This window comes from Aquarana catesbeiana, linkage group LG03 (assembly GCF_042186555.1).
Source record: "Aquarana catesbeiana isolate 2022-GZ linkage group LG03, ASM4218655v1, whole genome shotgun sequence".
In the NCBI taxonomy this organism is placed as follows: Eukaryota; Metazoa; Chordata; class Amphibia; order Anura; family Ranidae; genus Aquarana; species Aquarana catesbeiana.
The window spans coordinates 606,748,142-606,892,320 of NC_133326.1; the positions used below are offsets into that span (position 1 = coordinate 606,748,142).

Genomic DNA, 144,179 nt, shown 5'->3' on the forward strand with positions numbered 1-144,179 from the left:
TTTTGAGAAAGGGAGATGAATTTTGGATATAGCACAGAAAATTAAAACGTCAGGTTTTAAATGCTGTATGTTTGTGCCCCTTTAAAAAAGAGGCTTTGTTTCTTTTCCTATTCTCTCTCATATGCACAATAAATACAATCCTGACAGGCACTCAAAACCTTTGTTATCCTACTAGAAATATATTTATTTTATTCCAATTTTACCACCTTGGGAGCATTTTCCATTATTTCTTGTTCTTTCAAATAGATCGTAAATATGCTGAACGTAGACAGTAATAAACAATTCCAAAAATCCTAAAGGGTCCACACTATCAAACTATCTCAGGCTGGATATAGACTTTGTGAGGAGCATTCCCTAATCATCAGTCAGTCGCAGCCAAGAGGAAGCATTTCCTTCACTTGAAAAAAAATAGATTTTTACACTGACATGGTATATAGGGTGAGAGGCTGCAAGGGGACAATAGACTTTGTGTGCGATAGACTTTTATCCATGCTGGTCATAGGAAGCTGAACTATGTAATACAGGACAGCACAAGATTTCTGTCAAGTTTGTGAAAAGGAAAAAAAAAAAACCCACACGCACCTGTAAGAGCTACCTTTACATATACAGTGGGGACGGAAAGTATTCAGACCACCTTAAATTTTTCACTCTTTGTTATATTGCAGCCATTTGCTAAAATCATTTAAGTTCATTTTTTCCTCATTAATGTACACACAGCACCCCATATTGACAGAAAAACACAGAATTGTTGACATTTTTGCAGATTTATTAAAAAAGAAAAACTGAAATATCACATGGTCCTAAGTATTCAGACCCTTTGCTCAGTATTTAGTAGAAGCACCCTTTTGATCTAATACAGCCATGAGTCTTTTTGTGAAAGATGCAACAAGTTTTTCACACCTGGATTTGGGGATCCTCTGCCATTCCTCCTTGCAGATCCTCTCCAGTTCTGTCAGGTTGGATGGTAAACGTTGGTGGACAGCCATTTTTAGGTCTCTCCAGAGATGCTCAATTGGGTTTAAGTCAGGGCTCTGGCTGGGCCATTCAAGAACAGTCACGGAGTTGTTGTGAAGCCACCCCTTCGTTATTTTAGCTGTGTGCTTAGGGTGATGTGAATTATTCCTGCGCTACCGTAATAAAGAAAGAACGTGGAAACACGAAATGTATGGACAGCTGCATGCACCAAAATTGGGGACAAACAAAACCCAAAGCAAAAGAATAAGACAAGGGGAGGGGGTGCTGCGCTAACCAGAGATACTATCAAGGATATTATGTGTAAGGGATCCCTATAGAAGGTGGTCCAGCTGGTTAAGGGAATGCTGATATCAAAATGTCAATCCTATATCATGCCGCTATTCCCATATCCATAAGTTCAAAGTAAAGCAAGTATTGCAATAGACAAATCCTGTGCATATAAATAATGAGTATGCGCCAATCAAACTTGAAATAAATATTCAAACATGAGCTGAAAACAATAACAATAAAACCATCTAATAATAAATGCATTCAAATGTGCAACCTATATATATCAATTAAAGCGTGCAAAAACGCATGAAAAGTGCATGGTGCTAGGTGACCTTATAATACTCTATAAACTCACACAGTGTACCAACAATATGTGATCCTCTGTATACTATAAAAAATTCCAAATAACATAACATACACCTGTGTATAAAAGTGAAAAAGCACAATAAATAAATGTGAAAGTGATAATGTCCACGGTGCAGAAGTGGTAATATCATTTGGAGTGCAGTTAGAGGAGTTCAATGTGCTCAAAAACTTTAACAATAAAAGTGAGGTGCCAGAGGAGTAATAGAAATCTATGTCCTCTTCGTGTGATAACACACTCAAGTAAGCAGTGGCCCCTTACCTAGCGGTGCTAGGTCAACCGCGAAGATCAACTAGCAGGTGGTTGTGGTCTTTACTTGGGGTCCTGGACTGCGCGGGTTCTGTCACTGATATTACCACTTCTGCACTGTGGACATTATCACTTTCATATTTATTTATTGTGCTTTTTCACTTTTATACACAGGTGTATGTTATGTTATTTGGAATTTTTTATAGTATACAGAGGATCACATATTGTGTGCTTAGGGTCATTGTCTTGTTGGAAGGTAAACCTTCGGCCCAGTCTGAGGTCCTGAGCACTCTAGAGAAGGTCTTCGTCCAGGATATCCCTGTACTTGGCCGCATTCATCTTTCCCTCGATTGCAACCAGTTGTCCTGTCCCTGCAGCTGAAAAACACCCCCACAGCATGATGCTGCCACCACCATGCTTCACTGTTGGGACTGTATTGGACAGGTGATGAGCAGTGCCTAGTTTTCTCCACACATACCGCTTAGAATTAAGGCCAGAAAGTTGTATCTTGGTCTCATCAGACCAGAGAATCTAATTTCTCACCAACTCCTTCAGGTGTTTTTTTTTTAGCAAACTCCATGCTGGCTTTCATGTGTCTTGCACTGAGGAGAGGCTTCTGCCACTCTGCCATAAAGCCCTAACTGGTGGAGGGCTGCAGTGATGGTTGACTTTCTACAACTTTCTCCCATCTCCCGACTGCATCTCTGGAGCTCAGCCACAGTGATCTTTGGGTTCTTCTTTACCTCTCTCAACAAGGCTCTTCTCCCCCGATAGCTCAGTTTGGCCGGACGGCCAGCTCTAGGAAGGGTTCTGGTCGTCCCAAACGTCTTCCATTTAAGGATTATGGAGGCCACTGTGCTCTTAGGAACCTTAAGTGCAGCAGAAATTTTTTGTAACCTTGGCCAGATATGTGCCTTGCCACAATTCTGTCTCTGAGCTCTTCAGGCAGTTCCTTTGACCTCATGATTCTCATTTGCTCTGACATGCACTGTGAGCTGTAAGGTCTTATATAGACAGGTGTGTGGCTTTCCTAATCAAGTCCAATCAGTATAATCAAACACAGCTGGACTCAAATGAAGGTGTAGTACCATCTCAAGGATGATCAGAAGAAATGGACAGCACCTGCATTAAATATAAGAGTGTCACAGCAAAGGGTCTGAATACTTAGGACCATGCGATATTTCAGTTTTTCTTTTTTAATAAATCTGCAAAAATGTCAACAATTCTGTGTTTTTCTGTCAATATGGGGTGCTGTGTGTACATTAATAAGGAAAAAAATTAACTTAAATGATTTTAGCAAATGGCTGCAATATAACAAAATTACAAAGTGAAAAAATTAAGGGGGTCTGAACACTTTCCGTCCCCACTGTACATGTGAAAACAATGACAACTTTCTTCTAAATTTTTGTTTATTGTAATCAAACAAGTAAAAGGTACAGCAAGTTGCTTCAGGTAGAAACACAGCTCCATTTACGGAAGCTTACTTTGTCAAATACTACAATGCAAAAGAAGACTCATCAGCCTTGTAAACATTAGTTTAAAAAAAAAAAAAAAAGAAAAAAAAAAGGGGGGGGGGGGGTAATCAAGCCATGTTGGTAGTACTATGGTAGTCCCAGCAAGAGTAAGGCCAATAAGTACTGTGTATTGTAGAGCTAGAGAGGATAGAAAGGGAAGGGAGCGCAGCGGGGAGGGCGGGTGTTTAGGGAGGAGCCGGTTGGGGAATGACCCCTGTCTAGTTTAGAGACCCAGGCCAAGGCTACTCATGAAGTTAGAGTTCAAAGAAGCGTTGGTCAAAGTCCTGTGGAAGAAAATGAGAGACCCAGGGGTCCCAAACTCTATGGAATTTTGCTATTGTCATTTGTAATTTAGCTGTAAGTTTTTCATTGACTAGGACCCATTGTATGTGAGAACTAACTATGGATATCAATAACGTATCACACAATAGGACAAAATTTAATAATTTGCTTTTATTGCAAGTTGGGGGTTCTATCCTAAGAGCCAGGTAGTTAGTAAGAGCTTGTGCTCGTCAATTAATGCCACTAGAAGAACATGTTTACGAATTCTGTTAATGCAGCTGCTCATTTGTAAAAGTAGGGTGAATCCAGACAATTCAACCTTATGACATTTTACACTTCATAAATACAGTGGATGGTTACATACAGCAGAATTTTCCATTAACAATTTTAGAATCTAGGAGTCGGCAAATATTTTTGTAATGTGATAAGATTCTGGACACTGACAGCAAACTTTATTTTTTGTTCGCAAATCTATAGTAAATCAGGAGATTGGATCCTTTAAAAAAAAAAAAAAAAAATTATATATATAATTTTATTACCCTTATGCCCTGAAGGAGGATATAACCTCCTCACCAGGAGGTACCAAACTCCATCAGTGTTACATCATATGTTTCCTCAAACCTCCAATGTCTGTTGGCGTTGTCAGGAATTAAAGGGTATCTTCTGATATATGGTTGAACAAACGGTTAAAGCGTTAACTGGTGTGTCTCTTAAAAGGAAGCCTGTAGCACACTTATGCCCCTTACACAGGGTCGGACATTGATCGGACATTCCGACAACAAAATCCATGGATTTTTTCTGACGGATGTTGGCTCAAACTTGTCTTGCATACACACGGTCACACAAAGTTGTCGGAAAATCCGATCGTTCTGAACGCAGTGACGTGAAACACGTACATCGGGACTATAAACGGGGCAGTAGCCAATAGCTTTCGTCTCTTAATTTATTCTGAGCATACGTGGCACTTTGTCCGTCGGATTTGTGTACACACGATCGGAATTTCCGACAACAGATTTTGTTGTCGGAAAATTTTATAGCAAGCTCTCAAACTTTGTGTGTCGGAAATTCCGATGAAAAATGTGTGATGGAGCCCACACACGGTCGGAATTTCCCGACAAGGTCCTATCACACATTTTCCATCGGAAAATCCTATCGTGTGTACAGGGCATTAGACTTGACATTTTCCTGTCTATTCTACAAGGCAAAGCAGTGTACAAAATCCCTATGGGAATTCCTACCATAGATTTTGCAATTTTCTTTCCCAAAAAATTGGTCCATTCCCCCATGGACACAGTCAGTGATGGTGGGGGAATCCCTCCTGTGGAGTTATTGTGTTCTCTTGGCGGGGTGCAGGGAGCCCTCCATGCTGGGAAAAAACAGTGATTATTGCTACTGGCAAAAATCGCATGCCAAAAATCCAACTTGCTTGTTGTACCCAAGTCGATCAATGGATACATTCAGCCTGCCCATATGTTATTTGAATCTTGACCTGTCCCTGCTGAACTGGCAGAGTTTCAAACCATCTATGGCTGGCCTAATTCTACCCTAAGTATGTAAATTTCCTTAAAGTAAGTGGTTATAATAGCATCCTTAAAAGTGACAGTGCTCTAGTACTAACACAAAACATTGCACACCAATTTTTACAAACTAAAAAAACTTTACTTCAAACATTTAAGAGGTTTTACAAATAAATAAAAATAAATAGTAAGGGCTCATACATTTTACAATATTCAACTTTCTTAAATACACAATTATCTTTTTCTTAGAGCATTATTTCAATAACATACCCATTTAATATCACGTACAATTTAATTTGGTGGCCTTAAAGCAGACCTTTCCCACCTCGTCATAAGCAACTGTCACCATAAATATTACGATAGCCAGATAAATACATCTGATGATAGCTTCTTGCCTCATTGCTGTCAGTGCTCAAATGCATAATGCTCCTCTTCTTATGCTCATACAAACCCACGCCACCATTTTGAGTCATGGCTGTCAATGGTCAAGATTTTGTAAAATCTTAGTTTTTAGACAAGTTCTCCTTGGAAGGCACTGGTGAAGTAGCCATCTCAGTGGTAAGCTGTGAGGCCCTAGCTTTGTCACCAGTGCTTCAGTGTTCCACAAAGTAACAAGAAATCTTTTAGATAACAGATTTGAAGAAGTTTTTCAGTGTAGCATGTAGAGCTGCATGCAGCAGGGATTTTAATGTTGAGTGAAAGGTCCAGTTTAAGTCTAGGTTTATGCTGCCAAACATCTTTAAATAAAAGCGAAGAAAACCTAAGAAAACCCGTGGAGTCTACTATAGCTGATCTTCTGGAAATTCAAGTTGTCTGGCTATCTTGTTTTTGAGTAATGGATTTGAACAAAAACAGACCAGGAAAGTTACCTCATCTATTAGAATTGTTTTGGGTCACCAACTCAAATCAGGCTGATATACTGAAGGAATTGAGATTTTTTTACTTAATTGTGTGAATTTTCACTTTAATTATCCAAGCATGTGAAAAACATAATACTTTGTCGGCTATGTAGTCATACTACATCCTGTGGACAGCTACTCTGTTTTAAAGCTATGAAAAAAAAAAAAAAAAGAAGAGAAGCCATACACCATTTACTTCAGTAACCAGAATCGCCCCCCCCATCTTCCTCTGTTTCACTTACTTGTTACTTGGGCCTAACCTAACCTGAATTTATGACTGTACTCTGCCAAGTGCCATTCCACTATCCAACAAAGAGTTCTCCTAATGCTGATGGAGGCCATCACATTGGACAGTGGAATGTCAAGTTGCTTAGCCACGTAGTCAGACCCTAACAACATAATCAAAAGGAAGTAAAGGTTTTTCTTGCTTATACAGGTAATGGGCAAATTGGTGTCTAGTGGACATGACTTCCTATTTCAAAGTTTAACAGTACAGGTTCACTTTACAATACTAAGCACACATTAATGGAATAGAATAGATCTCTATATAAATAGAGGTCTTGTCAAGCCATTGTCATATTGTTCAGTCAGACGATACATGAAATGTTTTAACCATGTTCTAATGCAATACACAGCTTATCTAAGAACATCTTATATACAATGGTGTGCAATAACTCACAGAAATCAGTTGAAAACAGCCTTTGCTATTCTGCAATTCGATTAGCAACTATGATGCATTGCTCACCACTGAACTAGGCTACAAAGTGTGAAATGTGTAAAATAGCTATAGACCAAGGTTCTTTTTCTTCAGCATTTGCTGAATTGTGGCAGTAGTGCTTGATGTATTTGGCCACCATGGGCAATAGAAAAAAAAAAAAAAAAAAAAAAATCTCAAAAGGGCACATCTTCAAGCATATTGTGCGTTTTCTAACTAGAAGTCTCTATTTTCATGCAGTTCCTGTTAACTACTTTTGCATCTTCTCCAGCTCCTTTGTGGTGCCTTTTGCTACAGCTTGGCATTAATACAAATGTGCAAGTCAACTCTACAGTTGAAAAATTGCAGCGTATAATTATTGCACAAGCATACGGGTGGGTTTGTCCCTCCCCTTGAATGGGTACAGGTCCCTGGTGAGGTTGGTGATGTAGCATGGCATCTCTTTGTAGCCGCCATATGTTCCTTTGCTTTCAAACTTATAGGCCACCAGATGATTAAGGCGAGTAAGCAGCTGAGTGATTTCAAGGTCCTTCTCATTTCCATCAAGCATGTCACAGAGCGTCTGCAGGAAGACGGAGCCCAGGGGATTCTGGAATGCAGCATAACCTGAAGAGAGTAACATGGATTTAACAGCAAGTCATATGCAAGCCCACATTTTTTCCAGCACTAGTATAGTAGTAAGCTGTAAACCTCGGCTTGCTGCCATTATGGACCCTTACTAATTTACTATTTAATATATGACTTTACATTTCCATCACAAGAACAATGCTCTTAAAGCCTATACTCCCCTTTTAAAAACTGTGTAACCCTAGAATGGAAGTGCTAGCACATCAGACCTACAGTTTACCCAACTCATAATCAGTTCTAGGTGTACTGATGCACACTAGAAAGAGGCCTCCTGCGCACAGAGGTTTAACAGTTCTTGTGTCCTCAAGAGTGAAATCCCTTGTGCTTTCCTGCACTTGACACTTTTCCATTTAGCAAATTACACAGTACATTACATGCAATGGTGGGTCAATGCCAATGCAGAAGCAAATTACACAAGTACAGCTCACTTGTATTGGCAGCTGTACGTGGCAGCACTCGTGGCAGGAGTTACGCCAAACAGTACAGGAGATAATAAACATCTGTTGCACAAGGACAGATTGTCTTTTAGCTTCTCCACTTTCAGTGGCAGAAGGTTTTGTCATGTTATGAGGTCTTATCTCATCTCAAGTGCAGAGGAGGGATTTGGGGTCTTGAGTCCCCAGATCTCTCCATAAAAGGAATACCTGTCTCAAGGATGTTTAAGTTCCTTGTGACAGCAATAAAGGTGATAAAAAGTATCACTGTGCACGTCAGATCATGGGCAAAAATTCTAGCACCAGGCCTCCTCTGTACTTCTAAAGTGATAACCTGTAAAGGCTTTTAAAGCGGTGACTATGTATAGTAAAATGTATGTCGTATTTCACTGTTGCACGTGCATGTACAATTTTAAAGCGTGACATGTTGGGTATCTGTTTAATCAATATATAATTTCCCCCCCCCCCCACAAGAAAAATAATTAAAATTTGAAAAACCGCTGTGCAAAAAACATTGGACATTTAATAACGAAAAAAAAAATTGCAAAACTCAAACCAATTTATTCTCTAGGGCCTTTGCTTTAAATTATATTAATTAATTTAGGCTATGTATGATTTCACAGTTTAGATATTGGAAAATGTTGCACAATATACTTCACCTACCTTCACTGCTGGCAAACACAACCACAGTGTCCCTTGGGAGGAAGTTGATATGAGAGAATGCACTTATTTGTTGTGGAGCGCCATCGGTCTCTAGGAAGGCACCTTCGTCCAATGTCATTCCTCTGCATGCCTAGAACATAAGGCAGATATGAATTCCACAGCCCTGACATACATCTCCACACTATCTGTCCCACCATTGTTTGCAAATAGTCACCTGTATAAAGAACAGTTTGGGTACCCCAGCCAGTGCTGGGCAGGTCTCTGGAGACAGCAAGTCATACAGGTCTCTAAGGTACACCTGCTCACCATGGAAATCATAAATGACTCCCTCCTCACCATGGCTGGAAATGATGCTGATGAAACAGTCCCCTTGAGGCATTTTTCTCTCTGAAAGAAACAAGAGTGGTCATTTACCAATAGGCACCAGATAAATATCCGTTAGTCACAAACTGCTCAGATAGTCTGTTAATAAGTCATAATGGACAGATATGACTTTAGAGCTCCAAAACTTGGATCTCCTATCTGAAGTTCTGTGGGCTCACATTGAAATAGATGGACCATTGCTTTCTGCTCTGCTCACTAATGTAGCATTTTTGTAGCTTGATAATAAATGGCCAGCATCCCTATTCAAATACAAACATACAGCATGAATTTCCCATGGGACTTTGAGACTGGGACTATGAAAATACAATATAACTATCCCCTGATTAGGGACCTTTTTTGGGTAGTTTATGACATTGTATTGTTCAGTATATCAACCACTATGTAATTTTAACAAACTGTAAAAAAAAGATTGTTGTACCTTTATATCCATATTTTGTATTTACATTATGGCCCTCAAAGTCCCATGGGAAATTCATTTTGCACATTGTATCTACTCTCTAAACATTCTGATATGTGGTCTTAAGCCTAAATGGAAAAGATTTGGATCATAAATTTATTGGTAGAAGTTTTTACAACTTTAAATCATAACATATTGGCTTATATCAACCAGATTAACGTGAGCTTTACCCATCCTGCAAAAAGATCAAAGATTATAATTTACTTTAAAGTGTCATTAAATGCAGACATTTTCTGTGTGTCAATTATCACCTCTACCTATGGCCTGAGCCTTTCAATCCTTCATTATTTTCATTATTGGTAAATATTTGGTTGAATCTGCCATTTTCATGGACCTCCCTGAGGTAGTGGCAACATAATAGCAGCCAATTCTTTGGCTGCCGTGTTCCCACTCATATTGTGTATTTTATATCAGCTTACAATTGTGGCAGTTAGTCCTGGGCAGCCACTGGAAAAAGAAAACCTGCAGTGATGCCTGCAGGATCCCTCAAGCAAGTTAAAAAAAAGAAAAAAAAAAAAAGAAAAGGGCAAGTATTAAATTCGGCCAGGTTGTATGAGGAATAAAAGAGGTATTTGAAATAATTTTATTTGCGTTGATACATCACATGTACGGTTTGAACACCATTTACATATGTGGGCGCGACTTATGTATGCGTTTGCTTCTGTGCGCAAGTATGGAGGGATGGGGTGTTTTAAATTCTTTTTTCTTCTTATTATTTATTTTACTTTTCTATTTTTTTTACACTCTCCCTTTTTTTTTTTTTTATGATCACTTTTATTCCCATTACAAGGAATGTAAACATCCCTTGTGATGGAAATCAGAAAGACAGGTTCTCTTTATTGGTGGATCTGAGGTCTAAGAGACCCCAGATCTCTCATTTACCTTTAAAGCAATAAAATAAAAAAAAATGGGATTTGTTTTGGCCTGAGAACCGGAAGGCACATCAGACATCACTCCAGTCCTCCAAAGGCATTGAGGCGAGTGGAGGCCCAGCAAATGGTAGCATCGGATCGCTTCCAGGCTTGATCGATTGCTCCGGAAAGCACGGAAATGACCAGGAAGCCATAGTAAAAAAATAATACCGGGGTTATGGCAGTTAGCTGTTGCCATAACACTGGTATTTAAGATCAAATTAATGACGTATTTTTAATATGAGCTTGTCTCAATAGCACAGTTTATTTTGTTCTGCATTCTGGGAAAAGGGTAGAAGCACAGATACATTTTGAACTTTCATCTTCCAGGTTTATGGCCCATGAACTTTTATTATAAAAACTGTATTGTTAAAAAAAAAAAAAAAAAAAAAAAAAAGGACAGCATATTTGGCAAGTACGGAATCACAGTATATCTAAAATAATATGCAAAGTGGTTGGAAGGAAGCTTCAGAATAGCAAAGATGTTTTTATTACAAATTATGTGAGCAGACTGCAGTTCCTTTTTAAATTTAGGATTATAAGGACTCTATAATAATGTAAAATAATAAATAGTCTATAAAAGTCTATAAAATACCAAAGGGACCACACTATAAAAGTGCAATTACCTTTTCGATAGATCTCTCGAATCTCTCTGGCACTGACATCAGTATGCAAAGTAACTGCGAAACCCAGACTGGATAGAATATGGAAGAGGCGCTTTGCGTCACGCTTCGCACCTTTACGGGGATCTAATGTCATACCATTTCCACCTGGCCGACTGTGAAACTCAGTTATGGAGATGATCAGAGCATGTGGTTTCGTCATGATGGCTCACTGGAGAAAAGCAAGAGATATGCAAATTAGAATGATAGCTTAGGACTGGTAAAGCAACAATGCCTAAATGGTTCAAATTCACTACATAATTCTTCAATAGAAACTCAAATTATGTATCTGTGCCCCTGAGATTCCAGCTCTATGATTAGGGGCATCTCAAACTTTTTTTTTTTAATATAATATTATATATAACATTTTTTTATTATTTATTTTTTAAACAATTCAAGAATCAAACGTTTCTATCTCTCTCTGATTTGTGACTCATGTTTTTGCTTGGCAATTACTTAAATGCCTTTTTTTCGTCTCAGTAAACATGCAGATTCCTGCTCTTCTCTGCAGTGCTCTCTGCTGGCGGAGCTGAGTAACAGCCACACCCCTCAGCATAAGTGACTACACACAGACCTTTAATACAGAGAAGTAGTGTAGGGGCATGTGACCTGGTCTGTGTGAATTACTGAGAGCAGTGAATCTTTTCTGGTGCCTAGCAGACTACACAGTCCTACCGAGGCACCCAACTGTTCTAAAAGACCTCAAATGTCCTCAGTACAGTGTATTGAAATGCATTTATTTTCCCGTGATGTCACCTGAGCTTTAAATCTATTTTGCTCTGCAAATCTGAAATTAGGACATATCTGTCCTGGGTTTCCCAGGCTCTTAAGCTGGTTATACACTAGTAAAATTTTGTTCATAATCTTTTGCTTTAAGAACGTTCATTTGCTTTTCTAATAGGCCACAGTGACTTTGGATAAGCAGGATGAAAAATTTCTTTAACAAACGAATTTCTAACAGTAAATATTTTTGGTTCAGGAAATTACATTCATTCCAAATTTGAATGTTAAAAGCACTTTTTGAATGACATTCGTCCAGTCATCGAATGGACAAAGAACTTGCATACAAATGTTTGTAAGATTCAAAAATCTACTAGCGTATAGCCAGCTTTACTGAGCATTGTAGAAGCACCAAAATCCTGTGTATTTCGCTGGAAGGACGCCAATATAATTAGGGAGCTTCTTTTTAAATTTGATAATCAACTTAAAAATAAAAAGTTTTTTTTTCCTAAGCAATTTGGATAGAATGGGACCTCTGTTGGGGTCCCCTCAGTCTTTTAGTTCTATGCAAACTCATTTGTGCATCTTCCCAGAAAATGAAAGCCTTTTATGTTCTAGTTCCTATGAAGAAAAATACACCCCCCACCAAAATAAAAAAAAAGTATTATGAGAGATAGATAGATATATATATATATATATATATATATATATATTATATATATATATATATATATTATATATATATATATATATATATATATATATATATATATATATATATATATATATATATATATATATATATATATATATATATATATATATATATATATATATATATATACTGGTGTAGTGGTAGCACTCTCGCCTAGCAGTAAGAAGGGTCGCTGGTTCGAATCCCAACCACGACACTATCTGCCTGTTCTCCCTGTGCCTGCGTGGGTTTCCTCCGGGTACTCCGGTTTCCTCCCACACTCCAAAGACATGCTGGTAGGTTAATTGGATCCTGTCTAAATTGTCCCTAGTATGCATGAATGTGAGTTAGGGACCTTAGATTGTAAGCTCCTTGAGGGTAGGGACTGATGTGAATGTACAATGTATATGTAAAGCACTGCGTAAATTGACGGCGCTATATAAGTACCTGAAATAAATAAATCAACACACGCAGAGCCTTTCCTTGTCAGTATATCCATCCATCAATAAAGGTTTCCATGACAGGATTTTCCAGATCTGCAGGTCATTTTACAACTGTGTTTTCTCACGAATGAAGGGTCATACTTCCGCAGCCTGGAACACCTCTGCCATTACTACATCACGGAAGTGGACTTTCCACAAATTGCTGTGGGGGAGTGCTTACGCAACCAAGGCTTAAAAACTATTACTGTATATTGTGATAGGTGTCCCTATTGGGAGGTTTCCCATTAACTTCTGTCTCAGAGAGTTTGGCTACACATATGCTTGGGACTACATTTTACACTTCAGTAGTTAAAAACAAATAATTTTCATATGTTGTAATAAATGCATAAAATAGTTTGGAAATGCACAAAAATAAATAAATAATAAAACTAAAAAATAAAAATCATTGGGTTAACCCATAAGTGTTTTTTTTTCCACTACTGCTTTTTCTTCATGCTGACTTTTCAAACTATCAAATTTAATAATGTAGCGGTTGGAATGCGAAAATTATTGCAGTTTATAGAGATTTACACATCAGCCCAAAAAGAGGGACAAATGAGGAAGAAAAAGGGATAAAGGGATTGGAGTCCAAAAGAGGGACAGTATGTCCATTTGTACTGGTGAAAAAAAAAAAAAAAAAAAAAGGCGCACACAACACACGCCCCGGTGTCTCCTGTCCTGATTGGATTAGACTGATAGCAGTGCAGCCATTGGCTCCCGCTGCTTTCAATCAAATCCAATGACGTGGGCACTGGGGGCGGGGGCGAGTCCTGCTGTCTGTGTCAATAGATGTAGCAGCAGGACACGGGAGCGCGCCCGCATGGGTCCAGAAGGAGAGCGCTTCTCCAACGGGGCACTGGAGAAGAGGAGGAGCCAGTAGTGCCAATGAGGGATCCCAGAAGAGGAGGATCGGGGCAACTCTGTGAAAAAACAACTGCACAGAGGAGGCAAGTATGAAATGTTTGTTATTCAAACAAAAAATAAAATAAACCTACAAGGGTTTAGTAATAGTGACCCTTTAAACTGAAACGTTAATTTTTTTTTTTACCTATCTGAAAATGTTTATTTGCTCACTTCGAATTGCTACATAGCTCCATTCATGCTGACTTCATGATGTATTAGTCTGGTCAGCTGTTTATGACACCCATTGTTAAGGCTTATCAGACTTCTGATATGTGGCAGTTTCTATTTTTAATATGGAAGGATACAGAATTGGATTTTATTGAAATGACTAGCACAGTTTCTCTCTGTATAGAATTGTGCTGCGTTGCTCATTATGTACATAGAAAAAGGGAGATATTCACCCCCACCCCCTTTCCCCCCCCCCCTTTTTGCACATGGCCACCCTCCGACCTGGTTGCGCCCATGGCTACCCACCTACAATAGGTTCCATTATTATGATTGCACACTTGACTTGTAAATAGAAGTCTACCATAGAGATGCAACAAAAAGTAAAAGGAAACATCCCTAAAGTCAGAGGAATTCCCATCATAAGTGCACTATACATGTTACTTTCTGACCATAAAAAGTTTTACAACCACAATCTAAGCCATCATTCACACTGCTGTAAATAATGCATTTACAACTTTTTTTTTTTTTTTTTTTTTTACAAATCTGAATGCAGCCGCATTATTTTCAATACAGGCATTCACACAGAACACAAAAACCTGCAACTGGGGAAATGGATTTCTACGTATACCATAGAAAGAAAAAAAAAAAAAAAAAGAAGGATGGGGTGAGGAGAGGAACAGGACATTTGTTACACATTAAAAACATTTTTAAATGATCATTACGCAGGAACTTTTGTTCCTTGCCTTAATGATCAGTAAAAATGTTTATAGCTATGTTAAGGCCTTGTGAATGTGCCTTAGATTTACGTAATGTGAGGATCTACGTTAGTCCTTTCAGGCTGGGTTTACACTAGTGCGAATTGGATGCATCCAGTTCGCATGACAGGAGATTGTGACTGGCTTTCTATGGAGCCGTTTCACACATCTCCATGGCGGCTGCGGAGCTGATTGCACAGGAGCCCTGTGCATCTTTAGCTCCGTTTCAGGGCCGAAATTCTGCCCCAATTTGTCCATAAGACAGAGAACAGGGACGCATCGGACCCCTGCTGCGAGCCGCATCTGTCGGAGGTGTGAACCCAGCCTTACTATCCAATCAAGTTGTATTCAGACAAGCTGTTGCACTACATTGTTGTTGATAGTTCTAAAGCAGATTGTACAGACTGCAATGTGAGTGTTGAGCTGAAAGTGGTAAAAGCCCTCGTTCACGAGGAGCTGAACTCGCACGATTTCAAGTTCGGGTTGTGATTTGAAAGACATCTGTGCGGGTTCATGCACAGATGAATATTAAAATTGTCCCGACTCGCCAAAAGTAGTACAGGAACTACTATTGGGAATCGGTGCAGAGTAGCAAAGTGGGCGTCGCACTGATTCGGCCGGTGCCATTGCCGGCAATTGGCTCCAATTTGGCATGTAATTTGACATGTCAAATTGGAACAGTGTGAACGGGGGCTTAAACTCAAAATTGTAATATATTGCAGCTTACCAATCCTTTTTAAAGGGGTTGTAAACCCTCGTGGGTTTTCACCTTAAAGGTGAAAAACCTCCTGTAATGCCTCCCAGAGCCCCCCCCTTTAACTTACCTGAACCTTTCCAGTGATGGGGATGAGCACACCAGCTCTAGCCAGTGTCTCGGGTCCTGATTGGATAGATTGATAGCAGCGCGGCCATTGGCTCCCGCTGCTGTCAATCAAATACAATGACGCAGGGCCAAGTCCTGCTGTCTGTGTCAATAGACGCAGCAGCAGGACACAGGGGCCCGCATGAGTGCCCCGAGGGAGACCAGCTCTCCAACGTGGCACTCGAGAAGGAGGAGGAGCCAGGAGCACCGCTGAGGGACCCCAGAAGAGGAGGATCGGGGCCACTCTGTGCAAAACCAACTGCACAGAGGAGGTAAGTATGACATGTTTAAAAAAACCGAACCTTTAGTTATCCTTTAAGCCTCCTTAGGATGTCTCCACTCTGGATGGAGACGCAACAGAGACACCTTTGGACAGCAGCATGTCAGTCTGGGGTGAGTGTAGTACTAGATACACTAGATCTAAAGGAGATTGTACAATCAGATTGCAATTTGCGTGGTAAGCCTGGGACAGCTTTCACGTTATGCACAGATCAGAAGCTTCCTCCTTACCCCTTGCTCTCATGACAAAATTTCCTCTTAAAAGAGAAGTATGGCTTAAAAAAAAAAAAAGACACACTCCAAGCTGCAGCTGTCCCCCACCGGCTCAAAGAGTGAGAACTGATCAAAGACCGCTGATCGCTCAGTTCTCGGTCTTCAGCCTGCAGGGAGCTAGTGACAGTCAGCGACTCTCTGCTCTGCCCCTCCAGCACTCATTGGAGCGATGGACTGTGGAGGAGGTGGGGGCGGCTGACTCGGCTCTCAGCGGGCCATATGGTCAGGATCTTTTCAGAGCCTGGACCGGCTCTTAGATGACAGCAGGCTTTAGCTCACTGTCTGCTGAAAATGGATCACACGACTGCAGAACAAACTGCACTACTGTTATCCATAGGAGAAGTTCAGACCATACTTTTCCTTTAATTTATGTTGGGCAACAATGGTCACCGGGACAAACAGAGTATGAATCTCCCCAGTAGGGACATACATTGCATTCTTGGCAGAGGATCTAACCCTCCTTCACACTATCCAAAACAAAAATCCTTTACATAAGGTAAGAAATCCAGAATTTGGTTAACTGAACACAGACTAGTAGAAATGTAGGTAAAAGACAATGTAGACTCCTGTCTGTATCTCTGGTTCTTTCGGATAGGGTTCCACAAACGTTATTAAGGACCCATTAACACCTGTGAATGTCCCCATTATTTTCAAATGTGCCCTCAACAAGTGTCCACAGGCTAAAATAATTCACAGGATTTTTTTTTATCCAAAAATGCACAGCAAGACAGTATATGTCTTGTAAGCATTACAGTCTGCTTAGTCAGGTGATTTGTGTTAGGGGTCCCATTAAAATTAATGGCAACATTACCCATAATCCTGGATTTCTGCTTTAAATTATTTTATACTGCAACAGTCAAATCACTGGTTCGCAGTCGCCACAAATGCAGCACAGTGGGGTTGATTTACTAAAACTGGAGAGTGCAAATGTGCAGCTGCGCATAGAAACCAATCGGCTTCCAGTTTTTTTTTTTTTACCAAAGCTTAATTGTACAATCTGAAGTTAGAAGTTGATTGGCTATCATGCACAGCTGCACCAGATTTAGCATTCTCCAGTTTTAGTAAATCAACCCCAATGTGTGTTGTTAACGAGATAACTGGGTCCACAGCACTTTAATAGCAAGAGAATGAATCACCTGTTGTAGCCTTAGCTTAAAGCTGGCCATACACCATACAATTTTCCTGTTCAATTTTCTTTAGATTTACCTTCAACTATGTAGTACAAGGGCCTGCCTGATTGCATCCAAATTGAAAGTGTTTAGGTTTGACCTCCTATTATATGGTTTTGGTAAATCTAAAGGAAAGTTGAACAGGAAAATTGAATAGTGTATGGCCAGCCTTAGGCTTGGTTCACATATGAGCCATTCAAACGGATCACAGCAGGGGTCCGGTGCATGCTGGTTCACCATTTCAGCCCAAATTTTGGGCTGAATTTAAACCTGAAACGGACCAAAAGACACACAGCATTTTTGTGCAAAACGCATCAGACCCGCAGCGGGGATATGTGAACCAGCTCCATAGAGAGCCGGACAAATTCTCCTGCCTATTGCGAATTGGATGCTCGCAATGGTGCGAACCCAGCCTTAGGCTAGGTTCACACTAGTGTGAATTGGAAGTTGGTTTTCCCGCATACAATTCACATGACAGGAGATTGTGACCAGCTCTCAATGGAGCCAGTTCACACATTTCTGTGGCGGCTGCGGAGCACATTACACAGGGGTCCTGTGCGTCTTTGGCAAAAGTTTGGGCCCAATTTGTCCCTGAAATGGAAAACAGGGACACACCGGACCCCTGTTGTGAGCCGCATGCGATCTTAGTGTGAACCCAGCCTTAGGCTGGGTTCACACTGCTGCGACCTGCAGTGCGACTTTGCCAGGCGACTTCAGTGTGACTTGAAGCAACTTTGAAGCAACTACAGGGAATGCCCGAGTAATCTACCTGTAATGTTGGATCCAAATCGCATCAATTAAGATGAGGATCTGACTTGGAGGCGACTTCCATTAAGTCTATGGGCACAAGTCGCATAGAAGTTGCCTTGAAGTAGTACAGGAATCGTTTCTAAAGTTGAAACAACTTCAGTAGTGTGAATTAAGACCGCTCCCATCGACCTAAAATGGTATTTTACATGTCAAGTGACCTGAGGTTTCACAAGTGGGATCACAAGTCGCGGCAGTGTGAATCTAGCCTCAAGCTGCCCATACACCCAGTAATTTCTATACATTCTCCTCCAGATCTACCAAAACTATGTAGTAGAGGCCCTACCTAAATAATCCACCCAATTTGTGTCTGATCAGGTAGGATCTTATACTACATAATTCTTGATAGGTCTAAAAAAATTGTAGGGTGTATGGAAGCTTTAACCTTTATTCATCAAAACAGAACTTAACTCTCTGTATAGTTCAGTTGTATGTTTGCATGGACTGGGACACAGTCTGCAGATTCACTCATGATAAAGATCATTGGAAGTCATCATTTAGGCACTCATGAAAGTGATGCAAAGATAAGCCATCTGATTGCAGAACATCTGTTATCTCTCAATGCTTTGCTCTACACAGACACTAGTAATAATCTGTATTGTACCACTAATAAACTGGCCATTCAAACAAATCTTTGTACAAATATTCATAGGAAATATTGCAGTGCATCCAATCACTTGTCATTCAAAAACACTTTAAAATTTGAGTGAAATGTTATTTCTCTGGATGAAAACCAAATACACTAAAATGTTATTCAATCAATAAAAAAAAAAAAAAAAGCCTGCTCTTTTGAATTTTTGCAACACTACGGGAGAGGGAGAGAGGACCCAATATCAATTATAAACTCAAAAGAACATTTTGAAAACAAAAAAAATATATATATTAAAATTCTACTGGTTTATGTCCAGCTCAGCCATATATAGATCAAAATTTAGCAGGGACTGGCCGCATTTCAATCCAAGTATGGGAACAGTGGTACCATTTGACTTCTGTGCAACCAGCCTGTCTGATAAATGCCGGCTATAGCCAGCAGCACTCATGAGTGTAGTCCAATAGCAGGGAAGTCTTCCCATTGTCAGAATACAATAGCTCAGCAGGGGTGATTCCCCCAGTCACATCGAATATGTGTATGGGGGAATTGAATCATTTTTTTTTTTTTCCATTCAACCCACTTGATGAACATTAAAAAAAAAAAAGGATAAATCTATGGGCTGCTTTGACCCCAATAACAATTATAAAATTAGAAGAACGCTTTTAAAACTAAAGATTTTGAACAAAATTCTGCTGATGTATGTCCAGCTTTAGAAAAGGAAGACATGCCCTTACCTTCAGCGAGATGAAGTGTTATTAGCTACCAGGAAGCCAAATTCCACTCTCACGGAGCCTCAGCTTGCACTGGGCTGTTATCCACAGGCTAGATGATAAGAGTTCCAATCAGGGCGGGATCACATGTCACACCTCCACCTTAGTTGCCTCACCTTTTATTGCATGCTGACTCAGAGACTTCCGTCTCTTTCAGTCTTGGTCTGTCATATATATTAAATACCCTAAAGTTACACACATGTGCCTTGGGGTATGCCTGGAGAATGTGATGCTATTGGAATTCAGTAAAGTATAAATTCAGACAAATTAAATTTTTTTGGAGTGGAATAGTTAGAATATGTGTCATGATTGTTGTTGTTTTTTTTTTTTTTTTTTTTGTCTTTTTGGGAGGATGATCTCATTTACTATTGCATGGATTCATGAAGAATCGTTCTTGCCAAACCAATCTATTAACCTTCTATGAGGAGGTGAGTTGCCATCTAGATAAAGGAAGGCCCGTAGATGTGGTGTATCTGGATTTTGCAAAAGTATTTGACACAGTTCCCCATAAACGTTTACTGTACAAAATAGGGTCTGTTGGCATGGACCATAGGGTGAGTACCTGGATTGAAAACTGGCTACAAGGGCGTGTTCAGAGGGTGGTGATAAATGGGGAGTACTCAGAATGGTCAGGGGTGGGTAGTGGGGTTCCCCAGGGTTCTGTGCTGGGACCAATCCTATTTAATTTGTTTATAAACGATCTGGAGGATGGGATAAACAGTTCAATCTCTGTATTTGCAGACGATACTAAGCTAAGCAGGGCAATAACTTCTCCGCAGGATGTGGAAACCTTGCAAAAAGACCTGAACAAATTAATGGGGTGGGCGACTACATGGCAAATGAGGTTCAATGTAGAAAAATGTAAAATAATGCATTTGGGTGGCAAAAATATGAATGCAATCTATACACTGGGGAGAGAACCTCTGGGGGAATCTAGGATGGAAAAGGACCTGGGGGTCCTAGTAGATGATAGGCTCAGCAATGGCATGCAATGCCAAGCTGCTGCTAATAAGGCAAACAGAATATTGGCATGTATTAAAAGGGGGATCAACTCCAGAGATAAAACGATAATTCTCCTGCTCTACAAGACTCTGGTCCGGCCGCACCTGGAGTATGCTGTCCAGTTCTGGGCACCAGTCCTCAGGAAGGATGTACTGGAAATGGAGCGAGTACAAAGAAGGGCAACAAAGCTAATAAAGGGTCTGGAGGATCTTAGTTATGAGGAAAGGTTGCGAGCGTTGAACTTATTCTCTCTGGAGAAGAGACGCTTGAGAGGGGATATGATTTCAATTTACAAATACTGTACTGGTGACCCCACAATAGGGATAAAACTTTTTAGCAGAAGAGAGTTTAATAAGACTCGGGGCCACTCATTACAATTAGAAGAAAAGAGGTTTAACCTTAAACTACGTAGAGGGTTCTTTACTGTAAGAGCGGTAAGGATGTGGAATTCCCTTCCACAGGCGGTGGTCTCAGCGGGGAGCATTGATAGCTTCAAGAAACTATTAGATAATCACCTGAATGACCGCAACATACAGGGATATGTAAGGTAATACTGACACATAATCGCACACATAGGTTGGACTTGATGGACGTGTGTCTTTTTTTCAACCTCACCTACTATGTAACTATGTAACTATGTAACTATTAGTGGCCATCATCAGAACAAGAAGAGAAAATTGTCAGAGGGACCAAGACATCAATAAAATATTTTCCCAACACCATACAAAACTGAAATATTATTTCTATGTTTCTATATAAATAGATGTAATAGAATTGTTATTGTATGTTTGTTCCTACCTGAAGCATAGGGATGAGCGAACGGTTCGGCCCGAGCGTGACTTTGGCTGTTCGGACGTTCTCCAAACAACCAAATTATACAATGCACTGCATCGCCGCACAGTGCATTGAAAGCCCTGATTGGCTGAAGCAATGAAAGCTTCACTTTCAGGGCACAGAGCACTGTTAGAGCCATGATTGGGCGCTGTCATGATGACTGTATCTAATCATGGCACATTGCTCTTAATCCCGCCCCACACTATAAAAGTATTCTTTCCATAGCAGCCATTTGTAGTGTGATAGCGGCGTGGAGAGTGATAGAACAGGGCTCTGTTCAGTACTATTAGACAGTTAGTGCGCTATAGTGTGCTATTCTGATTCTATTGTGAGTGTAGAATATCAGTTTAGTGTGCATCTAGGGATAGTTCAGTGTGAGTGTAGTGCGACCATTCATCTTTACATTAGTGTGAATGTAGGGATAGTTCAGTCATTGTGAGTGTAGTGCGACCATTCATCTTTACATTAGTGTGAATGTAGGGATAGTTCAGTCAGTGTGAGTGCGTTACTGCAAGTTTAACGCCATATAGTTCTGTGCATTACTGCAAGTTTAACGCCGTATATTTCATTGCGTTACTGCAAATTTAACGCTGTATATTTCATTGCAATCCTGCAAGTTTAACGGCATATAGTCCTGTGCATTACTGCAAGTTTAACACCGTATATTTCATTGTGTTACTGCAAGTTTAACGCCATATAGTTCTGTGCATTACTGCAAGTTTAACGCTGTATATTTCATTGCGTTACTGCAAGTTTAACGCTGTATATTTCATTGCAATCCTGCAATTTTAACGGCATATAGTTCTGTGCATTACTGCAAGTTTAACACCGTATATTTCATTGCGTTACTGCAAGTTTAACGCCATATAGTTCTGTGTGTTACTGCAAGTTTAATACCGTATAATTCTGTGCGTTACTGCAAGGTTAACGCCATATAGTTCTGTACGTTACTGCAAGTTTAATGCCATATAGTTCAGTGCATTACTGCAAATTTAATGCTGTATATTTCATTGTGTCACTGCAAGTTTAATGCCATATAGTTTTGTGCGTTACTGCAAGTTTAACGCCATATAGTTCTGTGCATTACTGCAAGTTTAACGCTGTATATTTAATTGCGTTACTGCAAGTTTAACACCGTATATTTCATTGCATTATTGCAAGTTTAACGCTGTATATTTCATTGTGTTACTGCAAGTTTAATGCTGTATATTTCATTTCAATCCTGCAAGTTTAAAGGCATATAGTTCTGTGCATTACTGCAAGTTTAACACCGTATATTTCATTGCGTTACTGCAAGTTTAACGCCATATAGTTCTGTGCGTTACTGCAAGTTTAACGCCATATAGTTCTGTGCATTACTGCAAGTTTAACGCTGTATATTTCATTGCATTACTGCAAGTTTAATGCCATATAGTTCTGTGCGTTACTGCAAGTTTAACGCCATATAGTTCTGTACGTTACTGCAAGTTTAATGCCGTATAGTTCAGTGCGTTACTGCAAATTTAATGCTGTATATTTCATCGTGTCACCGCAAGTTTAATGCCATATAGTTTTGTGCGTTACTGCAAGTTTAACGCCATATAGTTCTGTGCATTACTGCAAGTTTAATGCTGTATATTTCATTGTGTTACTGCAAGTTTAACACTGTATATTTCATTGCGTTACTGCAAGTTTAACGACATATAGTTCTCTGCGCTACTGCAAGTTTATTGCCGTATAGTTCTGTGCAGTACTGTAAGTTTAACGCTGTATATTTCATTACATTACTGCAAGTTTAACGCCATTTCATTGTGTTAGTGAAAATTTAATGCTGTATAATTCATTGCGTTACTGCAGATTTAATGCTGTATATTTCATTGCGTTACTGCAAGTTTAATGCCATATAGTTCTGTGCGTTACTGCAAGCTTAATGCTGTATATTTCATTGTGTTACTGCAAGTTTAACGCCATATAGTTCTGTGCGTTACTGCAAGTTTAACGCCCTATAGTTCTGTGCGTTACTGCAAGTTTAACGCCATATAGTTCTGTGCATTACTGCAAGTTTAACACTGTATGTTTTGTTGCGTTACTGCGAGTTTAACACCATATAGTTCTGTGCGTTACTGCACGCTTGACACAGTATATTGCAGTATATTATAGTGCATCCGAGGAGTGTGTCTGTGTAGTGAATATTTACATAAAGTGCACCAAACATCACTTTCCCATGATTAAAGTGCATCCACGTACACATTTACACATCTGTATTACATTTTGTTAATAAGCACCCCCCACTCCCCCGATCATGTCTGGGAGGACAGCAAGGTCAGGCAGATGCTCCCATGGCACTGTAATGGGGCTAGCAGAGTATGTGTCCACAGGCAAAGGTGGACGTGGTCATTCGTCAGACAGGGTATCATTTCCTCTGTTTAGTGATGTTGCCTGTGTTATCCAGCCACAGCATGCAGAGGAGGTGGTGGGTTGGCTTACTAAACTGTCCTCATCCTCCTCATCCTCCGTCACTGAAGCAGAGACTAGTGTGCAGTTCCCTGCAGCTGCCAGAGTGGCAAAACCTAAAAAAGAAAGAAGGGCGGCGCCCTCTAAGTGCAGCATGTATGTTAAAAATATTTATCACCAGCATAGCCTGATGAAGGAGCACGCATGCTCCAAACGCGAAGCACCGCCCACCTCACCCCGCTCCCGGAAGTGAAGACGCAGGTCAGCACGGCGCTCCACGGAGGATCCATGACCGACATCCTGGCCGCCTGGAGGCTCTGAGGACCCTCGGCACCACCGGAAAAGCTACCAGGACCCAGGTCACAGGACTCACATCCCAGGAACCCCCGCCACTGGCCCGTGACACCCGCATCCCCCGAGAGCACGTGGATGAAACTATTTTACATGCTGGTTTTTAGCAACTCGAATGTGAGTGTTTTTATCTATTGTAATAAATATTTTTAACATACATGCTGCACTTAGAGGGCGCCGTCCTTCTTTCTTTTTTATTGTTCCAGAGCTTCTTCTAGCTTTTATAGACTGGCTGCCTTCCATTTATTCAGCATCATTTTATCCTTACATGGACTAATACCTGAACTTGTTGTGAAACATTAACTACCACCACCAAGTTCCCCCTCTCAGGAACCCCCAACCCACCCCCTTCCCCCCACCATTTTTAGTTATATGTACTCGGCTACCTCCATTGTGCGCCATATTAACCCCTTGAGAGTGGCAAAACCTGCCTCCTTGTCCACAGCTATTCCTGCCATAGCCCTAGTATGAAGCATGGAGGAGTCAGTGGAGTTACAGTATTTGAACACAGTGTCAGCAACTTGCTCCTTGACGATGCACAGCTATTACTCGATTCTGATGTTGGTTCTGAGGTTGAGGAAGGCAGCAACATGAGCCTACAGAGAGGGGAGAACACTACTACACAAATTGGCATTCGTGTTCCCCCAGCCACAGCATATTGCCAAGTTGTCTCCAGTGGTAATGAGGATGGAGGAGATGATGATGATGAGGTCACTGACTCAACTTGGGTGCTGGATAGAGCAGAGGAGGAAAGTGAGGGTGAGGCACAACCCCAACGAGGAAGCGATCATGGAAGTGGAGAGAGCAGCCACCTTCTACAATCACATTGTGTAGCTCTTATCTCCCGGCCTACTTCCCACAGTTCAGCGGTCTGGGCCTTTTTTAGTACATGTGCAGCTGATCACACTGTTGCTATTTGCAAACTTTGCCTCAAGCACATAAAGCGTGGAAAAAATACCAACCATTTAGATACCACATGCTTGACAAGGCATTTAACCTCCCACCACTCAGCTAATTGGCAAGAGCACCTAAAAGTCTCCACTGACAGGGATGATGGTATAGCGCAGGGTGTTCCAGGTCCTTGCAGCACATCTGCCAGCAGCACACCACCAGCTGTAGCCCATAGCCGGCAAATTTCTCTGCCCCATCTGCAGCAGAAAAAAAAAAATACAATCCCTGCCACCCACATGCCCAGCGTCTAAATGCAAGCTTGTCAAAGCTACTGGCTCTACAACTACTGGCTTTCCGCCTGGTAGATTCTGCCCCCTTCTGTGAATTTGCAGAATGTGTTGTACCACAATGGCAGGTTCCCAGTCGCTATTTCTTTTCACGTAAGGCCATTCCAGCTCTCTACCATCACGTGGAAGGCAATGTTGTGGTATAGTTGGGCAAGGCAGTCAGCCGCAAAGTCCACGTTACTGCTGACATGTGGTCCAGCAAGCATTGGCAGGGACGATAAATTTAGTTCACAGCACACTGGGTAACTCTGCTTGTAACTTGAAAGGATGCAGGAAAGGGCTCAGTGCTGCAGCTTGTTGTGCCCCCCATGTCTCCATACAGCTGGTGATGATGCCAGATTTGTCAGCTCTACCCCCTCCTTCTCCATGCCCTCCTCTGCTGAATTGTCCTATGAACCTCAAGTACCCCCTAAGCGTTCAAAGGGCTATTCAATGAGTCAGGCTAAAAGGTGCCATGCAATGCTTCAGCTGGTGTGTCTAGGGGACAGGAACCACACCGTAGAAGAGATTCTTGCAGCTCTTCAGGGACAGGCCCAGAGGTGGTTCAGGCCACGCCAGCTGGAGCCAGGAATGGTGGTGTGTGATAATGGCACAAACCTCCTGTCCGCCCTTAGACAGGAAAAGTTGATACATGTGCCATCCCTGGCACATGTCCTCAATTTGGTGGTGCAGCATTTCCTAAATAGGTACCCAGGGTTGGAAGATCTACTAAAGCAGGCCAGAAGAGTCTGCAGCCATTTTAGGCGGTCATACACAGCCAGTGCTCTGTTGGCTGAAATTCAGTGGGAATTCCACCTGTCCGTGAACCACCTGAGGGCGGTCAACAAATACCTGTGTGAGTATGGCGCAACAACAGGCTCAGGCCGGCTCGGCTTTTTTTCCCCACGTCAATGGCTGCTCATAAAGGATGCATGCACTGTACTGTCACCATTTGAGGATGCCACAAGGATGGTGAGCCGTGACAATGCATGCATCAGTGACACAATCCCTGTTGTGTTCCTGCTGGAGCAGACTCTGCTTGGCATTATGAACAGGGCACTCGAGGCAGAGTAGCGGGACGAAGAAGAGAAATTCCTTTCCTCTCAAGGCCCACTTAATGCAGACACCATTGTTCCTATACCACAGAACACATAAGAGGAGGGAGAGGAGGAGGAGGAGGATTCTGGCAGTTTCAAATAGTAAGAGATGGTTTTCTATCCGCAGAATCTTTGGGAGTAGTACGTGGCTGGGAGAAGGCAGTTCCAGACCCCGAGGAGTCTGCTTCTCATGCCTCTGCAAATTTGCGGTGCATGGGCTCCCTCATGCTCCAAAGCCTGCGAAAGGACCAAAGAATACGTGGGGTAAAGGAAAAGGATCACTATTGGTTGGCAACCCTTCTTGATCACCGTTATAAGGGGAAAGTCTCAGAACTCATCCTGTCCCCACAGAGAGTGCAGAAGATGATATCTCTTGAGGACACCTTAAAAAAGGAGTTTACCAAACGCTTTTCCCGACTCTGGTAGGTTTATGCATCATATGGTGGATGATTATCAAGGGGCGAAAACAGAGATGGAGAGCTTTCCAGTCGACTATCCACTGGATAACTGGGTCATGAGAATAGACCACTGGCCAGAACTTGCCCAGTATGCTATTGAGCTGCTGGGCTGCCCTGCATCCAGCGTGCTTTCCGAACGGGCATTCAGTGCTGCTGGAGGTTTTGTTACTGATCATAGAGCGTGTCTGTCCACAGACTCCGTGGACCATCTGACTTTTATCAAAATGACACAGTCCTGGACAACCAGCAGCTATGAAGCCCCTGATGCTGATGTCGCCGATTAAGTGTTTTTGGGATGTGGAATCTCTGCAGGACTTCTAGGCTTTATTACGGCAAAAGTGTAGCTGCGCTGATCCTAAAGTGATTATATATCCTATCACAAAAACGTGAACAATTTTTATGTGTGACTCATAAACAATTATATATAAATTCAATGATCAAAACTATGTATATGTGTAAAATATTAAAAAGTGAAACGTGTTAAAAATAGTCCCAATAATTCTCTTCACAAGCTGGTTGTTTGAATCCCATGTGCACAAATTCACATCCGTGATTAGGAAACTTTTCACCAATTCGTGAAACACCACCACCTTCTGAAATGGACACTCACCAGAAACCGAAAATCCCAGGATCAGCGTGTGGTCCAAGCCTCAATCTGGTGCGGGTTAGGTCAGGCAGTGACGTCGACGTTTACCCAGAAGCCTCTATGTGTTTTGCATACAATCATGTGTCATCAGGAAGCTGGAACTGCCATCTTTATTTTGGTATTCATGTCCTTACTGGCAATTGATTGGCCAATCAATTCGCCAGGAAAAAATGGAAGTACGTTGCCATCTTATTTACTGGTGTTATGCCCATGTCGGAAGTGTGTCTTCCACCATTTTAGTTACTGGCACTCTATGCTCTTTTCCTAGACATAATAATTTCCTCTTTACCCCTTGTTATATTTACAAATGGAACCAGAACTTATTTCTTCCACCGATGCTCATTTGTTTCTCATTTAAACCATTACATAATTGTACATTGCTTGCTTCCAAAAAATGACATCTGGAAGGACCTTACAATCTTATGTGTATTGCACTCTATAAATCATTAAAAAACTTTAAAAACCAAATCCCTTTTGTTGATTTGTCACTATATGTTATCAATATTGCAAATATGTAGTAAAATATTAAAAAGTTAAACACGTGTTAACAATAGTCCCAATAATTCTCTTCACAAGCTGGTTGTTTAAATCCCACGTGCACAAATTCACATCCGAACCAAAAAAAAAAAAATTTGCCTGTGGTTTATGCTGGGTTAATCACTCCACACTAATGCCCTGTACACACGGTCGGACATTGATCGGACCTTCCGACAACAAAATCCATGGATTTTTTCCGACGGATGTTGGCTCAAACTTGTCTTGCATACACACGGTGACACAAAGTTGTCGGAAAATCCGATCGTTCTAAACGCGGTGACGTAAAAACACGTACGTCGGGACTATAAATGGGGCAGTAGCCAATAACTTTCGTCTCTCAATTTATTCTGAGCATGCGTGGCACTTTGTGCGTTGGATTTGTGTACACAATATCTGACAAAGGATTTTGTTGTTGGAAAATTTTATAGCAAGCTCTCAAACTTTTGTGTGTTGGAAATTCCGATGGAAAATGTGTGATGGAGCCTACACACGGTCGGAATTTCCCACAACAAGGTCCTATCACACATTTTATAGAAGTGATTATGTGCTGTTTTTGTACTATAAAGGGCTAATTTTGGTTTTTAACCCCATCATGACAGAAGATACAAAACGCATGCTGCTGCTACTAAATTTCTTGGTGACAGCAGGCACAGCAAGCTTGTATCAAGCTACTTGCCCATGACATGGTAGTCTGTCATTCATAATATTATATTACATTCCTGTCTGAAAATCTGCAAAACAGTGTTTTAGGACTTTTAATTTTTTTTCTTTGAATAAAAATTTGAATCTCAGAGTCTGATGATATGTGCCAAATACAACCTCTAATAGTACTGTATACACTGTATATCTCACTGTTATTCTGGATTAGATATTTTGTTCCCCAAACATATAGCTGGTTATTTATATTAACCACTGCATATAGATATTCAAGAATAAAATTGTCTATTTTTCCATAATAACTAAATTATACAACACAATTTTTTGAAGTTTTTATCCGATTAGCCAAAACTATAAAATCGGCCAACTACTCTATTATGAAAATAATCATTAGTTGCAGCCCTATACAGCCGTGCTACACTCTCAGGGCTGCATGTGAACCAGGCCAAGTCCAAAGCAAAGGGTATTACCCCAAACCTGCAAACTAAAATGAGGCTTTAGAACTTTTACATTTATAGTCACGCAGGTAACTCAGTCACCATGAAATGTGCCAAGGCCCACTGGAACTTAGGAATTGGTTTGCATAAGCTGAGCAACATCTTCAACATTACAGAACAACTTTGGCTAACTACTAGTCCCTGCCAAACCTACCCTCCCCAGCCAAATAAAACATCAAAATTTCCTAAATTATATAATGGCTTGTCCATATGCATGCTGTAGATATCATATTTCCACAAGCTTCTACTGTATATGCTTTTCGTGCTTTCCCATTATTATCCTGCACACATTATATAAATACAGCAATATAAAATCCTGTAGTTTATCTGGGGTAACCTCGGACCTAGGAGCAATCAAAACTTTCTATCAAAGTGTTACTAAACCCACAATGGTATAATCAGTCTGTATATGCAGTAAAGCACGCTTGTTATACTCACTGTGTGGAACCTAATGGGTTAATCCTTTGCAGTTCATAAAAAGGCTGCTTGATCCTGTCTTTTCTGATTCTCCCCTTCTTCCACAGACCATCTCCTGATAGTACTGAGCCTTGGGGGCAACCTGCACATGCTCAGTTTGGTGTGTATTGCTAGAGAGGTTTTTTTTTGGGGGGGGGGGGGGGGGTGCATGTGATCAGCACAGGGCCAATCTGCACTGTCCAGATAGAGGGACAGGGGTCCTGCAGCCTCATAGGACAGTGAGGAGAGAATGAAATCTCCTCATACAAGCTTTAATCAGACACTGATAAAAGTCACAAGACTGCTATATACTGCTAATGAGAAAAGGTATTTAGCAGTTTATATTTACTAAAATAATTGTATTTCAATATAAGTCAATGCAGAGTCCTGGGTTTAGTAACAGCTTAAGCACCAAATATTTGGGCAGCTTAGCGGTCCCCAACACTCACAACAACAGTAATATATTGTGGCTAAAATAGGGCACCTGTATACTACCCACTCTGGTGCCCATCTAGGGAGCCCTGAATCTAATAAATTGTCATCCTATTATGAATGCTTTCCTTATTTGGTTTACAAGGACCCTGAACTTCATCCTGACTCATTCTTTTTGGCTTTGATACTCCATCAAATACTCTGGTGGATGAGTTTCACCCCATCTCCCCTTATTCTGATTCTTGATTATGAACCATGAAAACTAAGCAATACATGTGGATAATTCTGTAAAATATGGCAGCCATGGATTTTGCATTCCCAACCCCCAAACTTTGATAAATGATTGCTGGGGCACAGCTTCCCTCACCCGTTCTCTACTTTTAAACTTATTTTACACTCTAGTTTATATCTGCTCACATCCACAGCATCTGAATTGACCATTGTGTCCTCTAATTTGGGGAACCTCTAATACTCAGCCTACATAATGGTCTATCTGATTGCATTCACTTTCATATGACATAACTTCTCTACTGTGTAACTGTTGAGATAGTATTTCAGCAGTCAGTCTATAAGTTGCTATGTTTATCAAACTATTTTATAACATCTTTTTTTTTCCCTGTACGATTTGTTTGTGTAATCTGTGCAATAAACTTGTAAAAGAAAATCAGATTCACACAGTTAGTTGAAAAAATATTTAATTGCAGTTACAAATATTTAATCAAATCTACAAAATGAAACATTAGCATACCAAATTTTGCCCTAATGTCTCAGATCAACTTCCAACTAAATTTTACAAAGTATTCAAAAAATAATAAACACACAATTCATTTTTAAAACAGTGTATTTCATGGCCCCATATAGGTTGGACATGGCTCTTTAGTTCATTTGATCTGTTAGCAGCAAGTATTTTCAGGTATCTTTATTATTATAGAGCCAAATATGATAAAAAAATTGTCTCTCCAATATAAAAGACAAATCTGTTGCAAAAGTTTAATCCGGGAGTCCTTCCTGGGCACTTTTCATTGTGCTCTACGTGTATCAGGCTAAAACTGCAGCAGAAGCAATTTTTTTTTTTCTGCACAAAACAGTAAGCATGTTGCAAAGTAATCAGCAACACATTCCTCAGTGTACCTTATATTATATATGTTTTCCCATGTGCGCCAAAGCACATAGGGGTCGATTTACAAAAAATTGGAGAGTGCAAAATCTGGTCTAGCTGTGCGTGGTATCCTATCGCCTTTTAACATCAGCTTGTTCCATAAAGCTTTGACAAAAAAAAAAACCTGGAAGCTGATTGTTTCTATGCAGAGCTGCACCAGATTTTGCACTCTCCAGTTTTAGTAAATCAACCCCATAGATTTACACAAGGCTCTATGGTGCTGCAGCATGTCCTTCCCCCATGTGCCCCAACAAAATAGACACTGCAGGGATTCTTTCATTAAACTGCTTTGTCACAAAAAAAAAAAAAAAAAAAAGTATTAATCAATCAGCCTTTTTAGCCGTATTATTAAGGATTTGGTGTCGTAACCTCATAAGGTCGAAAAAGAGATTCCGTCCCAGGACTTCTGATGCACATAAGACTGCTCCATTGAGAGCTCCGGCAAATCCACAGCATAAGACATCTTGACCTGACACAGAAAACAGAGGGTGAACTTAGAGCCAAATATATACAGTATACATAGACTAATCTATCTTTTGCTGGATATCTCTTCTAGAATAAAATTCTACAGTTTTATTGTGGTCTTGAGCCTTGTACACGCAGGACGAAAATCGTTCCTGCTGAACCGGCCGACTTTCGCCATTTGTGTACAGCTGTCTGTACACACGGATGTCTGCATGCGAACAGGCATGCTGGAAAACCAGCATCTGATCAGCTCTTGCAGCCAATGCCTGCAAGCATTGATCAGTGCGTTCTGGCGGGGCCCAACATCGCTTGTGTTGGTACAGCGATTCGTCAGTTTTTTTTTTTTCATTCAGCCCGCTGTGGTAAGTGAAAAAAAAACTGAGTGTGTGTACCCAGCTTACGTTTGACTAGGCAGTTTTATTTTGTGAAAAACAGACACTGGACATGTATGCAGTAGGGGGCGATCATGTTTACAAAATACCTATCTCATAAATCATTGGGCAGGGAGTCCTAACTTCACTGTATTCAAGCAATATGCTTGTTAATATTCTTCAGTATTGAACACATTTCAGGAAGTGAGCGATATCTATTTCTCCCATGGACTTCATGGTTCCACCTGCTGGCACTTACACCACTACTGTACCCTCTCTAGACGTAGGAGCCGGTAGATGAAATCACAGCATGCAACAGGGGACTGTGCACATGATACTTCTGGAAGTGATTCGGATTTCTTATCATGGTCACCAGGAGGATAGCAAGGACACAGCATAACTGGAAATTGTTTTAGCAAACTTTAGGAGTTTCCAGCAACCACAAATTACATTAGACTAAACAGAACAGAAACTAATGGAACCAAAAACTCCCCAACTCCACCTGGAATTCCTCATAACACCACTATCAAGGCCATCTTGCAGACCTTGGCCTCAATACCTACCTTATCTGGTGAGGTTCTATCGCCATCTTTAGTACCATCAACACCTCCCTCATCAGGCAAGGTTCTGTGACCAACCTTGCCATCAGTACTCTCCACACTAGACATGGCATGGATCCATAGCCAGCCACACTTATTACCAGCTTGTCCCTTACCCACATCTAGCAAGGATCTATGAACACCACTCACACCATTTACCAGTCTTAACCTTTACACCACCCTTACATTACATGATAGCAGTCTTAAACACAAATGCAATATTTTAAGGTAGTGGTACTAGCACTTTTCCCACAAAATAGTAAAATCACATAACACAGGCAAGTGTACCAAGGCTCTGTGAGTTGCATCATAACAGGTCTCTAGAGCAACTTTAGGTTTTAGGCTGAATCTGGAACTCAAACTCATGACCAGGTGTTTGTAGACCTATCCCCTTACATGCTGCACCACTGAGTGAGTGGATGTGGCACCCCTTCAAAACAAAACAGTACAAATCACCAGCTGGATTTGATCCTCCGAATTCTTAGCACTGTGATATTAGCCTTTTGCACCACAAGGAGACTAAGGCAGGCTATAGATTATGCAATTTTTTTTCCTTACACCACAGGTCACAGTTGGTGGGTAATCTCTCCCGCAGGGCAATTGCGTTCTGCCAGTGGGGAGCCATCCCTGCCAGCAGAAAACAATGATGCTGGCTATATTAATAGATCGACTTGTGAACAGCCAGGGTGCCCATACGTGGATCAGAACTTTGATCCATGTACGGCTGGATTTAGACACTGTTTACAATTGTTGCCAATACAAATATCGCAAAAGATAAGAAATAGATTAGGGATTCAAATTCATGATCTGGCATTTGCGGGAGAAGTGTTGTGGATGGTTAGAGCTGCACCCAGCAGGGGCCAGACACATTTATTTCATGGCTTTAGAGGTAGACCAATCCAGTCAAAGCATGCAGAGATGATAACTGACTGGCTCATGGAGCCTGCACCATCTTCTTTCTCCTGACAGTATGGACTGCTTTAACTAACATGAATCAAGCTTAGTTCACAGAGAGCTTCTGTACACCATCTGCGGATGCCACTGATTGGCCAATGTGTGCTTTCTACACTTACACTTTTCACTTTTGTTGTTGCAGGTGCTGCTTACACCCATGTAAAAATGAATGCCGCCACAAAGACCTGATACTGCCTTTTCCTGGCACCTCTCCACCTTCCTATAGCAGATGAGGGTGGTTTTGTGGGAAGGAGTGGCCAGTAGGTGGTGATCCTGTGGGTAAGCCCTAATGTTAACCTTGCCATTACACTACCCGCAACACATCTACCATGTTTTAGTGGTCGGCATTAGCCTCATTACCATCTACACCCATCACCATTATTTCCATTACCTCCCCAGCCAAGGCTCTATAGCTGAACTTACCTACAACACCACCCTCATCTTGTAAGGGGCTATTGCCAGCTACCTTGTAGTACCCCTTGCCCTCAACGCCACTGACATGCCAGGAATTGGTCAGTGGCCAGCCTTATTGCTAGGCTTTCCCTTAATCCTCCTATGCCTGGAAACCCTCATACTACTCCTTCCAAGGCTCTCCTGCAGACCTTATCCATAAGACCACCCTCATCTGCGGAGGTGCTATGGCCAGCCACTTATGCCTAATCTTACATTAGGTGATGGGGGTCTTAGGAATCCTGCAGCCACTTATGCCTTATTTAAAAGGTATTGCCATTAGCTCCTTCTTGCTTACAACCTGGTAACATCTCTTACCACTGACCCGTGGTAAGTATGCCAAAGATCTGTGGAATGCATTGTGCAAATTACCATACAGCAACTTGCATTTTAGGTCAAATTAGGGATATCTGGGAATCCTGGTGTTTGCAGACCTGTCACCTTATATGCTGTGGCTATGGCCAAGTGTATGTGAGACTGTTCCAAAAAACAGTGTATTAGCAGGCATATAAAGGAATTGCAATTTACGTACTGATGCCCAATTAACACCCTAATGCTCTTGTGGCACAAAGATCTAAGAAGGTTTAATGAGAGCTAAGAGTTCACAAGATCTAATTCAGCTGTTCATTTGTGGTATGCCAACACCCAGTATTTTAGACAAATCTCACACCAACTCAGTGGGTGGGGGTATTTAAGGAGACAGCTCTATAAATGCCAGGTTGTGAAGCTGAATCAGGAAGGTGGCAAAACCTATTTAAGCCCCTATAGGTGTCAATGTCTGTGCTATGGTTGGTACAGTGTGTAGGTTGGGCAGCTAAGGTGCTCAGGGTAAGAGTGACCAGAAGGGGTATTCAAGTGGGTAGGAGTGATCTACTCCACAAGAAGATCCTTCATAACAAAACTGTTTCAGGGCCACACATTGCAGAGGTCAGGAACATCTGCAATTTCCTAACTAGAACAGCTGACAAATGCAGCCACACCATGCAGAGGAGATAACTGACTGGCTCATGAAGCTGGTGTATTATTCCTTCTCCCAAGACAGCATGGATTGCTTTACTTAAAGTGATTTAGGCTTGGACCCCAGACTTGGATTTGATTGCCATTTCTTAAAGGGTTGTAGATCTATTTTTTGTTCTGAGAAGAGTGATTGGCTGTACCATGTATCACCACATTTAGACTTTTTATCACTGCTGATAACACTGGCTAATTTTTACCCACTCCTACATACAAGATGTAGATCTCATTTTTGGACCTATGAGGGTGGTGTTGAGGGTAAGAGTGGCCAGAAGAGGGTGGTCCTGTGGCTAAGGCTGACCAGAGGTAGGTTGGGTACAGGAGGTGCTGTGGGTAAAGATGGCAAGCTGGAGGTGGTGTTGTAGGAATATGTGGCCAGATGGGGTTGGTGTTGTGGGTAAAGATAGCCAGTTGGGGATTGTTTTGGAAGTAATGGTGTTCACGACTGTGTCAAAGGTGTGTGATATATGGGTAAGGATGGTCATGGAGCCTTGGCAGGTGAAGGTGTTGACTGCCTGGACTGGGCATGGCACTTGGACTGGGCATGGATGTAGTAAGGGGTTACTAGCTCCACAAGAAGTTCCTGGAGGACAAAGTGGTTTTAGGGCCATGCATAGCAGAGGCCAGGCACATCTGTGATTTTTTGATTTGAGCAGCCAATTAATCCAGTCACAGCAAAGTCGATAATTGGCTCATGAAACCCGAATGATCTTCCTTCTCCGAAGGCAGCATGGGCTACTTTACAAAATGAGAATCAGGTTAGGATCACAGAGACCTTCCATACACCCACTGCAGAGGTCACTGATTAGCCGGCATATGCTCATTACACTAATATATATACACTTTTCCCAGTTGTTGTCGCTGCTGTTACCTACACTCATATAAAAAGGTAATGCTGTAATGTTCTGCTCTTTCCTGGTAACTCTTCTCCTACCCTTACTAAAAAAAAAAAAAAAAAAAAAAAAAAAAAAAACACCCTACTGTCACTGGCTAAATGTACCCACTCAAAACGAAATGCTGCAGCTCTCATTTTTACATAATTTATTTAAAAAAAATAAATACAGTTGTTATGCTTCGTGCCCGATACACAAATCAGTGGATTGGGCCAATTACATCACCCTTATGAATATAGTCAATGTGCGTAATGGGTACAGGTTTTAAAAATCATAAGAAAATAAGAGGCATCTCCTGAACTTACCAGTGAGGTAAAGTCCCTTTATAGGGGTTTTGGGTCTCAAGGTTGCTACAACTTCAGGGTCCATCCTGGCAATATCGTGTTCTACCCCATAGAATTCTCCCCGTGAGGCACCAAGGTAGTGGTCATTAGTGACGGGAGAACCACTAGCATAGCAATCAATCTATAAGGCAAGAAGATTGTCATTAGTGAGGGGAATCGCCAATAAAGAAATAAACCTGTAAGGTGGAGGTATGGTCAGTGAGAGGGTAGGCACACAGCAATCAATAATGTACTTTTAGATCAGGCTGGCATAACAAATATACTGGTGTATTACATTACAGGTGTACTATGCATTTAAAAAAATGAATGCCATGCACTGTGGTGTCAACTGTCTGGTAGTGCAATACAGAAAAGGTGTTTGGGAATCATAAGACTCACTGAGCAGAATAAGAAATGTTTTGGCGGAGGATGGCATGCTCCTTTCCCACGTGTAAAGCGCCGGGGGGAGGATGGCATCCCCATGGAGGTCCTTACTCAATATGGTGAACAGATAATGACACACTTACTAGAAGTACTTAATGCCTCCCCTTGAGGAGGGACGTCTACCGCCCTCAATGACTAGAGCTAATATAATTCTGTTGAAACCCGGGAAGGATCCGGTTGACCCAGGTTCCTATAGGCCTATGTCTCTTCTTCAGAGTGATGTTCAAATCCTGGCTAAGGTCTTGGCGCTACGGGTCAACCGGATCATAGCTTCTATAATACACCCTGACCAGGCAGGCTTTATGCTGCAAAAATCCACGGCCACTAATCTTAGGCGCCCGTTTTTAAACATGCAGCTGCAGGCAGACAACGGGGGAAACAGGGCTCTGTTGTCCCTAGACGCCAATAAGACATTTGATAGTGTTAGCTGGCGATACCTATGGGCGGTGCTGTCCAGGTTGGGGTTTGGGGACCGATTCATTGCCTGGGTTAATCTGTTATATGCCTCCCCGCAGGCGACCATCCGGATGTCCGGCAGGATGTGTCATGCATTCGCTTTGGGCAGGGGCACAAGACAGGGCTGGCGCCTGTCCCCCCTGCTCTTTGCCATCGCTATTGAGCCGCTAGCGGCGGTGGTGTGGGCAAATCAGGGGATTACAGGATTTAGATTTGATGACCTTCACGAGAAGATTATGTTATATGCCGACGACATAATGCTTTTCCTGGGGGACACCACCACCTCGTTGGCTGAGGTGATCACCATTATTTCAGGATTCGGGCACTTTTCTGGCCTGACGATCAATTGGTTTAAGTCGGCCCTGATGGTGCTAGATCGGGAACAAACAGTGGATCTACCAGATTCCTGCCCGATCCTGGTGGTGACCTCATTCAAATACCTGGGAATACAAATATCACCTAAACTTGCGGACTATTGCCACGTAAATATACACCCCTTACTGTCTAGATTTAGAGACAAAATTAACACTTGGAATAATCTTAAACTTTCGCTGGGGGGTTAGGCAAATTTAATAAAAATGATACTGATGCCACAGCTACTATACTTCCTACACAACTCACCAGTTGTGATTCATCTGAAAATCTTTAGGGTGGTCAACACCCTTTTTAGACGTCTATTGTGGAACACAGGTCCCCCCAGAATTAAATTAGAACAGCTGCAGAACCCTAAAGACAGTGAAGGACTGGCAGTGCCCAACCCTTGGCTGTACTATATCGTGGCCCAAATGCAGCACCTGATTGGTTCCATGGCCCAGGATCCAGCCGGCTCATCGGCGCGGCTGCTGATTGGATCTGGAGCGGAGACTATTCCGATGGCCCTGGAGGCTCAGATGTTTCACAAGTCTAACAAACTGACACCCACCTTCACTTTAATCCAGAAAATTTGGAATAAGGGTAGACAATTACAAGAGGTGACTGGGTCCACGGAATATAGTCCGATATGGGGGAATTTCTCTTATGTCGAACTAGCAAAACTTAAACAGGGACCCAGATGGCGCCCCTTTGTTGTGACTTTATTATTGCACATATTCCAGAATGCCAAGTTACGGTCATTCCCAGAATTGCAAGCCAGGTTTAATCTACCTCCTACTATGTACTACCCTTATCTCCAGCTCCGACATGCGGTGGGTGCGCAGGGAAGCGCTACCCAATGAACTATGTCGAGCACCCCCATCTTTCATATACTACAGACCAACGCGGAAACTAAAGGAATTATCTCACATTGCTATCAGATGCTATTGATGCATCATTTAAAAGCTCACCCAACTAAGGCACCATCCCTATGGTAGAACGATGTAGGTCCACTTACAGGAGACCAATGGGAGGAAGTCCTGCAATCAATCAATATATGCTCTCTCAACGTGGCTCAAAAGATCTCCCAATTATATATAATACTTAGAGTACACTACACCCCACTTAGATTATGTAAAATGGGTAGGCGGTCGGATTCTCTATGTAGCAGATGCGGGCGAAATCAAGGCGCTCTCATTCACTTACTCTGGAGATGCCCAAAACTCCATAGATACTGGAATGAGGTGCTTGGGACGCTTAACCAAGTGTTCCGGACTACCATCCCCTTGGATCCAATTAATTGCATACTAGGGGTCCTGGAGGAAGTTATCCTGGAGGAGGTGACTAGAATAGCACTCTCCAGGACACTGTTCCAGGCACGCAAAATTATTTTGATTGGCTGGAAACCGGTCTCCTCCCCCTCAGTGGCATCCTGGATAGCACACATGGGAAATACCTTGGTTATGGAAAAATACATTTATCAACATAGGGGTAGCCCTGGCAGATTAGAAAAAATTTGGGCACCATGGTTGGACACCCCTGGACTAAGTCCCAGGGAATTGGTAATGTCTAGATTGGCACATCATGTTCAAAAAGACAGAGGTCATCCCACCTAAAACTGTGAGGTAGTGAAGTCTCTTTAGTCCACATATATGTGTTAGAGAAGGGGGCATGATAAGTTCAGCCTCTATAGTTATAAAATCAGCAACTTAAAGGGGGCATCTGGCTTTTCAGTAAAATAGGATTGTTATTTTGTCAGCATAATCAAATTTACGGTGGATGTTCAATGGTTGCTCGCCCTTGTCATTTTACATTTAATTGTCAATAAAGGACTACAGAGGGCTCTTTAATCTTAAAATATATCTAAAACCAAAGCACTTTCCATTTTAGATTATGGAAATTTAAAACCCTGGCCAGTTGTTTTTATCTTTTTTTGCTGGCAGTCTGTGTCCACTATGGAGATATCCCTTCACTTTCTGCCCCAGAAACACACCAGCAGTGAGTTACCTGTTAAAACAGTTGTCATCAGGACTGGTATCCCTATTGGAAAATTTTGTTTAACTGTCAAAAATTGCTGCTTTCCCATCACCCAGTCACAGAGGTCACCAAGACAGATGGAGAGTGTAAAGCTCCCCAGCAGGGACACAGAGAGCCATCATAACTTAAAAGAAGTTTTAAGGTATAATTAAAAGTCAAAACTTTTAGTTTAATATTTGATACAGTAGAAAGGATCTAGAACACAGATCAGGTTGTTCTTGCTGTTGGTGTGCCTGTTAGAGAGATTCACCCTCTCTTTGTCCTGGTAGCCGTTATCACCAACAGTAAAGTAAAAAAAAAAAACAAACAAAACAAAACAAAAATCGCAAAATTGGGTTGTCACCAGAACAGGAATAAAGGGGAACATTTTCCAATGGGGGCACAAGTTCTGCTGACAACCAGGAATTCCCTCACTTTGGAGGAATTTCCTCTCAATGGCTACGGGAGAGGAAGTGAAGGGAAATCTCCTCAATGGAGTACAGATGACAAAAAAAAAACAAACAGGGGTTATATATATATATATATATATATATATATATATATATATATATATATATATATATATATATATATATATATATATATATATATATATATATATATATATATATATATATATATATATATATATATATATATATATATATATATATATATATATATATATATATATATATATATATATATATATATATATATATATATATATATATATATATAAATAAAACGTGAAGCGCTATCTGATTAAAGGGGTTGTAAAGGTAAAAATTTTTTCACCTTAATGCATTCTATGCATTAAGGTGAAAAAACTTTTGACAGTACCGCCGCCCCCAGCCCCCCCGTTTTACTTACCTGACGCCTCGAATCTTCGCTCCTCGTCCTCGTCAGCTTCATTGCAGCTCAGCCTGGTCGCTGATTGGCTGCAGTGGATGGATTGAAAGCAGCGCAGCCATTGGCTCGCGCTGCTGTCAATCACATCCGATGACGCGGCGCGCCGGGGGGCGGGGCCGAGTGATACAGCGAGCGGCTATAGCCGCCGGCTGTATCACGGGAGCGCGCCCGCAAGCACTCACCACCGTGCGAGGGAGCTCGCATGAAGGTGGTAAATGCTTGCGGGGAGGAGCTGAAACAGCCGCCGAGGGACCCCAGAAGACCAGGTTCGGGGCCACTCTGTGCAGAACGAGCTGCACAGTGAAGGTAAGTATAACATGTTTGTTATTTTAAAAAAAAAAAAAAAAAAAACATCTTTACAACCCCTTTAAGGATGTTAAACCATATAATGTGTTACGTCAATTTGAACAGTGCCACCCAGTGGCTACTTGAAAATTACAGTAAACTTATGTGTATAACACAAAACAAAAAAAAAAATCCTATACATACAAAACACCCTCCTAATAATCAAAATACATATAGACACACTATATGAATTAATCACAGTGGGCGTTGACACCTTTTTTAAACAAGTAGCGCTTCACGTATATATTTTTTCATAGTTTATGTGGGAACACTATTTGTGTTAAGCAGCTACCACAGTACACATGCACATCATTTTAAACACTTTATTTGTATAATTTCTATAGTAGCGCAGAAGTTCCCTATACTGTTTAAACAGGGGTTATAACCCTCCCTTACCCTATCCAAAATGAAAAAAGAAAACACAAATCCAAAACTATGAAAAAGTTTTAGCTACTGTATAGGCACATTTTAGGCATGGGCATTTAGCCTCGGTTCACACCAGAGGCGGCACGACTTGCAGGTCGCCTCACCGACTGACTGCCCGGGCGACTTGCAAAACGACTTCTGTATAGAAGTCTATGCAAGTCGCCCCAAGTCGCCCCCGAAGTCGTACAGGAACCTTTTTCTAAGTCGGAGCGACTTGCGTCGCTCCCCTTAGAACGGTTCCATAGCACAGAACGGGAGGCGACTTGTCAGGCGACTAGGTCGCCTGACAAGTCGTCCCTGTGTGAACCGAGCCTTAGATGTCAATCAGTAGAGGTGATACACTGTATTTTGGAGTCAATCTGTTTAGGGTTCTTACAGTCAGTTGGGGATACTTTATCTCTGCTTCATGAAACCTTTTCAAGTCTTTGCTTTTCCTATTTATGTGATATTCCTTGTGTCATCTGTCTCTTCCTGCTGCACTACATTCTCTCTCATTCCCTTCTGTTACTCTCACCTTGTCTCGGATCTGTGGGAAGATCTGCATGGTGGTCTCCAGCATGGCCTCAGCAAATCCATTCTTCACTTGTTCATAGTCCTGACCACGTTTCTGCACCTGCTTGTTTTTCCACTCTTCAAACCACTCATAGGGGGTGAAGGATAGTACAGTTAGTGTGGATTTTCCTGGGATATCAATAAAAAGGAGCAGTCAGTATTATAGTAGGTAATCCAAACCAAAGTATAGATTAACCATTTCTAGAGCTGGTTTTGCATTTTATCAGACACCAAATACCAATTTTAGACTTGAACAGTAGTCAAAACCCTCAAACGATATATATTTTCTGAAAGCAGAAATCCTGGAGAATAAATTGATTGTAGTTTCAATTTTTTAGGTCACACACACACAAATTTTCAGTAATTTTTTTTCCAGGGGGGTGAGGTTTAGGTGCTGGGTGTACCTAATTTTTTACACTTAAACTTGAGAACTCTTTAATGCCATTAGGGGTCTATTAGATGTGTTATGTCTTCCTCTGCACTCCACTGAAGCTTACGAAGTGCAGAATCCAGACAGCAGAAACCATGTGACAAAATTTGTGTTGCTTCCTGGTTCTTACTAGCTAGGAAAATTAGCAAACGGATGTTTGCTGGTCTCCTATCCCTTTTACCCAGCGACACTCAAGCTCTGCTATCCCACCTGTATGAGAGTCGTATGCCTGTTTGTGAGGTTCATGGAACCAATTCAAATTAACCAGACATACGGTTGCGTAATATATGCAAACATTAAGAAAAGGCCATGCCCCTCCCTGTGGTATAAATGTACTTTAATGTCCAACCTAAGGTACTGTAGATCCACCAAAAGCTTTATTTTTCTAAGGTGATGGGATGAGTTGGCTATCAAGGTCAAAGTCCTGCTAACCTCTGCATTACTGTATATCTGAAGTTAATATGGATGTTGCGGTTTGTAGAACTCACCTTCTGAAAATGCTACCCATCTGGCTGTCACACTAATCCTGGGTTTTCAATACTTTGAATAAACTGGCTTTAACCAATATGCAGATCAGGAGTTCTGATTGCCTAATCTGGAGGTCTGTTCTGAGTCACAAGTGTTGATGGCAGAGACACCAAGAACCGCAGTTTTCCCGCAATAAATAAATCAAACTGTGCAAAGCTTGTCACCTAAAAGATGCACCTGATTCTTTTTTGGGTGGCAAGCTTCATGCTATGCAGTGCATGGCATCTGAAATTGAATAGCATTGTGCGATTTGTCATTTTATCAGAATGTTTTGAAATGAATTCAAAATGCCCAGGTATGAATGCAGCCTTACAGCCAAGAAAGCTGCTTTTGTTTGATCTGCAACTGCCACGCACATGTGATCAGTTATGACACCAGCCATTTGATGGTTTGACAGTGTGGTTGAGGACACAAGCAAATGTGAGAGTTAGTAATTCCAAGATTCCAGGAATGTAACTTTTTTTTTAAATGGTTAAATTAATGGGTTTAGTTCCGCTTTATGATTTACTGCTGCTCAGGGGCTCTGGGCTTCAGCAAAATGTCAGCCTCCAGCAAGAAGAAACAGGAGCAATGCTGGAGGTAATTTACAGCACACTCATTTTGTTAGCATAATTATTAATGTTCCTTGCTAAAGAACATTATTTTTTATCAAGTTGTTGTGGGTAAAGTTCTGCTTTAAGAGGAGGTAAGCAATCGCAGCTTGATTATTTCCCCAAGTACAGGTTTCCTTTAACTAATGGTGCAAGAAATATGGTTGGTTGATATGGGCTACTGAATTTTTCATATAATTGACCTTCATGTTGCCTCTTGTGTGTAAACGCATTTCTTTAAGTTTTGGATAGAGTATGGAATGGTTTAAAGGGGAAGTCCAGCCTGAGCTCCTATGGGTCACAGGAGTGCAATTCATTTGCACTTCTGTGACCCGTTTTCATGATGTCACCAAGATCAGCCCAGGCACCACGTCATCCCGACCAATAAAGTCTGGATCTGCCAGGTGCCTGGACTGATACCAGTCTCAGCCTCTCAGCGAGCCACAGAGAGCTGTATATTGACTGTCAGCATCGCTCTGCTCAGGGAGCTGTGAGAACCGAGCCATCAGCGTTGTTCATTGGCTTGGTTCTCAGTGAAGAGGTGGCGGAGGACAGATGCAGCATCCACCTAGGTAAGTGTAAGGCCTCCTGCACACTGGACATTTTTGGACGTTTTTACAGCTGCTGTTTTTGGCTTCAGAGGTTTTTTTCTACAGTCAATAAACTCTCTAGCAATTTATCCTATGTGTCCATGCACACATAGGCTGTTATCAACGGTTTTTTGGCAGGGGCGTTTTTTGGCTATAAAAAAAACCCCAAAACTAGTGGGTTCTGAGAGGAGTTTTTTAGCTGTAAAAATGCTCTAAATGCTTAAAAACGCTGATAAACACTCAAAACGCGGCTCACCAGTGTTAACGTTTTTGATCCCATTGGAAAAAAAACACTTACGCTTATGGTAAAAAAACACTATTGCAAAAATGCTGAAAAACTCACTGCAAAGCTACTGCCGTTTTTATAACGTTATTACATCGTCCAGTGTCCATGAGGCCTAAAAACTGAAAAAAACAAAAACCCTTACCTCTCTTTTAAAAACTTGTCAGCTTTTTATTGCTCTGTATTCCTGCTCAGGAGAATAGACTATTTTTTTCCTGGTAACCATTGTTACCCAGACAAAGTGAGTGGAAATACAACAAATCTGAGCTGTTACCGGAAGAGGTGGGAGACAATTATCCAGGATTTATTTTCATTTCCTGTTGCTTTTCCAGGGAAGGAAGTGAATGGAAAGGACTCTGGTGGGACACAGGAAGTGCAAATGCATTGCAATGCAAATGAATGTGATAGGGGTTTTAACCGTTCCCCATGCAAAACCCTCCAATAAACTTTAAATATTCCCATATAATCTAGAGAAGTCTTACCTGGACAGCGCTCCTCATGGGTGGGATCTTTTGCAGAAGGGGAAGAAATATACAACATTGGGATGTGATTTGGAGCATCATCTGCAGAACTAGCAAAATATTTTTTCTCCCTGTATTAGTAATGGATATACATTTTAGGGCCCAGAAACTGGTTTAAGAAAAAGAAAAAAATCTAGCATCATGTACCAGACGTATTTGAAAAGAACATTTCCCATTGCAATCACTTATCATATTTACCTACCCCCAGTGTAATTGGGCATAATAGTGTCTTAGGCGAGCCATAGACGGAGCAAATTTCTTTCCTGCAACCACAGACAGTGTTGACAGGGGAATCCCTCCTGCGGAGCCATTGTGTTCCCCCGGCGGGGGAGAACTCAGGGAAGCCGTTGCTGGCGGGAGAACACACAGTAATTATTGCTAGCAGCTATAACAGCCGCTAGCAATAATAACATAAAAAATCCAGCAGGCTGGTTGTAACCAAGTAGACGAGCAATCAACTTGGGTACATTCAGCCTGCCCATACATGGTTTGAATCTCGGTGGGTTCCTGCTGAACAGGCTGGAATTCAAATCGTCTATGGCTTGCTTTACAAATTGCTTTTTTATACAATGAGTGTACAAGTTGTAGTTGGCAGCAGCAGCGCTTCTCTGCTTGATAGGATTTTGCTAATACCAACGTTAAGGACAGACTATTACTGCATGCCATGACTGAAGTGGCAATGTATAAAATAGAGGTTGTCTGAATTCTACTGCACTTAACATTCTTGGGTAAATCATACAAAATCATGCCCTGCAGAAACACATTACTCGAATGACACCATTACTAGTCAGATAAAATACGGCATGCACCTACATACAACATGACTCAGTGTCACTAAATTCTTACAGTCAGAGCAAATGTCTATGTAGCAGTTACATTCACATACCTTCTAGGGGGCACTAATTGCAGAGTCCTCAGGCAGTTCCAGCTATACTTATATATATGAACCTTTGTATTTTTGTAAATCAATAAAAAACTAAAAGGCTTTTTTTTACGTTTTAATTATAGATAAAATCTCTGCTTAAATGAATTATCTTCATTCAATTGCATTCAAACTCAGTTTTTTTTAAAAAGAAATGCCTGTCACAAACCTGGTCAATTTAAATACAGCATTTGAAAAGCTCAGTGAAGCAGGCCCCCCTGCAATCAGCACAAATAAAAACTCAGTGTGTTTCTTTAGTGCTACGTTTGTGCTGTTTATATTTTCGTTCTATCTTTTATTGTTTTTTGCGTTATTAATAATTTATTAAAGGTCACCGAAGGTTGCCGAGCCCCCCTACAACACCCAAAAGACACAAAATTGGGCTGGTTGGTTAGTGCCTCATTTGTGCTGTTTTGTGCTGCTAACATTTTTATTTGTGCGGTTATGTTTTTTTTAGTTATAACAGCTTGTTTATATTTGCGAACACCCCACCCACTTTGCACCCCATGTTATTAAATCTTAAAGGCAAACGTACTATTTGTTAGTGCTACCTTTGTGCTTTTTTGTGTCATAAAAATAAAAATTTGAGGTGTTTTTATTTTTAAGATAATAGCAATTTGTTTTTTCCAGACAATGGCATCACCCCACCCTCCCGCCACATACCTGGTTAGTGAGCTCCTGGTTAGACAGCAGCCATGGGAGCACAGCGAGGTATGAGTGCCTGTGATCAGTCCAGTAGACTGCATGGTGGCAGCAGTCAGCAGGTGGATGTGGCAGCAGAACCAGCTGGTGGCAGATGAGCTGGCACTAGCTGTGTGAAGTTGGCACCCCACGTTTGTAAAACCTGAATAAATATATACTATTCGTTTGTGCTGATTTGTGTCGCAAAAATGAGCGTTTTGTGCCGGTTCAGTTTCTGAGATATTAGATAGATATTCAATTTAATGTAAGCCCCGCCCACTTTGCACCCCATGTTGCTTAATTTTAAAAACAAACACGCCATTCGTTTGTGCCGCATTTGTGCTGGTTTGTGCCGCAAAAATAAATGTTTGTGTCGCTTTGGGTTCGGAGATATTATGTGTTATATGTTGCCAAACCACACTGACTTTACACCTCGTTATTAAATCTTACATACAGAACTTAAAGAACCTGTGCTCAACTTGGGTTTCCTTAATGTAATGCTCCTCCCACTGTAATGGGCACTGCACTTCATACTGTACCCTAGAAAAGGCATGACCATTGTAAAACAGATGTTCCATCATTAGCCAATAACTGCCAGACCAACCCCATACTCCATCCCACCCGTACCATTAAATCCCATTAATGGAGACCACACCATAAATGCAGTAAAAAATTGGCTGTAGGAGCCTCTTTATTAACAAATAAACTTGAACTAACATAAACCGTAAAAAAACACTTATTAAACCAAAAACCCATCAGTCACTAATCGCGTTGGTCTTTGCAGGAACCCCAAACTATCGTATGTTCAAGAATGCACTGCGGTACCTTTTACTATACTAGGCCTCCAGCCGACATACTGGCTCGGAGATAACCCACTAACCGCAGTGCACCCATTTACCAATTCCAGCTAAACCACGTTACCTGGAATACACCAGAGGGACCTAAACCACCGATGGGTCCCGAATCCTTCCTTATCCGAGGTTTCTTCATTTGCCAGCAAAGACCAACCTCCACCACAGCGCACAAGGGGTGGACCTTTCCCCTTGAGTGCCCCTCCACACCCTCAAAGCTCTATGAATACCATCCTGCAACCCCAGGGCCCACAAATCAATTACCACCACATTGAGGTGTACCCCGTCACCCCAAAAGGTATCCCCAAGTATCCGTTTCCAGTTCCAAATGGCAGATAACCAGGCCCCCATTTCTAACTACAAATCTGCCTACCTCCCTGTTGACCTTCCTGCAAGCCTTATTGAGCCGCTCCACCGACCTAGCCAAATGCCAAGTCATCTGAGCAATGATGTTGGACCACACGACAAGCATATCTGGGAAGGCCATGCGGTGCCGCAGGAAATCAAACTTGACATCACAAATTATGTCCAACATGGACCTCAGTCCTAAATCATTGCCGCCGATGCGTAGCACCAGAACGTTCGGTGGTCTATCCAGTAGTGCAAAGCAATGCACTTCCGGCACCATTCTGCTCCACAGCATGCCCGGTACCCCCAACCAGCGGACACAAGCTTCCTTGCCTAGAAATGCCTAGTTGCCTACCATTGGGCCTAACGTCTGCTTGCCTGGCCCCCCAAAACACATAGGAGTGGCCCAGTATCCAGACAAGGCCCACAGAAAAAATCTGAACCCTTCTGCCCCTGCCAGCCTGATCTGTTTTGGACCATCGCAAAAGCAGGGATACCCTGTCCTCCCCACAGGTGACCTCCTGATCCAACATACCCCCATGGACCCTCTTGGAAGGGCTGACTAGTTTGCTAATCCGAAAAGCTAGAAAAAAAGCCAGAGAGAAGGCTGTTTTAAACAAAGAGACCTCTTAGGCTGAGGAACACGGGGAAACCAACTGGGCTAAAACATTTTGCAGAATATCAAAAGAAACAGGGTGCCTGGAATCCCTGCACTTCTGAGACCTACGATATTCCTTTTGAGCCCGTCAGACCCAAAAATCTTTTGTGAAATCACGACAGCCCTGCAATTTGAAGAAAAATGCTAATCCTGCCAATTTGCGCTCCACAACTGACACCAACACCCCCTCCTCAAGGTTCCGTGAGACAAAGTAAAGGACCAGCAACCTCACCTTCGGGCCCTCTTGCTCCACCACAGCCTGCTGCAGCAAAGACAACCACTCTTTAAATTTATTATAGGCTGCCCACGTCATGTCACGCACTGACCGTCTGATCCATCCAGAGATGACCTCAAGGCAATCCTCCACAGCCATTTGGGACAAGGGACCCTTCGTTGCTCCACTGCCGGTGCCAACTCCTGGAACCTGCCCCACAGAAAGCGAGACAATGCGTCAGCTAAGCCGTTCTCAACTCCCGGGAGGTGAACAACAAAGAAAAACATTTAACTGTAGACAACGTAACACTAGGTGCTGAAGAAGTCGGACCACAGGTGGCGACAAGGTTGTGACATGGTTGATGACCTGTACCACCCCAAGATTGTCACTGTGAAAACGCACTTTAAAGGTCCTTCTTAGGCACGACCCCCAGGGGCGAGATCACCAAATCAGCTAAAGGCTGCAAGGGGAAAGGGCCACCCATGCGGCCCAACGCAAGTTCCTTCCGCAATTTCTCAGAAACCACTGCAGGATGTTGCAAGGCCGAACGCAAGTTCTGGGACACTGGTGGAACAGAGGCCAGGGAACAAGGTATGCGAAAGCCTTCGGAGAAACCCACCCACCTCAACCAAGCAGCCTCCCGATCCAGATATCTATCGAGGAAAGGCTGCATCCTTTCCACCCTCACTAACGTCATCCCTTTTGTTAGCAGACTCGCTGGCACGGCCCTTCCCCTGTTTGAAGCAGCAGGACAAGGGATGCAAACCTCCGCAGCCGGAGCGCTCGTGCTGGTAACAGCAAGCCCCCCAAACCTGCAGGAGCCCTCATTATACTGCCAGCAGACACCCTTTTTCTTTGCGGCTGGTTGTCCGGGGGTAGATGTGCCACCGGCCCCCCCTGGAAAAAACTGATTAGGGGCCCGCGCCGAGGTCATAAGTCCCATCCACAAACTAATGTCCTTGTGGTCCCACCGCAAGGACGGGCGGATAGATCTCTGCTGCCGGAACTGCTCGTCATACCTCAACCATGCGGATTCCCCATAGACCCTATAGGCCTCCCTGATGATGTCAAGATAACAGAAAAGCGCCGAACAGTGTTCCGGATTCTTCTCCCCAACTACACTTGCCATAATGGCAAAAGCCTGCAGCCAATTAGGGAAAGTCTGCGGGATAAGCCTGTACAGCCATTTTTCTTCATCCTCCTTTTTTGCTCTCCTCTGGCTTGACCCTATCCAGATAACATTTTTTCCAGGGGTAGCAGAGAGAATATCCCCACATACTCACCCTTCCAAATTTTTTTACGGAATTCCGGCTTCAGGTGCGCACCCAGAGGCCCCTCAAAACAAACGTAAACCTCACATTTCGCAGAGTCAGCCAATCTGAGTGAATCCTGTTTGGTAATGGCCTCCCGACGACTCAGCCTTGTCCCTCAATGCCAACTTATGCTCCGCCGCAGACTGGCCCAGCTCCACGATTGCCACTGTAGCGGGCACCACCGCCGCAGGGGGATCAACCCTGGACACAGAAGCCGGCCTCGTCGCCTCTGACCCACCCACCAGCAGGATCCACTTCGACGACGGCATGGCTTGGACACTCGTTTCTGGTTCAAATAGCTGGACCAGCTCCCTCAAACCCAAAAGGAACCCCTGCCACTCCTCATCTGACCTAGATGTGGCGTGACCACGGCCCGCACTAGAAGGTGCAGAAAGCGTGGGCAAATCAGACCGTAGAGCCGCCAACTCCATGCAGGAGAGGGCCCTCCCCCCTAGACACACATTATCGTCAACAGAAAACACAGACATGTTAGAAGAAGTAGTAGACTTACCAGGCTGCCTAGGAAGGATCCCACCAGCCGCAGGATGCAGGGCGTCCATGCGACTCCTCCCCTTCTGAAGCGGACAACTTGCCCTCTGATCTCTCATCTATCTCCACGTCTCCTCTCTCCGCCAGCACCCCAGGAGAAGTGGCCCTGGATGCTGAGGATTCGTGCGGCTTCTGGCCCCACCTACTTGCACCATCTCCACCCACCGATTTCTGGGTCACCTTACCGAAGTGCCCAGAGCCCTAGGCGCACACCGCTGGTCTCACACCGCTGCTCCTCCGCACCTCCTACATCACCTGGTACTGGCTGGACCTGGGAGAGCCACCGACCATGGAGGTAAAGGGCCTGGGGGCCATAGCAGCACGATTCCCCTGCCGAGGCTCTGCCCCTGCTGACTCATCGCCAGGGGAGGAGCCCGCCTGTTCCTTATCCTGATGCCGGGCAGGCCAGGGAGAGACACAGACACCCCCGGAAGCCCTGCCCACCGTCGATGAAGGGGATTCCTTCCAGGAGCACCACTCGCGGGCGCAGCCGATAGCTTTGCAGGTAGTCCTGAAGGGGCCCGCATGGGACTCCCAATGTGGCACTGAGCTTTGGGGAAGAGACCGGAGAGAAGTGCTCCAGGGGCCGAGACCTCCAAGCTCATACGGACTCCTGCCCCCCTGTCCCTGACCCAGAGGCTCGATCTCGCAGGACAGATGAGAGCTGCTCCTGCAGCCACTCCACTCCTCTGGATGCCGCCTCCGCCCTGAGCTGGGAAAGCAGCCTGTCCACGTCTGGCATCTCGTCCAGCAACCGCAGGGGATCCAAGTTGCTACCCGCTCTGTGAGATCCTCTGGATGCGGGGTTTCAGCAACTATAACGCACAATATCTCCGAAACCAAAGCGGCACAAAAGTTTTTTTTTTGCGGCACAAACCAGCACAATTGCAGCACAAACGTATGGCATGTTTGTTTTTAAAATTCAGCAACATGGGGTGCAAAGTGGGCGGGGTTTCAACAACTATAACGCACAATATCTCCGAAACCAAAGCGGCACAAACGTATATTTTTGCAGCACAACTTAGCACAAATGCGGCACAAACGAATGGTGTGTTTGTTTTTAAAATTCAGCAACATGCGGTGCAAAGTGGGCAGGGCTTACATTGAATTGAATGTTGAATTGAATATCTCAGAAACCGAACCGGCAAAAACGCTAATTTTTGCGGCACAAATCAGCACAAACGAATGAGATATTATTATTCAGGTTTTATAAACATGGCAACTTCACACAGCTATAACACACAATATCTCCGAAACCAAAGCGGCACAAAAGTTTATTTTTGCGGCACAAACCAGCACAAACGAATGGCGTGTTTGTTTTTAAAGTTCAACAACATGGGGTGCAAAGTGGGTGGGGTTTCAGCAAATATAACACAAAATATCTCCGAAACCGATGTAATCGTCTGGAAAAAACAAATTGCTATTATCTTAAAAATAAAAGCAGCACAAATTTTTATTTTTATGACACAAAAAAGCACAAAGCTAGCACTAACAAATAGTATGTTTGTTTTTAAGATTTAATAACATGGGGTGCAAAGTGGGTGGGGTGTTATCAAATATAAACAAGCTGTTATAACTAAAAAACCATAATAGCACAAATACAAATTTTTAGCAGCACAAACCAGCACAAATGAGGCACTAACCAACCAGCCCAATTTTGTGTCTTTTGGGTCTTGTAGGGGGGCTCAGTGACCTTTGGTGACCTTCTAATAAATTATTAATAATGCAAAAATGATAAAAGATAGAATGAAAATTTAAACAGCACAAACGTAGCAGTAAAGAAACACACTTGAATCTTCGTTTGTGCTGATTGTAGGGGCGGGGCAAAGTGTGTGAGATTTAAAAAACCAGTTATAACTTAAAAACCATAACAGCACAAATAAAAATTTTAGCAGCACAAACCAGCACAAACGTAGCACTAACCAACGATACCAGTTTTGTGTCATGTGGGCATTGTAGGGGGGCTGAGTAACCTTTGGTGACCTTTAATAAAACATTAATAACGCAAAAACAATAAAAGATAGAACGGAAATTTTAGCAGCACTAAACAACACAAATGTAGCTCTAAAGAAACACACTTGAGTTTTTATTTGTGCTGATTGTAGGGGGGGAAAAAGTGAGTGGGGTTTGAAAAAAAAAAAAAAAAAAAAAAAAAAAAAAACTTATAACTCAAAAACCATAACAGCACAAATAAAAATTTCAGCAGCACAAACATAGCACTAACCAACGAGACCAGTTTCGTGTCATTTGGGTGTTGTAGGGGGGCTGAGTGACCTTTGGTGACCTTTAATAAATCATTAATAACGCAAAAACGATAAAAGATAGAACGGAAATTTAAACAGCACAAACGTAGCACTAACCAACGAGACCAGTTTTGTGCCATTTGGCTGTTGTAAGGGGGCTAGGTGATGTCATAGTCTGGAAAAAACAATTGCTAATATCTTCAAAATAAAAGCAGCACAAATTTAAATTTTTACGGCACAAAACAGCACAAACGTAGCACTAAAGAAAAACATTTGAGTTTTTATTTGTGCTGATTGTAGGGGGGCCAGCTTCGCTGAGCTCATTTGAAAAATGTATCAGTCAGTGAAAACTGTGTGTGAAAAGATCAGTAGATGCAGGCAGCTGGGGTTTTATGCAAATCATGACTTTAAGGCTACTTTCACATTGAGGCGCTTTACAGGCGCTAAAGCGCTAAAAATAGCGCCTATAAAGAGCCTCTACTGTGTCTCCAGTGTAAATGCCCGAGGGCTTTCACACTGGAGCGGTGCGCTTGCAGGACAGTCAAAAAAGTCCTGCAAGCAGCGTCTTTGCAGCACTGTAGGAGCGGTGTATATGACGGTAAACGCTGTAGGAGCGGTGTAAAGCGACGGTAAAGCGGTGCTAAAAATAGCGCCGCTTTACCGCTGGCGCCCACGCGCCCTAGTGTGAAAGTAGCCTCCCTGTGAGACCCCTTTCACACTTGGGGGGCGGGTGCGTCGGCGGTAAAGCGCTGCTATTTTTAGCGGCGCTTTACCGTCAATTTTGCGGCGCTATTTAGCCGTTAGCGGGGCTCTTTTACCCCTCCGAAAGCCCCTCAGGGCTTTCACATTGGAGAGACAGCAGCAGCTCTTTCTGGACGCTTTGCAGGCGCTATTTTTAGCGATGTAGCGACTGCAAAGTGCCCCAGTGTGAAAGGGGTCATAAAGTCAAGATTAATTCCATACAATATTGGTCCTTACCTGCAGTGAGAGAGGCTCAATCACTGATAACTAAGAAAGCTTGATAGGTGAAAATGTGAGAATTCAAGCTCAGATTTGTATTTAACTTCAGTCACTTATACCTCTGGATCTATGGATCATTTTGCTTTTTGCTGAAGGTAACCTGATTATGCAGTCATATGCTCAAAGATTTATGTGCAACTTGTAGCTAGCCATTTTAACTGTTTGTGGATAGTTTGCTGGTTAGAATCTATAAACCATTGTATGGTTGTATTTTATGAATCTCAAACTCACAGTTTCTTCAGGTCGGAGTCTGGCAAGTAGTAGTAATTAGAGGCGGGAAGGTTGACATCTTCTTTTGAGCCTCTAATGCCAATAAAAAGGCTGAAGCCTCCTGAGCCATGCTTTACCATACTCAGCTGGGACTGGATCTCTAGAGGGAAAATTGCAGTCACAAAGAAACGTTAATTAAAGCAGACCTTCAGTCATTTTTTCATCTATTAAATCTTCTGCCCTTGTTGTTTTAACTTTGGATAGTAAAACATTTTTTTTTTCTGCCAGTAAATACTTTATACAGCCCACTTCCTGTTTCTTGTCTGGTCATTAGCCTAGGCTTATGACATCATGCACAGCTTTCTCTCTAACTCTAGTGAGAGTTTGCCAGGAAGGGATTGGGATGTGAGTCATAGGAGGGCCAATCAGAGCTGCAGAGCCGGAGGTGTGCTTCTGTGTGTCTGTGTAAATCCAGGATATGAACAGGCAGCAGCTTCATCTGCCCACAGTTAAAATGGTTACAGCCAGACTTAGTGAAGGGAGATTTTTGCAGCATATTTGGCAAGTACAGAATCACAGTATATATATATATATATATATAAAATAATATGCAAAGTGGTTGGAGGGAAGCTTCATAATGGCAAAATATGTTTTTATTACAAATTATGTGAGCAGATTGCAGTTCCTCTTTAAGGAGGAATGCATGGTACACCAGTCAGGGGAGTCTAATACAGCATGATACTTCACGCTTGTAGGCATGTGCAATTAGCTACTAGATGGCTCTGTTCCCATTATAGCCTGTATAAAGGAAAGTTATAGCAAGTGATAGCTTCTCTTTTAGCTAGAGGCTAGAGCCTTCCTGTAGTGATGTCATGGGTGAGCCAGTGGCCATTTATAAGGCAGGTTGGGAGGAGCCTGAGGGCACTTGGGGCATGGGAGGTGCACACCCCACGCCTGTGAGGATGTAACCAGCATAGGTCGGTCCTGAAGAGGGCAGGAGACTAGGAGTGGACCTGTACTCACGAAAATATTTTTTTTCCCAGAAGCATGTTGGTTAGAATTAGCAGAGTATGCATGCTTTGCAAGAAGTAGTGGAGTACTGCTAGACATCCCTGGTGCTGGTGAGGGACAAAAAAGGAATAGGGAAAAATAAATTAAATCGAACCCAATTTGATTATTTGCCCCAGAAGAATCAAGCTGGGGAGGTCTAGAGAGGTCTAGAGTGCATTCACCCATCACTGCCAACCAGAAAGTGTATAGGCCATCGTACGTCTGTACTCATCTCTATGTGAATTCTCATCAATTCCCTTTATTGCCAAAAAGTGCCAAACCATAATGAAAAAAAAAAAACTATGAATATTTCTGATTTAATTTGTTCAACAATATAATGTCAAGGCCTGAAAACTGCATGGTTAATATTTCACTATCATAAAAGGCGAGGCACAGATTGGACAGATTAATGATTAACAAGAACCTCTGCCAACACTAGAATTCTACAGGTCTGGTGTCTGCAGACATATTATCCTCACATGATTTTATGATCCTTAGTTTTTAATTTAGCCACTTGCATTTTTTGTGCATACATATACTGATCTTATTCATTCTTTGTACTTTATGAAGTCCAAAATGAAATAAAAAAATAGCAACCAGAGTTCAGCTTGTACATGATTTAGTTTCTATGCGATTTGTATTGGAAGGAAATGCCAAGTGTAAGCAGGATGTAGATGACACTTTTGTGCAGCACACGAGAAGAAAACAAGTTTATGACTTGGCTACCTTTTTCTTTCCTTGTATTCTGATTAACTCAGGTTAATCACTGCCAGGTTAACACCACTGGATACACCTTTGTAAAGCCGCGTACACACGAGCGGAATGTCTGACAGAAAAAGTCCGACAGAAGCTTTTCATCAAATATTCTGATCGTGTGTGTGCGCCTCATCGGACTTTTTTTTTTTTTTTCGAAAATTCTGATGGACCTAGAAATAGAACATGTTCTAAATATTTCCGACGGAACCAATTCATATTGCGAAAACCGCTCGTCTGTATGCTGCTCCGACGGACCAAAAACGACGCATGCTCTGAAGCAAGTACGAGACGGAAGCTATTGGCTACTGGCTATTGAACTTCCTCTTTCTAGTCCCGTCGTATGTGTTGTACATCACCGCGTTCTGGACGGTCGGACTTTGGTTTGACCATGTGTAGGCAAGACCGCTTGAATGGAATTCCGTCGGAGTTCCGTCAGAGAAACCTTCGGAGTTTATTTCGACGGCAAAACCGGTCGTGTGTACAGGGCTTAATACATATGTAATACATATGTAGAAGCTGTTCAACCTGCTCACCCAGTCTTGAGATTTACACAGCCCTGCCAGACAGCATAGCCAAGCTGGTTACATGACTTTTCTTTACTGCAGTTACATAATAGACCTAGACCACCTTCTTTTCTCTAGCCTGCGATTATATATTAAAGGAGCAGCGGCAAACTGATTAGGCCATTTCTTTTTCTCTTCATGTTAGCATGTTCCCTATTAGCACAGAGTATGCTGCATCCCTAATTGCCCCCTACTGCTACCCCTTCCTCATGGTGTCCCAGCCCATCTGCTGGGGATATCAAGACGCTCATGCCATGTCAAATTCAAGGATTTACATTAGTCCCATTTAAAATAAGTTTAAAGATTTTTACTAAATATAATGATTTTTCCTGAATACGTATATAACTGTACTAAAGGGTATTTATTTAAGGCTGAATTTTCGGGAGGATATTAAACTGACTCTCCATCTATGGAGTTGCAAGAAATAAAAACATAAATGTGACAACTGAACCAAGGCTGGCTCAGTACTAAACCAAAAGCTCGAAGTCTGTTCATTTATGTACAGTCAGGTCCATAAATATTGGGACATCGACACAATTCTAATCTTTTTGGCTCTATACACCACCACAATGGATTTGAAATGAAACGAACAAGATGTGCTTTAACTGCAGACTTTCAGCTTTAATTTGAGGGTATTTACATCCAAATTAGGTGGACGGTGTAGGAATTACAACAGTTTGTATATGTGCCTCCCACTTTTTAAGGGACCAAAAGTAATGGGACAATTGGCTGCTCAGCAGTTCCATGGCCAGGTGTGTGTTATTCCCTCATTATCCCATTTACAAGGAACAGATAAAAAGTCCAGAGTTAATTTCAAGTGTGCTATTTGCATTTGGAATCTGTTGCTATCAACTCTCAATATGAGATCCAAAGAGCTATCACTATCAGTGAAGCAAGCCATCATTAGGCTGAAAAAACAAAACAAACCCATCAGAGAGATAGCAAAAACATTAGGTGTGGCCAAATCAACTGTTTGGAACATCCTTAAAAAGAAAGAAAGCACCAGTGAGCTCAGCAACACCAAAAGACCCGGAAGACAGTGGAAAATAACTGTGGTGGATGACCGAAGAATTCTTTCCCTGGTGAAGAAAACACCCTTCACAACAGTTGTCCAGATCAAGAACACTCTCCAGGAGGTAGGTGTATGTGTGTCAAAGTCAACAATCAGGAGAAGACTTCACCAGAGTGAATACAGAGGGTTCACCACAAGATGTAAACCATTAGTGAGCCTCAAAAACAGGAAGGCCAGATTAGAGTTTACCAAACATCTAAAAAAGCCTTCACAGTTCTGGAACAACATCCTATGAACAGATGAGACCAAGATCAACTTGTACCAGAGTGATGGGAAGAGAAGATTATGGAGAAGGAAAGGAAATGCTCATGATCCAAAGCATACCACCTCATCAGTGAAGCATGGTGGTGGTAGTTTCATGGCATGGGCATGTATGGCTGCCAATGGAACTGGTTCTCTTGTATTTATTGATGATGTGACAGCTGAAAAAAGCAGCAGGATGAATTCTGAAGTGTTTCGGACAATATTATCTGCTCACATTCAGCAAAATGCTTCAGAACTCATTGGACGGCGCTTCACAGTGCAAATGGACAATGACCCGAAGCATACTGCAAAAGCAACCAAAGAGTTTTTAAGGGAAAGAAGTGGAATGTTATGCAATGGCCAAGTCAATCACCTGACCTGAATCCGATTGAGTATGCATTTCACTTGCTGAAGACAAAACTGAAGGGAAAATGCCCCAAGAACAAGCAGGAACTGAAGACAAGTTGCAGTAAAGGCCAGGCAGAGCATCACCAGGGATGAAACCCAGCGTCTGGTGATGTCTATGCATTCCAGACTTCAGGCTGTAATTGACTGCAAAGGATTTACAACCAAGTATTAAAAAGTGAATGTTTGATGGATGATTGTTAATCTGTCCCATTACTTTTGGTCCCTTAAAAAGTGGGAGGCACATATACAAACTGTTGTAATTCCTACACCGTTCACCTGATTTGGATGTAAATACCCTCAAATTAAAGATGAAAGTCTGCAGTTAAAGCACATCTTGATAGTTTCATTTCAAATCCATTGTGGTGGTGTATAATGCCAAAAAGATTAGAATTGTGTCAATGTCCCAATATTTATGGACCTGACTGTATTTTATATTCATATCTCGTATTTCTGGTGTACACAGCATTAGCACACTGCACTCACCTGGGAGTGATCTGGCCTCAGGCGGTAGAAGTTTTTCATATGTATTAAAAATTCCAGCATCAGAAATGATAACAGGAGCAAAAATATTCACTGGATCCATGCCCTTTCCTCTGACAGAGACACCTGCAATGAATGACAGCAATTATGACTTGTGATACTTATACCGAATGTATCTAAACCTAAAACAAAAAATTGTTATAAAATTGCAGAATACCAATCCTTTGATGTGGTAGCTGCATTAGTCTTTTTTCTTTTCATTTGATTATGCCAGTAATGCCCTAGGGTGACAACACTTACACACTGTGTTGTTAACACACAACAGCATGGGACGTGATTAGTGCTAACACTTACCCACTGTACTGCATTTATAGAAGAGCAATGTTGTCACCCTAGGGCAGTGATGGCGAACCTTGGCACTCCAGATGTTTTGGAACTACATATCCCATGATGCTCCACTACACTGCAGAGTGCATGAGGATCATGGGAAATGTAGTTCCAAAACATCAGGGGTGCCAAGGTTCACCATCACTGCCCTAGGGCAAGGGTGTATTAGGACTACATAACACTTTTCATACTGTCTCCACATCTACATAACATAGGACAGAAGTATTCTGTAATCCACAGAGGTGAACAGTGCTAAAATGGTAACTCCACTTACTTGGAAAAAAATATAGCAAAAACAATATATGATTGAGACATAACGTAAATTATTGAAGGGTAAGTAGCGCTGCCAAAAACTCAAATGTGTAGTGACCAAGGTTGGTCAGTGCAAAATCCTTATAGATGCTCATATATATGAGCCTTCATATAAATCATGATGTGCAACACAGGTGCTAATTAAAGAAGTGAAAAGCGCATACCTGAAAAACAATTATATTCAACGATTGATTCATAGAGAAACACACACCCACTATAATATATATATATATATATATATATATATATATATATATATATATATATATATATATATATATATATATATATATATATATATATACACTGATTCCTGTGTAAATTACACTGGCAGTGAAGGGGTTAACCACTAGGGGGCGGGGAGGGGTTAAGTCAGTACTAGTACCGATGACAGGGAGCAGAGATCAGTGTCACTAGGCAGAATGGGGAGATGCTTGTTTACATCAGCATCTCCCCGTTCGTCCTCTCCGTGAGGCGATCGCGGGTATCCTCGCGGTGATCGAGTCCGCGGGACCTGCGACCCGACTCACGGAGCTCCCAGGCCGGTGAGCGCACGCAATGGCATGCCGGGAAATTCAAATGGACGTACCTATAAAAGTCCATTTGCCCAGCCGTGCCATTCTGCCGATATACATCGACGTGCGCCAGTCGGGAAGGGGTTAAAGTATAACTAAAGGCTATACTTGTGGAGAGGGATTAGAACACCTGTCAGTTTTTATTGTCTGTGACCCCGTTAAGGAGAGTCATTCTCTCTTTTTGTCCTGTTTACCATTATCATTGAAACTGAACGTGAAAGAAAATCCCCAAATTTTGGGTTGTCCCCAGAAAAGTAACAGTGGGAGAATATTGCAATGAGGACATTAGTTCTAGTGACCTGGGGGTCCCCAAGGAATTCCCTTAATTTCCTCTCACTTCCTGTTTGGCTAATGGATCAGGAAGTGAGGACAAATCTCCGCAATGGGACACAGATGGCAAAAAAAAAAATCTGTCTGTCCATGGACGCAGCAGCAGGACATGGGAGTGCGCCCGCACAACTGCCCCGAGCAGGAGTGGCTCTCCAACAGGGCACTTGAGAAGAAGAGGAGGCAGGAGCGCCGCTGAGGGACCCCAGAAGAGGAGGATCGGGGCCTTTCTGTGCAAAACCAACTGCACAGAGGAGATAAGTATGACATGTTTGTTTAAATAACAAATAAATAATTAAAAAAAGAAAAACCTTTCCATATAATTTAAGATTTTAGTACTGCATTGTCAGCTCACCTCAAGAAGTTAGGCATACACTGGATCTCTGAAAAAAATTGAGTGTTCTGTACTTGCACGTTTTTTAAAAGAGACAAAACATGGGAAATGCACATGAGAGAGATATCTATTAGTAGTTAGTTAAATTCAACTGGAATTGTTCTTTATTGATGAAGAAGTATTGTAGTTTATCCAAGATATTTCTTCAGTACTTAGAACATTACAGAACAATTCTAGTTGAATGGGACTAACTTTTACAAGACATACTATAACCTGGATACATAGGAACCATCACAGATGTATTGGAGAAATGGGTTTTTGTTTTATTTTTTGCACACACAGATTTTACACCTCAGTGACAAAGCACGCTGGGCGTTGCCATAAGACTATAGGACAATGAAACTTCCACAAGCCTCGACATAGAAAGCCCCAGGGCTGGCATACATAACATGATTAGATGTACATCAGCAACCCAGACATGTCAATTCATGAACAAAAGAACACATTCATGCAGACATAATCATGGTTATTCAATAACACATTCTGTAATCCACATGAACCAGTTAGAACTGATCTCACTCTGATCAAACTTTATAAGAAAACTGAGTTGCGATTGGCTGCTACTGGTTACTGCACTGCTTTATGGAATAGGAATAAACTGATTTGGCAGATTTGCTGTCTGTAATCTTTTTTCAAATACTGCAAAAAAAAAAAAAAAAAAAAAAAAAAAAAACCAGCATGATATATAATAATTACCACTGAAAAAGTTTATAGTTTCACCTCCCTACCTAAAGCATGTGTACATGTGTGGGCAGAACGATTGTACCAAAGTCGATCCATCGATCAACTTTCGATTACTGCCAGCAGCTATAGCAGCTAGCAGTAATCATCGTGTTCTGCTGGCCGGGAAGGCTCCCCCCCCCCACCAGAACACAATAGCGTTGTTGGAGGTCTTAGTGTGGTGATGTGCTTTATGGTGAACTACCAGCCTTTTCAAAGTTAATGGGCTGCAATGAAATACACTATATTACCAAAAGTATTGTGACGCCTGCCTTTACACGCACATGGACTTTAACCGCTTCAGCCCCGGAAAGATTTACCCCCTTCCTGACCAGAGCATTCCTGATTTGGCACTGTATCGCTTTAGCTGACAATTGCGCGGTTGTGCGCCGTTGTACCCAAACAAAATTTACGTCCTTTTTCTCCCCACAAATAGAGCTTTCTTTTGGTGGTATTTGATCACCTCTGCGTTTTTTATTTTTTGAGCTGTAAACAAAAAAATACTGACAATTTTGAAAAAAAAAAGCAACATTTTTCACTATAATAAATATCCCCAAAAAATATATATATATATATATATAAAAAAAATTTCTTCCACAGTTTAGGCCGATATGTATTCTTCTACATATTTTTGGTAAAAAAAAAAAAAAAAAAAAAAAAAAAAAAAAAATCGCAATAAATGTATATTGATTGGTTTGTGCAAAAGTTATAGCATCTACAAAATAGGGGATAGACTTATGGCATTTTTATTATTTTTTATTAGTAATGGCGGTAATCTGCGTTTTTTTATCGTGATTGCGACATTATGGCGGACAAATTGGACACTTGACACTATTTTGGGACCAACTGACATTTATACAGCGATCACAGCTACAAATAGCCACTGATTACTGTATAAATGACACTGGCAGGGAAGGGGTTAAACACTAGGGGGCGATCAAGGGGTTAAGTGTGTTCCCTGGATGTGTTCTAACTGTATGGGGGTATGGGCTCACTACAACATGACAGAGATCACTGCTCCCGATGACAGGGAGCAGTAGATTCCTGCCATGTTGCTAAGCAGAACAGGGAAATGCCTTGTTTACAATCGCGGGCCACTGGCAAACATCGAGTTCGCAGGACCCGAGGGCAAGCTAGCTACAGGTACGCCCTTTTGCCTGCCCATGCCATAACTGCCAACGTAAATCGGCGTGCGGTGGTCGGCAAGTGGTTAATGACATCCCAGTCTTACTCAATATTGAGTTGGCACACCCTTTGCAGCTATAAAAGCTTCAACTCTTCTGGAAAGGCTATCCACAAGGTTTAGGAGTGTTTGACCATTCTTCCAAAAGCGCATTTGTGAGGTCAGGCACTGATGTGAATGAGAAGGCCTGGATCGCAGTCTCCACTCTAATTTATCCCAAAAGTGTTTTGTCGGTTTGAGGTCAGGACTCTGTGCAGGGCAGTCAAGTTCCTCCACCCCAAACTCACTCATCTATGTCTTTTATGGACATTGCTTTGTACACTGCTCCAAATCATTTGGTGGAGGGGGGATTATGGTGTGGGGTTGTTTTTCAGGGGTCGGTCTTGGCCACCATAGTTCCAGTGAAGGGAACTCTTAAGGTGCACACCAGTGCACAAAGCATGGTCCATAAAGACATGGATGAGCGAGTTTGGGGTGGAGGAACTTGATGGGCCTGAACAGGGTCCTGAGCTCAACCTCATAGAACACCTTATGGATGAATTAGAGTGGACACTGCAAGCTAGGCCTTCTTGTCCAAATCAGTGCCTGACCTCACAAATGTGCTTCTGGAAGATGGTCAAACATTCCCATAGACACACTCATCATTTAACAAAACAAGTATAGCCACCATCACACATATTCTTATCATGCTTACCACATGCTCTTCCGTCTCCATTGAGCAGGATCTTTTCCACTGTAGCTCTTGAGAGCACAGCGCCCCCAGCCTTTGCAATGGTTGGTGCGAGGTGGTATGTGATTTCACTGGCACCTCCGGTGGGGTACCAAGCTCCACGCATGTAGTGGTCAATCAATACAGCATGTAGAGCAAAGCTGGCTTTATCTGGAAAAACACCTGTCAAAAGCGAAAAAAAGTCACTGCAGCTAAATTACATCATTTTCAAAATGCTTTATTTGAAAAGAAGAGGTCCTAATTACATTCATACGTACATAAAAATGAGAAAGATGAACTGAGCTTCATCAAAACATTGACAATAACATGCTGCTGTTTTGATCTATCTCCTCTGCAAGACCTGTTAGTGACTCCATACCAGTTGTGGGTTTATATAAAAATGTCTGGAGATTATCACATGGTGGATTTTTAAGACAAAAGCCAAAACTTTTTTGTAGGTTTCACATGGAAGGGGGAAGGATTAGAACCTCCCATGTATTTATGGTTGCCTGTGTCCCTGTTGGAAAGTCATCCTTTTCAGTTTGTCCCGTTACCACTGTTAGCAAAATAAGACTTGAAGGGAAATCTACCTGTTCCAGTGACAACTGTATAAGATCAAATCTTCCCTAATTTTGGAGAGATTTTCTCTCACTTTGTTGTGTTTGTGGACAGGAAGTGAAGAGAAATCTCCTCAAAGGGTCACAGACAGCAAAACCCCACCCCTAAATTTCAAGTATAATAGCAGGTATGATTACTTTTAACACACAACAGCAGATTCCTTCATCCACATCAAATGAGGTGGATGGAGGAATCCCCCCCGCCAAGACCTTGTATTCCAATAGTAGGGACTTTCCAGTCTCAGAATACACTTATCAATGACTGCAGCCAATTAGTTGACAACGTTTTCCAATATTCCCATTTAGCAGAATTCCCTGCTGAAATTGCGATCCACCATTGGCCAGCTTAAAAGAAGGATTCCGGGATGGTGTTCACTGAGACTACAAATCCCATCATGCTTTGGGATTAAGCATCTTGAGTGGGTAGGACCATGGGTGTACGCACAGGGGATCAGTAGTATCATAGGACTCTAACATCGCCCACCCACATTGCTGCGCCCTCTTCTACTTTGCCCATTAAATTTGTGACTACACTGTACATTATTCCCCCCCCCCCCCAGTATTGCATGTAGAGGTGATGAGATTAATTTGCACAACCTGCAGGCACAGATGGAGACTCCTGGTCCATCAGTGACACTGTGAGGTCATAGGAGGCAGGAGAGACCAGGAGTCTCCAGGCACAGCAATCTAACAATGTAGCACAGTGCATGGATCAGACTGGGCAATCTGAGAATCCTGGGTCAGCCCACTGCAGTGAGTGAATGTAAGGACTATAGTGGCGAATGTACAAGACCGGTGGCTGGGGGGGGGAGAGAGGACATATCAACCATTAGTCTTGTGAACAGGATATGAGGGGGAGAAAGGGCCTTTCATGCAATAAAGATTGTTGGATTTGTGACCTGCAAGAAGACCATGTATAGTAATACCAACAAGTTATCAAAAGGCATGGAAACACCTGTATAACATCTTTTCCCAGAGTTCAGCTTTAAAATGGTTCTAAAAATGCAGAAGGTTTCTTTTATTTTACCGCAATGCATGTATTTTACCTTCTGCATGCAGCCACCCCTCCCCCCCAGCCCGCTCTTATACTTACCTGAGGCTGTTCTTGATCCAGCGATGTGCACGAAAGCAAAGGCCCTGTCTGCTCTCTCCCTCCTCATTGGATCAGAGACAGCAGCAGGAGCCAATGGTCAACAACAGCCACAGGGGCTTGCTATGGGGGCACTCGGTGGAGGGGCCAGAGCACCCCCTCAGGGGATCCGAGAAAAGAAGGATAGAGACTGCTTTGTGCAAGTATAACATGTTTTTTATTTTAAGGAAAAAAAAAGTCAATTTAGAATAACTTTAAATCTGGCAATATATTATGGGAACTTCAGCCAGTACCTGATGTAGCTGAAGCTTGCTTCATGGGTAGCCCTGTCACCACCCTCCTGCCCAACATCCTTCAATTATAAAAACAGAAAGAGACAGAAAATATTCAGTCAAACAGCAGTTGCATCCGTTCGGATGCAGACGCGATTTGGGTATTCAGACTGCAATAGGTGCAGCTGGAGAATTGTCCATCGTGCTTTATAGTGTGGACAGAGAAATCAGGCTGTAGGAAAACTATCTACGTTTATGACCAGCTTAAAGCAGGCCATACACTGTCGAATTTCGAAAAAATTTTCTTTTCAAAATCAGAAAGTTCGTTTTTTGTGATCCGATGAGGCCACCATTGATTTTCAAAATTCGGCCAACCAAGCCTTCAATTTCACCGCATGTTGCTACAGAAAATAATTTTCTTGGCCGGGAATCTTCTTTTCTCCCTCCGTAAATTTTCTTTTCTTATTACATTTCTCACACAATTCTCCCATCATTGATTAGAAAATCGTTTGTTTTTCTAAAAATTTCCAACATGTCCGATTCCTCAAATTTGATTGCCGCACGAAAATCAGCCGTTGTTGCAGCCCACTAGCCCACTGCAGCCCACTAATGGTACGGTTCTTACGAAATTTGAACCGTGTATGGCCAGCATTACACATCACTATTTAGTGCATTACTGCCTCCAACTGATCTTTGTCCATTTCTTCTATATTAGCAGAGATGAACAGAAAATTGGATAAACAATATGACAGGTTGGAGGATGTGCTGCTCAGATGTTGTCCTCCTAAAGACACAGAATATGTGCCATCGTTCATGTCACGCCATCATTTTAACAGTGCAGCCACCTTCAATAAAAACCACTTGTCCTTCCGCTATTTGACACTGGAGGTAATGATCTATCCACTTATCCCACCTCAGGCAAATATCTAGATTCACCCTGGTGGATAATCATTGTGACAATATGAGAACTACACCTATCCTCACCTGTCAGGATGCAGCATATCACTGATCAGTGCAGTGCTCACCACCAGCCGCACCTTAATACCCATTCAGCTTCTAACTTTAAACTTTTATTGGTCTGACCTGTAAGTAATTTACTGATCATCTACATATCCCCAAGCTGCTCCCTTCCAATTTTTATATTCTATGCAAGGACGAAAATTTTAAGGTCGAGTCACACCTCAATGTGTGCGTCGAGTGAAGGTAAATACACAAGCATTGATGTGCACCGGCATGCTGCATGATGTTTTAATAATTAACACTTTAACTTCAGTAAGCTTAAATGTTTAAAAAGGAAACTTCAGACTGTTTTAATTCTTCCATTTATACGTGGTGTGGTGTGCTTACATGCGTTGCATTGCACTGAATATAGTAGGGCCTGTTCTACTTCAAAACAGGGCAGCTCATATCAACACATCACAGCAGCATATCAGTACTGTCAGCTGCTCATATTGAAATACATTGCTTTTGCAGCATATATGTGCTGGCATGCATTGATCAATGCATGCCAGCGCATCTGGTGTGAGTTGGCCCTCAATAATGTAAAATAGGCACTACGTTACAGTTAAAGTGGTAACACATGCCATTGCTTTTACTTCCGATTAATGATGAGCTCCGGCGTGTTCGCACACTCCACGTGCAGAAGTCGACGCGGCGCTGCGCTAATCACAGGCAGTGAGACATTTCCCGATCTCTGCGGCCGCACATGGGGAAAATGTCTCACTGCCTGTGATTAGCACAGGGCCGAGCCGACTTCCTGGCGGGCTCTGCACGTGGGCTGTGCGAACATGCCAGAGCCCATCCTTACTTCCGATGTACGCTGCTACATCCCCACTATTCTATATGCTGAAAACACACACGGTTGGTAAAGTTTGTCAAGTATTTTCCTTCCCTCTATCCCTTACAGAAGAAATAATTGTTCATCTCAGATTAGATTTATGTGCACCTTTTATATATAAAAGCATGGATTGGCTGCCCATTTGGACCCAATTTTGCTCAGCAAACAGATAAATTAATGACAACTTCTGGCAGGTTGTTAGGAAGCTGGTAGCTGCCGGAATTCTAACAATCACGACTCATCCATGCCCAGTGCCTGTCATCTGTCAACCTGGGAGAAACAAAAATGCCCTCCCATCTTTGTGTGTGTGTTTTCTACAGCAGTGTCCAGCCCCCCTCCCACATGCTATTTGTTTGACAACCCCTTGACCACCTACCTAGAAAATGAGCATTAAAGCAGAGTTCCACCCAGAAGTGGAACTTCCGCTTTAAGCACTCCCTGCCTCCTTACATGCCACGTTTGGCATGTCATTTTTTTTGGGGGGGGGCGTGGGTACCTGGTTTTGACAGGTACTTCCTGTCCCACTTCCTCCTTCCGGCTGCCTACGTGACTCCTCTTCTCCCCCAAGGTGGCCCCTCCCTCTTTGCAATTTTTTGGGACACGTCACAGGTCCCAGAAGATTGCCCGGCCACTAGGAGAGTGCAGCGCAACTCGTGCATGTGCAGTGCGCACCCGGGTGTGAAGCTGCAAGCTGTCACAGCCGGGCACCCGCACTTGCAGTGACGGTGCCGCGGAGAGAAGGGGGAGAGGAGCGAGGCTTCGGGCGGCCGCATCGCTGGACCGTGGGACAGGTGAGCGTCTGTTTAATAAAAGTCAACAGCTACATTTTTTGACTTTTAACTGAAAAACAAGTGGAACACTGCTTTACTGTTTTAAAATTCAGCCCCCCTTTGACTTAAAGCCCAACTGCAATTTTTTTCTTATATGAAGCAGCGCTAAAACTCAATATTGTGAAAACACAAAAATAAATCAATATAATGACATCAAACTTATTAGGTGAAAAAAAAGTGTATAAAGAAATCATACCAACTATGTAAATAAGTGTCCATAAGAGCCCATTCACAAGTGCTACTAAAAAAAAAAAAAAAAAAAAAATATATATATATATATATATATGCGAAACAAGAAAGTCCAAAGGAAACAAATCATCCACTTGCTCCACCAGTGTCCCCGCAATCACAATTCATAGTGCTTCCTCCACCAGGTGACACCAAGTATTAAAGCCTCTTGCCGGATCCTGTGGACCATCACATAGTATGGTCAAATGCGCGCTTTACATCTCCTTATGAAGGGGAACTCCAAAGCGCCAAACGGGATCCAATCAGGGTTATTTCGTCTTCAGGATGAAAAATAAAAAGCATATACAACCATAGTGTAACCCATAAAAAACATTTATTCAAAAAATAACAAGTAAAACTTGCAAAGGGAATCACCTCAAAAGCAAATTCTTGGGCAATAGGTTTAAAAAAAAACAAACTTGAATATAGCAATAAAAACAGATACAATTGCTCTACCAAAAAGTAGCTGTGTGGCTGCACCAAACTCAACCACCGGTCAGCAAGCGTGCCTCCACAGGATCCGGTAGGAGGCTTCAATAATTGGTGTCAAGGGAATCGTGGATAATTTGTTTCCTTTGAACTTTATTTCACATACAGTATATTTTTCCTTTTTAGCCCTTGTGAATGGGCTCTTATTTACATAGTCGGTATGATTTCTTTATACACATTTTTTCACCTAATAAGTTTGATGTCATTATATTGATTTATTTTTGTGTATTCACAGTATTGAGTTTATTTTTTTTTTAGTGCTGCTTCATATGTTTATCACAATTCTTGAATTTAGTGTCACAGATTGCCTAAGCGGCTGCTCATTTGTACTTTATGTTTTAGCGCAGATATCCTATATGATTTTTACTTTTTTTCCTATGCAGTGGCTATGACAATGTCATGAAAAGTCCACCGCACAAGACCGCTGGACTGCAAAGGGACCAGTATTGTGCAGGGAGGATTAGGTGAGTATATTTCACCTCTCTAAACCAGTGTTTCTCAACTCCAGTCCCCAAGGTGCCCCAACAGGTCATGTTTTCAGGATTTCCCTCAGATGAAATGGCTGTGGTAATTGCTAAGGCAGTGAAACTGATCAAATCACCTGTGAAAACTAATGGAGGGCCTGAAAATATGACCTGTTGGGGTGCCTTGAGGACTGGAGGTGAGAAACATTACTCTAAACCAATGTTTCTCAAGTACCCCCAGCAGGTCATGTTTTCAGGCTTTCCATTATTTTGCACAGGTGATTTGATCAGTTTCACTGCCTTAGTAATTACCACAGCCATTTCATCTGAGGGAAATCCTGAAAACATGACCTGTTGGGGGGACTGGAGTTCAGAAACATTGCTCTAAACCCCTAGACAAAAACAAGCAGTTAACCCATGCAGTGGGGCCACAGCCCCACTGCATGAGAAAAAAATTGTCCGGAGTTCAGCTTTAAATGGGGTTCAGATTCAGCAGCTGAACATCAGTTTTTGCTGAACCTGCCTCAAACCTGAGCACAGGCACATAAGCTATCTATGGTATTACATATAACAGTTCAAGCCTTAAAGCTGAACTCTGGGCAGTTATATAAAACACACAAATGAATGCAGTTCTGTATTCATTGATACATCATTAGTGTCATTTTATAAATATAAAGCAGTGTAAGTAGCTAAATCTGACCTGGTATCAACCTCTTGTCAACCCAACACAACAGAGCTCAAAGAAGAGAAGGGGGAAGCAACACAGGGGGCCAATCGGTAATACTTCAATATAAGGATCATGCTAATGAGATGAGAGAGCCGAGTGGCAGAAATGACCTGAGTCTGCTGCTTCTCCTTTTACACTCACAGGCTGGAGGGGGGGCACCATCTGCAAGTAAAAGTGAAACTGCAGTAGAGAAAAATTAAATCTCCTGCCCTACCAAATAGGGCTGTGAGGCAGAGCTGCGAAAATCTCAGGACTGGACGAATAGAAATCCTTTGGCGGGTAAAACTGCTCCCTTATATGTATTTAATCTGTGTATTCAGCAGGTTAACTGTGGTTCAGCTTTAACCTCCTGCTATTTAATGATACAGATTAAAATTGAAATCACTACCTAACCCAAAAAACCCCCACAATGTCCTTTCCTCCAATTTTGTTATAAATGAAGCTTATTGTGTTTCAAACTTCTCAGCACAATTATCATATCAGAGATTTCCACCTTTTGTCAATCTCTGGTGTGCTTTATAGGTGAACATGACTCATGCAGATATTGCGCTGTAGTGCGTGTTTTCTCAGGCACTGAAGAACAATGTAGTGTGTGCGTGTGTTTTTTTTTTATTTCTTCAGGTACTGAAGGACAGTCAAGGTCCATGGAAAGGGCATGTGATCTAGTCACATCTTGCATACCTCCTAACAGTCCTGCATTCTGTGGGACTGTCCCAGATTTTCATACAATTACCACAGTCCCACAACACCCCATTGCCCATGGTCGATATTCTGCACAGCAGGCTCAGGGCAGAAAAAAAAAAAAAAAACGACAGCTGATCCACAGTTTAGTAAGTGTTTTTAGTCTTTCTAACTTGTGACTAGGGATGAGCTTCGTGTTCGAGTCGAACCCATGTTCGACTCGAACATCGGCTGCTCGATCGTTCGCCGAATTGCGAACGATATGGGCTGTTCGCGCCAAATTCGTGTGGCGCGTCACGGCCCATAATTCACTGCGGCATCGCAGTGCATTGCTTGCTGATGATTGGCCAAGCATGCACTATGACCCGCATGCTTGGCCACTCACAGCGCCGCCTTAACAGAGAGCCATAATTGGCCAAAGCCAAGGAGGCTTTGGCCAATTATGGCTCAGGGGATTTAGTACACGCCCCACACTATATAAGTCAGCCCTGTGCAGTGTATTCCGGTGTGCTTAGAGAGAGAGAGACACAGTGTCATTTCATTTGAGTTAGCTAGATTAGGCAGGACAGTCAGTCAGTTAGCTGCACTTAAAGTGTATTGTGTATATATATGCATCCCAGGTGTTGCATATATATATATATATATATTGTATTCAGTTTAGCTAGATCCGTTCCTGTTATCTTCTAGACTATTTACATTTAGTGCAGTGCGTCCTGCTCACAGTGTTCAGCTAGATCCGTTCCTGTTATATTCCTACTGACAGGCAGGCTTGTCTTGTTACAGTATTTTGAAGAAAATTACTGGTGTTCTTTTGATCCTATTAGTACCACAGTCAGGCAGCTAGACTATTTACAGTTAGTGCAGTGCGTCCTGCCCACAGTGTTCTGCTAAACCTACAAGTAAGTGGGGTGCGTCCTGCTCACAGCGTTCAGCTAAACCTACAAGTTAGTGGGGTGCGTCCACCTCACAGTGTTCAGCTAAACCTACAAGCTAGTGGGGTGCGTCCTGCTCACAGTGTTCAGCTAGATCCGTTTCTGTTATCTTCTTACTGACAGGCAGGCTTGTCTTGTTACAGTAAATACAGCTACCTGAAGAAAATTGCTGGTGTTCTTTTGATCCTATTAGTACCACAGTCAGGCAGCTAGACTATTTACAGTTAGTGCAGTGCGTCCTGCCCACAGTGTTCTGCTAAACCTACAAGTAAGTGGGGTGCGTCCTGCTCAGTGTTCAGCTAAACCTACAAGTTAGTGGGGTGCGTCCACCTCACAGTGTTCAGCTAAACCTACAAGCTAGTGGGGTGCGTCCTGCTCACAGTGTTCAGCTAGATCCGTTTCTGTTATCTTCTTACTGACAGGCAGGCTTGTCTTGTTACAGTAAATACAGCTACCTGAAGAAAATTGCTGGTGTTCTTTTGATCCTATTAGTACCACAGTCAGGCAGCTAGACTATTTACAGTTAGTGCAGTGCGTCCTGCTCACAGTGTTCTGCTAAACCTACAAGTTAGTGGGGTGCGTCCTGCTCACAGTGTTCAGCTAAACCTACAAGTTAGTGGGGTGCGTCCTGCTCACAGTGTTCAGCTAAACCTACAAGCTAGTGGGGTGCGTCCTGCTCACAGTGTTCAGCTAGATCCGTTCCTGTTATCTTCTTACTGACAGGCAGGCTTGTCTTGTTACAGTATTTTAAAGAAAATTACTGATGTTCTTTTGATCCTATTAGTACCACAGTCAGACAGCTAGACTATTTACAGTTAGTGCAGTGCGTCCTGCTCACAGTGTTCTGCTAAACCTACAAGTTAGTGGGGTGCGTCCACCTCACAGTGTTCAGCTAAAGCTACCTGTAGAAGGTTGGTGGTGTTCTCATACTACAGGCAGGCAGTTGATTTTGCTAGCTGCAGTATCAGTACACACACACACACACACACATTATATATATATATATATATATATATATATATATATATATATATATATATATATATATATATATATATATATATATATATATATATATATCCCAGCTTAGTGCAGCTACAGGCCATTAGTATGTCTGGAAGGCCAAGAAGGAGAGGCAGACAGTCACAAGCCAATAAGAGAGGGCAAGCAGGCTCTGTGTCTAGTGCTGGTCGTGGAGACGGTGCATCCTCATCAGCACGTGGCCATGGGACACGCTTGGCCTTTTTTTCGGCAGCTGGCCATGTTGAGCCGCAACATGCGGAAGACTTGGTCGAGTGGATGACCAAGCCGTCCTCATCCTCCTCATCCTCTCTCACCCATGCCCAGGGTACTTTGTCTGGCAAAGCAGCGGCCTCTTCCCTCGGCTCAATGTCATCAGTGACTCCTTCCCTAGCCCCACCATGTCCTCCTGAGGAGTCCCTCGAACTGTTTGACCACAGTGTTGGGTACATGCTCCAGGAGAATGCCCAGCGTTTGGAAGGCTCTGATGATGATACTGAGCTCGATGAAGGCAGTAACACGAGCACGGACAGAGGGGGTGCCCAAGAAGGACAGCAATCTGGCAGTCATGCTCCCCCTGCTGCAGCATACTGCCAGGTTTGCTCCAGTGATGAGGAGGGAGGGGATGATGAGGTCACTGACTCAACGTGGGTGCCTGATAGGAGAGAGGAGGAGGAGGAGGCGGCACATCACCAACGAGGCAGGATGCCCTCCAGGGGCCAGCCTAAGGGCAGCACATTGACTGCATCACACCCCAAAGCTCCACATGTGCAGGGCGCTGCAGTCTCTGCGCGTTATTCAAAAAGTTCTTTGGTGTGGGCCTTTTTTGAGACGAGTGCATCAGATCGCACCGCTGCTATTTGCAACATATGTCTCAAGCGTATCTCGCGTGGCCAAAACATCTCCCGCTTGGGTACCACATGCTTGACCAGACATATGTTGACCTGCCATGCAGTTCGTTGGCAAGCGTATCTAAAAGACCCACACCAAAGAACAAAGAGGACCTCTGCTTGCTCCTCATCAGCTGAGATTTCCAACCCCACTAGACCTTCAGTCCTCTCTGAGACCTGCACTGAGAGGAATGAAGGTGTAGAATTAGGTGTGTCACAGCCACGTACTTGTGGGCAATCTGATTTTGGTACACCGACGTCAGATTGTACCAGGCAAATTTCCCTGCCCCAGCTGCTGCACCGCCGAAAGAAGTTTGCTCCCAGCCATCCACATGCCCAACGGTTGAATGCTAGCTTGGCAAAATTGCTAGCACTTCAACTGCTGCCTTTTCAGTTGGTAGACTCTGCCCCCTTCCGTGAGTTTGTGGAATGTGCGGTTCCTCAGTGGCAGGTACCCAAACGCCACTTTTTCTCACGGAAGGCGATTCCGGCTCTCTACCAGCATGTGGAAGGCAATGTCCATGCCTCGCTGGACAGGGCGGTCAGCGGTAAGGTGCATATTACCGCTGACTCATGGTCCAGCAGGCATGGACAGGGACGTTACCTAAGTTTCACGGCGCATTGGGTGACTCTGCTGGCAGCTGGGAAGGATGCAGGACAAGGTGCAGTAGTGTTGGAGGTTGTTCCGCCACCACGCCTCCAAAATGCTAATGATTGTGACACACCTCTCTCCTCCACCCCCTCCTCTTCTTCTTCCTCCATGGCCTCTTCCTCGGAACCAGCGGTGCTCCGTAGTCGTTCAAGGGGCTACGCAAGTACGCAGGCCAAAAGATGCCATGCGGTGCTTGAGCTGGTGTGCTTGGGGGACAGGAGCCACACTGGGGCAGAGGTTCTGTCAGCTCTGCAGGGGCAGGTTCAGAGGTGGTTGACGCCACGCCAACTTAAGGCAGGAATGGTGGTTTGCGACAATGGCACCAACCTCCTCTCTGCCCTCCGACAGGGACAAATGACCCATGTGCCCTGTTTGGCTCACGTCCTTTACTTGGTGGTGCAGCGGTTCTTGGGCAGGTACCCGGGCTTACAGGATGTCCTGAGGCAGGTCAGGAAAGTCTGTGTGCATTTCCGCCGGTCATATAATGCCAGTGCTCGGCTGACGGACCTCCAAAAAAGGAGTTTAACCTGCCCAAGAACCGCCTAATCTGTGACATGCCCACCAGGTGGAACTCAACGTTGGCCATGCTGCAGCGGCTGCACACGCAGCAGAGGGCCATCAATGAGTACCTGTGCGACTATGGCACCAGGACAGGGTCAGGGGAGCTTGGTTTTTTTTCCCCACGCCAGTGGGCCATGATCAGGGATGCATGCACTGTCCTGTCACCATTTGAGGAGGCCACGAGGATGGTGAGCAGTGACAGTGCATGCATCAGTGACACTGTCCCCCTTGTCCACCTGTTGGAGCACACGCTGCGTGGAATAATGGACAGGGCACTTGAGGCAGAACAGAGGCAGGAAGAGGAGGACTTCCTTAGCTCTCAAGGCCCCCTTTATCCAGACAGTGTTCCTGCGTGCCCGCCGATCACACAGGAAGAGGACGAGGAGGAAGAGGAGGAGGAGGAGGAGGAGGAGGAAGATTGTGTCAGTATGGAGGTGGAGCCTGGCACTCAGCATCAGCAGCAGTCTTTAAGGGATCAGTCCCAAGAAACACATGGACTTGTACGTGGCTGGGAGGAGGTGGCTGCGGACCATGTCGTCCTTAGTGACCCAGAGGACTCCGGACCGAATGCCTCAGCAAACCTACGCTGCATGGCCTCCCTGATCCTGCAAAGCCTGCGTAAGGATCCTCGTATTCGTGGTATCAAGGAGAAGGACCAATACTGGCTGGCAACCCTCCTTGATCCACGTTACAAGGGTAAGGTTGCGGACCTTATCTTGCCATCACAGAGGGAGCAGAGGATGAAACATCTTCGGGAGGCCTTGCAGAAAGGTCTGTGCAACGCGTTCCCAGAGACTGGGAGGTTACAAACTCCTGTTTCTGGACAACGTGTTGCTGAGGCTTCGGTCAGTCAAAGAAGGAGCGGTGGAGAAGGTGGCCGTCTGACCGATGCGTTCAGACAATTTTTTGGTCCGCAGCCCCAAGGTATGATCGGTTCCAGCAACCATCGCCAGCGTCTGTTTTACATGGTGCAGGAATACCTAGGGGCAAGATCAGACTTGGACACCTTTCCCACCGAAAATCCTCTGGGTTACTGGGTCTTGAGGATGGATCACTGGCCAGAGCTTGCACAGTATGCAATTGAGCTACTGGCCTGTCCTGCATCCAGCGTTCTTTCGGAACGCACATTCAGTGCTGCTGGAGGCGTGGTAACCGATCACAGGGTGCGTCTGTCCACTGACTCGGTCGATCGACTGACCTTCATAAAAATGAATGAGTCTTGGATCACCACCAGCTACCAAGCACCTGATGCTGATGTAACCGAATAATTTTTTTTGAAATCTCAGATCCCTTCAAAGACTGCCTATGCTGATGCTGAGTGACTATCCCTGAGTAATTATCCTCTTCCTCCTCAATCATCACGCTGATAGCTTGTAAGAACATTTTTGGTTCTGGGTGCCACCACCAGTGCCTAAGGCACAATTTTCAGCCCCTGTTTAACAGGGGCGTGTAATTACGATTTTTGATGTAATACTTTGCAGCAGGGCTCGTTCCTGCATTCCAACTAGAGTGTCTGTGAGGGGTTGCAGTGTTGTGGCACCAGCACCAGTGCCTAAGGCCTAATTTTTCAGCTCCTGTTCAACAGGGGCATGTAATTACAATTCTTGATCTAATATTTCACAGCAGAGCCCTGTGAGGGCTTACAGTGTTGTGGCCACAGCAACACCTAAGGCCCAAATTTCTGCTGAGTATATAGGGCAGGACCCTACTTTCAAACAACTAACTTACAAACGACTCCTACTTGCAAACGGAAGGAGACAACAGGAAGTGAGAATAAATCTACCCCTAGGAAGGGAAATTCTCTCCTGTAAGAGTTAATATGGGAAAAACATTTCTCCTTTCCACTGATGCTTTCCAATCCATTGGGACAAAAAGTGAGGTGAAATCTTCTGAAGAGGAGGAAAGACAGCAAAACAAATGTCACAGGGGTGATAACCCTTCCCTATGTTTTCCAAAAAGCTTAAAAAAGATTTTTTGGCTGGAGCTAAACACGTTAAAAATGTACCCGTTCAAAATTACAAAGAGATTCTACTTAACAACAAACCTACAGCCTGTATACTGCTGTTCAGAGTATATAGGGCCTGGTGGCCCCACACCTTTCCTTATTTTAATTTGGGTGCGGGGTTCCCCTTAATATCCATACAAGACCCAAAGGGCCTGGTAATGGACTGGGGGGTACCCATGCCGTTTGTCTCACTGATTTTCATCCATATTGCCAGGACCCGACATTACATTAAAGCAGTTTTAAATGAGATTTTTTCCTTTAAAAATGACATTTGGTGCAGGGACTGTTCTAAACACAGGAAACACGCGTCACTTTACAGGCATACTATAGACACCCCTCAGGTACGATATTTAAAGGAATATTTCACTTTTTTTTTTTTTTTTACTTTAAGCATCATTAAAATCACTGCTCCCGAAAAAATTGATACATGTCCCCTGGGGTAGGACCCGGGTCCCCAAACCCTTTTTAGGACAATACCATGCAAATTAGCCTTTAAAATGAGCACTTTTGATTTCGAACGTTCGAGTCCCATAGACGTCAATGGGGTTCTAACGTTCGTGCGAACTTTCGGTCCGTTCGCAGGTTCTGGTGCGAACCGAACCGGGGGGTGTTCGGCTCATCCCTACTTGTGACCCTTCAAAGGTTCTGGAACTGTTATATATGTTTATTATGTATATTATTTATTTAATTGTTTTGTTGTCTGAAATACGCTTTTTGTTATAGCGTATTTGTATTGTCAAAAAAAAAAAAAAAACCTTTGATAATAAAAATTACTTGATTAAAAAAAAAAGAGCAATGCATTTTTGGCTTTGGGTGGTTTCCCGCAACAGTGTGAACCTAGACTTGGACTACTTAACTATGCACCTTTGACCACTTAAGGACCGAGCCTCTTTTTGACACTTGTGTTTAAAAATCATTTTTTTTTGCTAGAAAATTACTTAGAACCCCCAAACACACACAAATACAATTTTTTGACTAAAGAATAAAACAGTAAAGTTGCGATACCTCACATGTGTAGTTTGAACACCGTTTTCAAATGCAGGTGCGACTTAAGTATGCGTTCGCTTCTGCGAAAAAATTATTATTTATTTTACTTTATTTTTTCACTGTCCTTTTAAGAAAAGAAAAAATTTGGGTCACTTTTATTCCTATTTCAAGGAAGGTAAACATCCCTTGTAATAGAAAAAAAGCATGACAGGACCTCTTGAATGTGAGATCTGGGGTCAAAAAGACCTCAGATCTAACATTTACACAAAAATGCAATAAAAAAAAGAAAATATGAAAACATAATATGGACAGAAGTGACGATTGACTTTCGTCATTCAATGTTATGGAGCCGAGCGGGGCTATCTTTCCCTCACTCGGCTCCATGCCTGTCAGGGGGAAGGACGCGATTGTCTCTGCTGCTACCGACCGCTCAGCGGCGGAGATGACGGGAACGCGACGGGTTCCCGTAAAAGTGATCTCGCGGCGAAACTGCCGCGGAGACCACTTTTATCTGAAAGCCAGCCGCTCGCCGTTGTTGAAAATACCAGGGTTATGGCAGCTATCTGCTGCCATAACAACGGTATTTAGCGCCAAAGTACCAACTTACAATGACGGCGATTTGCAGTAAGTGGTTAATCCACGTCTAATATTTAGCATCATTTGTGTGCATCTTGTGTCATCTATATTTCTTTTATTAAAAAGAACTGCTACAATGTACTATTAAACGAAGCATGTCATCTACTTTGTATGCAGAGCTACATCAGGGTGGTTTAAACTACAAAATAAAAAAAATTGTTTAAATGCTGTCTGAACTATAAAGAGACTTCTGACTCACTTAAGCATCCTTTGAAGCCACCAACACATGTCCAAAGATGGACAAAAATAAAAGGGAAAGAAAAATAGAAAAAGATAAAACAATTCTGTACATTTGACAGTTGGTGCTGGCCCTCTTTCCCTGCTGCCCTGGACACTAGCCCACAAGTAGCGTTATCAGTAATACATCCCTGTCTATGAAATTCTTAGGGCTTAAATACAATGCCTTCCTAATCTCTATGTTGACTGTTCCAGGTTTTTGTTGCAGACATACCATAGGTGCCAAAGATGTAGCTAAACACAGTTTGCAGCTCCTTATTTTTGGTGAACTCGCTGACAACCTCGGTTACACTGCGAGAAGCGTATCGGAAAAATGGGGACAACAACTTCACCAGACCTGTTCTGCACAAGAAACGGGAAATCGGCAAAGGCAAGTACTTCAGGATACCCATGTCGGTAATACGATGAGCGACTTTCTGCAATGAGAAAAACGCCATTAATATTCCCTTTCTGCATTGGCATTTGCGAAGGCATACTCAGAAAACATCATACATAGTTACCCACATAGGACTGTAAAATGATTCAGCAGTGAAAGCAAAATAAATCACGAAATGCTGATTTTTGCAATTACTGTGAGGAAAAGGCTCTTTGGTATTCAAGCAAATGTGGTACTGGTTTTGTAATCCTACTGTATGTCAGACACACAAACTATCAGTTGCATAGTCATATATTTTTAGCATCGAGCTGAATGTTATAAAAAACTTAAAATTGGTATATCCAGGGCTTTTTTTCAGCTTGAACTCAGTTCCACCACCTTTGGCTCAGGCCCTCTGCTCCCTGCTCACCACTATCACTGGTAAACATAGAAGTCTGGCTTCTGTGTTTACAAGGGACAGCTTGTCTCCCAATGGCTCCCACAGATCTAATCTCCTGAGTGGCTCCTTCTGAATGCAGGATGGGGACAAGGGAGATGCCGGTGCCCAGGGTGCAGTGCGGATGCCGACACCCCCCACTGGAGGGTCTCCCTGTAAGTGAGAGAGGCAGAGCCATCTACAGTGGGCACTGGGTGCTTCAGTTTATGGATGGTGGAGCTTTTAAGGAGTAGGGGAGAGAAGATGTGGGAAGTGGAGGGGGAGGGTTGTATGCAGAGGTCAGACCTAAAGAGGGGTGAAACTGTAATGTGGATGGGGGATGCAGAGGTAAGCAGCTGGGTAAGAAGGCTGAACTCTGCACTCTGTGTCTAGCGCACCCCTGACCCCTGAACTCTGCACTCTGTATGCAGCACACCCCTAAACTCTGCACTATGTACATAGTGCAGAGTTCAGGGGCGCATTATGTACATAGTGCAGAGTTCAGGGGTGCGCTACGTACATAGTGCAGAGTTCAGGGGTGCATTATGTACGTAGCGCAGCCCTGAACTCTGCACTATGTACGTAGTGCACCCCTGAACTATGTACGTACCGCACCCGTGAACTCTGCACCATGTACATAGCGCACCCCTGAACTATGTACATAGTGCACCCCTGAACCCTGCACTATGTACGTAGCGCACACCTGAACTTTGTACATAGTGCAGAGTTCAGGGGTGTGCCATGTACAGAGTTCAGGGGTGTGCTACGTACATAGTGCAGCATTCAGGGGTGTGCTATGCAATGCACCCCTGAACTCCGTACGTAGCGCACCCCTGAACTCTGCACTAACACCCCCCCCCCCAAACTCCACACTTTGTAATGCACTCCTGGTATATAATGCCCCTTTAAGACCTTCCCACTGTTAGTGAAACTTGTCCACATTCACTATATGCGGTTTTGGGGGGGGGTTTTATGCGGAGGTCAGACCTGAAGAGGGGTGAGTGTAATGTGGATGCGGATGCAGAGGTAAGCAGCTGGGTAAGAAGGCTAAACACTGCACTCTGCACGTAGCGCACCCCTGAACTCTGCACGTAGCGCACCCCTGAACTCTGCACTATGTATGTAGCGCACTCCTGAACTCTGCACTAACAGCCTGCCCCACCCCCAAACTCCACACTTTGTTCGTAATGCACTCCTGGTATTTAATGCCCCTTCAAGACCCTCCTACTCTTAGTGAGATTTCCACATTGACTATTTGATGCGGTTTGGAGGGTGTATGTGGGGGTTTTGAGGGGTCGTGCTTTAGTTCCTGCACCTATTTTCTGAGAAAAAAGCCCTGGGTATAACCTCCGACAAGTTACACCAACTAATCAGAGTTCCCATCAATGCTGACCTTTGGTACAAAAATGCTTTAATTTCCCAGAGTGGCAGGGCCAAGAAGGCCCAACAGGAACCTAGGCCTAATCATGGGGGCAGCCACACTCAGTCTAAGGTAAGATGGAGGTTTCAAAGTCAGCAAGATCTTATCCATACTCCTACTGTTCCTATGTAATAATAATATTTTACATTTCCGGATATAAACTATGGGCATTAAACATTTACTGGCATCTGATATTACCGATGTATTTCTTTTTTGTGATTCTTGAAACATACAGTGTAAATTTGGGTACATTTACCCTTGGGCCCCCTATTTTATGGGACTGTTCTTGGTAGGACCTGTTTCCATTTGGCCAATAAACACATACTGTATCTTTTGCACACAGCGTCTTTTTCATGAACTACAAACTGCAACCATAGATTAGTCCATTTTCTCTGTCACGGGGCGGCACTCAGTATGTGGAATTTTACCACTGAACTTTATCTAGAAAGTGTTGATAAAAGTGAATAGCAGGACGTTTCCACACATCCTGTGGGAATTTCAGCACAGTCATCTAAAGAAGGTATGGACCTCCTTTATCAGCAATCTTCATTATGGCGTGTTTGTATTTCTCCAGAACAGCCACATTCGCATTCTTATTGCCAGTTATTCACTACAGGAAGGTTTAGGTAAGCATTAACAACAATTCTCATTAAAAGTACTGAGATAAGATAGGACTAAAAGACAGGTCAGATGAACATCTTCTGGTTATGATAGTGCTAGGCCCTGCCGTAGTGTTGAAAGAGGTAAATGGCACACTGGACTCTCTCAGATGCGGATCGAGGGGCTCCAGATTACCTTTTCTAAGCGAAAAAAATTGGATTTTGTAACTCCCAGATTTGGGTTCTGGAGTCCAGAGACTTCAAGGAGCTTTTGGAGGAAGACTCTAACCCTGTGTCCATGTCCTAAAAAAGAACAGGAAGTTGAGTGTGCACAGCCGTTATAATCAAGGACCTAGCAGGGCTTCACCCAAGAGACAGGAGGTCCCCGGCACAGAGGTCAGGATGTGGGCCAGAGCAGCAGGGAACTGCAATAAAGAGAGGTAAAAAAAGTGTTGTACATGAACACATCAATGCTGTAGGATGGTCTGGGGGGGCAGACAAAGGCCTAAGCTTGATGCCTGAGCAGTGGGGAGGAGAAGCAAGAAATGTTAATTTTGATATGCTTTTGTGTTTTGAAGTGGTGTTGGAAGCCCTGCAAGAGTAATGCTGAAGTTATTTTTAACTTTTCCTTTAAATTAAAGTGGGCCATTAAGCTCTGAAACAGTATTTCCTGGCTGGTTTGAACTCACTGGAAAGCACTACACTTTGAGCCAAGCGATGCAATGTCACACCTTCTACATTTTATTGATTTACCTTTCTTAGCATGACGCCCCATGTGAAGAGAATGTTGATTTACATATCCTTAAAGGGACATGGGTGTAGCATAAGTGGTTGCAGGGGTCACAATCGCAACCCCACCCCTAGCTCCAGGGGGGCCCTGCAGCCTCCCTGTCATATTATCATATCCTCCACAAAATCCAGCTCCGATCTGCCCTAGGGCCCCACAGCCACACTCCAGTACTGGGCTTCTACTTTGCCTTCCACAGTCCACACCCCTCTGTTCCCATTGGCTGGGCAAAAGCTGTGAGCCATTTCCTGAATGGAGAGGAGCATGAGGTGAGAACAGCCCAGGATGGGGAAGTGTCTGTGTTGTGTGCTGGCAACATGGAATGGTAACCGAGCTCAGCGAGGCAAGAGGAGGAGAGTGCCGTCCTGTAGCCACGATGGGACTGATGTCACTGGTGAGGTATGACACTGCTCAGTGTCTCCTAGTCACCAGCTGGGATTCTCTGTACCCCCCCACCCAGGGATGTCTACTTACCCCACTTCACTGACAACTGAGGTAAAGACACACACCTCCGGGAGGTGACCTTCCTCCAACACCTGCCAACACTGACAGAGAAACCTTCAGAAATTGCTAATACAAATCCCTTAACACCTCCTCGGGGGGCCCCTGAAGGGCTTCAGGCTCCAGATTTTGTGTCACATGGCTTTGCCCTCCCAGATCTAAGTGGCCCCCTGACCACCCCCTCCACCCTGCATGCTATGCCTGGCTGCTGAGCACCTTTCCCATTACTGCACTCTATACTGTTCCTCCTCCGCAGAGCTGAAATCACATTCCTTTTCAACACAGCCAGTTAGCCATGATCTGCACAGGGTGTATTTGCCTACTGCAACTACACTGCCGTTCTGACCAGAGAATTTCACAGGTCAGAAGGACAACATAAAAGCCAGATACACCCTGTGAAGACTGACAGACTGTGTGTAAAGGAATGTGATTTCAGCCCTATGTAGTGGGGGGGGGAGCTGTATACAGTGCTGGGATGGAAAGGAGCTCTGCCAAGTGACCTGCCAGGGGTCCCTGTTCTCTGATTCTCCAGCGGTGATCCCTGTCCTCTGATTCTCAAAACTCTTAAGCTACTTTGAGTATCTTGGCATGTGGTGGATGTATCTGCATGCATGTTGGAAGTAGTGGGGGGGGGGCCAGGTCAACTTTTGCATCGGGGCCCACAAGCTTCAAGCTACGCCTCTGGCTATAGACATAAATCTCTGCATACTTCTAGCTGTTAGATCTGCTCTGTCACCTACAACCTTCCATGACTAAGCACTAACAGAAATGCTGAGTCATGTATATAATGTATGTGTGTGTGTGTATATATTCATGGCACATTAGCAGGGACACTGGATCTGGCGAGCTTAGGACACTTACTCTGACGAGCTTCAAAAAATTTTCAATGGCTTTTTCCTCTCCTGGAAAAGCTTTCTTCAGCTCATCAGCATAAGTCTGCATGCCAACACGCATATTATAGCGACGGCCATTTGTTACATCCCCAATCAGTACCACGTCGAATGGGTCGTCCATTAGTGACCATTGCAGCTGCCCATCTGTCAGCTGGTCCACCAATATCCGAAATGGTGAGCGATCATTTAGCTGACCAATGTAGTGTATTCCTGAGGGATAGAAAAACAGCGTCAGACACATGTCAAAACTTTTACCTAGAACATCAAAAGTTCTAAAAAGTGCCCATTTACTACATGGTCACCAAGCATACTGTACATAAGAGCTGAAATTTCTGGCCTTTGTCTGAATAGTGGACGGATTCTTTTGAGATTTCTGAGCATGCTTAAAGATTTTGGTGATGGCACACACATTATTATCCCTTGGCCTATACAGTTTACATCAGGGGTTGGCAACCTTGCGACCTCCAGCTGTTGTAGAACTACAAGTCCCATCAACTCCCTGGGAGTAATTGTAACTGCCAGCCTTGCAATGCCTCATGGGAAATGTAGTTCCACAACAGCTGGAGGGCCCCAGGTTGCCTACCCCTGGTTTACATAATGATAACACAAGCAAATCCTTAATTCTTTATACATCCTGCTAAAATTTAGGTAGCATATAGAACGGAGATCATGACAGGGTTTGTTAACCCCCCCCCCCCCCCCCCCTTAAAGCAGATTAAACAGCACAGTGCTTGTGCTGTGTAACCTGCCCCCCTCTAAACTGTAAAAAATCTTGCCTGGTCCTGCCACTTCCTGTATCCCCCCCCCCCCTTTACTGACTACGAAAATCAGGGCTGCCGAGCCCTGACCACCGTGGTCAGAGAGCGTCCCTCCGTCATACGCAGCTCTCCTCTCTGCTCTCTCCCCCTCACTCCCTTCTCCTTGCCTGTCAGCTCCCTCTCTGTGTCTCTGTTTCCGCCCCCCACCCCCCCCTCCGTGCCGCTTTACAGCTCAGAGACAGCGCTTCTGCAGGAGGCCACGTGATCTCCCAGTCTGAAGTCAGAGGGAGATCTCGGCCCCTCCCGCAGAAGCCATGTATCGGAGCTGTAAAGTGGCCACGAGTCACGTGCCTGAAGACATCTCTAAATAGGTATTTACAATGCTCGTTTTTAGAAATGACTTACATAGTGCGGTATGCCAGGCTCTAATAGAGGGGCTGGGAGTGACCGAGAATTTAGACTTAAACACTTTAAGTCATTTACAGCAGGACTGAGCATTGATCCCAGGGCCTTCTGCAGACCGCAGCAGCCACTGTCTGGAGAGATCTACTAAGCCGGTTAGTAAACCAATTAAATTTGTTACCATTCCTCTCTTCAGCAGCATCCTCTATGTTCTGTATCCAAATAAATAAATTTGCATGTAGAGTTAAGCAGCTTTCTGGCTCCATGTGGCTGCTAAACCAGACAACCCCATCCTCACACTCACCCACATCAAACTCATAGCCTTTCTCATTGAAGGTATGGCAGCACCCGCCTAGTTTTCCTAGCTGTTCCAAGACCAGTACCCGTTTTCCAACCCTGGCAAGTAAAGCGGCCACTCCTTGTCCTCCAATTCCACTTCCGATAACAATGGCATCCAGCTTCTCTGGGACTTTTTCAGTAGAGAAAACTGCAATAAAGAAAACAAAAAAAAAAAAAAAAAAAAACACATGAAACTCCAAAAAATTTGCGTATGGGAAAATATATTAAAAGTGCTGATATAAGATAGGACTAAAAGACAGGTCAGATGAACATCTTCTGGTTATGACAGTGCTAGGCCCTGCCGTGGTGTTGGAAGAGGTAAATGGCACATGTAGATTGAGGGGCTCCAGATTACCTATTCTAAGCAAAGAAAATTATATTTTAATTTTTCTCTTTTGTAACTCCCAGATTTGGGTTCTGGAGCCCAGAGTCTTCAAGGAGCTTTTGGAGGAAGGCTCTAACCCTGTGTCCATGTCTTAAAAGAGAACAGGAAGTTGAGTGTGCACAGCTGTTATAATCAAGGATCTAGCAGGGCTTCATCCGAGAGACAGGAGGTCCCCGGCACAGAGGTCAGGATGTGGGCCAGAGCAGCAAGGAAATGCAATAAAGAGAGCAAGAGAGGTAAAAAGTGTTGTACATGAGCACATCAATGCTGTAGGATGGTCTGGGGGGCCAGACAAAGTCCTAAGCTTGATGCCTGAGCAGTGGTACTCCAAGGAGAAGCAAGGAAGGTTAATAATGATCTGCTTTTGTGTTTTCAAGTGGTGTTGGAAGCCCCTGCAAGAGTAATGCTGAAGCTATTTTTAACTTTTCCTTTAAATTAAAGTGGGCCATCAAGCTCTGAAACAGTATTTCCAAGCTGGTTTGAACCCACCCAGAATGTTGATTTACGTATCCCTTAAAGAGCTATGGACATAAAGCTCTGCATACTTCTAGCTGTTATACCACCTACAACCTTCCATGACAAAGCACTAACAGAAATGCTGAGTCATGTACAGTACAGAATGTGTGTGTGTGTGTGTGTGTGTGTGTGTGTGTGTGTGTGTGTGTGTGTGTGTGTGTGTGTGTGTGTGTGTGTGTGTGTGTGTGTGTGTGTGTATGTATATATTCATGGCACATTAGCAGGGATACTGGAAACCAAATGGATCTTAGGACACTTATGACGAGCTTCAAAAAATTTTCAATGGCTTTTTCTTCTCCTGGACAATGAGAAGGACAAATTGACAAAGAGTGACAACAGATGTGTGTCCTATTCCAAGCCCCCACCACTCAGATGAAAAAAATGCAAACACCACCAAAAATATGACACAAAAAAAAAACCTTAGTTAGACTTACCGGTGACGGTATTTCTACGAGCCTTTCAGGACAGCACCTTGGAGAGAGCGTAGCTCCACCTCTTAGACAGGAAACACTGCGTGACAACGCCCCTTTAAAAAGCAGCTGCTTCCACCATGCCATCAGTTGTTACCGAGAAATCCTCCGACATGCTGGAAAATATAATCAGACAATTACCAGGTCCTATAATTATACTTTACATATGATAACCAAGGGAGGGAAGTAGGCTGCTGTCCTGAAAGGCTCGTAGAAATACCGTCACCGGTAAGTCTAACTAAGGTTTTCTCCCTTCGCCTTTCAGGACAGCACCTTGGAGAGGATAACCGAGAAACTTACTTCAGGGTGGGACTACTGCCTGCAAAACCTTCCTACCAAATGATTGGTCCGAGGCTGATAGTAGATCCAAGCGGTAGTGCCTTATGAAGGTCGAAAAACTGGACCATGTGGCAGCCTTGCAGATTTGCTCAGGAGATGCCCCAGCCCTTTCTGCCCATGATGCCGCCACTGCTCGAGTAGAATGAGGTAATACCCCTTCCGGAGGTTCCAGACCCAAAGATATGTATGCCTCTTTGATGGCCTGCTTTAACCATCTTCCAAGGGTGCTTTTGGAAGCTTTACCTCCTTTGTGAGTACCTTCCATTAAAACAAAGAGTGAGGATGACTTTCTGATTTCCTTTGTTCTTTCCTGATATTTAAGCAGGCACCTCCTGACATCAAGGGTATGGAAAGCTTCTTCTCCTGCTCCCGAAGGTAAAGGACAAAAAGTAGGGAGAATGATTTCCTGTGTACGGTGAAAAACTGAAGCCACCTTTGGTAGAAATGCTGGATCCGTCCTTAAGACTACCCTATCCTGTAGACATCTCATGAAGGGCTCTTTAATTGAAAGGGCTTGTAACTCACTAATTCTACGTGCGGAAGTTACTGCTACCAATAAAATAGTCTTTAACGTCAAGAAACGTAATGATGCTTCTTCTATGGGTTCAAACGGTGCCATAGTTAGACCCTGAAGAACTAAAGATAAATCCCATTTGGGAAAACTAACAACAGGTCTAGGCTTTACTTTTGCCATTGCCCTAAAAAATCTGATTATTAAAAGGTTCCCCTGACAGGGTTCTTTCCAAAAAAACTGATAAAGCAGCTACCTGCGTCTTGAGCGTACTTGCTGCTAACCCCTTCTCCAATCCCTCTTGAAGAAATTCCAAAACTGAAAATGTGGTACGAAAATCAAAGTTTTTACTGGAACACCAAGAATTATAGATCTTCCAGACTTTAAAGTAAATGTCTCTCGTCACTTTTTTTCTACTTGCAAGAAGGGTAGAAATAAGCCTCTCTGATAAACCCTTCCGTCTTAAGATTTGTTCTTCAGAAACCAAGCTGTTAGTTTGAGGTAAGCTGGATCTGGATGGAGAATTCGGCCCTGACTCAACAGGTCTGCCCTGATTGGTAATCTCCAAGCAGGTTTCACTGAGAGGTTCATCAAGGTTGAAAACCAGGGTCTTTTTGGCCAATAAGGAGCTATTAATATTAGCTCCGTGGACTCCAATCTGAATTTGGCTAACACCTTTGGTATCAGTTGGAACGGGGGAAAAGCGTAGGACAGATGGAAGTCCCATTTGTGAGCTAACGCATCTACTCCGAGAGCTTGATCCTGTCTCTGAAGAGAGAAGAAGACTGGTATTTTTGCATTTTCCTCTTTTGCAAAGAGGTCCACTTGGGGATGACCCCAACTCTTGGAAATCTTTTCGAATAATTCCTGATTGAGAGACCACTCTGCTTCCCTTATTTCTTTCCTGCTGAGGAGATCTGCTAAGGTGTTTTCCGTCCCCTTTAGATGGACTGCTGATAGAGAGGCCACATTGTTCTCTGCCCATCTTAGGATCTGATGCGCTAGACCCATTAGGGTTTTGCTTTTTGTGCCCCCTTGCTTTGTTAAATATAATACTGTCGTCATATTGTCTGACAATATTTGGACATGTTGATTCACTAGAAATTCCTGGAGGGAGAGGAGGCTTAAGTGAACAGCCTTTAACTCTCTCCAATTTGAAGATCTTCTTGCTTCTGGTTTGGTCCAAACTCCCTGAACCGTTTTTTCTTCCAGGTGAGCTCCCCATCCCCAGGCGCTGGCATCTGTAGTCAGCCTTCTGGTTACCGGAAAGACCCAAGGAAGCCCTTTTGAAACGTTTCCTAGGTTCCTCCACCACCAGAGAGACCTTTTTGCTCTTGCCCCCAAGTTGAATTTCTTCTCCAGAGGTTCCTGGTATGACCAATTCATCAGGATATCCGATTGCAGAGGACGGGAATGCAACCTGGCCCACTGTACCGAAGGAATTGCTGCTGTCAACAGACCCAGAGCAGACATGGCTTGTCTTACAGAGATCTCTGCGTTGGATTGAAGTGTTATCAGGGTCAACTGCATCTTCTCTATTTTCTCCTGGGGTAGAAAAATTTTCTGTTCTATCGAGTCTATTTCGTACCCCAGAAACCTTACCCTTTGAGATGGAATTAAGTTTGACTTCTGAAGATTGAGAAGCCATCCCAAACCTCTTAAATGTGTTTGAACTGTCTGTAGGTTGACCTCTACTTGACCCCTTGAGTCTGCAAACAGTAGCAGATCGTCCAAATAGGGTACTATTGAAATCCCCTTCAGTCTCAGGGGCTCCAAAGATTCCGCCATCACTTTTGTGAATACCCTGGGAGAAGAGGAAAGACCGAAAGGCAGAGCCCGAAACTGCAGGTGCCAAATCTCCCCTCCCCCCAGATTGACTGCAAGACGCAGGAACCTTTGTGATGGGGGCGCTATTGGTATATGGAGATAGGCATCTCTCAAATCGATGGAAGCCATATGACATTTGGGGGTTAGCAAATTCCTTACTGAGAAAATCGTATCCATCCTGAATTTTTTGTATTTTATGGATCGATTTAGAACCTTTAAATTGAGAATCAGGCGGAACTTTCCTGATGGCTTTTTGACCATAAAAATGTGGGAGTAAAACCCCTTCCCCTCTTGATCTTTCGGAACCTGGGAAATGACCTTCTGTTGCATCAGTTCCTGTAACAGAGACTTCATGGCCAGAGCCTTTTCCCGATCCTTTGGCAGGTTTGTGATGTAAAACCGACTTGGGGGGCTTTGTGAGAATTCCAATTGATAACCCTTTTTGATTAACCCCAGAACAAAAGGACTCTTTGTTGTTTTTTCCCAGATTGGTAAGAAGTCCTGTAGTCTCCCCCCTACTAGATGGTCATTGTTTTTTAGGGGTTTGTTCTGGGGTTCTAAAGAGTACCCCACCTCTACCTCTTCCTCTCTGAGAAGACCAGGGTCTCTTCTGTGTGTGGTCCTTTTCCTTATCGGTTTGTCGAAAAGGACGAAAATTTTTCCTCTGCTGTACCGTTTTCTTCTTCTGTGGGAAAGCTTTCTTCTTGTCTGCTGTCCTGTCAAGGACAGTCTCTAGTTCTGGCCCAAACATCAGGTCTCCTGAAAAGGGAATTCCGCACAGTTTTACTTTAGAAGCTGAATCCCCTGACCAGGTCTTTAGCCAGAGTGCTCTTCTTGCTGAGTTAACAAGCGCAGAGGACCTGGCTGACATCCTGATAGATTCTGCAGAGGCATCTGCCATATATTTTACTGCCTTAAGCAGGGTAGGGAAGGACTCCAATAAGTCTTTTCTGGAGGTACCTGCCACAACATGATTTTTAAGTTGCTCTAACCAGCACTCCAGATTCCTAGCCACAACCGTAGCCGCCATTGCTGGCTTAAGATTAGCTAGAGATGAGTCCCAGGCTTTCTTCAGTAGCCCATCTGCCCTCTTATCCATAGCATCTTTGAGAATACCCATGTCCTCAAAAGCTAAATCAGTCTTCCTAGATACTTGAGAAAAGGCAGCGTCTATTTTTGGTTTTTTATTCCACAATAGTTCCTCATTCTCCTCAAAAGGAAACCTCCTTTTGAGGGTTTTAGAAAAAAACTGTCCTCTCTCTGGGTTCTTCCATTCCTTTTTAATAGTGTCTGTTAACACTTTATGCACAGGGAACACCCTGTGTTTAATTTCCTCCAGCCCCAGGTACATCTTATCATGCACAGACAGCTGAGCCTTTTCTTCCTGGATCTCCAGGGTAGTATAAATTGCCTTGAGTAATTCATCCACCTCCTCAAGTGACAGCTTATATCTAGATGATCTTAACTCTTCTTCCACCTCCTCCTCCTCAGAATCAATGGTTGAGGGTGGAATGCTTTCCCTTTCCTCCTCCGACTCACTTTCCACCTGTCTGGAAGTGGACTGAGGGAAACTGGAGTGAGAACTCTGCTCTTGGCTGGAACTCTGGCCGTGCTTTACAAGGGAACGCACTGTCCCTAGGGCCTCTGCTAACTCCTTCCTCACAGAAGATAAGAGCTCTTTGCACTCTTGTGAGGATTCTTCTTTTACTAAATCCACAATGCAGGATTTGCACAGTGGTTTGGGCCAAGAGTCCCTTAAAGGATTTTTGCATGAGGGGCACTTTCTCCCTGTTCTCTCTGATTTGGCAGTAGCTTTCTGAAACAGAGAAACAAGAAAAAACCCAGGTCCTTTAGAACTAAGGCTTCAGAGAAAAGTAGTACCTCCAGCCAACACCCTAAGTGCCCAGAGTCTCACTCCTTTGCTGAACTGCTAATGGAAACTGTTACCCCATAGCAGACAGCAGCAGGTTTTGAATAACCACATCAAAGATAAAACACCTAGTGATATAAAAGGAAAGAGGTGCCACCGCACCTCTCCTACCTGGGCCTGGCCGGGAACCTGGGCGCCTGCATCCGCCATTGCTGCTGACGATTCCGCTGTCTCCATAGTGCAATCCGCAGCTGCTGCACTGTGTACTAGGCTCCATGTGCCAAACAAAAGGAAGTCCCGGCCAGAGGACCCGCCCCTTCCTCCTGCGTTCCAGCAGCAGGAACCAATCGCTGCTACGCCCCGCCGGAAGTATCCGCCCACCGGAACTGACATCACCTGCTGTCCGGGATTCGGCGCCGCCATGCAGAGGCCTGGCATGGACGCTCTTACTGAGCACAACCGCGGCCCCCCGAACACCCCGGGTGGAAAACTTCCGGCAGACCATTACTCCTGTGAGCCGGAGAAGGAAGGGACACCGGAGCACCCTCCTCACGTAAGGGAAGGAGCTGGGTTGGTCTGAGTATCCAAACGTGGAGGTCCTGCCAAAACCCTCTCCTTGGAGAGAGCGCAGCCCCTCTGGTTCCCCAAGCAGTGCTTCCACCATGGCGGAGGAAACACTAAAACTGATGGCATGGTGGAAGCAGCTGCTTTTTAAAGGGGCGTTGTCACGCAGTGTTTCCTGTCTAAGAGGTGGAGCTACGCTCTCTCCAAGGTGCTGTCCTGAAAGGCGAAGGGAGAAAAAAAAGGTAAAATAAATAAAAAATAAAGAACCTATACCCCAGCTTCCAACATGCTCACATAGCTGGGCGTGACATCTTGGTCTTTACATGGGATTCTTGCAAAACTGATGAGCCCAAATATCACAAGGATGTCCTCCTGTACTTTTAATTTTGTCTGCAAACATTGTTTTTAGGTTTAAATTAATTAGAGAAGCCATTCTCAAACAGGGGTTCCTCCAGAGGTTGCTAGGTGTTCTTTGGGCTGTGCCTGACTGCCTTCTTTTTTGATGGTTCCAGGACCAATGCCACTGGGTAGTGCCAGCTGGAGGACATCAATGATCTTCACATTCCTCTCCACCTGTTGAGCTAGTGGGGTGCGGTGTTTCTCATCCCCTCATGCTTTCTGGATCAAGCACAAGACAGCCTGCACCCTTACATTGCTGTGAGAGACACCAGATTCTTTACCAGCAGAGCACCTTGAGTGGCATTATAATTGGTTACAACTCTGTATGTGCATTCTTCCTTCTAACCACCAATGGTAAGAGGTATTTTTTCCATTGACCTCCAATTTTAGTAACGGCTTCCTGAGACCTGAAAGTTATTTTAGGGCAGGGATCTCCAAACTATCTAATCAAAGGGCCAATTTACTGTCCTTCAGACTTTAAGGGGCCGGACTATGGCCAGTGGTAGTAGAATAGGTCCTGACATCAGTGGGAAAAAATATGCCCCATTGTTTCAGTGAGAGTAATTGTGCCCCATTATTGGTGTAAGCAGGAGGAGTTGCCCCATAGTTGATGTCATTGGGCCCCATTGTTGGTATCATTGGGAGGAATTTTGTCCCATTGTTGGTGTCAGTGGGATGAATTATGCCCCATCGTTGGTGTCAGTGGGCTGAATTGTCCCCCCCATCATTGGTGTCAGTGGGGGGGAATTCTACCCCATTGTTTGTTTCAGTGAATGAAATGGTGCCCCCATGGGCTGGATAAAAGTAAGCAAAGGGCTGCAGTTTGGAGACCACTGTTTTAGGGGTTCCTTTGGGGTAGAAAAGTTTGTACAGTATATGAGGAGTGTGGGCTAGTGAAGCATAGACTTTTTATTTTCTTGCAAAACTAAGATCTGTTAGGATATATTTTGCATACTTACGTTCGTGCATCTTGGCACAATGTTAGTATGCATGCATATGTAATGCTAGAGACATGATTTTGAAATCTGTTAAATGGTGTAATATCCTGAGCTACTATGATGATGGCAGCAGTCTTCCAGATGTTGTGCTGAGCGGCTTCCCTTCTGCATAGTAACCACAAAGCGTTCTCTGATTGGCAGGAGCGATTATAATGTCACCTCCCCTCCTCTCAACCTTGTTCAATCAGAGAATGCTTTGCATTAGCTGAGAAAAATGCAAAATGCTCTCTAAATGGCGGTTGTGCCAAAGTAGTGAGCAGCCCCCCTAGGGTAACTATGCAGAAGGGCAGCCACCAGAAGACTGTGACCTTTGGCATCTGGGCATCCTTTGGATGGAAAAAGTTGAAAAGCTTAATGGAGGGGCCTACTAACATTCACACACTCCCCAATCTGACTGTAAAGGGCCAGTTTAGCAAAACTAATTCCCCATCATCTGTGAGCATCTTCAGTTATTTGTTTACTGATGCAGTCATATTTAATATGGGATTGAGGGCTTATTTACATGGCTGAATGCACAGACTGCTGGTGTTTACTAGGTTTGTACAGTGCCAGTCCTAGTACATTGCATACTTTCTTTTTTGTACAAATGTATTGTAATGTCACAAAATGATATTTCATAAAGTTCTATTGGCCCCAGCTTGAAGATATACTGTAGATTGTGTTGAACCATGGTGCGCTGAAAAAGTACAGCAAGTGGTACTTTTTAGCGCACACAACTGCAGTGCAGTGGCGTGAACTGGCATGATAAGGCTTTTTGCCCAGCACAGTCCCAACATACCTCTTATGCCGCGTACACACGACCGGACTTTCCATCAGAATAGACTTCAATGGTCTTTCCGATGGAGTTCCACTAAAACGGACTTGCCTACACACGATCACACCAAAGTCCGATCGTTTTTGGTCCGTCGGAATAGCATACAGACGAGCGGTTTTCCAGATAGAAACTGATTCTGTCGGAAAGATTTGAAACATGTTCTATTTCTAGGTAGGTCCGTCAGAATTTTAGAAAGTAAAAGTCAGATGAAGCCCACATATGATCGGAATGTCCTTTTCTGCCGGAAAGTCCGGTCGCCTGTATGCGGCAGTCTGGTTCATGCAGTTCTGTCAATTTCTCAGCAATTATTGCTATTTTGATACTGACCAGTGTATTTAAGCTCAAAAAGGGAAAAACAGAATATATTGCAGTTTACCAGTCCTTAGATGAGGTTCCTGCATTAGTTTCTTTTTTGAGTTTATTCTCCTCGATTTTTTACCTGGTAGTCCTGCACATAACACTTTGTGTGGCTACAATCACTTTCACTGTATCAATGGAGGGAGCTATGGTGGTCACTGTTAAGCATGAGATGTCCTGTTGGGAAGCCAATCATAGGCGGAGGAGACAATGCTCACCCCGCAGCCGCACGGATGTGAGGGGTGCACGATTGGCTGTCAACTTTGACAGGTTCCCGGCTGGATAGCTCACGCGGGTTTGGACTTTGTAAGAACATGCCTAAGCTTATTTCTAGTCAGTGGTGGCTGGTAGGGGTGCAAGGGATCAAAAAACTCATGGTTCGGATCCTTCCTCGGATCAAAGTCACGGATCGGATCATTTTTCGGATAAGCAAAAAAAAAAAATTATCCACAATCTCCCCCACTGTAATATCCACAATCCCCCACACCGTAATATCCACAATTTCCCCTACTACTGTAATATCCACGTCATCTCCCCCACTGTAATAGACATCACCCCCACTGTAATAGACATCTCCCCCACTCACTGTAATATCCATAGACATCTCCTGCACTGTATATCCACAGACATCTCCCCCACTGTATACAGTATAGGAAGACTAGCGTTTAGTCTTACCTTACCAGAATAGAAGCCGGCCAGATCAGATCCATGAGCAGTTGAGGGGTGATGACGTCAGCGCGCAGCTCACCGCCGCCGCTGGGTGTACCAAGATATCCGCCGCTCTGGAGCTAGGCCGAAGCCTCAGTTTTTCCTAAGGCCGAGGCAGCAGAGCGCTCCGTGGATCACGTGGTGTACCGATCCAAACAGGTTGACCCGTTCGGATCACGGATCGGTGACGATCCGTTGCACCACTAGTGGCTGGTGCTAAAAATGTTTGGGGGGGGGGGCGCAAACAAACCCCTCCCAGGTCCGCACGGTCCACAGGACGAGAAGCCGGAAGTGACACAATAACGAATATTGATTCGCTAAAATCAAAAGTGGGAGGGAGCACTGCGCCTGAGGACAACTTAAAACAATCCCATAGAGCCTCAGCCGCAAATCACATGCTTGTCCGGCGCCCTGCACAGTGCAGTCCGGCGCCCGGCGCCCTGCACAGTGCAGTGAGTGCATACACACAAAATGATTTATTTTTAAATAAATGATAATATGACATTTAACATCTTAACCACTTCAGCTCCGGAAGATTTTCCCTCTTAATGACCAGGCCATTTTTTGTGATACGGCACTGCATCGCTTTAACTGACATTTGCGAGGTCATGCAATGTTGTACCCAAACAAAATCAACGTCCTTTTTTCCCCCACAAATAGAGCTTTCTTTTGGTGGTATTTGATCACCTCTGCGGTTTTTATTTTTTGCGCTGTAAACAAAAAAAGACCGACAATTTTGAAAAAAAAAATATTTTTTACTTTTTGCTAAAATAAATATCCAAAAAACAAAAACACATTTTTTCATCAGTTTAGGTCAATATGTATTCTTCTACATATTTTTGGTAAAAAGAAAATAAAAACTTTGCAATAAGCATATATTGATTGGTTTGCACAAAAGTTATAGTGGCTACAAAATAGGGGATAGATTTATGTCATTTATATTATTAATTTTTTTTAACAGTAATGGTGGTGATCAGCGATTTTTAGCAGGACTGCGACATTGCGTGGGCAGAGCGGACACTTTTTTGGGACCATTGACAATTATACAGTGATCAGTGCTATAAAAATGCACTGACTACAGTATAAATGACACTGGCAGGGAAGGGGTTAACACTAGGGAGCAATCAAGGGGTTAAATGTGTTCCCTGGGAGGTGTTTTTAACTGGGGGGGGGGGGGGGGGACTGACTGGGAGTGGAGAGAAATCGCTGTTCCTAATCACTAGGAACAGACGATCACTCTGTACTTCCCTGTCAGAACGGGGATCTGTTTGTTTACATTGACAGATCCCCATTCTGGCTCTTTGTGGAGCGATCGCAGGTGGCCGGTGGACATTGCGACCACCAGCCACGCGCATCAGCTCCCCCCGCCGTGCAGCGCGTGCAGACCGGCGTACAGCTATGGCGATTTGCGGGAACGAGCCGACCTGCCACAGTATAATGACGGCGGCTGGTCATGAAGCGGTTAAAGTAGCTTTATGCTTTGGCAAACTAATTTTGGGAACTTTGGGGTGGGTGGGTAGCACCCCTGTGGCCCTTATACAGCTGGCTGCCGCTGTTCCTAGTGGTCTACCAGGCTGGACTGGAAACAAGTCTGTCTTTTTTCCATCTCCATTACATGTGGGGTGATGGGACTAGTAGTTCACATAAGAAAGATAAAATAATTTGGGCTTTTAGTTCATGTCAGATGACACAGGACACATTTTCAGCAAGATCAACAGGTATTTTGTGTGTGCTAAAATGTTCTCAGCCTAAAAAATGAAAGCGAAGGGCTCATTCACATGGATGCAGAGAGCCGTAAAATGAAAATGAGCATATCTCTGCTTCCGGAAGCGACAGGTGCATACAACGAAATAATAAGCCGTTAGTGGTGCAACGGATCGTCACCGATCCGTGATCCGAACGGGTCAACCTGTTCAGATCGGCACACCACGTGATCCGTGGAGCGCTCCGCTGCCTCGACCTTAGGAAAGGCAGCGGCTTTGGCCTAGCTCTGGATCGGTGGCCATCTTGGTACACTCGGCGGCGGCAGTGAGCTGCGCGCAGACGTCATCACCCCTCAGCTGCTCGTGGATCTGATCTGGCCGGGTTCTTTTCTGGTAAGGTAAGACTAAACACTAGTCTTCCTATACTGTATACAGTGGGGAGATGTCTGTGGATATACAGTGTGGGAGATGTCTGTGGATATTACAGTGAGTGGGGGAGATGTCTATTACAGTGGGGGGAGATTTTGGATATTACAGTGGGGGACATGACGTGGATATTACAGTGGGGGGAGATTGTGGATATTACAGCAGTGGGGGAGATGTGGATATTACAGTGGGGGAGATTGCGGATTTTTTTTTGCTGATCCGAAAAATGATCCAATCCGTGACTCTGATCCGCGGAACGATCCGAACCGTCAGTTTTTTGATCCGTTGCTCCCTTACAGGCTGTATGATCGTAACTGCCCCCCTGAGCTTTTACTTATGTACCGGGTCAGATGAGCGGCCCTGCAACCTGTCTGCGCCCAGTGGTACACATCTGTTCCTGGCACAAGTAAACACTCAGGTGTGTGGTTACCAGCGCACAGCCGCAGCCTGTCATTTGTACAGGTGGCAGTACGCAAACACCTGTCACTGCAGGGCACAGGGAAACGCTTTTTTTCTCACAATGTGCGAATCTCTGTAAATGAGACTAATAAAGCCATCACATCCAAGAACTGTGAGCTGGAATATATTACATTATTACTTTTGGGTTGGGTTATGTGACCTTTATTTAAGGAAGTCGGTGATTGCCTCCATTTACCTTGCAGAATTCCAAAGGACAGAACAGAGAATAGGAAATAACTCATCGGTGATCTGCGAAGCAATCATTAATGAGTTTTACATAACAGGTTCTTGATTTTTAAGTGGTATTAAAACCAAAAATATAATATGTTGCAGCTTAAAGGATAAGTTCACCTTTCGTAACATGTTACACCTATATTTAGGATCTAACATGTTATGAACGGATTGTCCCCGCCCCTTGTCTGACAGCAAGCAGGGATCTTCTCCCCCGCTAGCTTTCACAAAAAAAAAAAAAAAAGAAAAAAGAAAAATGCGGATGAGTGGAGTGCCTGGCGCTGTGGTAGTTCATTTAGTCTTCCTGACAGACACACTGGCAAACTGCATGGCACCAGTGATCTGCAAATGACTGGTGCAATGCTTTAGAGGCTCCAGAAACAAAAATAATAATACATGCACATGTTTTTACCTGCAAAAAATAAAATCTACATTTATTTTTTGTTAAAAGGTGAACTTATCCTTTAACAATCATTAGATGTGGTGGCTGCATTCGTTTTCTTGTTTAGGCTTTTGTCCCTCTGTTTTCACCTGGTGCTCTGCCCAGTAACTCACCTCCTGTATTAGAGTGCCCCACTCTGGAAGAAGGAGTACAGGGGGCACCTTTGGACAGCAACATTGTCAGTCTGAGGAGAGGGTAGTGTGGGATTAGGGTTGTCACTTTTTCTTTTCAAGCCAAACCCGAACACTGGGTCGCTGCATCGGTGACCCGGGCCATCACATTCGTTAACGGAATTGACGGCCCCCGGTCTCCATTGGAGATTGAACAGCAAAATGCCCATTTTGGTACACCCTGCACTCAGCCTCAGTAAGCAGCAGTCACAAGGCAGCAGCAGACATCTTGTTACACCCAGCCCATTCACCAACTATGGGCTGGGTGTAACAAGGTGTCTGCTGCCGCCTTCTGACTGCTGCTTACTGAGACCGAATGCAGAGTGTACCAAGATGGGCGTTGCAGCACTTGTACACTGGAGAAAGTTTAAACTGTTATTGATTGTCTCTCATTGTTCATTTATCATGCCAATACAATCAGTGCTGCATTTCATTGCCACTGCCTGCCCATCAGTTCCACCTATCAGTGCCCATAAATGCCACCTTTCAGAGCCAGCATATCAGTGCCACCTATCAGTGCCAGCCATCAGTGCTGCATATTAGTGCCCATCAGTCAGTGCCACCTATCAGTGCTGCAAATATATCAGTCTGTATTGTGCTTTGAAAACAGTCACATGACATTAAAAAAAAAAAAGTATCGGTAATCGGTATCAGCGAGTACTGGAAAAAAAAAGTATCGGTACTTGTACTCGGTCTTAAAAAAAGTGGTATCGGTGCAACCCTAGCGCAAACTTTTTTTTTTTTTTTTTTTTTAGTGTACACTATAGGATTATAACAGACCTGGGACGCCTTTGGGCATTGCAAAGAAACTAGTAATGTGGCAATAGCACCCTCTCACCCTCCTGTCAAGCCCTATTCTGAGCCACATTCCTGTCTGAATAATGTGTCCGGGTTTCAGATGGACAGAAACTCGAACACATGATTCAAAACCCGGACTGTCCGGGTGGATCCCGGACAGGTGGTAACCCTATGTTAGATGCACTAACAGATTTAGATACACTAACAAAATTTAAGCCAGATTCCAGCTAATACTTTATAAGCAGTTAAAGCAACATATCTTTTTCTTTTTGGGATAAAGGTTTTACTGAATAGATAAAATCTGATCATTGTAAGCACCCCTGTCAGTGCTTTATAGTTTGTCTCAAACCTCTAACTACTACACCTGCAGGACAACGTCTGTTAAAAACAGCAAACTTACGGGCCAGGTCACCAAGTGGGAAATAAAAGAAAACCTAAAGAAAACTAATTCAGCCACCACATCTAAAAATCGGTAAGCTGCAATATAATAAATGTTTGCTTTTGAGTATTTAACTGAAGGAGAAGAAGAATGTGGTGCAGGTTCACCAGTTTATAATTCTGCTCTCCTCGTGTCCCCACTGGTCACATGGTTGGGACATGTACTAGACTATTCTGTACACCCCGCCCCCATAGAAAAGCATCTACTGTAACAATCTGTGTAATCGTATTCATAATACAGGAAGAGTCATTCATTTGCAGCTGATGCTTTGATTATGTGACAACAACCAATGGGGACTATCTGGGTTATAGTACTAAAACCGGTAGATAATGAATCAAAGAGCTCCGGATGGCCGCACTGCCGTGAAAAAAAAAGCACCTTTATTTCATTAAAATGTTGCAGGTCACATCAAGTGGATATATAGGACAAAAAAGCAGCTAACACATTTCACATCAGTGGATGCTTACTCATAGCTGAAGGACAGTCATTACAACTGCGGTATATAAGGGGAGGCCATTAATCAAAAGCATATATAACACCTGGAGATGAAACACTTAGCTAAGCAGATGAAAACCACACCTCCCTCTCAGAATACATGCAAGTTGTGATGACCTGTGAATACCTAATTACAATGACACTCAAACAAAAAATTTAATAAAACATAAAAGGAAAAATGAGTTTTAAAAGACACACGCTATGTGCATTCGTAAATTTTCATGAGATGAAATAACATGAAATACAAACATGCAAAACCAAGCAGTCATGAAAAGATGACACAACGTAGCAAAAAAATGAAAAACAAATAATGAAAATAAAAAACGAAACATATAAATAGCTATGTTTATGATAAGAGGTGTCATTGTAGCAGACATGATCTAAACCCCTGTAAATATAAAAGAATAAAGTCTTTTAAGACTTACTAAAACTGGTCCAATTGATGGTTAAGGTCTGCTCAACAATACATAACAAAGATAAAAGGATTCATTCAGGTTAAACGATTGCCCTTCCTAGTTGGCCTTACCATTCTTGATCACCTTCCTCTTCGCAGCTTTATCAAACGCCACCGGTCCTGGGGGTCTCCTGGTGTCCTTAGCCAAGGGATTGGGTCCTCGGCTCCCCAGCCAAGACTTGAGGATGAAGAGGATGACAGCGACACCAAGGATCACATAGAGCCACATGTCTGCTAAATATCTGCTATGTGCAGCTAAGATCTGTCTTTTGTACACACACAGAATGGGCTGGACTTCCTCCTGCTAGGACTCCGCCTGTGCCTGACAGCAACGGAGGACACAGAGCACTGGGTGACACATTAACTGCTTGATGACCGGTGCCAGATGAGGCAGGAAAGGGTTCCCATTCATGCTTATAGGCAGTAGCAGAGTATTGTGTACTGTGTTTGCCATCTATTAGGCCTCATACACACAGGTGTATTGAAAAATTCCTCTAAACACTGGATCTTTCTAATTAGAGCTGGCAGAAAAATCCAGCTTCACAAATGCTTCTTTTGGCGCATAATTACATGCGTTTATATGCGCATTTTGTTAAGAAGTTTATGCACCTAAATTAATTCGCTGGGATCGCAACTCGCTGGTTCAAATAAATTCGTAACTTCGGAAAAAATTGAATTTGTTATGTTCCATTTGTTTAGATGCAGTATTTGTAAATTTGAAAAACTCATAAATTAGAAAATTCAGAAATTTGAAAATTAGAAAATCTGAAATAATAACTAACTATTAAATTATACAGTATCTCACAAAAGTGAGTACACCCCTCACATGCTGTCCCCTCAAAATAACTCATTATACAGCCAATAATGTCTAAACTGCTGGCAACAAAAGTGAGTACACCCCTAAGTGAAAATGTCCAAATTGGGCCCAATTAGCCATGTTCCCTCCCCGGTGTCATGTGACTCGTTAATGTTACAAGGTCTCAGGTGTGAATGGGGAGCAGGTGTGTTAAATTTGGTGTAATCGCTCTCACTCTCTCATACTGGTCACTGGAAGTTCAACATGGTACCTCATGGCAAAGAACTCTCTGAGGATCTGAAAAAAAGAATTGTTGCTCTACATAAAGATGGCCTAGGCCAGTGATGGCGAACCATGGTACCCCAGATGTTTTGGAACTACATTTCGCATGATGCTCAAATACACTGCAGAGTGCATGAGCATCGTGGGAAATGTAGTGATAAAACATCTGGGGTGCCAAGGTTCGCCATTCATTAGCCTAGGCTATAAGAAGATTGCCAAGACTCTGAAACTGAGCTGCAGCATGGTGACCAAGACCATACAAAGGTTTAACAGGACAGGCTCCACTCAGAACAGGCCTTGCCTGTTATTATTATTATTATTATTTATTATTATCATTTTGTTACGTTCCATCTGGTTAGATGCAGTATACGTTATTTCGGATAATTCGTAACTTCGGATAAATTCGTATTTGTTACGTTCACTAACAGCCAAATTTGAAAGGAAATTCCAATACCTATAATTTAATAGTTAGTAATAGTTATTATTATTAGTTAGTTATTTTGGATTTTCGTTCTTATTTTTGGATTTTCGTTCTTTTAAATCCTAGGATTTTCATTCTTATTTTCGAATTTACAAATTTTTCATTCATTCGAATATTTCCGAATGAACAAATTTGTCAAATTTCGTCGAAAAACGAATTCGGAACTAAACGAATTGCACATGTCTACTGCTCTCTGCTAGGTATTTGGCAGGAAATCCCTCACATGCACACACACGTTGCAGGTATCTACAAGGTTCAGTCACCTCAGCACATTGGCACTGTGCCGGAATGTAAACTGAGCGGCGCATGCATGGCTCAGTGTGCATTCTACAGAAGACGGTGAGCAGGCAGGTAGGTTTACTTTATTGCAAAAGAGACATTGCAGGGCTCCTCTGCAATAAAAAGCTTTTTATTTCAAATTTTAGTTCTGCTTTAGGAAGATTTAGGCCTTTAGTTCCACTTTAAGAAGATTTAGGGTTTTGCCTGCACAGGATCCACAAGTGTTCTGTGCAGCGTTGCCAACCTCCCGCAATTTTTTGTTTACTGACAACCTAAAAAAAAAAGAAAAGAAGTACTAGAAGAAACTAAAACAACCAATATTTAACATTATAAACACAATCTGTAAACACTGACAATACCTATAACAGGTAATTGCCATGGTTTACATTTAGAAAGTCAATACAGCATGACAAATTATCAGCCTCCATGGAATATGCTAAAGAGAGAAATGGGCATGACCATATTGCTTCTAATAGTGGGAGTGGCCTAAAAGAGGATGATTAACCACTTGCTGATGGCCTCACGTAGGAGTACGGCGGCAGAGCGGCTCTCCTGTGCTGGATCACATATCTATAACATGATCCAGCACTTCTGAGTGGGGGGTGCACCAGCTGTGCTGTAAAAAGTCACAACCCAAACCGATCAGTGGGTACCGGCCAATAATTGACTGCCAGCACCCGCTGATCGGCGAGGAGGAAGACAGGACAGAGCTCTGTCAATGTAAACAATACAGAGCTCTGTCCTGTCAGCGGGGAAGTGTCGGATTTTGTTTCCCTGTGAAGCAGAGAATAAAAACGAGCACATCCCTTAGTAAAGGCAGCACACAGTACACACATAAACACTGGTTAGGCACACATTTAACCCTTTGATCACCCCTGATGTTACCCCTTCCCAGCCAGTGTCATTAGTACAGTGACAGTGCATATTTTTAGCACTGATCACTGTATTAGTGCGACTGGTTCCCACAAATTGTTAAAAGTGCCAGTTAGTGTCAGATTGCAGTCCCATCCCACTATAATTTGCTGATCGCTGCCATTGCTGCAACCCCTGGCAAAAAGTATGGAATCACTCTTGGAAAATGTTTATTCAATTGTTTAATTGTGTAAAAAAAAAAATTTTTTTTAATTACAATCACAGACACTGGCCCAAAACTATTTTCATTTGACATTCCAACCTTCTGGCTTTAAGAAACGCTTAAAGCGGTTGTATTCTCCGCTTGGACATTTTTACCTACGGGTAAGCCTATAATAAGGCTTACCTGTTGGTAAAATGAATATCTCCTAAACCTGTATGGTTTAGGAGATATTTAAAAAAACACACAGTCACATCCAGTGCTAATAGGTCTTCCAAGGTGTGGAGTAACAGATGTCAGATAAAATGATGGTGTGAAAGGTATATATGGTATCCCTAAACTGGGTGGATGCTGCCTTCCTCAGATGAGGTAATCCGAAAGGAACTACAAGAAAAACAGAAATGGAAGGCGCGCACACCTAGTGCATTACCAGAGATAATTTAATAATAAGACATTTTTGTATAAAAAGTGGGTACTCACAAAATGCAACTGACAAAAGGCCATAAACACAGTGCATGGACATGCTCAGACCACGGGGTATATCTAACGCGTTTCAGGGGCACACCCCCCTTCCTCAGAGCTAGACTAGTCTCGTACACCATGGGCAATCGCTTTTATAGGGAATGGTGGAATTGAAAATCGTGTGTCAAAAAAAGATCCACACCCTCAGGAGGGAAAGAAAAAAAAAAGCAATATATATATAAATATATATAAATATATATATATATATATATATATATATATATATATATATATATATATATATATAATAGTTGCACTAATGTAAAAACGACAGAATCTATATCAAAAACCTATATCCAAAACAAAAAACTCCATCATAAATACACAAATAAATAAATAATGATAGTATTCAAATCTATGATATATTGCACATTCATTTATATTTAGTCAGATGAATACAGGTGTAGGAACACATAAGCGAAAAAGGATGCAGGATTGATAATTGGGTCAGTCCATGTCTCACCTCTACATGCTGGAAGTAGCTGCAGGGGGAGGGGGGGGGGGGGGGGTTTGGGCACTCAGAGGTGTCCAAAAACCACACACTAGGAACACCCAACCGGAAGCTTCAGAATTCCCAGGAACGGGGGAAAAACAACAACAGGTGCCAGCAGGATCATCCCCGCTGTAGTGCGCCGATCAGTGAACACCCGATGTCCCACAGGCACCTTACCAGACCCCAGGGAACCAACTCAGTGCCAGGGGGAATCCACTTCCTGGAAACTCAGGAAGACGCCTGATGACAACAAGTGACATCACTTCCAGGGCGGGAGCAGTACAATGGTGTCCCCATGGATATGAATAAGCAAAGATAGATGGAAGAAAAAAAAAAAACAAAAACTGATTTTAACTACTTGCAGACCGGCTTAAGCTGATATACGTCTGCAAAGTGGCACGGGTGCGCAAAACAATGTACCCGTACGTCGCTGCGTCATTAGTGGCTAGCACGCGCACAGCCGCCACGGGAGCATGCCCGCTGATCTCGTTGACTCGATGTCTGCCGGTGGCCCACGATCGTGGCACAGAGAGGCAGAACGGGGAGATGCCTATGTAAACAAGGCATTTCCCTGTTCTGCCTAGCAACATGACAGGGATCTACTGCTCCCAGTGATCGGGCGCAGTGATCTCTGTCATGTTCTAGTGAGCCCACCCCCCCTACAGTTAGAACATGCTGAGGGAACACAGTTAACCCCTTGATTGCCCCCTAGTATTTAACCCCTTCCCTGTCAGTGACATTTACACAGTAATCAGTGCATTTTTATAACACTGATCGCTGTATAAATGCCAATGGTCCCAAAATGTGTCAAAAGTGTCCGATCTGTCCAATGTTGCAGTCATGATAAAAAAATCGCAGATCGCCACCATTACTAATAAAAAAAAAAAATTATTAATAAAAATGGCATAAATCTATCCCCTATTTTGTAGATAACTTTTGCGCAAACCAATCAATATACGCTTATTGCGATTTTTTTTTTATTTTTTTTTTTTTTACCAAAAATGTAGTAAAAATACATATTGGCCTAAACTGTGGAAGAAATTCATTTTTTTTATATATTTTTGGGGATATCTATTATAGCAAAAAATATTGCTTTTTTTTCAAAATTGTCACTCTTTTTTTGTTTATAGCACAAAAAAGAAAAAATGCAGAGGTAATCAAATACTACCAAAAGAAAGCTCTATTTGTGGGAAAAAAAGAATGTTAATTTTGTTTGGGTACAACGTCGCACGACCACGTAATTGTCAGTTAAAGCGACGCAGTGCCGTATCGCAAAAAAGGGCTTGGTCTGGAAGGGGGTAAATCCTTCCGGGGCTGGTGGTTTAAAGATATTTTTCAAAACTTTAAAAAATTCAAAAAAATAACAAAAAATTCTCTGACAAAACTGGACCACTAGGAAATAGTAAATGAATTAATAAAAAGTAAAAAATAAATAAATAAATTAGTTAATAATAATACAAAAAAAAAAATTCTAATTTTTTTTATTGCGATGAATTTTGCACAACGATAATAATGATTCCCCAATGTGTAACAATTAATGAAAAGCGCTGAGCCCTGGAGTATGTGAAAGCCAACCCTACAAAAAAATCTGTAAAAGTTTGTTGCTATAGTAATTAACATAAGGTATAGATCGGCAGCCGACTGTGGGGTTGTGCCACATCCAAATTTTAATATATATAGAAAAAGAGAATTCCCCTAGTGGTGGACTTTAAAGGCACATATAAAAAGGCATAAAAGGGGTATATAAAGTATAAACAATGGTTTATTAATTGGAAAAACAGTAAAACACATAACAGTAATGTAACAGTGGTTATTGGGAATGCGAATCAGATACTTTTACATCATTGATACAGTGTTTGAAACGATACTCTTGCACCCGACGCGTTTCGGAGTTACTTAGCCTCCTTCCTCAGGGGTAGGTATGAGTTTACAGAAAATTGTTAACACTGTGTAAGCTGACTTGGCATTCCATAACACTTTAAATTAAAAACAAAGGCACTGACATGGTCTGTCTACCCAGCATATTCTTGATTCCGATACAGGAGTATTTGTTAGCGTATTGCAGATAGCATTACTACATAACATATTTATTTATATTTTAGTCTAGGAATATTAAGAGTAAAGCGTCCCACCTATTTTAATGCATTTTAATGAATTTGTTTTATGTGTATAGAGTGTTGTGTGTGAGAGAGGTGTTATTAAAAATGATGTACATGATTTTTGTAGATTCTGTGATCCTCTGACTTAATGCCGGCTCAAATTAGTAATCTATTTGACCTCCTTGCTTCCTTTGGAACTCTCAGGTTGTGGAGTGCACCTGTTTAACATGGCAACTGAGAGGGATACAAGGAGTTAACACTAATTGCCTTCACACAACACTATTTATTCTGACACGTCATGCCATGAAGTCAAACCCCTTTGATAAAGTCGGAAAGACGAAATCGATCAGGGAACGATCTCATGGCGTATTGAATAGATCTACATATACCTGTACTACGCTCTAATGTCCAGCATAGTCTTTGGGAAGGATTTGTACAGGAGTATTTGTTAGCGTATTGCAGATAGCATTACTACATAAGAATGAGATTTCTATCTGCAATATGCTAACAAATACTCCTGTATTGGAATCAAGAATATCCACATCATCAGCGTATATAAGGAAAAAAAGACAGGCTCCACATAGAGTAGTACTATTTTCCAAAGGATTTATTAAAGATGTGTGTTGTTCAAGTTGTGTATAAAAAAAAAAAAAAAAAAAAACGCTCAGTACAAATCCTTCCCAAAGACTATGCTGGACATTAGAGCGTAGTATATGTAGATCTATTCAATACGCCATGAGATCGTTCCCTGATCGATTTCGTCTTTCCGACTTTATCAAAGGGGTTTGACCTCATGGCATGACGTGTCAGAATAAATAGTGTTGTGTGAAGGCAATTAGTGTTAACTCCTTGTATCCCTCTCAGTTGCCATGTTAAACAGGTGCACTCCACAACCTGAGACTTCCAAAGGAAGCAAGGAGGTCAAATAGATTACTAATTTGAGCCGGCATTAAGTCAGAGGATCACAGAATCTACAAAAATCATGTACATCATTTTTAATAACACCTCTCTCACACACAACACTCTATACACATAAAACAAATTCATTAAAATGCATTAAAATAGGTGGGACGCTTTACTCTTAATATTCCTAGACTAAAATATAAATAAATATTGTGAATGTGCTCTGCTACACGTATTCGTAAAAGGCGTTTGGTTCTTCCAATATATAATAAGCCACAAGGGCAAGTTAGGGCATACACTACATGTGTCGTATTGCATGTCATAAACTGTTTAATCATGAACTCTTTGTTTTTGGAAGGGGAAACAAAGGTCTTGACAAGGGTAGCTAAGAGCTTACCCTGCAGTGACCATTTACCTATTTGTACCTTAATCTTACCTTTACCATAACTTAAAATAAAACACACAACACCTAAGGTGGGTTAAATGGCCAAACATGGCCTTTTATTAATAAAACAACTTTGTTAACAACACACACTGTAATAACTTACCTACCTTCACAATTTCCAATAAACTGTATATATATATATATCTTTTCAGATCCAAGGCGGTACCAATGTAACCATTACCCTCTTTATTTGTGTCAGAGGCACATCTAACTGATTTGCCACCCCAGCCGCTATTTATGAAGACTCAGGGACTAAACCCAGCTAACCTCAGCCACCCCAGGGTCCTTAAGCTACACGGTCACTAGCCAGTGAACCGTTCCCACTCGAGGATACCATACCTGATGGTTCCCCACCACTTACCCAGAATGCACCACATTCTACCACCGCGAAGGATCCTAAAATGCCCCGCACCCATTTATCCAACCCTGAACCAAACCACCCATTCCATGCTAACCGAGATTAAGGGCGGGAGGGAGGGATGCTCTCAACAGGTTCCTCAAGAACTGTTACAGCCCCACCCTCTTGTCATTATTTTATTAGCTACTAGCTCCCCTCCTTTGCACCAAATTCCGACCAATAATGACCACTTAATTAAAACTATATGCCGCACCTTTAACCCTGACCTTGCTGGCTTGCCTTAACACCCTGTCATCTCCCCCCTTCGCTGACTACGTTCCTGCTCAGCTACGGGCTTCTCTTGACAAGGGTAGCTAAGAGCTTACCCTGCAGTGACCATTTACCTATTTGTACCTTAATCTTACCTTTACCATAACTTAAAATAAAACACGCAACACCTAAGGTGGGTTAAATGGCCAAACATGGCCTTTTATTAATAAAACAACTTTGTTAACAACACACACTGTAATAACCCACCTAACTTCACTATTTCCAATAAACTGTATATATATATATATATATATATATATATATATATATATATATATATATATATATATATATATCTTTTAAGATCCAAGGCGGTACCAATGTAACCATTACCCTCTTTATTTGTGTCAGAGGCACATCTAACTGAGTTGCTACCCCAGCCGCTATTTATGAAGACTCAGGGCCTAAACCCAGCTAACCTCAGCCACCCCAGGGTCCTTAAGCTACACGGTCACTAGCCAATGAACCGTTCCCACTCGAGGATACCATACCTGATGGTTCCCCACCGCTTACCCAGAATGCACCACATTCTACTACCGCCAAGGATCCTAAAATGCCACAGCGCACAGGTATCCTCCTTATACCCGAGTGCTCCGCCACACCCGAAAAGCTCTCTGCACTCCATCTTCTAAGTCCAAAAACCATAAATCTGTCCCGACTGCATTAAGGTGAACGCCATCACCCCTGAAGAACCTCCACGTCTCGGACTCCAAGTCCTGATGCCTAATTACCAAGCCACCATTCCTGACAAAGAACCTCCCCACCTCCTTATTGACTTTAACCCGGGCCTTATTAATTTGATCGACAGATCTGGCCTCTCTCCAAACAGTGCGTGCCACAATCTCCGACCAAATCAAAATAGTGCCCGGGAAGTCACAGCGAAGCCTAAGGAAATCGAACCGAATGTCTCTAATCAGTTCTCTAGAACGCCTGACACCCAGATCATTTCCCCCAGCGTGAATTACCATAATATCGGGGGCTCTGTCCCAGTGTGCAAATCTATGCACTTTGGGAACAACCCTGTTCCACATCATACCCCTCACCCCAATCCAACGAACACTACCAGCTTCCCAGGGTAAACCTAACTGCCTAGCAGCGGGCCTAACTTCAGCCCTCCTGGCCCTCCAATAAACAAATGAATGCCCGAGGATCCACACTAGGCATCTGCGACCTGAAACAAATAAAGAAAAACATTGCCCCACCAACCTGGATTTAGAAACAGCGAGGATAACATAAGACCCACAACAGATAAAAGAAATAGCATGAGTGTCACCACAAACATAAACCACAAAGACCCCTCCATGCTTAAACTAAATGAGGCCTAACGTAGAGCCGGAAACGATTCGACTCCCATCTGCCCATCCGTTTAATCACCTCCGCACCCAGCCCCCATCTGGACGCCTCAGTTGCGGCGCCTATCCGGAAAGAGTGTGCACCGAATTGCCTGGGATCCAGGCCTGCCGCTTTTAGACATTTGCGAAAAACCGCTATGAACTGAAAACGCAGAGCCCGGCCATCTCGCCTCAAAATAACTCAAGGATTACCCTTTTTCCAGCCTGATCTGTTTTAGACTTACGAATAACTAAACTCACTGACACCTCTGTTACAGCTACGTCCTCTCTGAAGAGTCCCACAGCAACATGCTTGGACGAGCTGACCAGTTCCCCTATGCATAAAGCACCAAAGAAGGCCAACAAGAAAGCCGCCTGAAACAAGATCTGTTCGTAACCCTCCCCACACCCCCCCAGAATATTAGCCACAATCAGCTGTAAAGTGGCGAAGGAAACCGGGCGCCGAAGATCCCTGGACTTGCTCCCTCTACGATATCCCTTCATAGCCTGCCGTACGATAAAAGATTTCGTGACATCCTTACCTCCTTGTAGTTTAAACCAGAATGCCAACCATCCACCGATGACACCGAGGCCCCCCACAGAAAGTTTTGAACAATAAAATACAGGACCAAAGCGGACACGTCGTCTCGGGGCTCAAGCCCCCCTACCTCCTCCAGCAATTAATTCCATTCCCTCCACGCATCAGCGTATGCGCCCCACGTTGCCTCACTCAGGGATTTGCGAATTAATCCTGCGGCGACTCCAATGCGATTGTCCATAACCGTGGAGGACAGGGGGTACCATGTTGCTCCACTTCCGGTGCCAAGATCCGAAACTCCTTCCACTGCGAACGAGACAAGGCATCCGCAATCCTGTTAGAAACCCCCGGAATGTGCACAGCATAGACAAAAGCATTCAGGCGAAGGCATAACAACACCAAATGTCATAACAAGCGCACCACCCGAAGGGAGGAGGCCGACAGGTTGTTAATGGCAGTAACTACTCCCAAGTTGTCACAGTGGAAAAGCACTTTTTTATTCTGAAACGCCCTACCCCAAATTTCCACCGCCAGCACTATCGGAAACAGTTCCAAAAGCGCTAAGTTACGCAACCCGGCCTCCCTCCAAGTTTCGGGCCAACCACCTGCACTCCACTTACCCTGGAAGAATGCTCCGTATCCTCCGGACCCGGCCGCATCCGTAAACAACACCATGTCCGCATTCTAACGGGGCCCGACATCCACATCGACCTCCCATTGTAAGTTGCCAGGAAATCATCCCAGACCCCTAGATCAGCTCGGTGATCTCGGGTCAAACGAACGAAATGTCTGGGGTTGCTGACCCCCGCCATGGCCAACGAAAGCTGTCGGCAAAATTTCCTTCCCATTGGAATGATTCTGCAGGCAAAATTTAATTTGCCCAACAGGGACTGCAGCTCCCCATATCCTTGACCTCCTGCCGTAAGGCCACAAGTTTCGCTTCTGGCAGACGGCATTCCATGGCTACAGAATCAATCGTTATCCCCAAGAAAACCAATTCCGTCGTGGTGCCAACTGTTTTTTCCGGTGCCAAGGGAATTCCAAAACGATCAGCTACATGCTGTAACGTACTCAGCAGCACCACACACGCATTAGAATCCGAAGGGCCTGTACACAGGAAATCATCCAAGTAATGGATGACGGAATTTAAACCGGATACCGGATACATCCCGCACTACCCATTCCAAAAAGGAACTGAAGGTCTCAAACAGTGCGCACGAGATGGAGCACCCCATCGGCAGACAACGATCAACAAAATACGACCCTTGCCACCTGCAGCCCAGTAGGTGCATACTATCCTGATGGACCGGAAGCGGACGAAAAGCCGACTCCATGTCAACTTTCGCCAACAAAGTCCCCCGTCCGTACCTACGCACCCATGCTACCGCGGCATCGAACGATGTATAGGTGACCGCACAGGCCAGCGGATCAATACCTTTGTTTACCGATGCCCCTTTAGGATGAGAAAGATGGTGAATCAAACAGAACTTGCCAGGTTCCTCTTTGGGAACCACACGCTTAACCCTGTAATTGGCGGGGAAGAAAACTTCCGCCCATCCTACCCAAAGAAACTTCCTTCTGTAGTTTCTCCGTTACTACCTCTGGGAAAAGGCGAGCTGACTGCAAATTATCGGAAATCGGCGGAACCGTAGTCAAAGAGCACGGGATTCTAAAGCCCACAGAGAATCCCTCCCACAGGAGTCGAGCCGACTCCTGGTCCGGATACCTATTTAGGAAAGGAAACATCTTTCCCACCATCACTGGCGTCTTCCCTTTTTCCAGATCCATCTCCTGCCTTGTTCTTTCCTGCCTTGAAACACCTGGTGAAGGAATGACTGCCCTAGCATCCTGAGCATTCATGCTTGAAGCGACAGGACCCTCCAAATCGGCACGAGCTGTCATTGAACTGCCAGCAAACCCCCTTTTTCCTAACGGCCGACGAGCCTGAGGTGGAAGCACTGCCAGCCCCTCCTGGAAAAAACTGGCTCCCGCTCCTAGCCGGGGTCATCAGTTTCATCCAAAGCCCTATGTCTTTGTGAGCCCAGTGAATAGCCGGTCTGACCGCCTTCTGCTGTCGAAACTGTTCGTCATAGCATAACCACGCCATGCCGCCATAGACCCTATTCGCCTCCCCGATTGCGTCCAAATAACAGAACTAGGCCGAGCAGCTCGCCGGCTCTTTCTCGCCAATTACGCTGGCTAGGATCGCAAAAGCTTGCAACCAATTATTGAACGTGCGAGGAATAAGGCGATACCGCCTTTTTTCTTCGTCCTCCTTTTTACTCTCATCAGGTTTAACGCGATCCAAATGAAATTTTTCAAGGGGAAGAAAATATTTCCACGTACTCCCCCCTCCAAATCCTTTCCCTAACGTCCGTTTTGAGGTGAGCACCCAAAGGGCCTTCGAAGCATACATATACTTCGCACTTAGCCGCATCCGCCAAGCTTACCTTGTCCACCTCCTTGTCACTTTTTTCCTGCGGCTTCTCCGCCGTAGCCTCTCCACTCGATCCTTGTGGCACATCCGACGCTATCACTACTGCCGGAGGGGCAGAGGGGCTTACCACCGGCTCCACCTGCCTCTCTGAAGTGTCCCCTACAGCAGCCGCCCCCCCGGCACCCCCCCACTGCCAAGCCTTTGCAGCAGCTCCTTTAACCCCTGCAACACCTCCGTCCCCTCACTCCCAGAAGTCCCCCCAACCTGACCCTGGGCCCCCAACCCTGACAACACAGAGGGAGAAATGAAAAGAAGAAGAGCAGCATTGCACTCACCAGGCTGCATGGGGCCAGGAACCCCTCCAGCCGCCGGACCGACTTCCCCCACGGCATCACTGACATATTCTTCTAGTTCCCCCTCTTCTGCGCTGCTGCCTTCTGCTCTCCGCATCTCTGCTGGCAACCCGGGAACCGAAAGCCGCCTGTATGCAGGCCGTCCTCTCTCCCCTTCAGCCGCTGTAGCCTCTCTTGCTACCGACAGGCTCGCCGGCCTGCGCCGCTCCGAACGTCCCACAGCTCTGACGTCATCCTCCTGCACCCCGGCCTTACCCAGGCTCGCAGGCGCCACCTGTGGCCTGGTGGTGCGCGCAGATGCTGGAGCTCTTCCTCGGGCAGATGTGCCCATCCCTCTGCGCCGATCCTCCTTCCGACTGCCAGAGCCGCCGGCCGCCTCCCGATCCGGGCCGAGGCCCGCTGTGTTCTCTTTTCCCCGCCGGGCCGTGTGCCAACTGGAACATCGCCAGCCACGCCAGCCGCTCGATCCAGAATCTGGTCGGTGGAGGATAGGGGAGGCGCGGTCCGCCTAGGAGACCCCATCCCCCGCAGGCTCTGCCTAGGATGAGGATTCCTTCCAGGCTCACCCCTGTCAAACACAGGCAAGCATTTGGCAGGGGGCCTGAAGGTTCCGCAAGTGGGCTCCTGATGCGGCGCTGAATCTGAGGGGTCCTGTCAGGGGTGAACTGCTCAGGGGCCTTAGACCTCCTAGCGCGCTGTGGAGCAGGTCCTGTCTGTGTAGGACTCTGCTGGACCCCTTGTGAAGATACTGTCACTTGTCTCTGAATCCAATCTGCTCCATGAATCCCAGCAGCAGCCCTGAGTTGGCCCAGAAGTTGCTCAAGTTCGCTCATCATTAAGCAGGACTCCACCTGACAAAGGATGATGCTCTCAACAGCTTCCTCAAGAACTGTTACAGCCCCACCCTCTTGTCATTATTTTATTAGCTACTAGCTCCCCCCCTTTGCACCAAATTCCGACCAATAATGACCACTTAATTAAAACTATATGCCACACCATTAACCCTGACCTTGCTGGCTTGCCTTAACACCCTGTCATGTCCCCCCTTCGCTAACTACGTTCCTGCTCAGCTACGGGCTTCTCTTTACCCCTCTAAGTGGTCTACTCACTTCCCTGCAGGCTTTACATCTCCTGCAGGCAAAGAACCCCTCCTGGTCCCAAAAAGAGGGAAGATGGCTGGGGGGGGGGGTCAAGGACCTTTTTTACTACAGCATCTCTGTAACTACGACCTCTACGGTATACAGACTTTGGTTTAGCTGGAAGGACCGTAGCCAGAGATCTGTCCAAGAACAAGACATGCCAGTGTGTATTAAAAATATTTTCAACTTCTCTAAGTCTCAGCTTCACTCTCAGTTTAGAGCCCTTTCACACTGGGGCGGGGGCGTTGTCGGCGGTAAAGCGCCGCTATTGTAAGCGGCGCTTTACCGTCGGTATGTGCCCGCTAGCAGGGGGGTTTTACCCCCCTGCTAGCGGCCGAGAAAGGGTTAAAACCACCGCAAAGCGCCTCTGCTTTTTTTCATATTATTATTATTACAATGTAGAGGTGAGACATGGATTGACCCATTTATCAATCCTGCATCCCTTTTTTGCTTATGTGTTCCTACACCTGTATTCATCTGACTAAATATAAATGAATGTGCAATATATAATGGATTTGAATGAATTATCATTATTTATTTATTTGTGTATTTATGAAGGAGTTTATTTGTTTTAGATATAGGTTTTTAATATAGATTCTGTCATTTTTCCATTAGTGCAAGTACGGTACTTATATTTATATAAATGTATAAAATGAAAATTATTAAAATGTATAAAATTATAATTTATATAAATATATATATATATATATATATATATATATATATATATATATATATATATATATATATATATATAGTCTTCATTCTTTTTCTTTCCCGCCCCTTTGAGGGCATGGCTCTTTTTGACACACAATTTTCAATTCCACCATTCCCTATAAAAGAGCTTGCCCATGGTGTATGAGACTAGCCTAGCTCTGAGGAAGGGGGTGCGCCCCCCGAAACGCGTTAGCTGTACCCTGTGTTATGTGCATGTCCATGCACTATGTTTATGGCCTTTTGTCAGTTGCATTACCCACTTTTATACAAAAATGTCTTATTATTAAATTATCTCTGGTAATGCACTAGGTGTGTGAGCCTTCCATTTCTGTTTTTCTTTTAGGAGATATTGACCCTGCATGCAACCGCTGACATCAGCGACGTATGCGCAGTGAAGGTCCGGCATATAGTGCCGGAACGGAGGACTCCCATACGCGGGGGTGACGTCATCGGGGCTCTGGCCACTCACAGTGCCGGAGCCAGCGACCCCTGGAAGAAACGGCAAGGCAACATGTTAGCCTACTCAGCGCTGACTGGGTCGGGCTGCGGGAGCTTCGTTCTAAGATAAGTATTTCATAATGTGCTAGTATTCGATGAAAAAAAGAAACTGTAGTCAATTGCAACTGTTTTTTTTTTTTTTTTATATATAATCTTTAAGGTGTTATACAGAAAAAAAAGGTCAGAAATAAACAAAAAAGAGAAATAAAACATAGAGAAATAACTAAATTAGTCATCCTCTTTCGCATTTTATAATAGACTATATAATTAACCAGTGAGCAGTAGCGATCCTATCTTAGACTAGTAAACCAATAAGGGTCCTCCTTAGTTCTGGATAATCGATCCCTGTGGTCATCCCCCTTCCCTCGAAAGGAGGGCAGGAGGGCCCCGTTAGTATCAAACAGTATCCCAATTGAGACAGAACCAGCTACATATTTGTTAAACTTGTGATGCCGATGACCGAAAATAATAAAGATCCAGCTTATTGTACACTCAATGTGGATGTGAAGAAGGAAGTGCTTCAGTAGGTCAGGGATTTCCACCCCAATACCATCTGAGATATGCTTACTGACCATAACCCAAAAGGGTTTTAGTATGGGACAGTCCCACCATATGTGGAGAAGCGTTCCTCTCTGCCCGCAACTCCTCCAGCACAAATCCAAAGTCAATGGGTAGATCCTGGACAGGGTCACCGGTACCTGATACCACCGTGAAAGTATTTTATAATTATTCTCTTGAGTCTTTGACTCCACTAAGCTTGAGTGTGTTAGGTGATATAGGTGGTTCAATTGTTCATTAGTAAACTCACACTGGAGGTCTCTTTCCCACTCTATAATGTAAATTGGTTTAGGGCTAGGCCTGGCCGCTTCTAATAATTTGTAAAAGGCAGAGATCATGTGTAGCAGAGGTCCTTAATCTGATCTAATCTGCAACTCATGATGCTGCAACATGACAAAGTTAGCAAGCTGGTGGTGTCTCCAAAAATCAAAGGGGAAACTGCCATAGCGCTCCCTTAGGGTAGTAAGCAGAACCAAAGTGTGTCCCTGCACAAAGTGCGTTAAGCTGTAGATGCCGTTCCTCGCCCATGTACAACGAGAGGACAGCTGCTCTCCGGGGGGGGAACCAGGGGAAGCCCCCCACCAGAGCCAATGACGAAGTTGGGTGGGCCAGGGCAAAGGCCTTGTTCATTCTATCCAAAGCCTTCAGGGTGTGGGGCAGTCAACGGGCATACCCACTCCGTCAGGCCCCTGCCCTCCTTTGGAACCCAGGGAGCATATGCCAAGTTTCGACCCGCAATGACCTTTTCCATCTGCACCCATAGTTTAGAGCTTGTGTGAAACCTCCAGTTGAGAATACGTTGTAGCGCAATTGCCTGATAGTATTGGGTTGCAGTACTGTTGCAGCATCGCCATGGCTAGTTGTGGTCTCTTACCTCTCCATACCGAATGAAAAGGCTACAAAGCTCCTTAAAGAAGCGTGAGGGTAGAGGGACAGGCACTATCTGCAGGAGAAACAACACACAGGGCAAGATTGTCATTTTACTGATGTTCGTGCAGCCCATCCACGTAAGGGTCTCCTTATCCCATGACTTTAGATCTATACTAATTTTTTTAAGTAGAGGTATATAGTTGTATGTGCATAGGGTATCCAGGTTGCCCGTGAGGTGTATGCCGAGGTATCATATGGAGGAAGACGCCCAGGCAAAGGGGAATGACCCTTTCAGGGCAGAGGCCATCGCTAGAGGGACAGTAATGGGCAGGATTTCTAATTTGGTGTAATTAATTTGGAAGTTGGAGACTTGGCTGTAGGCTGATAGTTCCTCCAGTAAGTTAGGCAGTGAGACAGTTGGGTTCACAATGTGGAAAAGAACATCGTCCATGTAAGCAGAGAGCTTATGTTCCGTGGGGCCTACAGGGACCCCTCTGATGTTCGGATTTGATCTTATTCTCCGCAGCAAGGGCTCCAGGACCAGGGCAATAGTAGGGGTGAGAGTGGACACCCCTATCTTGTGCCATTCTGAATAGGGAACACTGAGGATAGACCACCATTCACCTTTACTTGTTCCGTGGGGGACGTGTAAAGTGCCGTAATCTTTCGCAACATATGCAGGCCTAAGCCTAGCCTCCCCAGCACAGTCCTTAAGGAAATCTCAGTCCACACGATCAAATGCCTTCTCCGCGTCAGTTGAAATAATTAAATAGGGAGGCAGATGATCGTGTGTACGGGCCCAATGAATGAGCTGGAGAGCTCTGATGGAGTTGTCTCTTGCCTCCCGTCCTACTATAAACCCCGTCTGGTCAGGGTGGACTATCCCAGGCAGGAGGTGTTTGAGGCGATTGGCCAGGATCTTAGCAAATAGCTTCAGATCCATGTTCAATAAAGAAATCAGCAGGTAATTCTGTGGGAGGCTATGACCTATCCCCTCCTTCGAATTGCAACTGTTTTTGCAGATCAGGGGTGCATTGCATACAGAGTGCAGAGTACAAGGGTGCCCCCTTTTCTCCCAAATTGCCCCCTTCCCCTGTACAGTGCTCTACTTCCACCCCCAAATTCCCCTCCTTTTTTTTGGTTTTGCATAGAGTAAGGAAGGGTTAAAACCCCTGTAAGTTTATTTTTGTCTATCTGTGCACCACTGTGGAGACTGACCCTCACTTACTGTCCAAGAAGTGCAACGGGAAATTAAAAGAAATCTCCCAATGGAGGGGATATTCCCACTTAAACAGTTGCCCCTAGAACATGTGTCCCCGTTGGAAGATTTCCCCTTACCTTTTGCTCTGGTGTCAACTCTAAAATGTCAGATTTCCTCTTACTTTTTAGATGATCATTGTCACTAGTACAAAGAGTGGTGACTCTCCTCAGTGGGGACACAGAAGCCTGACCCAGTTCCGGGACAAGGTCATCCGGTGCCCAGGGCGAAGATGAAAAACTGCGCATCCCCCCAGCGGTGAAAAGCTACAGCGCCTACAGACGATGGGATCTATACTAATGCATCAGTGACAGTGCATTAACCCCCTTCCTGCTGCATATTACCAATACCATTGCTAATTAAGAAAACTCCCCTCAGAGACTGCAGACATGATACAAGAGATCAATGCAGTCTCACCAGTGCCCATCAAATGCAGCCTACCACTGTGCCCATCAATGCTGCCTCACTATGCCCATAATTGCAGCCTCACTGTGCCCATAATCGCAGCCTCTCTGTGCCCATAGTTTCAGCCTCTCTCTTTGTGCCCATAATCACAGCCCCTGTGCCCATAATCGCAGCCTCTGTGCCCATAATCGCAGCCTCTCTGTGCCCATAATCGCAGCCTGTGTGCCCATAATTGCAGTCTCTGTGACCATAATCGCAGCCTCTATGACCATAATCGCAGCCTCTGTGCCCATAATCACAGCCTCTGTGCCCATAATCGCAGCCTCTGTGCCCATAATCGCAGCCTCTCTGTGACCATAATTGCAGCCTCTTTGTGCTCATAATTGCAGCCTCTCTGTGCCCATAATCACAGCCTGTGTGTCCATAATTGCAGCCTCTGTGACCATAATCGCAGCCTCTATGACCATAATCGCAGCCTCTGTGACCATAATCGCAGCCTGTGTGACCATAACCGCAGCCTCTCTCTCTGTGACCATATTTTCAGCCTCACTTTGCCTATGAATTCAGACTCACCATAGCCTGCCCTGGATGGATCACACAGCCGACATCTCCAGCAGCGCTGTGTGTCACACAGCTGGGTCTGTGTGTGTGTTCGGCGGTGTAACAAGGTCCCGCCCCCCTAGACTGGCTCCTGTGATAGGCGGAACACTGGTTCAATCTGCTACCACATGAGCCAGTCTAGGGGGGCGGGACCTTGTTACGCTGCCGAACACACACACAGACCCAGCTGTGTGACACACAGCGCTCCCGGAGCTGTGTGTCAAACAAGAGAAGGAGGTGGGAGGGGAGCGCTGCAGCCACAGATCAAAGCGGTCTGTAGCGTGGCCTCTACTGCGCCCCCCTTCCTCCAGTAAATGGTCCTGCCCAGGGCATCCGCCCCCTTCTGGCCACCCCTTGTACCGGCCCTGGCCTGACCCTTCCCCAATCTTTTGAAAAAAGAGGTTTTGGCTAGAGATACACTTTAAGTGGTTAAAGCGTTTGTTACCCCAACACTTCATATTCCTGATATGTGCCTGCTGTACCATGTACTTGTATGAAAAAATATCATGTTCTCTTTATATTGCTTCCTCTGTGCTAAAGGTACCCCCACATGCAGGGTGAAGCGGCCCTGCTCACATACTTGTATGACAAAGTATCCTGTTCTCTTTGTATTTCTTGCTTTGTGTGAAATCGCTGGTGTTCCTGCTAGTCCCTCTGCTTTCTTATTAAAAACCGACCACACTAAGTGGGAGAGAACACTGTGGCCAGTTCTCTAGCTATACTGGGACCTCAGCCCGCTCTCCTCCAATGATCAGACTTGCATACCTCCCAACATTTTGAGATGGGAATGAGGGCCACCTACTAGCAAACGTATGTAGGCACAGGACATGCCACACCCTCTTAAAGGAGAATTAACCAAAACAAAGGTTAATTAAATCCTCAAGAGCTTTTTTTTTTTTTACCACTATTTTTTTATTTATTATTTTATTTCAGTTACTTATATAGCGCCGTCAAATTAAGCAGCGCTTTACATATACATTGTACATTCACATCAGTCCCTAACCCTCAAGGAGCTTACAATCTAAGGTCCCTAACTCACATTCATACTTACTGGGGACAATTTAGACAGGATCCAATTAACCTACCAGCATGTCTTTGGAGTGTGGGAGGAAACCGGAGTACCCGGAGGAAACCCACGCAGGCACAGGGAGAACATGCAAACTCCAGGCAGGTAGTGTCGTGGTTGGCGACCCTTCTTACTGCTAGGCGAGAGTGCTACCACTACACCACTGTGCCGCACACGAAAGCTAAACACACAATGGTTGATCAGCAAGGTTGGCTTGCAATGCACAGGTTAATATCATAGCTCCCAACATTTTGAATTGGGAATGAGGGACACCTACTAGCAAATGTATGTAGGCATAGGACATGCCCCCTGCCACACCCTCTTAAAGGAGAATTAACCAAAACAAAAGGTTAATTAAATCCGCAAGAGCTTTTTTTGTTGTACCACTACTATTCCTTTATACTGGCTTTTAACATTTTCAAACGCACCAATTTAGAATTTGGATAAAAGGTTCAGCACTGGGAAACACTTTTTGAAAGATAAAAAGTGCATTTTATATACAACTATATGGATCAGACCAAAATGAGGGACAAATGAGGGGGGATGAGGGACAGAGGGACATTGCTCCAAATCAGAGACAGTCCCTCAAAATCAGAGACAGTTGGGAGCTATGTAATATAGTGTTCCTAATTATAGGCTGAGGTGGAGCTATGCTGAGGGAAGATTATATAAGCAGTCAGGTGAGGGTGGCTGGCCTCTAAAGGTGAACACATGGAGGAGAGGTAAGCTGACAGAGAAAGATTACTGCATTTTGTCGGTCCAACGCTTGCCTGAAAAAAGAAAATACCGGCCTCCAACCTCCCCTTATAAAATTGATATAGTGTATACAGTTGTTTCACAAGTCATATTGTAATTGAATGTTATTAAAAATGACCTTTTCATTCTGCAGCTGCTGTAAAATGAAATATGACATCATGGAGGAGTTCTGTACACAGATGGTATACATAGATGGTATTTACAGATGGTATACACAGATGGTGTACACAGATGGTATATACAGATGGTATACACAGGTGGTATATATAGATGGTATACACAGATGGTATACAGAATGCCCCCCAGAAACGTAATTTCCTGCTTGTGCGATTGGCTCATTGATTTTCCCAGAAGTCTGCACTAAGATACAAGTCAGATTTGATCATCCCCTGCAACTGAAATGTCATTTTTGGTGGGATACTCGCAAAGGTTAGAGTCACACTTGAGCACACTCTGGCTTTCAGGAGGGTCCGATGCGTCTCCATTCACCATTTCAGGTCCGATTTCACCCCAAATTTTTGGCTGAATTCGGACCTGAAACGGACCAAAAGACGCCCAGGGCCCCCCTGTGCAATTCCCATCGGAGCCGCTGTGGAGATATGTGAACCGGCTCCATAGGGAGCCTGGCACAATCTCCTGCTATGCTAATTGGGAAAAAGGGAAATCACGTCTAAAGGGATGCAGACCCTGCCACTTGCTCCGGGCCGCTTGTAGATGCACATCAATGGCCCATAGATTTAAATGGGATGTACCAGTATGGCAGGAGCAAGGTCTCATTTAGCTTTATTGAATGTTGGTGCAATGGTGCAGGTAGACCAGCGCTATATTTTTACTGGCCGGGCTGCATATTTGAAGGTCGCAGCCATCAGAGGAGGCAAATAAGGACCTGTGGGGGGAAGGGGTTGTATTGGGGAACATGCAGGAATTCATAGTAAAAAGTGAACAAGTTGTTTAATGGACAGCTAGTTCAACACTTGTGACAATATTTAATCATCAGTATAGGAAATACCAGGTGAAAGGGTTACAAAGCGTTTTAGAGTAAGGAACAATTAGAAGAGCTTACTTTTATTGGCGAGTCTCAATCATGGATGTTTGAGGAATAAAACAGAAGGGTAATACATGACTATATGACTTGTAGGGAAAGGTACATTGATAGGAAGATACAAATTGAGTTCAGTCTTCTCTTCGGCAAGCTCTCAGCATGAAGTAATGTCAGATTTGTCCACCAGGTGGAGAAGAAGTCCATGTAATCATGCAGCCACTTCACATTATTATCATCCTGCAGATTTTGGCGTTCATAGAGCGGAGTTAAATTTTTTATATATTTTTGTACTTTTTGTGTTACCCAATAAACACCAATTCTGGTGGAAAAACTTCAAAATAATTTATTAAGCACTTTAGTGACATCACAACAGAATTTCAGGTATACTAAGCTACTTTTCTTGCAAATAGTCATTGAAGTCAAATGTGATATCAGGAGAAAGCTTTTGGCTGTGTCTAAATTTTTTACATTATTCATGACAAATTAATATAAAAGAAGAGTCCCATTGGTGCCTCTTAGAACAGTATTGGCTGAAATATTCACCTTCTCTCTGGCATTGTCCTTGGTAGTAATTATTTTATTCCACTAGATGTCCTCAGTCTTCCAGGTTGAATGACTCACACTCTCCCAGCGTACTTCAGTCCAGAAGAATGAGGACATACTTTGAGTACAGGGTGTCATGGACTCTTAGGCCTGGTTCACATCTATGCAGGTTGCAGTTTGTATATTCCAGGTGCAGTTTGCTTTTTTCAATACATGTTTTTGACATCTTTGAAACCAAAAACCAGAAAAAAGTCCCAGGTCCTTTCAATAAAATGCACTTATGTGAATGTGACCTATAGGAAACCATGTTAAGGCCTCCAACCTCCCCTTTTTGCCGGTCCAACGCACGCCTGAAAAAAAAATGCCGGCCACCAACCTCCCCTTTTTGCCGGTCCAACGCACGCCTGAAAAAAAAAAAACGGCCTCCAACCTCCCCTTTTTGCCGGTCCAACGCACGCCTGAAAAAAAAATACCGGCCTCCAACCTCCCCTTTTTGCTGGTCCAACGTAGGCCTGAAAAAAAAATATCGGCCTCCAACCTCCCCTTTTTGCTGGTCCAACGTAGGCCTGAAAAAAAAAATAACGGCCTCCAACCTCCCCTTTTTGCTGGTCCAACGCATGCCTGAAAAAAAATACCTGTCAGGTCACCTGAGTCCAGGTGACAGATGCACTCCGTAGAAGTCAGGAGTGCACCGCTAAGGTAGTGGACCCTAGGACTGACTGCTGAGGACTGAACTCTGGGAGGTTCAGGAAGCGGGTCTACTGGAGCATCAACACAGATCCCACTGGGAGCTAGAGCATAGATTTCCCAGGGCGCGGAGTCTAAGAGCCAGCAGGTGTTCACCAGAGCCTCTAGTGATGAGGATGGACTGCACTGCAGTCTGGCTCCAGGTCACAGCTCCCAGGGTCCCACAGCTCACGCTCACGGTAGACTACAGGAGAAAGAAGAAGGAACAGCAGGCTGGAACAATAAGGATAGTAAAGGGATAAGCCAAGGTCGGGGCGACTAGCAGACAAGGATAAACATAGAACACGCCAAAGGTCAGGGTCACAGGCAGACAGGGATTGTCGAGAACAGGCCAAGAACGGTAACTGGAATCAGACGCAGGAGACACAGCAAGTAGCACACGAAAGCTAAACACACAATGGTTGATCAGCAAGGTTGGCTTGCAATGCACAGGTTAATATCATACCTCCCAACATTTTGAATTGGGAATGAGGGACACCTACTAGCAAATGTTTGTAGGCATAGGACATGCCCCCTGCCACACCCTCTTAAAGGAGAATTAACCAAAACAAAAGGTTAATTAAATCCGCAAGAGCTTTTTTTGTTGTACCACTACTATTCCTTTATACTGGCTTTTAACATTTTCAAATGCACCAATTTAGAATTTGGATGAAAGGTTCAGCACTGGGAAACACTTTTTGAAAGATAAAAAGTGCATTTTATATACAACTATATGGATCAGACCAAAATGAGGGACAAATGAGAGGGAACGAAAGACATAGGGACATTGCTCCAAATCAGGGACAGTCCCTCAAAATCAGGGACAGTTGGGAGCTATGTAATATAGTGTTCCTAATTAGAGGCTGAGGTGGAGCTATGCTGAGGGAAGATTATATAAGCAGTCAGGTGAGGGTGGCTGGCCTCTAAAGGTGAACACATGGGGGAGAGGTAAGCTGACAGAGAAAGATTACTGCATAACCATGACAATACCGGCCTCCAACCTCCGCTTTTTGCCGGTCCAACGCACGTCTGAAAAAAAAACATACTGGACTCCAACCTCCCCTTTTTGCCGGTCCAACGCTCGCCTGAAAAAAGAAAATACCGGCCTCCAACCTCCCCTTTTTGCTGGTCCAACGTATGCCTGAATAAATAATAGCGGCCTCCCACTTCCCCTTATAAAATTGATATAGTGTATACAGTTTACAGTTACATATTGTAATTAAATGTTATTAAAAATGACCTTTTCATTCTGCAGCTGCTGTAAAATGAAATATGGCAACATGGAGGAGTTCTGTACACACATGGTATATACAGATGGTATACATAGATGGTATTTTCAGATGGTATACACAGACTGTGTATACAGATGGTATACACAGAGGGTGTACGCAGATGGTAGATACAGATGGTATACAGAAACGTAATTTCCTGCTTGTGTGATTGGCTCATTGATTTTCCCAGAAGTCTGCACTAAGATACAAGTCAGATTTGATCATCCCCTGCAACTGAAATGTCATTTTTGGTGGGATACTCTCAAAGGTTGGGGTCACACTTGACCACACTCCGGCTCTCAGAAGGGTCCGATGCATCTCCATTCACCGTTTCACGATTTCACCCCAAATTTTTGGCTGAATTTGGGCCTGAAATGGACCAAAAGACGCACAGGACTCCCCTGTGCAATTCCCACCGGAGCCGCTGTGGAGATATGTGAACCAGCTCCATAGAGAAACCTGGCACAATCTCCTGCTATGCGAATAGGAAAAAAAGGGAAATCACGTCTAAAGGGATGCAGACCCTGCCACTTGCTCCGGGCCGCTTGTAGATGCACATCAATGGCTCATGGATTTAAATGGGTTGTACCAGTATGGCAGGAGCAAGGTCTCATTTAGTTTTATTGAATGTTGGTGCAATGGTGCAGGTAGGCCAGCGCTATATTTTTACTGGCCGGGCTGCATATTTGAAGGTCGCAGCCATCGTAGGAGGCAAATAAGGACCTGTGGGGGGAAGGGGTTGTATTGGGGAACATGCGGGAATTCATAGTAAAAAGTGAACAAGTTGTTTAATGGACAGCTAGTTCAACACTTGTGACAATATTTAATCATCAGTATAGGAAATACCAGGTGAAAGGGTTACAAAGCGTTGTAGAGTAAGGAACAATTAGAAGAACTTACTTTTATTGGCGAGTCTCAAGGGTTTCCTGTAATATCTGCTATAAATGATGAGATTGAGTTCCAAAAGCTTTTCAGGGTTTTGCAACTCCAGAGGGTGTGTAAAAGATTTCCAGTTTGCTCATTACACCTCCAACAAATGTCGGGTGTGGATGGGTAAATTCTGCATAATTTATACGGGGTTAAATACCACCTGTTAGTTATTTTTTGAGCATTGTCCCAGTGTTCTATACACGATGATGATTTGTGGATTATTTGGAATGATTTTTTCCACTGGTCCCATGAGAAGTTTTGACCTAAATCTCTTTCCCATTTTAACATGTGAGCATTTTTATTATCTGGATGGGATGTGAGTATCCCATAGAAAAAGGAAATGCCTTTCTTTGTATGGTCCTCATGATAAGACAGATATTCCCATATTATCGATGGAAATTCTATCACATCATCAAGATTGAAATCTTTTAAACGTTTATACTTTCCAAGCTTACTTCTAATAGCTTCTATAAGGTTCAAGGGTAGATTTTTATATAATCTGATTCCCTGTTTGATCCATTCATCTACTGAAAAGTGGATTCTGCAATAGTTAATCATTTCTGTAGGGAGGCATATTTTAGATTTTTTTTTTTAATATGTCTAGTTTTAGAAAGTATGTGTTTCCAAGCAAGTAATGTAGTTTTAATACTCAGTAGATTTGGAGTGATTACTTTAGAGAGAATGACTGTGGCTATTGCTAGTGCATACAAGTCAGAATTTTTAGTAGATTCTTGTTCTATGTTTAGCCATAACTTATCTTTTTTAGGGTAGAACCAATATTTCATCTGGTCTAAAATGGATGCATAGTAATAGTTCTTGACATCTGGTAGATTCATTCCTCCATTAGCTTTAGTGGTGGTGAGGATTAAGAATGCGACTCTGGGTTTTTTTTTTTATTCCATATAAATTGTTTAAGTTTGGTATTCAATTGTGTGAAAAATTTGGCAGGTATAGGGATAGGGAGACATCTGAAATAGTATAGAATTTTTGGTAAGGTTTGCATCTTGAACGCAGCTATTTTGCCGACCCAGGATAGATGTGTTTTTTGTATATTCATTAGGTCTCGATTAATTTGTTCTAAAAGGGTAGGGAAGTTTACGTCATATATTTTATTTGGAGGTGAGTTGAGTTGTATTCCTAGATATGTTATTGAGGTATTGTCCCAATTAAAACCATGTTTTGTACTTAAGTCTATAATTGTTGTGGCAGGTATATTCATAGGTAGGATGTGACATTTACTTTGATTGATGTTGTAGTATGACACCTCTTTGAATTTATCTAGTGCTGTAATTACTGATGGTAAAGAAATTTCAAGCTTGGTTAGTGTCAGTCTTATGTCATCGGCAAATAAGCCTAATTTGTGTACATCTTGGCCAATGGTAATACCTTTGATTTCTGGGGAAGAGCGTATATATTCTGCTAAAGGTTCTAATCGCTAGGGAAAATATTAGTGGGGATAAGGAGCAACACTGTCTAGTCCCATTGGTTAAAGAGAAATTTCTAGATAGCATACCTGTTGAGAAAATGTTTGCAGTGGGATGGGTGTATAATGCCATAATGACAGAGTGTATGAATCCTTGGAAGCCAAATTTGGTTAGAGTTTGTGAAATAGATTCCCAATGCATTCTGTCAAATGCTTTTTCAGCATCTAATGCTAGTAGTAGAAAGGGTGTTTTGTCATTGTGTATTAGGTTGATAATATTTAACATGCTTCTTGTGCTGTCAGGTGCTTGCCTACCTTTGACAAAGCCTACTTGGTCGGGTTTAATTAATAAGTGGGTTATGTTAACTATTCTATTGGTCAGTATTTTGGTGTATATTTTAAGATCAGAATTTAATAAAGATATGGGTCTATAATTTAAGGGGGATGTGGGGTCTTTTCCTGATTTTGGTAATGTTATTATTATGGCTTCTAGAAGTTCTTTTGAAAAGGTGTTTGAATTTGCTGCTTGGTTTAACATATTGGCTAGGTATGGGATTAAGGTGTCTTTAACCACTTCAGCCCCGGAAGGATTTACCCCCTTCCTGACCAGAGCTCTTTTTATTTACTGTATTTATCGGCGTATAACATGCGCCGGCGTATAACACGCACCCCATGTTTAGGAGGGAATTTTAAGGAAAAAAACTTTTAGGAGGGAAGTTTAAGGAAAAAAAAAATTACATTTAAATGCCCATCAATGCAGCGTTATCGTGTCCATCTGCAGCCTTGTCAGTGCAGCCTTGCCCCAGTGTCCAGTGCAGCCTTGTCAGTGCGGCTTTGCCCCAGTGCAGCCTTGTCAGTGCAGCCTTGTCAGTGCAGCTTTGCCCCAGTGCAGAATTGTCAGTGCAGCTTTGCCCCAGTGCAGCTTTGCCCCAGTGCAGCCTTGCCCCAGTGCAGCCTTGTCCCCAGTGGTCAGTGCAGCCTTGTCCTCAGTGTACATTTTATGATCACCGCCGACTACACAAGTTTAGTTTGTATTTTTAAATATGGCGCCGCGAAGTTCGAAAGGGACTTCTCTGAGCCGAGATACACATAGCCGAGGGTTCTCGGCTCTTCTCGGCGCCGTTCACAGTCACGCCCAGTCCCTATGATGGATATAACACAGGTCCAATGGCGGGACTGGGCGGGACTGTGAACGGCGCCGAGAAGAGCCGAGAACCCTCGGCTATGTGTATCTCGGCTCCGCCCAGTCACTGTGTTCTCGGCGGCGCTCGTTCAGCTGAACGAGCGCCGCCGAGTCCCTCCGAACTCTGCCATATTTAAAAATACACGCTATGTGAATGTCGGCGGCGATCGCTCCGATAGATCACAAAATAGCGGGGATCGGCGTATAACACGCACCCACGATTTTCCCCTGATTTTAAGGGGAAAAAAGTGCGTGTTATACGCCGATAAATACGGTATTTGTTTATAATTTGGCACTGTTTCGATTGAACTGCTAATTGCGCGGTCATGCAATGCTGTACCCAAACGAAATTTGTGTCCTTTTCTTCCCACAAATAGAGCTTTCTTTTGATGGTATTTGATCACCTCTGCGGTTTTTATTTTTTGCGCTATAAACGGAAAAAGACCGAAAATTTTGAAAAAAATGATATATTCTACTTTTTGTTATAAAAAAAATCCAATAAACTCAATTTTAGTCATACATTTAGACCAAAATGTATTCGGCCACATGTCTTTGGTAAAAAAAATGTCAATAAGCGTATATTTATTGGTTTTCGCAAAAGTTATAGCGTCTACAAACTAGGGTACATTTTCTGGAATTTACACAGCTTTTAGTTTATGACTGCCTATGTCATTTCTTGAGGTGCTAAAATGGCAGGGCAGTCCAAAACCCCCCCAAATGACCCCATTTTGGAAAGTAGACACCCCAAGGAAATTGATGAGAGGCATGTTGAGCCCATTGAATATTTATTTTTTTTGTCCCAAGTGATTGAATAATGACAAAAAAAAAAAACCGCCTTCAGGATTTCTAAGGGCATACATTTTTGATTTCACTCCTCACTACCTATCACAGTTTTGAAGGCCATAAAATGCCAAGATGGCACAACCCCCCCCCCCCCAAATGACCCCATTTTGGAAAGTAGACACCGCAAGCTATTTGCTGAGAGGCATGTTGAGTCCATGGAATATTTTAGATTTTGACACAAGTTGCGGGAAAGTGACAAATTTTTTTTTTTTTTTTTGCACAAAGTTGTCACTAAATGATATATTGCTCAAACATGCCATGGGCATATGTGGAATTACATCCCAAAATACATTCTGCTGCTTCTCCTGAGTACGGGGATACTACATGTGTGGGACTTTTTGGGAGCCCAGCTGCGTACGGGGCCCCAAAAACCAAGCACCGCCTTCAGGATTTCTAAGGGCGTAAAGTTGTGATTTCACTCCTCACTACCTATCACAGTTTTGAAGGCCATAAAATGCCCAGATGGCACAAACCCCCCCAAATGACCCCATTTTGGAAAGTAGACACCCCAAGCTATTTGCCGAGAGGCATGTTGAGTCCATGGAATATTTTATATTTTGACACAAGTTGCGGGAAAGTGACAATTTTTTTTTTGCACAAAGTTGTCACTAAATGATATCTTGCTCAAACATGCCATGGGCATATGTGGAATTACACCCCAAAATACATTCTGCTGCTTCTCCTGAGTATGGGGATACCACATGTGTGGCACTTTTTGGGAGCCTAGCTTCATACGGGGCCCTGAAATCCAATCACCGCCTTCAGGATTTCTAAGGGCGTAAATTTTTGATTTCACTCCTCACTACCTATCACAGTTTCGAAGGCCATAAAATGCCAAGATAGCACAAAACCCCCCAAAATGACCCCATTTTGGAAAGTAGACACCCCAAGCTATTTGCTGAGAGGCATGGTGAGTATTTTGCAGCTCTCATTTGTTTTTGAAAATGAAGAAAGGCAAAACTGTCATAGGCAGTGAAGAGTGAAATCAAAAATTTACGCCCTTAGAAAGCCTGAAGGCGGTGCTTGGTTTTCGGGGTCCCGTACGCGGCTAGGCTCCCAAAAAGTCTCACACATGTGGTATCCCCGTACTCAGGAGAAGCAACAGAATTTATTTTGGGGTGTAATTTCACATATTCCCATGGCATGTTTGAGCAATATATCATTTAGTGACAACTTTGTGCAAAAAAAAAGAAAAAAAAAATTAGTCTTTTTCCTGCAACTTGTGTCACAACATAAAATATTCCATGGACTCGACATGCCTCTCAGCAAATAGCTTGGGGTGTCTACTTTCCAAAATGGGGTCATTTGGGGGGGTTTGAACTGTCCTGGCATTTTATGCACAACATTTAGAAGCTTATGTCACACATCACCCACTTTTCTAACCACTTGAAGACAAAGCCCTTTCTGACACTTTTTGTTTACATGAAAAAATTATTTTTTTTGCAAGAAAATTACTTTGAACCCCCAAACATTATATATATATATTTTAAAGCAAATGCCCTACAGATTAAAATGGTGGGTGTTTCATTTTTTTTTTTCACACAGTATTTGCGCAGCGATTTTTTCAAATGCATTTTTTGGTGAAAAAACACACTTTTTTAAATTTTAATGCACTAAAACACACTATATTGCCCAAATGTTTGATGAAATAAAAAAGATGATCTTAGGCCGAGTACATGGATACCAAACATGACATGCTTTAAAATTGCGCACAAACATGCAGTGGCGACAAACTAAATACATTTTTAAAAGCGTTTAAAAGCCTTTACAGGTTACCACTTTAGATTTACAGAGGAGGTCTACTGCTAAAATTACTGCCCTCGATCTGACCTTCGCGGTGATCCCTTACATGCATGGTGCAATTGCTGTTTACATTTGACGCCAGACCGACGCTTGCGTTCGCCTTTGCGCAAAAGCAGGGGGGGACAGGGGTGCTTTTTTTTTTTTTTTTTTTTTTTCTTTATTTTCTTTTTTTTTTATCTTTATTTTTAAACTGTTCCTTTAATTTTTATTTTTTTTAATCATTTTTATTGTTATCTCAGGGAATGTAAATATCCCCTATGATAGCAATAGGTAGTGACAGGTACTCTTTTTTGAAAAAATTGGGGTCCTCAAAGCATCTGACCACACCAAGATCGGTGTGATAAAATTCTTTCCCAATTTCCCAATGGCGCTGTTTACATCCGGCGAAATCTAAGCCATGAAATGCTCATAGCTTCCGGTTTCTTAGGCCATAGAGATGTTTGGAGCCATTCTTTTCTCTGATCAGCTCTATGGTCAGCTGGCCGAATCACCGGCTGCATTCTCAGGTTCCCTGTTGGGACAGGAGAGCCAGAGAAAAACATGGAAGACGGTGGGGGGGGGGGCATTCCCTCCCACTGCTTGTAAAAGCAGTCTAGAGACTAATTAGCCGCTAGGATTGCTTTTACATGAAAGCCGACCGCTGGCTGAAAAGAATGATACCAAGATGATACCTAAATCTGCAGGCATCATTCTGGTATAACCACTCAAAGTCCAGCAACATACCAGTACGTTGCTGGTCCTTGTTGGGCATATATTGTAAATTTTTTTTTCATGCAGCCTGTGGGCTGAACGAAAAAAAGATATTGATCGGTGGGTATGCCCACCATTAGAATACCTCCCTTCATCCACCCACTTCTAATGATGGGCATACATGCACCGTATATATATGCCGAAGCATGGGGGCATCCTCCTGCAAAAGTTAGGAGCAAATCGCTCCTCCGCCCTCTGCTGCCCCCACGCTTCGGCATATATGCTGAAGTATGTAACTATGGTGGTGAAATCACCTCCGACAGCGCTGGAGTCACGGCTTTATGTATCGTGGGCGCAAACGCTGTTGCTGTCAAGATAAATAAATCCGCGCTGCAACTGAATGGCATACCTGCTAAGCAAATGATGGTTAACAAAAAAACAAAGTAACATTACAATATAACAGTAAGACTTACCATAGCTGCAAAGCAAATACAAAAAAAAACATAGTAAAAAATAAAACATTTAACGCAACCTGTGCCTAAAATATATATATGCAGAAGCATGGGGGCATCCTCCTGCAAAAGGCAGGAGCAAATCGCTCCTCCACCCACTGCTGCCCCCACGCTTCGGCATATATGCTGAAGTATGTAACTGTGGTGGTGAAATCACCTCCGACAGTGCTGGAGTCACGGCTTTATGTATCGTGGGAGCAAACGCTGTTGCTGTCAAGATAAATAAATCCGCTCTGCAGCTGAATGGCGTACCTGAAAACAAAAAAGTGGTTAACAATAAAAAAACAAAGTATAAAAAATTGCATACCTATAAAGCAAACATGATAAAAACATAACAATAAAATATTGCAGTATAGAATGCAGAACAATAGAGAGAGAACAATAAAACGACAACTATTTTTGGTTTTTTTATTTTATATTTTTTTTGTGTTTTTACTTTTTTTTGTAACTTTAACTTTTTTAACTGGTACCAGGTTTGGGTCTCTCAAAATGCGATGGCATCTTGGGAGACCCTGTGAAAGTGTGTCCTAGTCTGTGCAGTGCGGTACCCTACGCTAATACTCAACTAGTGTATGGTAGCGTTCAAAACATTCACTCATGCAAAGACCAGGATTGTCAGGAGAGAAGGGACAATAATACCGGGTGTCACGCCTAAATCCGCGCTTGCTGCAGACACGACATCTTTTTGGGGGGGCTCGTTGGGTAGGGGTACTCGGGAGGACATATTGAAAATGCCTCTCATGCAGCCAACTTACTGCATTTGGTTGGGGAAGGTGAGGTGGAGCACCGTCTGGAAACAGAAGGGCTCTGACAATCTCTTCCTGGAATTTAAGGAAGGATCCAGTCCGTCCTGAAGCTCTGTATAGCACATGAGCGTTCAGCAAAGCCAATTGAAATAAATAAACAGACACTTTTTTGTACCAGCGTCTGGCCTTACGGGCAATTAGGTACGGCGCCAACAACTGGTCGTTGAGGTCCACCCCTCCCATATTAAGGTTATATTCGTGGACACAGAGGGGTTTCTCCACAACACCAGTTGCCGTAGGAATTTGGTCCGTCGTGTCTGCATGAAGGGAGGTAAGAACGAAAACATTCTTATTGTCCCTCCACTTCCTAGCGAGCAAGTTATTACACTTCAAGCAGGCTCTCTCCCCCAACACGGTGCCACATGCTCCAATCTGATGATCAAAAAGGTGGCTAAAAAGTGGCACGCTCGTGTAATAATTGTCCACGTACAAGTGGTACCCCTTTCTGAATAAGGGTGACACCAAGTCCCACACTATCTTGCCAGCGCTTCCTATGTAGTCAGGGCAGTTTGTCGGCTCTACGTGACTATCTTTGCCCTCGTAAACCATAAAACTACATGTATAGCCTGTGGCCCTGTCACAGAGCTTATACATCTTGACCCCGTATCTGGCACGCTTGCTGGGAAGGTACTGTTTGAATGACAAGCGGCCAGAAATTTTAATCAGGGACTCATCAACGCAGACAACTTGATGGGGGGTAAACAAGTCTGCAAAACGTTGGTTGAAGTGGTTTACGAGGGGCCGAATTTTGTAGAGCCGATCGTATTCAGGGTCTCCACGAGGACGACAGAGTTCATTGTTGTTGAAGTGCATGAACCGCAAAATCTGCTTGTATCGTGCCCTGGCCATGAAGGCAGAGAACACAGGCATATGGTAAATTGTGTCAGTGGACCAATATGACCGCAACTCACTCTTTTTATTTATGCCCATGTTGAGGGAAAGGCCCAGAAAGATCTTAAATTCGGAAACCATAATTGGTTTCCGATCTCTGGCAAGGGAGGACTGGGGAATAGTGGCGATGTGTTGACCAGCGTACAAATTGCTTTGATCCACAATAGATCTAAAGAGATCTTCGGTGAAAAACAGCGAATAAAAATCCAGTGGCGTAAAATCAACTGTTTCCACCTGAATTCCGGGTTGGCCAGTGAATGGGGGAAGTACGGGTGCTGCAGAAGTGGTGGGTACCCAATTCGGATTGGCGAATGCAGCAGGAAGGGCACTATGGGCACGACGGGCCTGTGTTCGTCTTCTTGGTGGCAACGGGACACTACTTGTGCTTGCCACCTCGCCAGCCTGAACTGCACTTATGGGACTCGCCACGTCACCAAGTGTTACTGCAGTGCTGGATGTATGACCAGGGTGTACTAGGCCGCTGGTGCTTGCCAGTTCACTAGAAGGAATAGCGGCACTAGTACTTCTCTGCTCCATACGAGAGCCCTGCGGTTCTTGCACTTCAAGGACAGAAGACGTTCGGGGTCTGGTACGCCTGACCTTAGCAGGGACCACAACTCCGTCGTCAGAGCTATCTGTCATGGAGCCGCTGTCCTCTACAGGATCGTATTCTGAGCCTGAATCTGACAGATGAGTGACTTCCTCTTCACTATCTGTCATGCTCAGAAACGTGTAGGCCTCTTCACTAGTGTACCTTCGATTTGCCATTTTGGGCTCTAAGTTTAGGGGTACACTAGTGAGACTCACAGGCAAAAAAGCTCCTGACTCTTAGCGACTGATTCAAAACACTACCAAAAAACTGTTAGCGATCGCAGGGATCAGGCCTGACTCTGCGAACGCTGCAGTTATGTGTGCTTAGTGTTTTGTAAGTGACAGGTATCGATCGATACTGCACTTGGGTGGGCTGGGCCGGGCTGGGCCGAGGAGCAAAACGCAGGTGCTAGCAGGTATCTGGGCTGATCCCGCTAACACTGCGTTTTTGGGAACCCTAAACTGCTGGGGAGTATAGATCTGATCGGATCAGATATCGATCCGTTCAAATACTATAGCACTAAGGGAGGTGTATGCTGCGTGCGTGGGTGTTAGCAGTACTGGCGCTAACCTGGCGCTGCCTGGGGCGACGCAGACCTTATCTGATCCTAAAAACATAACTTATATCACCACCGGGCAATTAGGGGGTTAAACCTTTATAAGGTAATAAACGGCGGGTGCCCTAAAACTATAATAAACTATAATAAACTATAAAAAAAAACTAAATAACCAGCGTCACCCGTAACACTTATACGGTGATCGCTGGTGAAAGGGTTAACTAGGGGGCAATCAAGGGGTTAAAACCTTTAGCAGGTAGTATATGGGGGTCCCTGTCGCTATAAAACACTGACAGCGAACCTATATACTTACCTCCCTAATTAGCGTCACCTGTGTCACTAATACAGCGATCAGAAAAACGATCGCTTGGCAACACTGGCGACGGGGGGGTGATCACGGGGTTAACCTTTATTATGGGGGGTTAGTGGGGTTCCCTGGACCTAAAGGGGGGTACCCCAGACCTAAAGGGGGCCAACCTAACTGCCCTAACACTTATAACTGTCACAAACTGACACCAATGCAAAAAAAAAAAAACTGCTATTGGTGTCAGTGTGACAGGGAGTACAGGGGGGTGATCGGGGGGTGAAGGGGGGTGAAAAGTGTGCCTGGCGTGTTCTACTTAAAGTGTAGTGTTGTGCAGATTTACTTGATGTCTTCTCTCCTTGGCGCCGGATCGAAAAGACCGGCTCGAGGAGGGATGACATCACTTCCTCTCCCTCTGTTTACATTACAGAGGGAGAGGAAGCATTTTCATTCGTCGGAAGCGATCGGGAAAGGGTGGCCAACAATGGATGGCCTCCCCCTCACCTCTCATTGCCCGCGAACTAGAGCCGACCGCATCTGGCACCGGGGGGGGTCCAATCGGACCCCCCGCCCGCGGGAAGGCAATCACGTACCAGGTACGTGATTTTGCCTGCCCATGCCATTCTGCTGCAGTATATCTGCGTTAGGCGGTCGGCAAGTGGTTAAAGGCAGAGTAATATTCTCCTGATAGGCCATCTGCGCCTGGTGCTTTATTTTTTGGTAGTTCGTTTATTACTTTTGAGATTTCTTCATTGGAAATTGGTTTATTAAGCTGATCTAGAGATATAGGGTCAATGGAGGGGAGATTAACGTTTTCTAAAAATGCTTTAATTTTTTTGGTGTCAGGTTGAGGGGTATTTTTGTCATCTTTTAAGTTATATAACGCTTCATAGTATTGTGCAAATGTGTCTGCAATTTCTTGTGGGTTGATAATTACTTTGTTTGAGTTGTGGTGGATTAGTTTAGGAATTTTATTTTTTTGTTGACGTTGGCGCAGTTGAGAAGCTAGTAGTTTACCCGCTTTGTTTCTTTGAGAGTAATATTTCAAATTTAATTTTTTAAATATTTATCGTGATCAGCAATTAGAGCAAATCTGAGTTCAGCTCTTAGATTACTAAATTGGCATTCTAAATTTGTCTTGGGACTTTTTTTATGTAGTTCTTATAAATTGGATACCCCTTTTAGAATAGTATTTATTTTATTGTTCCTACTTTTTTCTCCCTGGCGACTATTTGTATTAGCAGGCCCCTGGCGTAGGCTTTGTGAGAGCACCATAGTGTATAATGATTAACAGAGTCTTTATCATTCAGTACAAAAAAATCCTCTAGGCTTTTTTCAATCACAATCTGATACCTCTCCTGGGAGAGAATAAATGTGTTATTTCTCCATAAATGATTATTGGGACAGATTTGGTTTGATTTAATTTCTAGTGTAATTGGTGCATGGTCTGACCACGTTAAATTGTGAATGTTAGCATTGTTTATTTTTGGGAGGAGATATTTGTCTGTGATCAAATAGTCTATCCTGGAATATGACTTGTGAACGTTAGAAAAAAAAGTCTTTTTCTGTGGTGTGTAAACATCTCCAGGGATCATACATGTCTTCGGCTGAGAAGATGTTGGCCAGTCCTCTTCTAGGATTCTTCCCTTTCTTGGATGTGTCCATGTCCGGATCCATTGGAGCATTAAGGTCTCCACAAATAATGAGGTGTCCTTTCTGTATTTTCTTTGTTTTCTTGATCACTTTCTTGATGAACTGGTGAGGGTTTTTGTTGGAAGCATATACTGTATGTTGACTATTGTGTATACCGTGTTGTCAATTGAAGCTACCAGAATTATGAATCTTCCTTAGGTATCAGTTTTGATAATCAATTTGTTGAAAGGAAACTGTCTTTTATAGCTGTAATCACTCCTTTTTTTTTTTAATATTGCTGGAAAAGAAAATTTGTGGAAATTTATGGTGTTTGAATTTTGGTGGGTTATCTTTTATAAAGTGCGATTCTTGGATACAAATGACATCACTTCTGAATTTAATGGCTTCTGACCATAGAGCTCTCTGTTTGAATGGACTATTTAGGCCTTCACATTCATTGACATGAGTCATTACTGGTATAAGGGTGGATGATGAGGTGTAGTATCATATTTGTATATTGTTGATTGCTGAAATGTGGAAAAAACAACAACTTGGCGGTTACACTTTTCCTACAGTAGATGGAGGTGTTTTATTAAGTAAAGTATATACGGTAAGTGAAAAAAACAAAACGAAGTAAAAACATGAAAAAAAGAAGTGGAGTTGTGATGCAACTCCAGTGTACAGTAACATGTACTCCTAGTCAGAAGGTTGTCGGGGTTAGTGCAGAATTCCCCAAGGTCCGGCTTCCCTGAGCTTCATTAGAAACCTGAGGTTTAAACTTGGAAGGAACTTGTGGTTGTACAAGTTATTTAAAAGAGTTGGACTTTCTCTTTTTTCTAAATCTTGCCCTTTTATGATTTTTTGTTCTAGTCTTGAGATATTGGTCCAGGGGTATTAGTGTCCATTCTGTTGTTCTTTATGTTGGGGATTAACCCCCAAGAACGTAGTATTTTCAGGCCTTGGTCCAGGCTGTTGAGTAAGAGGTACCTTTGTAGTCCACAAGTAGTTTTGTGGGAAATCCCCATTTATAAATCACACTGCGTTTACGCAGGATCTTCGTAATCGAGTTTAGGTTTTTGCGAGCTAAGATTGTCGATTGAGATAGGTCTGAGTACAGGATTATACCTGCGTAGGGGTCAGGGAGAGGTGAGTGGCGGCATGCATATTGCATGAGTTGATCTTTTACTCCAAAAAAATGAATTCTGACTATGACATCTCTCGGTAGTTTCTCAGTAATATGATGCAGTTTAGGAAATCTGTGGGCTCTATCAATTTCCAGCTCTTGTTGTGGAATTGATGGAATTAGCTCTGCAATAATTTTTTTAATGAAGCATTTCAGAACCGCCGGTTTCACATTTTCTGGTATTCCTCTGAATTTTATATTATTTCTCCTACTTCTGTCTTCAATGTCTCCGACTTTTATTCTTAGCTGTCTCACTTCTTCTAGTTCAAAGTGGGTGTCCACTAGATCGTTGTGTGCTGAGGTAAAGCCGCACATCTTATTTTCCATATAGTCCACTCTTTCACCCAGTGCCTCAATCTCTACCTTAGATTTATGCATAAAGTTTATTATATCATGCTGTAGAGAACCCCTTAGAGACATTATCATATCTTTGATAGTTGTGTCTAGTATGGGTTGCCCTGCTGTAGGTATGGCATTTAGTTTATCATCATAAGGGTTGTTTTCTAGAGTGTAATTGTGGTCTGAGGGAGCTTTGGTGGATTTACCTTCATTAGAAGAGATCCTTCTTTGTTTCACTGGGCTCAGAATATCATCCTGGGAATCAGTGTTGCTGTGGCACTGTGAGGTAAAGTGCTTGTCTCCCTCTTGTTCTGAGCCTGCAGCATGTTTCTCTGTGTTGCAGGGAGGGTAGGAGCTGGTGCCATCTTGGTCTCTCTGTATCCCGCCTGGGCTACAGAAAGCACTTAATTTGCGGGGTCCCTCTCTTGTTTTCCGCTTGGCTGACATGATCCTCGTGTTCCCGCTGATATCCAGTGGAGGTATATAACTCTCAGAGCTTACAAGTCGCTTTGAAGTCCTCTCAGGGGAGTCTGTGATAGAGGAGCACCCTTACAGTACAGCCATTCACGTCCTCCACTGACCACGCGTTCGAGACTTTTCACACACTTTTCAAGGATTTTGGGGGGTGTTGGCTGAATGTATAACGTATTCCCATTAGTAAAAATGGCCGACCCGGATTTGGCACGTCTCCACCCCCCTTCTAATGACACGACATGCCCATCACTTCTTCTCCTATCTGCAGGACGGAGTGGGGGTGTCTTGTGTCCCTCCAGACGGGGCAGCCAATCATACCGCTCTCTAGGCTGGCCAGCAGCTGAATGTCGCCTCATCGACACGCCTATTTATACTGCGTCACCACCGAGCTTTCTGCATCTCTAACAGTTGCTCCACCCCCTTACACGAGCCGGTCCCACCACCTCATTGGTTGTTACAGTTTATCACATAAAATCTCTCTGAATATTATGTGACATGGGGATTGTCTACTTGTCTAATATTTCTTCTATCTGCTCTTTCCCACTGATCCCTTAGTAAACATGGCCGACTCAGCTTCTGTACATGCCCGCCCTTCCTCTGAATTCCCCGCCCATCGTCTCTATTTCTTTCATGACGACTTTACTATATAAACACATGAATGGCGGGCACACAGCGCAGGATATATTAGCACCTGCTGGGGAAGAGGAGGGGTCTGCCGGCCTAGATCCACCCATGGTTTTCTACGATCCTTTACTAAAAGTGTCCGACTCGGTTTCAGTAAATGCCCGTCCCTCTCTCCCTACGTCATCTACCTAAAATCTCCGCCACCTCTAATCGGTCTTACCTGTGACTGGAGGAAGACATGAAGGTAGGCGTGACAGAAAACAACCGAATCGCAAACGGAGCCTCCCGCTCAGCTACGCAGTATTGAAATGACACTCCCGCTGCGCGCTCCAACCTGATTGGCTGCCTCCATGTCCGGCCCCCTGATTTTGCTCCACCCCCTTCCAACCATGCTGCTTCTCAATAGTAGGCGACCAGTAGAGGACTATACCCTGGACTTCCGGCGGTGGTCCGCAGACACAGCCTGGAATGAGGCAGCTTTACTACACCAGTTCCACCTAGGACTCTCCGAATCCCTCAAGGACGAGTTGGCCAGGATCGGGATTCCCACTACACTCGAGGGTCATCCAATTATCCATTCAACTGGATCGACGTTTGCGGGAGAGACAGTCCAAACAATCACGAACCTGCACACCCACCTTTGGATCAGTTCCCAAGCAGATTGGCCTGTTATGTTCCGCACTAACTCCTGATGAAAGATGTCGTCATATCCTAGCCAATCTCTGCCTCTATTGTGGAGGAAACGGACATTACCTATGTGACTGTCCCAGGAAGTTCAAGAAGCCACTCGCCTACTCTCCAGCATATTTCCAGGTTTCCGGGACTTCTCCCTCACAACTCGTTCTCCCCATTTCACTGCAGTTGGGAGAAGAAGAGATCCGGCTCCAGGCTATAATCGATTCTGGAGCATGCAGTTGCTTTGTGGACTTAAACCTGGCAAGAAACCTTAGGTTGCCCCTCCTCCACAAAAAACGGGGTCTGGAAGTCCGTTTAGAAGATGGCACCCTACCTAACTCTGGCCTTGTTACTCAAGAGACTTCTCCTCTCCTTATTACCTCTCCCGATGGCCATCAGGAATTCGTACGTTTTGACGTTTTGAGTTCACCTATGTCTCCAATTATCTTGGGTATTCCTTGGCTCCAAGCCCATAACCCCCAGATCAATTGGATCAAGAAGGAAGTCCTGTTCACTTCCCCCTATTGCCAACAACATTGCCTCATCCCTGAATCCAGAGATACCACCAGTTGTCTGACAGTCCAGTCGGTATCCTCCACTAACCAGGATGTACCCCGGGCGTACCATGAATTCCTGGACGTTTTTGATAAGAGAAAGGCCGATGTTCTACCACCACATCAGCCATACGATTGTCCTATCGAGCTGTTTCCAGGGGCTGAAGTTCCATTTGGACGTATATTCCCCCTCTCTGAAGTGGAATTGGGGACACTACGACAGTACATAGATGAAAATTTGGCAAAGGGCTTCATCCGTCCTTCTTCCTCTCCTGCCGGTGCCGGCATTTTCTTTGTCGAAAAGAAAGATAAGACTCTAATGCCGCGTACACACGGTCGGACTTTTCGTCTACAAAAGTCCGACAGCCTGTCCGACAGACTTCCGACGTACCTTCGGCGGACTTGCGGCAGACTTTCTTACGAACGGACTTACACACACACGACCACACAAAAGTACGACAGCCTAGTACGCGGTGACGTACACCAAGTCCGACGAGACTATAAAACGGAAGTTCAATAGCCCGTACGACACCCTTTGGGCTCCTTCTGCTAATCTCGTGTTTATCTCGTGTTAGTAGAAGTTTGGTGAGAGACGATTCGCGCTTGTGAGACTCGTATTTTTCAGTTCGTTTTAACTGTTGTTCAGTCTGTGCTTGTGAGGTTTGTATCTGCTTTTCAGTGCGTTTGGTCAGTTGGCATTGAGAAATCTTTGTTTTATTGGCCGCTCGTTCCTGATTTTCAGGTCGTTCTTCACAGGCCTTGCTGTTCTTCAGTGCGTTCTGTTTAGTGCGTTCTGACCAGCCGACCGTTTTGAAGCCATGTTACCTGTACGTACTCGTCGTCGAGCTCGTGCATTGTATGTGCTTGGTGCTGTAGTTTATTCTTCAGCCCAAGACCAGTCCATGAACAGGGCGAGGAGGAGTTCATGGACCAAGAATTGGTTGCTTCAGCGTGACCAGTTCTGTCACATGCCTTTGCTCCGTGAGATCCGTGAGAATAATCCTGAGGATTTCAGGAACTTTCTCCGGATGACGGACCCCGTTTTTGACCGTTTGTTGGCTTTGCTGACCCCCTATATCAGCAGGCAGGATACCTGCATGAGGCAAGCCATCACTCCGGAGCAGAGGCTGGTCGCTACCTTGCGGTATTTGGCCACAGGGAGAAGCCTGCAGGACCTTAAGTTCTCGACAGGCATCTCCCCCCAGGCTCTGGGGATCATTATCCCAGAGACCTGTTCTGCCATCATACAGGTCCTGCAGAAGGACTATATTAAGGTAAGATATTTTTCTTTTATTAGCATCACATGTTCTTTTATGTAATCTTTGATAATATAATGTATTTCTTGCTTCAAACACTACTTACCATCATTGCAATATAGTGTGAATGTCCCCTTTTTATCCTCACACATGCTGGATTTTTTTCCTGTTATTTTTTGTCATGCATGTATATTTTCCTTCAATAACCTTCCCAGCATGAAGTGATGGGAACATATCCACCTAGTCTACTCATTTGGAATGTATTTTGTTTGAGTGTATTTAGTGTGCTGCTAATGAGCAATTATCTAGATTTCACAAACCCCCCCCCCCCCCCCCCCACCTAAACTCACTCCAAATAGTGTGCTGCTAATGAGCAATTATCTAGATTTCACAAACCCACCCCCCCCCCCCCCACCTAAACTCACTCCAAATAGTTTGCTGCTAATGAGCAATTATCTAGATTTCACAACCCCCCCACCCCCACCCTCGTTAAAATTTGCTGGAATGTTCTGTGGTGTTGATTTGTCTAAAGCAAATATATGTTGCACTTTGCAAAATGCATGTGCACTCTACAAGTGCATTTGTTCCAGTGCTTTAGTAAATGAGCAGAAGCTCTGCTGATTTCCATCATCAAATCATATGCAAGCCTCAAAGTGTTTTCATTAATTGCCCTTGCATGTGATTGTGTACTCCTTGCAACATGAATGCCTTTTTACATTACCTCATTTACTGTAAGCTGGTTAGCAACTGCACCTGCAGAGTGCGACAACTGCAGTCTTGTAGCCTTTTTAGTCCCTAAATTCCTGCGTGTCCTAAAAGTAATTTTTTTTAGGGATTTCACAACCCCCTAAAATGTAATCAATGTTCCATCAGAGGGGGTAGCAATCTGATAAGTGTGCCTTTCCATATTAGTTATTTCAGAACAATTAAATTATTGAATGTTATACTGATGCTGGGGAATAATGTTTTTAATTGTCTAATTTTCTTGCAATGTTAGCTTCCAAATTAATTGATTTTGGTTTTCTTGTTTGATTTCCCAGTTTCCTTCAACGCCACAGGAATGGCAGACTGTGGCATCCCATTTTGCCAGCCGTTGGGACTTTCCCAATTGTGGAGGGGCTATAGATGGGAAACATGTCCACATTGTGCCACCACCCCATTCGGGGTCATATTATTTTAATTATAAGGGGTTCCACAGTATTGTTTTAATGGCGGTGGTGTCGGCACACTATGATTTTTTATATGTGGACGTGGGGAAGAATGGCCGGATGTCGGATGGAGGAGTATTTGCCCAGACGGAGTTCTGCCAGCGTCTCCAGAGTGGTGGCCTGGGATTGCCACCTGATGAGGATAACGTGGAAGGACTCCCCTTTGTCTTCATTGCCGATGAAGCCTTCGCTCTCAGCAAGCACCTCATGAGGCCATTCCCCCAAAGAACACTCACCCCGGAGAGGAGGGTTTTTAATTACCGGCTGGCCAGAGCTAGAAGAGTGGTTGAGAATGCGTTTGGAATTCTGGCCAGCCGGTTCCGCCTGTTTCAAACAGCCATTAATTTGGCGGAATACAAACTTAATTTTATCGTTTTATCGTGCTGCATTCTGCACAACTTTTTAAATAAGCATGCTCCAAATTATATAGGCACAGTTGGGCCTGAGGCCGGACAAATAGAAGCCAACCTTACAGGCCTGGATACTGTCCGTACTGGCTTGGCCCCCCAAAGTGCCCGTCAAGTTAGACAGCAATATGTTAATTATTTTATGGGTAGGGGGGCCATTGCAATGGGCTAGGATATATAATTTTTGACAATAAAAAAATTATTGATGAAATCTTGCATTATATTTATTGCTTGCCTTTCTTTTGGGCTGTCTCCTAGGTTATGGTCGAGCAGTTGTAGTGCCAACTGTATTGTAATTTTAAATGTCTAAATAAGCTCCATTGCCACTGTAAACAACTTTTTTACAATTATAACTAAAATGATACTGAGCCTTGAAATAACAAACCACACATTTATTTAATTCCTATAAGGAGATGTTTTTATTAATGGTTGTTATGCATTCAGTTCTGCATTTAGTATAAAATGTTCATAGACAAAAATAGAATGATATCTTAATAATGTAGCAAAATATAATTATATCTAAATATTTATACCTAATCCACAAAAAAATATTTTTGGCTTTTTGATTTTCACAAACAGGCTTTTTTTTTTGTTTTGGGAAAATCAAGTTTTGTTTTGTGTTTTTTTTTTGTTTTTTTAAAGCAATTTTTTTGTTTATGTTTTTTTTTTTTAGCAAGTTATTTTTGTTTTTATTATTTTTTTTTAAGAAAGTTTGTATATTTTTTTTTTTGTTTTTTTAAAATCAAGTGTTTTTTATTTTTTTTGCTTTTTTAAAATCAAGTTTTTTATTTTTTTTGGTTTTTTAAAATCAAGTTTTTTATTTTTTTTGCTTTTTTAAAATCAAGTTTTTTATTTTTTTTGCTTTTTTAAAATCAAGTTTTTTATTTTTTTTGCTTTTTTAAAATCAAGTTTTTTATTTTTTTTGCTTTTTTAAAATCAAGTTTTTTATTTTTTTTTTTTTTTGTGTTTTTTTGAAAATCAATTTTTATTTTTTTGTGGATTTTTGAGGTATTTCCGAGAAACAGCCCTCCTTTTTTACATTAGGTTAAACAGCCATTTATGTTCTGGCAAAAAAAAAAAAGAGAAGGCCCAGAATGGGGTCAGCAAAACAGGAAATGAAGGACATGATTGATGTTTTGGGGTTTAAAAAAGGGCATTTAGATTCGACCCAAAACATCAATCATGTCCTTCATTTCCTGCTGCATACGATCCAGCCGATTCCGCATTTGATCGATCTCCCCATTCCAGGCCAT

General features: G+C 43.5%; 2 protein-coding genes across 2 annotated transcripts; both read right to left on the bottom strand.

Moving 5' to 3' along the window:
- Window positions 1-5,293: 5,293 nt before the first annotated feature.
- Window positions 5,294-19,909, bottom strand: LOC141133075 (caspase-7-like). Its single transcript, XM_073622203.1, has 5 exons — window positions 19,362-19,909; window positions 10,888-11,095; window positions 8,724-8,896; window positions 8,510-8,639; window positions 5,294-7,391 (listed from the first exon to the last, which is right to left on the bottom strand). The coding sequence occupies exons 2-5, from the start codon at window positions 11,084-11,086 to the stop codon at window positions 7,141-7,143; spliced, it is 753 nt and encodes a 250-aa protein (XP_073478304.1). The 5' UTR covers window positions 11,087-11,095; window positions 19,362-19,909; the 3' UTR covers window positions 5,294-7,140.
- A 10,783-nt stretch (window positions 19,910-30,692) lies between these two features.
- On the bottom strand, window positions 30,693-100,215 carry RETSAT (retinol saturase). Its single transcript, XM_073622204.1, has 11 exons — window positions 99,967-100,215; window positions 84,485-84,667; window positions 82,989-83,230; window positions 78,244-78,445; window positions 62,860-63,057; window positions 58,271-58,393; window positions 53,717-53,855; window positions 44,648-44,757; window positions 41,707-41,873; window positions 36,225-36,384; window positions 30,693-31,642 (listed from the first exon to the last, which is right to left on the bottom strand). The coding sequence occupies exons 1-11, from the start codon at window positions 100,121-100,123 to the stop codon at window positions 31,497-31,499; spliced, it is 1,827 nt and encodes a 608-aa protein (XP_073478305.1). The 5' UTR covers window positions 100,124-100,215; the 3' UTR covers window positions 30,693-31,496.
- Between the last annotated feature and the right edge of the window lie 43,964 nt (window positions 100,216-144,179).

Coding starts and splice junctions, on each gene's coding strand:
- LOC141133075 (XM_073622203.1), bottom strand. CDS start 11,086: ATGACGAAACCACATGCTCTGATCATCTCCATAACTGAGTTTCACAGT. Junction 8,897..10,887: donor TCGAGAGATCTATCGAAAAG/GTAATTGCACTT, acceptor TGTTTCTTTCAG/AGAGAAAAATGCCTCAAGGG. Junction 7,392..8,509: donor TGTGTTTGCCAGCAGTGAAG/GTAGGTGAAGTA, acceptor TACTCTCTTCAG/GTTATGCTGCATTCCAGAAT.
- RETSAT (XM_073622204.1), bottom strand. CDS start 100,123: ATGTGGCTCTATGTGATCCTTGGTGTCGCTGTCATCCTCTTCATCCTC. Junction 78,446..82,988: donor ATTTTTTGAAGCTCGTCAGA/GTAAGTGTCCTA, acceptor TTCTCATTGCAG/AAAGTCGCTCATCGTATTAC. Junction 63,058..78,243: donor CTACATCTTTGGCACCTATG/GTATGTCTGCAA, acceptor CGCTTTTGACAG/GTGTTTTTCCAGATAAAGCC.